The sequence below is a fragment of the Sciurus vulgaris genome (genome assembly GCF_902686455.1).
Source record: "Sciurus vulgaris genome assembly, chromosome: 10".
NCBI lineage: Eukaryota > Metazoa > Chordata > Mammalia > Rodentia > Sciuridae > Sciurus > Sciurus vulgaris.
Window position 1 is genome coordinate 6,239,730 of NC_136470.1, and position 142,752 is coordinate 6,382,481.

The window sequence follows — 142,752 nt, forward strand, 5'->3', positions numbered from 1 at the left end:
AGGCTGACCTTGAACTTGCAATCCACCTGCCTTAGCCTCCCAAATCACTGGGACCAGCCTCCCTCTTTTTGCCCACAGTCTCCCCGGGGGGTCTTCACTCAAGTGTTAGATATCTGTCTCCAGGACTCCCCAAGCCCAGGGCACCTGTGGAAGTGGATCTCTCAGCTGGAGATGAAAGGGGACACCCGCTCCCATCCCGGGAGAGGCTTGTAGCTCTTCACCGATCCTTCCTCTGCTAGGCCTGACCCCTTTTTACCCTTGACACGGATGGGCTGTCTAACTAGTTCTTCATGGCTATTTTAGTCCATTTGTTATTACTTGAAACAAATATCTGAGACCTTGTGGTTGATAAAGGACAGAAGTTTATTTGGCGAATGGTTCTGGGGGCGGAGACGTCTCAGAGCCCCACCCTGACGACCTCATCCAATCCTGGTCACCTCCACAGGTCCCAGCGCCCCACACCATCAAGGCACCTGGGGGTTTGAGGAATGTTTCCAACATGCAGCTCAGGGCTCAGGGTGGAGCCGCAGAATCACCTATTCTAAAGTGTTTGCTTCAAAGCCCATTTTACAACTGTGTTCTAAAAGCAATCGCCTCTTGTGTCCTTAGGGGAAGCTTCCCATCTAGTGCTCTGTCCCTCAGGGTGTTCGTCTGGAGCTCTGGCAACCATCCCAGGGAGATAGTGACCTCCCCCAGGATCTGGTGTAGGGCCTGCCACACGGGGACACCCACTGGGAAAAGGTGACATCAGCACTAAGGACCACAGCACTGAATTCCTCCAGATCACCCTCATGACTGTTTTCAAGCTGGCTAAGCTGCCTTTTGATTATGATTTATCTTGCAAATGTTCGCCTCTGGGAGGGCGTGGGGCTCATCAGTCTCCTGATGGCCATTTCTTCTCCTTGTAAGTTAATTCACTGTCCTCACACTGGCTCACAGATGGACAAACCACAGGAAAGACAACTCTGAGCACGAGAAAGACCGAGTTCTGAAGCATTCCTGGAAGGCTGGGGAGAGCAGATGCCGTGAAGAACTCGACTTTAATAGACCCTTCAAGTCAGAACCTTCTCACCTCCCTCTTTACCACAGGGAAGCCGCCATCTTGGAGTCTGTCCAAGGGCCCCAGAGGTTCCCAAGACTGGGGGTGTCTTTGCAGTGAGGCTCAGGAGTAACTGGGTAGAGTCTGCCTTGGCCTTTCCCAGCAGATCCAGGAGGCGGACGCTCCCAGCAAGAAGCCACTTTGCAGATGGAGGTCTGACACCTGTGTTTCCCAGGGTCACACAGCTCATAAGTCCTGGGGCAGAAATTTGAGCCGATGGTTCTCTTCTGAATCCACATTTGGAATCACGATATAGTTCCCCAGTGGCCTTGCAGCCTGTGAGGTAGCCCTATGCATCCCGGTCCTGCTACTTACTGGCTCTGTGGCTTGGAACAAAAGAAGCCACATATCCAAGTCTCGGCTTCTAATCCGGAACACTGTGGTCGGCTGTGAAGAGGTGAAGAGAGAACAGGCTGTGGAGGTCTGATGGTAGAAGATGCCTGCCTCCTCACCTCAGGCACCTCCTGTCCCCTCCGTCCCACCAGGGACACAGGAATTGTCCAGCGTATTTTGGTTAAAGATAAAGCCATCAATGAACCAACATGGGGATGGCGTTTCCAGGTTGAGAGTTCAGTGTGGGGCTGGACCCTCCAGAGCAGGAAGAGCCCTCTGAAAAGACCACTGAGTGGTGCCTGGGCAGCGTCAGTGGGAGCGGAGTGTCCGGCAGCAGCTTGTGTCCGTGTCCGTAACTGCAGCGGCTCCAGACCCAGCACAGGATGTCGAGCCTCCCGGTACTTCCCTCTTTTTCCTGACTACCACACATTCTCCCATTAAAAATAACTCTTTATTGATTTTTCTATTCTAAAAGATAATTTATGTTGATGGGGAAATTTTGAGGGAGCACAGGCCGCAAAAGCCACACGCCCGCCTGCTGCCCCACAGCCTCCTCTCTCCTGAGGCAATGAGGGTGCATCGTGAGTTTCCATCCTTCGATTTCTTCTTCGTTTGCTCAAGACATTCCAGCCTGCTTCCCACCAGTCTCCTGCCGGGATCCCCTGGTGAGGGGCAGTGTGTCCAGAGACGTACAAACGCACCAGGGCAAAACCGTGCCCGGGCTGTGATCACCCTCCAGGGCCCTGCCTTCCCCAAGTAGCTGTGACACCCAAGTGGAGAGAGTCCCTCTGCTCTGGCCTCCCTGCAGCTGCATGGTGACTGATGGGCTAGGCTGGACGTCATCGCCTGCACGCCCCTCCTCTCCTCTTCTTCAGCTCCACCGCGGTCTCCTCAGAACAGCACGGTGACTTGCAAAATGTCCCGAGACTGCCCTGCTGCCTTCCTCCTTCCCCTCCTCTCTGCTTCCTCTGCACTTGAGCCCCTGGTGCCTCTGAAATGCAAACCTAATTAGGTTACCCTGACTCCACTGGGTCCCTTTGCCCACAGGGTCAAGTTCAAAGTCATGGTCTTACCTCCCAGCCTTCCCAACCTAGACCTCCTCTTCTTGGGCCTCCAGGTCAGCTGCAGTCACTCTGAGTGGCTTTCTAACCTTGGCATCTGTTCCTTTGGAAAGCCACCGTCCCTCCCTCCTGTTCTTCGTCACTGCCCCAGGGAAAGCTCTCTCACCCTCCAGGTCTCTGTACATGATGCCCTATAGATGAACATGGGAGTCTCTGTTCTGCACCCCCAACTCCCTGTGCCTCTCTCCCCACAAATAATAAAATCAAAGCCAGCACTGCCTCCTGCCTCCGTGCTCTCCGGAGCCTCTCGGAGCTGACTTTGAGATGCTGCTGGCTGATTTTAAGTGGAGCAGGGCTCTGGCCCCTCCTCTCTGCCTCTAAGCACCAACATGCCTGGGATCAAGTTCTGGCCTCTTCTCTTCTCCTTCCCCAGGTAACATCACCCTTTCTCATCACAGTTATCCTGGGATGGAGGGATGTCCTGGGAAGCAGGATGTTGCCAGGCAAACTGAGATGAGTTGATGGTCCTGCAGAGCATCCAATGCTGCAGTTCCACAAAGCTGTCAGCTGTCCCTGCCTCTCCCAGAGCTCCAGCCTTGGGAATTTAAACTTAATAGACATTTCCACCTGGTGTGTGGCTGGTACCTTAAAGTGAAAGGAGCTGCAAAAGGCTGGTGGTGGCCTCTGTACACCTTCCCATCACATCTCATCCACTCTGCTCTTCAATCATCAGAGGTCACCCATGCTCAAATGGGCATGAGCCTTTTGACCTCAGGACCTTTGCACTGGCCATTGCTTCTGTGGGGAACACCTTTCCCCACCCCTCTGCTAGACCTCTCTTCCTCCCACTTCTAGCCTAATGGTTACCTGCTTGGAGTCCTTTCTAGCCCTCTACCATCTCAGGTGGCTTACATGTCACAGCACTGATCACAACCTGAATGTTCTGATATACGGCATCGCTCACCTGTGGCTATAGTTCTCTAGTCTTCCACCTGCCCCTCCCCAGGATGGAACCTGTGGATGTAGAGATTTTGTCCTCTTTATCTGCAACAGTGCATGGTATACATTAGGCAAAAATGTTTTTGGTGAATGGAAGAATGAATACATTAGAATAAGAATACTCATGAGAGGCGGAACCCAACAGTTCAACGAAACAAGTCCTGTGTCCGTTGCCATTCACCGGCACACTCTCATTACTTTCTCTGCCATTTCATCTATCTGTCCTTTCCTCCGTGTCCCCATAGGGGAGGGATGATGGACTAGAACATCTCCGGCCAGGAGTGGCAATGGGAAGAGTGAGTCATGGGAAATGGTCTCCAGCCTGGCGGCTGGCAGGCAGTGCATAACTCCAGGACTTGATGGGAGGCTCATTAATTTCTGAAATAAGAAAATTAAGGCTATCAAGAATAAATGTTTTCCACAATGATCCAGACTTAAATGTCATTGTTCAAGTTCAACACTTACACTTCATGGTGTTGTTTTGTATTCTCCAAGGATAGGTGTATTTGACTTCTAGGGAACTGATGTAATAGTGCACCCTTTGATAGCTGTTTTGATTTTTAATTTGCACCATGCCATGATAATTTCCATACATCATTTCAATAATTGCATTATAGTCTATCATATACCTGCATTTTCATTTATTTCATTCCCTGTTGTTGGAAAAATCAGGTTGTTTCCAAATTCTTACTATTGTAACAAGGCTGAGAGAGGCGTGCTGTGGAACACAATCTTTGCACACATTTTCTGTTAGGTCCTTCCAGTAAATTCCGTACAGTGAAATTAGGGGGCCATGAAAGTTACTAAACTCTTAACAAATGTCTCCCCACAGACCTAACACCATACGGTGACTTATAGCAACAAGGAAAGGTTAAAGGGATTACATTTCCCAGCATAGATCCAGGACATGGACTTTTGCAAACCTCACCAACATTGAAAATTTTAAATCTCTGCGATCTGAATCATACTTTCCTGTAGCCAGATTGTCTTCTTTGGGGGTGGGAGCACTGCCTTGGGTTTACCTGGGGGAGAGAGCGGGCTGTTTTCCGTGGACTCTCACAGGTGATGAGGCGATGCTGGGTGGGGTGGGGTGGTGGGGGCTGCCCAGGACCCGTGCTGAGCGTGTGGCCTGGAAATGCTCAGTGCCTCCGTTCCTGCTGCTCCTCGATTTCAAGGTGGCAGCGACAGAGACAGGCCCCGAATTCCATGGGCTCACAGAAGAGGGTTTATTTCATCAGGATTTTTAGCACAACCCTCACACTGAGCTCAGTGTTCGTTGCAAGTCTCCGAGGCTCCTGTTGGGCATGTGCACCTCAGGTCCACCCCTGAGCGGGCGGGTGCAGATCCCCAGGCACCAGCTGAGTCAGAGTTTTGCGAAGAGGCTCTGAACAGCTACTGACAGCACCTCTGGCTTCAGATGGCAGAACAAGCCTCCCACTGCCGCTTTCCCTACGGTGGAGCTGGAGGTAGACTGACAGTTGGGGGGTCCCTGGGGGAGGTGGAGAGCCGTGGCCCCAGCAGGGCATGGGGAAGGGCCCACTGTCCACCCGAGGTGAACAGGACACAACTCCCCTCCGTCCTTCCGTTCTTGTAACTGAGAGGCTTACCAGAATTGCCACCTGAGGCTGAGGGTCATGAAGATGGTTATTGGCACTGTGCAAGGACCAGGGCTCCCTGAGGCTCAGGTGTGACCTTCTGTGAGGCACAGAGGCAGAGCAGTGCCTGACGCAGGGACAGGGTGGCTTGCTGCAGGGATAGGAAATGCCTCACTGAGAACCGTCCATGTGTGTCGATATTTGCCTAGTGGAGAAAAGAGGACGGCCCAAGAGAAACTTCCCACGACACCGTTCGGACAACAGATATCTAAAAGACATGTTGGGTTGGATACGATTTTGAGCATCTACTTTTTAGTTTTTATCCATTGCTCCTCGTTATTCTTTTTCTTTAAGGAGAAAGAATGTTGCATTTGTTCCTTGTTTAGTTAGGACAGGTGCTGTTTAATTTTTTTTTTTTTTCTCTCCAAACTGTTTTTTTAGCTTCAAATTCTTAAAAGAATGAGTGCTTAGCCAGGTGCCGGGGCTCATGCCTCTAATCCCAGTGATTTGGGAGGCTGAGGCAGGAGTATGGTGAGTTCAAAGCCAGGTTCAGCAACTTATCGAGGCCCTAAGCAATTCAGTGAGACCCTGTCTCTAAATAAAATATAGAAAGGGCTGGGGATGCTGCTCAGTGGTTAAGTGCCCCGGAGTGCAATTTGTGGTACCAAAAAATAAAGATGAGTATTTATCAGCAATGAATGAAAAAGTAATAATCTGTCTTTGAAAAACCCATGAAACCAAGCTGTGTCCCCGCGCTTTAGGTAGAAAGTCAGAGGCATTCTGGATGTCACCTGCCCTCTTGACCTGGAGTAGTGGGTGGCCAGAGAGACGTGGGGAGTGCTTGCTGTGGTGCCTGGCTCCTCCCCCTGACCAGCCAGCACCCCGTGACGCACGCATCCGTGGGTTCTGCAGCTGCAGATTCAATAAAGTGTGAATCGAAAATATTTGGGAAAATAATTGTGCCTGAAACCAAATGGGTAGGCACATCTTATTTCCTTGTCACGATTTCCCCAAGTAGGACAGTACGGCAGCTCTTCACACAGCATTTACGTTGTGCTAAGCGCTGTAAGTTGGCTTAAACTTCGTGGGAGCTCGTGCAAAGCTAACACACAAACACCACACTCTTTACTAGAGGGGGCTGAGCACCCTTGGATTTTGGAATCTGAGGGTTCCTGGTACCGACTCCCCTGCCCCAGGTGAATAAGCAGGGGTGACATGCACAAGGAGTTCAGTCTCCTGGGCAGATCACAGGGGTGGGGTCCTGGCACTGGCTTTTATTCCCACTGCAGCAGGAAGCCACTGGGGATTCCAGGTGGAGGAGGGACTGTTTCTGCTTGCATTTGGGGTGGATCCCTGTGGCCCCTCAGTACAGTGGAGCAGTAATCACGGGGCAAGAGGCCAGGGAGGTGCCTCCTCCACAGGGTCCAGGCAGGAGGTGCCGGGGACCAGCAGGAGTCAGGTCAGGATGTGCTTTAAAGCCAAGGTAACAGAATTTTCTGACCGATTGCATCTGAGGCGTGAGAGGATGGCGAACGCCCAGGTTTCAGCACCGAGTAACCAGGCAATGGTGCCGTTGATGGAGATGGGGGTGGCTAGCTCACTGCAGCCCCTCACTGTGGGACAGTGGACCTAGGGTTGGGAGGGTTGGGGGATGGGAAGCACCTCTCTTCCCTGGGTTTCTTCGGGGCAGAGCCTGAGGTGGGGACTCTTATGCACACAATTTCTTGGTGGAGGGCTCTTGGGAGAGAGTTGGGAGCAATGCAGGATGGAGCAGGGAAGAGGCTAGAGATGCAGGGCCACTGGAGTTGTCTTGGTCCCCTCACGCGGGAAACCAGGAATGGTGTGGACTCATTGCTCCTGGATGTGTGGAGGCTGGCTTTCATGTCCTGTGTCAGGCAGTCCTCGATGGCACCTGCTCACCCCTTCCAGGTCATGGTATTGACACACTTCTGGGTAAAGTGTGTCATTTGCAGCATGGTGTCCCTCATCATTGGGTAATTCTCCAGAGAGGGTACAGCCAAGAGCTATGGCAGTCAGCATTCCAGCCCTGGGGAACCCTGCTCCAACCTGGGAAAGATCTACTGCCATATGCCAACTGGACAACCAAGATGGCGCGTGGGGTGGGCATCTGAAGCTGAGAACGGAAGTTGAGGTTGGAGAAGTACATTTAGGGACTTGGGCATACACTGTGGTCCTTAAAACCATGAAACTGGCTGAGATCAAATCAGGAGCTCGTAGAGATGAAGTTGAGAAGCATCTCAAGAGCTGAGGCTGGGGGCAGCTCTGCGTTTAGAGCTTAGAAGAAGAAGAACCAACCGAGCAAGCTGATGGGAGACATTGGTGGGGTGGGAGGGACAGGCGGACCGTAAGGTGGCGCAGAACGCAGTGGAGAACGCGTTTCTGTAAGGAGGGTGGCCGAGTACGATGAGGACTGAGAATGGAACGCTGACTGGCAAAAGGAAGATGACGGTGACCTCAGTGGGAACAAACGGACAGGAGCATTGGGAGACGGAGCCAGGTTCAAATGGGTTCTGCAGCAGGGGATCCAGAACAGCAGGCCAGGTGGTGTGAGCTGGAGACAGCCTGACCTGATGAAATGAGGCACACGGACGGAAGGGTGAAGGGTAGGTATTATGGGATGGGGCAGAGAGGCAGGCGAAGGCGAGCTCATAGATGGCTCTGGGTGCCATGTCAAAATCTGGGATTTGGGGCAATGGGAAGAAACAACTGGAGAGTCGTAGGAAGAGACTCGATGTGGTACGATTTGTGTCTCCTTCTGGAACGATTTCATGCCCTGGACGTAGGCGTGTGTGCTTACACTGCACCCTCTTTTCGTCTCCCATGTGCCTCCACAGCTGGTTCCATGTGTTTTCCTGAGGCTCAGAAAAGATTCCACCTTTTGTCTCCAGCCAGTTTGGACCTCATTTCCAATTTCTTTCAACATTTCTTTTAAGCTAAAGGTACTAGAACATAATGCATATGAGAAAAATTGGAAAATTATTAAAAATTCATCTTGTGAATTTTTGAATTCTGATCAGCATCTTCTTCCTGGCGTTCCCCAGGGAATTCTTTGCACAATGAGATGGGCATTGTGGTCAGATATGGCTGGGAGTCTGACATGTGCCATTTTACCCAGCTCCTGGCCAGCAGAATTCAAAACAAGAGCCATGGTTTCCTGGAAACATCTGGTTTCCTAACTGCCATCTGGCACAATCTTGGTAACTCTTAACTGTTATTTCGTGCTGTTTTATTGATGTTTATTTGTTTCATATAATTCATTCGCCTTGGAAAGGAGTCCTCCACGCTTATCTGAACCACGTTTTTGTTGTCTCCTCCCTTCCAACAACAGTACAGGTGACTCCTGGTTTTGTTCTATAAAGGCGACAGAAATATTTAATACTTAGGATGAGCCTTCAGGTCACGATCACTCGGTATAGAAGGAGTTTCTTCAATGTGTATTTAGTATCTGAGGGGCTCAAGAGATTTTTGTTACTTAAATCATTGACTTTCTACTTGCTGGTGGAATGTGAATTTGTGCAACTGCTCTGGAAAGCTACTTGGCAGAATCTACCGAATCTGACAGACCAAAGCCCTGTATTGACACTGCCATCCCTAGGTGTGCGCCAAACGGGAATGCAGGCACATGTTCATGAACAACAAGCACCGAGTATTATGGTAGCACTCCTTCTGATTGCCCCAGATGGGAATCTACTCAAATGGCCCTCAGCAGGGGCTGGATGAATTGGCTGTGGTATGTAGCCGCACACTACAGAACTGTTCAGCGGGGAGAATGGTTGAGCTACAACCACAGGCAGCCATAGCACTGAATCTCTCAGGCATGATCTTGGGCAGAGGAAGTCAGGAAAGGACACAGTTGTAGATAATTTCATTTATATAAAGTTCAAGAGTCCAAATGGTTCTGCGGCCTTAGAGGCTAGGCAGTGTTTACATCTAGAGAAGGTTAGTGAATGGGAAGGTCTGAAGAAGGATTCTCAGATGATGGTCATGGCCATTTCTTGAGATGGATGCTGGTTATTTGGGCACATAAGCTCTATGAAGATTCTTCACATCAGATGTTTTTGATTTTTTAATTTTTTTGGTATATGTTATACTCCAATGATAAGATCAGAAAAAAAAAAAAAACAAAAAGTGTAAAAGGAACTAACACATGAGAACTAATTCTAAACATACCAATGAAAGTAGATGAGATAAATTTGTCCATAAAAGGAGAACACTCATTAAACAGTAACAGGAGCTGGGACATAGCTCCGTGGTAGAACACCTGCCTGGCGTGTGCAAGGCCCTGGGTTTGATCCTCAGCACAGATGAGACAACTGACAACAGATAACCGTGTGGTTGTGTCTGTGTCAGACAGAGCTGTGCTTTCTTAGTGGCCTCACACCAACCCAGAGGGTATGCATGTCACACCCCCCGTTAAATTCTCCGACTCTGGACCAAAGTGTCCTGCTGTCCTGCTCCCTCCTCTCATCCTTGCTTCATGCCTGTGCATCCTGTTTGGCTCCAGGGACGTCTGCATAAGCTTTTGCAGAAGAGGGCAAACTCCTGGAGGCCAGTCATGCCAACTTCCTCTGTGTATCCCTGGTCTCCAGAACCAAGTCTTTGACAGATGCTTGGTAAACGGCCATTGTGGCTTTCCCAGGCTGGCTTTCTTCCTTCTCCTTCTCCTTCTCCCTCTCCCTCTCCTTCTCCTTCTCCCTCTCGCCCTCTCCCTCCCCCTCCCCCTCCCCTCCCCCTCCGTCTCCTTCTTCTTCTTCTTCTTTCTTTTGTATTGGAGATTTAATTCATTAGTGCTTTCCCAGGGAACTCCATCCCCAGCTTTATTTATTTATTTATTTATTAGTACTGTGAATTGAACCCAGGGGCACTTTGCCACTGAGCTACATCCCACCTTTTTATTATGTGACAGGATCTTGCTAAAATGCTGAGGCTGACCATAAACTTGGAATCCTCCTGTCTCAGCCTCCCAGGTCACTGGGATCACAGGCATGTGCATGGTGCTCACCTCCACATTGGCTTTAGAATGCTGTTCGCTGAGTGTCTGTGCTGTGGATCACTCTCTGTTGAACTTGCCCTACCTTTGAAGGGCATCTTCCTAAACAGACTCTGTGCAGGTGGAACGCATGTCACTCTGTGAGTTCCATACATGGTGTAAAGACATTTTGGGGGTTGGTTTCCTGTTTGTATTTTCCAAAATTGTCTCACTTGGTTAACCTGAGACTTGCTTGTATAGAGAACTTTAATTTTTGCTTACACACTCATGGTCTGCCTCTGCAGAATGGCTTCTTCTTGGATTTGCGTGAGGATTCACGCCCTTGATGACCTTCCTTACAGGGGAGAAGAAAAGTGTCAGGTTCTTTCCATTTCGAATCATCAGACTCTCAACGACTCATGACAAGAATAGCATGTCCTCAACTTTAGCCCAACTTACTTGGACCAGCTCACTTTTTCTCCTTTATTTTGAACCTCATTTTCCTGCCAGAGCCCAGTTTTTCTGAATGTTAGCATTTATGAACTCACGAATGCCATGCATTTGGTATTTTAATTCCATTCTTGTTGAGTTCTCTGGAAACTGAATACGATCAAATGTAAATTTCCGATTTAGAAACTTTTAAAAATTTCATGGAACTACATGATTTGACAGGCTTCCTTGTGACCATTAGAGAGAGCAGAGTTCACATTTGGCTTGATTGTGCTTCATCTAGAAGAAAGAATTTTCCAGATGGTTTGGAAGGCTGAGGGGCAATATTTGGGAGACCAAGAAAAATCGCCTGCATGTAATTGATTGGAAATGCCTGTTCGCCTCCTTATGGAATTCTCTCTTCCTGCCACCTTGCCTCTTCTGGGTTAGCTGGCAGTTCCCTTCACGGAATCCAGGCCCCCTCACCTTTTAGGGGCAACTTTCAGCACTCTTTGGTGCTGCGGGGTAGTATTCCTAAAAGTTTCTTTACTAGGTAGAATCATGAAATTGCCATTTTTGCAGGTCAAACATGGCCAAGTAGCATCCGTTTCATGAGGCTTACCCTGAAATGTCAGCTCTTGGAATTGTATTCGTCTATTCATCAAATATTTGTTCAACACTTCTCCTAGGTCCAACGCCATGCTGGGCCGTGAGGGTACAACCGGGAATGAGACGCAGACTCTGCCCTCGGGGTCTAACAGGGAGCAGCTGTGCAAACAGGCAATTAGGGCAGAGAGTGCAAGACTCCCGGGGCAGTACGGCCTGGCAGGGCTGGGCGGGGCGACTTCAGCCAGTGCAGTGGGGATGGCTAGGGAGTCGATGACCCTGGCTGAGGAGGGGCTTTGGTGACTGAAGGGTGGCCGGAGGTGACGGACGAGCATTCCAGCACAGAATGTGCGTTCCAAGGCCCGGGTGGGAGCAATACCAAGCGCTGGGCTGGGGTGGAAATGGAGAGCGTCCCCTGGGGCACCCAGGACCCCAGAGGCCAGAACGAGGAGCCGGGGCTAATACAGCATGCCATGGCTGTGGGGACTATGGCCAGAGCAGGGCGGAGGGCTTTGCCCTGAAGGGTGGCTAGACCAGACCACGCGGGGAAGGCCCGGGTTGACATCTCCTTCCTCTGCTGATGGTTTTCTTGTTCTTTAGGGGTTGCTTTCTCCAATTTTGGTATGAAAACAGGAAAAAAAAAAAAAGTGGAAAAAATTTGATCATGTCCCCAGGACAGTCCTAGGGCAGTTGCAGGTGGAAAGGGCAGAAGAAATGGAGCCCACCACACATCCAGAGGCTGAAACAGAGGCCCAGCCGGGACTGGCAGGAGGGAGGGCCTCAGACGGGCAGCTGGGGAGCAGGCATCCGCCCACTGGCTGCGTAGACCATGGATACTCAGAGTGTGGCCAAGATGGCAGGCAGGTCATTGCCTTGGGCTTGGAAGCCACACAAATATACCAAGACACAGGCCAGGGCCCCCAGGCAGAGGCCTTCTCTGCTATGTGAGGGGGTGAGAGAAACATATTTTCTTCAGAGATGCAAACAGGAGACAACTATTTGGAGAAATGGCAGAACATCTCATTTTGGCAAATTACCTTGAACTTTTTTGGAGGAGAAGGAGAACGGGGGGTAGGCAGAGAGAGACCTGCTCAAATGCTTAGCCTGCGCATTGCTTTTGATTATGATTTAATATTAAAATCCGAGTCTCTGAAGCACATGAATTTATCTGATCCTCACAGAGCTTTGGCTACCTACCCCAGCCCCCTGTTATTTTTCCAAGCTGGTCTAAATTTTCCAGGTTGTTGGAAACACTGGTGATTCTGTGGCCTTCAAGAACATCTTACATTAAAGCTAGTCACACTGAGTTATGGTTTTTCCACCAATGAAACCTTTTCACCAAATCGCCCACGGCTGAAACTATTTTCTGATAGATAAATATTTTCAAAGTTCCACTGTCAAGCCCAGTTTATAAATGTCAAATTCGTAATGACTGTACCCACCAGTGTCTTTATTCCCTAGGAAACTTGTTTTTTTTCCTCCAGTGCAACAGATCTGTGGAGTAGAGATGCACATATTAAAATGCCAGAGAAGAAAGAGTGGCTCGCCCCTTTGTGATAAGGCACCGTTTTGCAGAGAACACATTCCCTGCTACTCTTTCATTTTACAAGGATCCTCCCCTTTCTGTTCCAACCCGGCTCGCAGTCCCACGGCTGTTAGGACGCACGAGTACCATGAAGCAGTAAGAACACTCTTCAGAGTCTGCAGGTCGGGATGCGGTCTAAAGTCTCAGGACGTCACTTTTCTGGAAGTTGAAGACTATTTGGCAAACTTTAGAGAAGGAATAGGAAAAGGTTTTCCATGAGGAGCCACAGGCCAGACTATTTAAAAACCAAGGTAAAGCTGAGCACAAATGAAAAGCTGCTTCCTTCCATCGTGGGAAGCACCTGGTCCTGCTTTCTTTTCACGTCTGTGTTCATTTGCCTCATTCCTCCCTCACTACGACAGCTCCTTTGGAGGTATATACATATATATATGTTTTAGGTTTTGTTTTGTTTTTAATTGACATCGTCATTGTACGCATCTGTTGGGTACAGCATGGTACTTTGATACATTAACACACAGTATAATAACCAAACCAGGGTAATCGGCATGTCCAACACCTCAAAGGTTTATCAATTCCTTGTAGTGAGAATGTTCAGCCTCCCCTTCCGGTTCCTTTGGGATACACTGTGTTGTCGCAGGCTGTCGTCACCTTACGCAGGCAGATCTTACTCCTCTCACCTACGGTGGTTCTGCACTGCTGACCAGTCCCTCTCCATCGTCCTTCCCCTCTACCTCCTGCCTCCTTGGCATCACATTTCTTCTCTGTACTTGTTATGGTTTGGATGTGAGGCATCCCCCAAAGCATTGTGGGGCAATGCGAGAAGGCTCAGAGGAGAAGACTGGGTTGTGAGGGTCTTAACCCATCAGTGAATTAGTCCCCTGACAGGGATTGACTGAGCAGTAACGGAAGTGGCGGGTGTGCTAGGAGGAGGCGGGCACTGGGGTGTGGCTGTGGAGTGTGTATTTGTGTCTGGCAAGGGGAGACTCTCTCTGCTTGCTGATCACCATGTGTGCTGCTTTCCTCTGCCACACTCTTCCACCATGATGTCCTGCCTCCCCTTGAGCCCCGAGGAATAGAGCCAGCCACTTCTGGACTGAGACCTTTGAAATTGTGAGCCCCTCAATAAACTTTTCCTCCTCTACAATTGTTCTGGTCCGATCTTTTAGTCACAGCAGTGAAAAAGCTGAATGAGACAGTCCTTGTGTGAGATCAGCTTTTCTAGATTTGAGTATGGGTGACACCTCGCACTACTTGACTTCCCTGCCTGGCTTCTTTCACTTAAAGGTGTCCTCCAGGTTCATCCATGTTGTCACAAATGACAGGATTCGTCCTTTTTTGTGACTGAATAGTATTCCACAGTGTGCCTGTGCCAGTTTTCTTCATTTGTCCATTAGGTGGTGGGCACCTAGGTCGATTCCGTGTCTTGGCTGTTGTGAATGATGCTTCAGGGAATGTGGGATTCAGGTGTCTCTTCGACTTTGTGATCTCATGTATTTTGGCTAAGCATCCCGTAGAGTCATGTGGCAGTTCGATTTTCGACTTTTTTAAGAACCTTCGTGCTGTTGGCCACAGGGACGTGGGGATTCACATTCCCAGCAGCAGTGAGTGAGGGTTCCCTTTCCCCACATCCTTGGGAGCTTTCATTGCTTTTTGCTGTTTTGATAGTGGCCATTCTACCCGTGGTGAGTGAGGTGAGGTGAGGCAGCTCCTGCTCCCCAGTGCCCCAGGCCTAGGGGAGCAACACGTGGTGCGTTGCACCTCCAGGGCACAGGTGTGAAATAAGTGAGCAAAAGCCAGAGTGAGTAGTGCGTGTGGCCCAGGAGGGGGTTTTGCACGCTAGTTGTGGTCTGCAAGTTTGTGTCCCCAGTTCACATGCTCAGGTCCACCCCCCATGGGACCGTATTGCCATTAAGGCCCTAAAGGTGGGTCCTGACTGATGGGATTGTTGGCCTTTCGAAGGAGGATTTTAAGGCTGTCCCAATTTCTCTGGCTTGCTCTCTCTCTGCATCTCCCCTCCAACCCCGATGGGAGGCATGACAAGAAGGCGTCATCCGCAAGCAGGGAAGGCACTCTGGCCGGGAACCCAAGCCTGTTTGACCCTTGATCTTGGACTTCCAGTTTCCAAAACTGAGAAAATCCATGCCTGTGGTCCAAGTGGCCCAGCCTACGGTGTCCTGCCGGCCAGCCAGAGCCACCCCAGACGTGCCCGGAGTCAGGTGAGCACGGCTGCAGAGCCGGCTGGTGCTGCCCAGGTGGGTGGCTGGGCAGCCGGGGTGAGAACTCACGTGTGCATCTTATCCACGATGCGGGGAGCCCATCACAGCTCCCTGGCATGCCCAGTGGGGAGGGCAGGGGCCTCAGGGCTGACGCAGGCTGCTGCCCTGGCCGAGGTCGAGCTCAGGCCTAAGACTCCAGACAGCGTCATGGCAGAAGCCACAGGTCTTCACGAAGACTTAGGCGCCCTTTAGTCCTGTGGTTGGAGCTACGCCTTTCCACAGCCCTTGGGGAGCGCACCCGAGTCCATGTCCTCAGGGGTCAGTGCCCTGCAGCAAATTGAACAGTATTCATCTTTTTTATCATTCCGAGGCAGCCAGAGGCGAGGGTGGGGCTGAGCCTGAGCCAGGACCAGTGAACAACCAGGTGCCCCCCTGGCTAAGTCACAGTATTTGGCTTTTCTTATATTCTCTTTTTCAAAAAGTCCTCTTGGTCTCCTTCCGTGGTGGAGATGCTCTTGATCCCTAGAGAGCCGGCAGACATTGTGCTCGGGGCTGCTGCTGATGGGGTGACCCACAGGGCCCGGCAGACGGGGATGCTGGATCTGCAGGTCCCAGCGGTCTTGGTCTCACCCGTCCTGCGGCCTGGCCCTTGCATCACGGAGTCCACCGGAGGTCAGAACTTCAAAGCCAGCTTGGAGTAGGGCCAGCTGGCAATCGGGGTGCGGGGCGGCTGGGGGTGGGGCAGGCAGCCCCTTGGAGTAGCCTGATGCTACTGGGCACACCGGGCAGGAGGATGGAGCACGTGTGGGGGCCTGGGTTGCTCTTGAACCTGAGACCTAGCAAAGAAAGTTATTATCCCATGCAGAGTCTTCCAGGGAATTCAGGTGAGTAAACAGTCGGGTGTGGGGCCACCAGCTGGCAGTTCTGGGGTTCGGGTGAGTGGTCCCTCCAGAGCGGGAGTGTCTGCACAGCACACCACTCCAGGACTGTCACCAAACTTCATCCAGATGTAAGGAAAGCTGACGTCCTGTGTCCTCCGTCCACAATCTGTGCATGGGCTGCTGCACAGAGCAAGCTCTTCAGAGACAGCCCCTGGTCTCCAAGACAGGCCCCACTCCTGAAGAGTTCACAGCGTGAGGCAGAGACGAGGCCACAGCCCGTGCTTGCCGTGGTCAGGCAGGCGTGCATCTTTGTTTAGCCTTCTCGGCACAGAACCTGGGACCTGGGAAACCCTTCCTTGCATGTGTGCAGGTTTCAAACACAGACAGCACAGGAGTACTCAGAAAACATCGCAATGCCACGGTTTAAGGCCAGTGGGACAAGGTAATTCCAGTACCCCAGTCAAATTTTCCATTGCTCTTTGTGAATTTCTCGTCATGTTACACATGAAAGTAAGAGTCTCTGGGAGGTGGGTCTCCTGACACCGTGGGGCTCCTCTGGAAGGTGAGCATGCTGTGACCCTTGCTTACCAGAGGTGCTTTCTGCTCCACCTGGTGATTAATCGCTTGGATGGAAAATAGCGTCACTAGTCAAGAGGTCACCATGTGCGAATCCACAGGGCCACTTGATGCCTAGAATATTTTCGGACTTGCTTTCCTTCATGCAAAGGCCAGATTCCCCTTAAGCACACAGTAGAGGGGCATCACGAGTCAAGACATGGCGTGTGGCACCTAGCTCTTGCCCCGCCCAGATGTTTTCCACACTCTCCTGGCCACTGCTTAGAGAGGACTTGCTGGGTACGTCTCTGTGCTCTACTAAGCCGGCAGAGAAGGCATGTGATACGGAGCACGGCATGGCTGGAGAGGAAAAGCCAGAGGCTCGCTGCTCCAGGGGGAAGCAGGGTGCAGGGAGGGTTCAGGGGACGTCAGGAGGAAGCGCCGTGGGTTCCTGCGTGTGCTCACCAGGAGGACTTTCCCGGGTCCCTCCCAAGGTACAAAACGACCCTCTGCTCTGGGGCTTCAGCTCTCACCCCCCCACCAGAGGAAGGAGGGACATCCTAATCGTAATGAGGGGCTGATGGAGAAGGATGAGATTCCTCTTGGAGGGAAGGCGGGGGAGCCTCCCCGATGGCACCTGGCAGTCATCCAGCAGGATACCTCAGAATCAAAGCCTCTGTGGACACCAGCTGCGAACAGGGTGAGCCTGGACGGAGAGGGATGGACGAGGACCCTACACAAAGAACAGGGCATAGAGTGTGGGTCAGGGGCTACCAGGAGCACCAGGGAGGCAGGCTGCAAACCAAGGCCATGGCCCCATCAGATCCCTGCTTGCCAGTGGCTCTGATGAGAATGACTTTATGACTTTAAATGGCTGGGAACAAACCAGAGGAAGAGTACGTCACGGCCTGTGTAAGACTATGAAAGCCAAAGTTCAGTGCCCGTGGGGGACGCTTCCTGGAACACCCTGGCTCCCACAGGGCCGCTCACATGCTGTCACGGCAGAGCTGAGGAAGAAGAGCCTCCAATGCCTCCCATCCACCCTGGACAGCAGAAATGCGCTTTCCCCTGGCCAGGCCATCACCAGAGAGCCGTAGGTGACCGCAGCTGCTGGGTCCTGCAGTGCATGGTGTACGTTCCACGCCGGGTCCCAGGAGCAGGCTGCCATCTTTCTGAAGTCAGGGTTAGGGGAGTCTGAGGTGTTGGCAGGGGGAAGATCTAGATCAGAAGTTGGGAGTTCTCTCTCTGCCTGGGCTGCATTTAAATGACAGATGAAAATGGAAGAAGGCAGCCTGGAGGTGTCAGGCAGGTATTCCACACAAAGAGAGCCTGGTAGGTGGTGATCATAGCACCAGGGAAGCGTGAGCTCTGAGACGGTCTACCTGTGCCATCCTCAAATTCATGTTTTTAAAGTTCTAACCACCAGTGCCCCAGAACGTGACCTCACAGACAGTCCCTAATTGACCACAGTTCAGCTTAAGATTTTCTACTTCACAGTGGTGCAAAAGCAATATGTGATCAGTAGCACCCGTATGTTGAATTTTGAGTTTTGACTTTCCGCCAGGCTGGCCACCCAGTGCACCCTATCTCATGATGCTGGGCAGTGGCGGTGACCAAAGTTCAGTCAGCTGGGGGATTTTGGATAGAGGTGATCAGTACATCAGAGGAGGTAGCCAATATTTCAAAATAGCCCTGGTGTTGGATGGCTTGCCCAGCTGTAGGCTACTATAAGCATCCTGAGCGTGTTCAAGGTTGGTTAGGCGAAGCTAGAGTTTGAGGTAGTTTAGGTGTATAAAATGCATTTGTAACTTGTGACACTTTCAATTTATGATGAGTTTATCAGGTTGCAACCAGAGAGTACATCAAGGATCATCTTTATTTGGAGATAAGTTCTTTGTAAAAGCAACTAGTTAAAATGAGGTCATAAGGGAGGATGCCAGTCCAATACTACTGGTTTCCTTAGAAGAAAAGAAAATGTGGACACAGAGACACGCAGACAGAAGATGCCATGAGGAAAGGCACAGGAAGAAGACCACTTGCCAGCCAAGGAGAGAGGCCCGGAATAGATTCTCTCCCACGTCCCTGAAAAGAAACCAAACCTGCCGCCATCTACATCTGGATAAAGGACAAAAAGATTTTCAAAAGTCATTCTGGCTGTGAAGTCAGGCAGCTCTCTTGCTTTAAATATTAGTTTCTTCCACAAGGAGTGGGAAATTACCACTCATTCTACAGAAATTATTCTTTTTTTTTTTTTTTGCTCTTTGTGACAAGTTTTCCAAAATAAGTTACAAAAAGGTTGTCTTATTGGGGGATTTTTTTGGAACAGGGGAGTTATTTGGTCCCCCCCCCTTTTTTTTCCAGTTTTATCCTAACTGACTTAATTCTGTCTATTTTCGTCTCCACCCCCACCTTGACTTATTGGGCATTTGTTAAACAAATAAAATACACGCCCAGAGTTGGATTTATGACTTTATGCAGACCTTTAAAAATAGTTTAACCGTGGGCAGAGGAATGACCACAGGAAGTGATTCACTTCCTTTGGTCAGCTTCTCTTACACCTACCAACCCCAGAGAAACAGAAATAATAGACGAAGTTATACTTAGGAGTCTTGGTGGGTCATTGCTAGACCGGACCTTGTTAATTACGTCCTCTAACAACCATGCTGGACGAATGAGGAGTTCACAATCACCAGTGCAAAGTGCCTTGCTCAGCTCAGGCACGGAGGGTCTGGCACGATCTCCTGGGGAGCTCTTGGGGGCTGGGGGTGGTGGAGGTGCAGTTTCCCACTGGTGGTCTAGCCTGCCTCAGTGGATTCCAGTAGACCCCTCACTGGGCTCCAGCTTGTTTTGCCTGGTCTTGGTCATGGACGACGCTTGCTCCTGGCAGAGAGTGGCATGCCCACGCAAGAATGACCAGAGCCATCCTGAATGCCGTCTGGTGTCTTAGCAACTGTTTTCTGCAGTGTGAACTCTTCAGTGTGCACCATCCCCAGAGGGTCTTTGCATTCTTCACTCAGCATGGCAAATGGGAAACGGAGCCAGGTTCCAGGCCCCCATAAGTTCACCATCAACATTCTGGGGTCCTCCCAGTTGGAAAATGGGGAAATATGATTTTGCCTGGGGTATTAAAAGTAGACAGAGGATTCCTGCATGGGTGGTCTGTGTCCTTGGAAGCTACCAGTTCTCCTTTTAAATTTTCCTTTCTTATTCATACACTTAGTCGGGAGTGTCAGACATTATTGTTCTAGTGAATCTTTAAGCCATGACTAAGGAATAATTATTTTTGAAAGACATAGTATAGATTTAAAAAAATCACCAAAGATGGTAGAATAAGATGGATTAAAATAAAGAAACAAAAGAGCAAAGAAATCATAATTACAAAATTTTAAAAATCCATCAAAGGCCATCAGGAAATTTAAAAAACTTATGTGAAATTTGTCTAAGCCCATAGAAAGTACAACACAAAGAGTGAACTCTAATGTAAACTATGGACTCTGGGTGATAATGAGGTATCAGTATAGGCTCATCAGCTATAACAAGTGGATCCATTCTGACAAAGGGTTACTGTGTATGTGTGGAAGGGGAGCATGGGTTTATAGGAAATCTCTGTACCTTCTTCTCAAGTTTGCTGTGACCCTAATATAGATCTGAAAAAAAAATCTGTTAACATTTAAGATTTACATTCAATTAAACAAGTGATAAAAGAGAACCCTTAGGCCTCAAAAATTGCTTAGGATGTTTTAGAAATATAATTTTAAGCAATTAAGATAAAAGGATTATTTCTATTAAAATATACAAAGGCGTGGGTTTTTTTTTTTTTTTTTTTTCCATGTCCTGGCTAGTGAAGAATTTGGGGAAGGGAGACAAAAAGGAAGCAATATGGGGGTGGGAGAGGCCAGTGGTGAGGGAGTGGGAAATGGGGACCATGGATTCAAAAGGCCAAGACCCAGTAAATCACAAGAGTAAGAGTCAAGGAAGAGCCTGGACCAAAAGTCCGGGTCATTCCGAAGGGTGTGCAAATTACACTTGTCCACTCCTCTCCCAGCCCTGCTAGTCGGAACAGAGCACCTGGGTCTGCAGTCGCCACCGCACAGCTTGCCAGAGGTTCCTAACGGGGTTGGGTTATGTGAGCCAAGAAGTCCCCAGAGATGGTGTTCAAGCTGTGAGGACTCCAGGCCTGAGTGTTCCCGGGGGGTGCGGGGGAGGCACCTGGGCTTCCTACCCTCACTTCCAACGAGGTATCCCATGCTGCCCTGGAAGGGGAGTCTGCCCCAACCATGAGAGAAGCCACCTGCCGTCAAGGACAGAAAGGGGAACATGGGAAGGGAAAGAATCAAGCAACATGCTGGAATCGCCATGGCCTCTTCCAGCTCTAACCATCTGTGGTTCTGTGATTAAACACAAACACCCAGAACCCTCAGCGCTGCAATTAGACCCCTTTGAAAAAATATAAAATTCAAACATGTAAAAAACTCAGCAAGTCAGGAGTGCATTGAGAGCTGAGGGTTTAATTCCACTCCCCCTTGGGGGGAATCAGAGTTCAACACTGGGGTGAATCCATTCCTCCGTTCACACTTAAAAAATTATGCATAAACACAGCAAATCTATTCCATGTAAACAGATGACGTATTTTGTATGCAACTTGGAAACTTTTTATTTGCCATTTTATGATGAGTACATTGCCACCATAGTGCTTAGCATCTATTTTCTTCCTTCTCTCTCTCTCTCCTCTCTCTTTTTAGTTCTTCTTCTTCTAAATTCAGACTGATAGGTACTGGAATAAAACACAGTACAAGAAAAAAAAAAAAAAAAGTGCTTGGTGCCCAAGACCAGCACTGCTAAGGTTTAGCAAGGGATGGCGGAGGGTCTGGGGAGGGCTGGGCCCGGCTCCTTCTGGCTGTCCTGGCTGTCAGCAGATGCCCAGAGCCGCCCTCTCCAGGCAAGATGGCAAGCAAGTCAGCCAGGTTCCACTCCAGCATTCCTGGTGTTCTGCGATGTCCTTTCCCCGGGCCTGGACATCCCTTCTCTGACTCCTGGACCTGGAAATCTCTTTGGGGAAGAGGCCTGGCGTGCCTGCCTCTAGGGACCACCATGGAAACTGCCGTTCTGCCCCTGGAACAGCACACCAAGGATGGCAGATTTCATGGTATGAGATGTCCCCCACTGTCACCAAGGCTGCTGTGGAGCAGTGTCACTACCGTCAGGCGTTTTACCTTCCAGCACCTCGGATCTTCTGTGAGGAAGGTATTGCCAGCCCTGCTTTACAGACACAAGGCATAAGGGCCAGAGAGCTTAGGGAATCCGTCCCTGTTGCACAGCTTCGTGGTGGAAGTAGATTCCCTTTGGGTTCTCCCCGGGCCCCCCACATGACATCGCCCCAACCTGATGCAGGAGGCGTTGAACTTCTGACATGCCTTAGAAGGCAGCCCCTTGCCGGACTGAGCCTGCCTGCCGTCACTGAGGAAGGCTGTTGGCCTGGGTGGCAGGTGGAAGCCCGAAACCTCCTGCAGACGTTGAAGGGCAGCAAACTCCCAGAGCCATGGGGGCTGCGACCCTGATGTCCGTGTCACAGACCCACCTCCAAGACCAGGGGTCCTCTGCTATTGAAGCATCTCCTCATCAGTGACTTCACACCTGGGGTCTGAGTTGGTAACTCCTTGTCTTGTTCCCAGGCACCAGTGTCTTCTGAGAAGCCGGTCTGTTGTTACCGTCCAGGGGTGCTGGGTTCTTCGTCTCCATTCAGCAAAGAATTGAAGACCAGGACACGGAGATAACAAGCAAGAAGTAGGCTTATTGCAAAAGCGTCAGAGATACAGAGACAGACTTCTCCAAAAAGAAGGGCCCCCGAGCTGGGAGTCTGTGGGGGAGTTCTGGCCTGTTCCTGTCCCTGGAACTTCCTCCTCTCCTTATCCCCTCTCCTGTTCACATGCTCCTATTGATTGGCGGCACCTGTCCACGTGTCTGTTTTAGTTTTTCTACTGGATTTCTGCTTAGGAGTGAGTACGGAAGTGTCCGTCTGTCCCCCACTGTGTCCACGACACTTTTGTGAAGCAGGAAGGTGACCTCATTGGAAGACCCTCTCCTGCTCCTCTGTTCCTGTGCTGCCTGACCCTCTCGCCTTGGCCGCCCGGCCCTCTGCGTCTCCTTCCATCTGTGTGTGGCGGGTCTTGTTGCAGGAGTCTCTATAAACTTGTTGTGCAGCCCTCGATTGAGGGCATGTGTCCTGAGATGAGCCACTGGGCGACTGTCCTGGGAAGGTCAGAGGTCCGTACACAGACAGCCAGTCGTGGGTGGCATGCTGAGTAGTTGGGCCTGGGACTGTTGCGTCTGGCCTGACCGTGGGCGGATTTCTTCCCCCACTGTCCCCTAAGCGGCGCGGCGTGGCGTGGCGGCTCTGAACATGGCGTTTACGTGGTACTGGGTGTTATAAGGAAGGTGAGACCGCCTAAAGCTAGGAGGATGTGTGTGGGCTCAATGCAAATACAGCCCGTTCTACGTCAGCGACTTGAGCAGCTGGACCGTGGAATCCGCGGGTGCCCTGGAACTATGTGCTGTGGACTCCAGGGAATGACTGGGTTCCATTCTATGGACCGAGACACGTCTCACAGGCATCACTGGACAGTCACGGGGGTCCCTGGTCTGTGCCCATGACTGGAGGGCTCCAGGGTTGAGGAGATGGAACCTCAGCTTGGGGCAGGGAAGGCCTCACACAAGCCAGGAGCTGTGGGCCTCCCGCTTGACCTTGCCAGGTGGGTTCCAGGACCTGGGCCAGGGGACCTCAGGCTGCAGCATAGGGAAACCAAACCTTACCCAGACAAGCCTGGCTGTCACTCCTCCATCTTGTCCTCTGATTCTTTCCTTCTTTTCTGTGTGTGTGTGTGTGTGTGTGTGTGTGTGTGTGTGTGTGCGCGCATGAGCATGTGGGGGTACTGGGGATGGAACCTGGGGTGCTCTATCCTGAGCCCAGCCCTTTTTATTTTTCATATTGAAACAGGGTCTTGCTAAGTCACCAAGATCTCCCTCAAACTTGCCATCTTCCTGCCTCAGCCTCCCAAGTGGCTGGGATTACAGGCATGCACCACCAACTGGCTCCCAATGTCCCCTGGTGCAGCCCCAGGTCTTCCCACTAATTGCAACAGTCACCCTTCCTTGCAGGATTCTGTTCCCGTCACAAGTGGGCACATCTGTCTCTCTTGGCTGTAAGGTCAGGGTGCTCGCGTGGAAGCCGTTATGCACTCGCCTCCACTTCCCGCACCCAAATCCCTGGTCTGCACGGAACCTGTCTATTTTGGACAAACCCTAAACTCTAAAAGTAGATCGTCAAACTTTCCTATCAAATTCCAACAAAGTATAGACTCAAAATGACCCTTTTGGCTTCCATCATAAATGTCTCTGCGAAACTTTGGGCAAGTCAATAAATGATTTTATTGCTCATTTCATAAACTATTTCCATTCCTTCTAGGTCTCTCTCTATCTCTATCCCTGTGTCTCTATCTCTGTTGTGTGCATGTATGTGCAAGCGTGTGCATGCACGCACATGCACACACACACACACGCACACAAGGCTTTCTAATGTTAGTGAAGGATGCTTCTGAATTTCTTCTCTCATGTGTCCTTAGGAAGAGATGGCCCGGCATCAAAGCTGCATATTCCCTTTCCGGCTCCCACTCGTCTCTCCCTTAGATCCCAGAATGGTACACAACTGAGTGCTGATATCTGTGAAAAATGCTCTGAACTCCTGGAGAAAGACACCGTATTAAAGGTTTCTTTAAATATTAAGAAGTCAGTAATCTGCGAAGAATGTAGGACGAGGCCTGGCAAGAAGGCTGTGATTGTAAACTAGCCAAGCGAATGATTTCGAAGTCCTCACTGTGACAAGCTGACGCAAACCATAAATTAGACACCAAAATGGTCCCTGGGACCTCAGTCATCTTGATCTTAATATATAGATTTTCCTGTCGCAGAAACGTGTCTGATTTCATCTCACACTACCCTACTTAACATCTAAATAATCTTCAAAGAATGGGTCCATTTGCCAAATTTAAAACACTGAAATTTCTTTTCTTTGGAGGGGGAGGTGAGAGGCGTACCTACTTCCCTGGAGGATTAAAAAAAAAAAAAAACAACGAGACCTCATTGCAAAATGCACGGGCCCATATCCCGCGTCCCGAACACGCACTGGTTCAGTTGCCGTAGTCCAAAGCGCCATGTGAGCATCTATTTTTCCAAGCAGTTGAGAGGAATGATGTGTGCATTTTTCATGTGTAATTAGGAGTGTAAGGCGATCCTGCTGCCGACCGGCTGCCGCTGCCCTTGCCGGGGTGAATGGCTTCCAGATTTCACCCCCATCTCTGCTGTCTAGACTCTACGTTGCTATTTTTTTCCTCCTCGCTTAAAACAGACTCCAATATAAAATGCCAAAAACAGAAGTTTTGTCCCTCTCTCTCATAAAGATGTGGGACAGCACTGGCTCTGCCAGACCCGCCAGACTTCTAAGACACGTGTCGTCTGAAACTGACATTGAAGATTGCCCAGGCGTCTCGGCCTCGCAGGAGAACTCTTTTTCTTTCTTCTTTTCTTTCTTTCTTTTTCTTTCTTCCTTTTTTTTTTTTTTTTTAAAATATGGTTCTCATTAACAAAGCGAGTGTTTCTGGAGAGGTGTGGTCCAGGGCAGAGGCGGAGGCTGGGAGGGAGGGGCTGGAGGGCAGAGCTGCCCCGAGGTTCCAAACGGGGCTGTCGTTTATGCTGACTTTGAAATGGGCATTTTCCAGATAAATTGGTTTTGGGGGAGTGAGAGAACATGTCACTCTATTTCCAGGGACATGTCTTGTTGAGTATGCTGGTTATTCCAATTAAAATAGGTCCTCTTCATAAAAGAAAACATAAATCCTTATGGTACAAATTCCCTTTATGAATTTTAAGAATAGATAAATAGCCCCTTCTAGGGGAGTAAAATCTCCGTTGTTTCTCTGCTCTAGATGTTTGCAAAAAAACATGATTACACCTGAGTTTATTTAACTTTCACAGTAAGATGAGATTCTGGGCAGATGAGGGGTAGATTCATGTTTTGGTCTTTGGAATCTCTTTTGTTTAATCTCATCTAAAACTTTCACGGCTCTTAGAGGTCGAAACTCTTCTTCTTCCCTTTAACTAGTTACTTCTCTATGTGATTAACAAATAAAAATAATAATAAACAAAAGTAACTTTTAAAGAAAAAGAAAGATACTGCTGTGTTCATTGACTGTCAAAATTAAGTTTTCTTACTAAGCTGAAGATGGATTTCGATTTCCACTGACACAAGGCAAGACCGAAGCAGCAAACATAATCACACGAAGTGGCTCCAAACACACAAGGAAAGGCTCAGAAGCCGGGCTGTTCCTCGGGGTGTCTTCACTTTCTGCCCCCCTCCCCACTTCATTTTAAGATCTGTAGCATGAAATGCCTCCCGAGTGCCTGGTTGTAATTCTGATCATAAGATCCTCAGGGGCTATTGCTGGTCTTTCATTGAAAATAAGCAAAATCATCCTTATCAGAACTCAAATGGAATGTTTAATCTTTCAGAATTGATGAATTCACCTAGGCTCTATTTCAAGGACGTGCTTCACTCAGTGGAACCCGGTGACTGGCTGAGTCTTCATTGTTTCCAAGGTGATTTACCAACAGTGAGCCGAGCCTGAAGACCCAACAGAATTGGTTAAATTCCGAGCTCAACAGTGCTCCGGAGAATTTGAGAAACAGAAAAAGGAGCACAGACTTGTGACTTGTTTTTTTTTTTGTTTTTTTTTTTTTTGGCTTCTGGGTTTTTTTTTTTTTTTTTTTTTTTTTTTGTACAGGGGATTGAACTCAGGGACACTCGACCACTGAACCATGTCCCCAACCCTATTTTGTATTTTATTTAGCGACAGGTCTTACTGAGTTGCTTAGCACCTTGCCTTTGCTGAGGCTGGCTTTGAACTCGTGATCCTCCTACCTCAGCCTCCCAAGCTGCTGGGATTCTAGGTGTACACCATCGTGTCCAGGCAGACACGTGACTTTAAGAAGTCCTCTAAGGGAAAAGACAAGAGGTACTTGACAGCTGGGAAATGATTCATGGGGAGAGATAAGGGATGCTGGAAGAGGCAGCAGGCCATATGAGGCAGAGATGGAATAACCTCCAGGAAACAGGAAGTGTTGGGGGCCAAAATGGTCCAGGAAGGCCTAGGACAAATTCCACTTTGGAGTTTAGATCTGATTTTCGAAACAGTGTTTGTCCCCAGTAATTTATCTCTTCCTGAAAATATTGCAAACTGCTTCAGAGGCACTGCTAGCTTTTTACTAATGATATGAAAAGTTATCCTTATAGCCTTACATTCCAGAACTCAGGTTGAATTCTCAGTCCTTGGATTGAAAAACACAAGAAGAAAGATCCAAATATGTGCTGATAAATCATGTCAGATACGTCTTATTCTTCCATTCCACTTTCAGTGTGGAGAGTTTGAGTCCAATGGTATGGGTAGGGATGACTATTTCTGTGACATGGCATTCAACATTCATCTATGATATCTGTATTTCAGTACTTGTCTGGATTCACTTCCGCTCACTCACACGGTGGCCTAGAGTTTACATGTGCACAATGTTTGTATCAACAAGAGTCGTCTGAATTTTGCTTGATCGTCTACATGTGGCTTCCCAGAGGTGTAGTGTAGTTTTAGCAAATGTACGGCTAAATGGTTCACAGAGCATCTGAGACCTATCTACAGCTGTACAACATCTGGATCTGAAGGCATGAGTCTTGTGAATTATCACACTCTCTCCCATTACACTTGTGGCAGGGCTCGGAAAGGACCCCGCCTCCCCTGGGTGACCGTGAATTCCCGGAGGGCAGGAGTCCTTGTCACCCTCAGTGCTTGGTACCAGGGTGCTGAATGCCTGGGTTACTGTGGGCTTCTCTGATTGGTGTCCGATCCACCTGCAGCAGAATGCAAAGACCACGATGCCGGTCAACCCCAGCTTGACTGTCCTACCGGAAGCCCACTTGGTTTCTGAGGTCAAGGAGTCTGCCTGCAGCTGGACTCTGTGACACGCTTTGTTCTATGCCCACCACCCTTCTCTCATCAAGTCTTTTCGTAGATTCTTGTATAGGTGCCCTAACTTTCTTGTAAGGAAGTCAGTTCCTTTCCAACATATAATTTAGTTCTGTGTCATTTTACTCTTGTGACCCCACGCCCAGACACGCTAGTGGTGAGAGCCTAGTGCTGATCTCTGGGGTACTTCCCTGCCCATCAGTGTCGCTGATGAATGGGAAGGCCAATCACGTAGCCATGTGCTTCTCCATGCAGGGCCGGGCCGTGGCTTCAGGAGGAAGGAGCTTTCTCTGCAGTGGCTTAATTAAGCTTTATTTTCCTCAGAAAATAGCTACACACTCTTCTCTTTACCTCTCAAGTGGCACTTACAGATTCTTCTAGAAACGAGGGGACATTTTGGCCAAACAGGCCAAGGAACCTGGCTCCTTGCTCAGTTTCTGATGTATCTGTTTAGAGTACAGGAAAACAAAACCCCAAGAAAGCCTGCTGATGGATTTAACTATAATGTCACCAGGAGATCCATCCACAAGCAAAATTGGGGGCCAAATCTGCCAGAAGTGTGGCAGTGGAAACGCTCCGTGGGCTGGTCTCAGGGGCGCTTCTGCCCACACAGTAACAGCAGCAGCGCAGGGTGCAGAAGGCGCCAGCCCGGGGCTCAAGTTCTGCACACGGGCGTGTCCCGTTGTTGTTGTTCACATCAGAGAGCACAGGCTTGGGGTTGTTTTCAGAAGACTGAGTAGCTCTCATTCAAATTATTCAAGAGTTGTATTTGGCTGACTGTTGAGTTTCGTTCATTCTTAAGCTGGGACCTGTTCCAAAGATTGTTAAAAAAAAAAAAAAAAAAAAATAGCCTGGTGACTTTGGTAGTGAAAGAATGTAACTATTTTGGTGATAGATCCCAGAGAAACTAACGGCTAGCTCCACAGAAGGGTCTCCTCTGGAAAAATAAGGTCCACGGGGACTGGCAGCGGAGCAGGATCAATGAGAACTCAAGAACGGGAAGAGCCCAGGGGCCTGGGAAACAGGGGGACATTTGGGGGGGCAGGGGTAGCGCCTTGTCTTATTCTGGGGCAGGGGATCATGAAAAGCATGTCACTGTCGTCTCAGTTGCCGAGGGTGAAGGGACAGTTAAGTCCACCTGCTCATTAGCAATTTGGCACAGAGCCACAATTCTGGATTGTCCTTCTAGAATGAGGATCGGGAATCATTTATTGAACATGGTTACAGATGAGTGGAGTGCTGGGCCTGACTGATTAATGGAACTTACACAAACTGGTAAGCCTCAAGCCAGACCAAATTAGAAGAGAATATTATATATATAATCATATCTTCGGAGGGGACAGGGGGAGGAAGGGGGGGAGCAACTCACACAAACTGTATTGTGCTTTGTTCTCCTCTCCAGTGTATTTTAATCTGAGCCAAAGTAGATCCAATTTAATTCATTTCAACCCAATTTAAAAAACATTTATTCAATATCTCCCCTGTGCCAGGTTCTAGGAGTACCAAGATAAATAAGACAAGACCGGCTGTCAAGGATACTCAGGCTGGCAGGAGACAGAGACAAACACCATCCACACCACATGATGAGTCCCACATGGGAGAGTCAAGAGAGAAGGGACAGAGCGCCCTCTGCCCTGTGCCAGAGACTACAGGAGCCATCTCCATCCAGGCTGCTGTGTGCAGGGCTTCCTCTCCTGTCTCCCGACCTTCACAGACAGATGTGCACCGCATCCTCATGGCTCAGGGTTTGGGGGGTCCCGGTTATCCTGGAAGTTGTGCTCAATGCTGGGTGGGCTTGCTTTCTCCACCACCATCAGTCCACCCATCATGGTCATCCCCGGGAGTGCCGACTGCACCATCTGACCTCCTGCGCTTCTCTCTGCCATTTTCTCTGTCCTCCTTGGTTAAAACTCTTAATAAGGAGCTGCAAAGGAGGGGAAAATATCAGACCCTGTATGAGGGTCAGCACTGTCCCCTGTCTGCCTTGTGGTGATGGCTGGAGAGCTGAGGGCCTCTTGCATGGCAGGAAGCTCTGAGTATTTTAAGGCAATATGCAATAGAACTGCCACCTTCTTTGGCACCATCTGTCCCAGCGAGGGTGCAGTGGGGTAAGGCCCCAAATCTCTTGAAGCCCAATTCTCTATGGGAGGTGAACTTCCAGCACTTCCTTGGGTCCCTGCATCTCTTGCAGCTAAAGCATAACGATGGTCATGTCACCGAGCCCTAGTCCACCCTGGATCAGGTCCATGGTTCTTTCATTTGGAAGGCAGTTGGCCCTGTACCAGTGCTGGTAGGATGAGGACGGGATGTTCATGGACAACGAAGAGCCCGTTTTGCTGGTTTCCATTAAGAAGAGACTTCAGACAAGAATTTGGGTTCAAGTTGTTTATCTGGAAAGTGATCTCAGGAGGCAAAGGGTGAGGGGGTGAAGAGACTCAGCCAGTAAGGAGAGCATTCAGGAGCTGGCTGCTCTCAGGAGAGTGGGACTCAATCCCAGGGAACCCCTCTGCGGAACTGTGTCCATTGCACTTCCAAGTGATGCCTCAGGGGATCTAGGGCATTGATCCAGAAACTACCCCCCTCATTGGCTGAGAGGTGTACTTTAGGGAAACCAATCCCTGGTACTGCTGGGCTGCCCAGCACGAAGGCTGATTCAGCTCCAGTGACCCCAGAGAAAGCCTTCTTCATAAAGGGGAGGGACATGGGCACTCAAAACCGGGACACCTCAGTGTGTGGAGGAATGTTCTACACAAATTGGGGGAACTTGGAAAGGCAGGCCAGTGAGATCCAGGGCAGGGAGCTACTCTCAGCCATGTTTAGGTATGGGTTGCATATAGTCCAACAGGGGGTTTAGGATGTGATATCAGTGGCCAACAAATCAATGGCCTTTGTTAAGATAGATTATCCTTCTGTTGCTGTGCAGGATGCTCCGAAACTGAAGAGAGAGGCTGTGGACAGTCAGAGAAGATTGGTGACAACCATCCTGGGTAGATGGGAGATTGGAGTAAGAAAGTGGTGAGTGATAAACTGGAGAGACAATGTGGACCCAGGTCAGGGAGGCCCAACTGGTTGCATAGAGGATTCAGATCTTCATCCACACTACAGCTTATATGTGCAGAGAAAGGTATTTAGCTCAGTGACTCAGCTTCCTCTGATGCCCCACCTGCTGGTTAGCAGGAAAGATATTAGCTTCATGGTCACATCTGGTTAGAGTTTTTGGTCTGATCCGATAAATAGTCCCTTTAGAAGGGGCTGTGTCTCCCTTGTATAAAATGTGATGAGCCCACCCTTCTCCTCTTCCCAAGATGGTGCCAGGCATGTGGGATCGATGTGGTCTAGTGTGATGTTTCTCAAACTCCATGGTGAAAATCCAGTTTGTTATGTTTTCAAATTTCCAATATGCTGCTAATGGATATTTTGTGAAATATAAGATGAATAAGTTACTAGTGAAAATGAAATGAGAAAGACATATTATTAGGTTGAACAGACATGTAACCCCTCTGTCAGATTGCTACAGAAGTTTTTCCACCCTTACTCTCCATTTCGGGACTTATCTTGCCATGACTGGTAACACATTTCACCACTGGTACTAATCCAGGGACCACACTTGGAGATGCTCCTGCCTCCTGCAGGGTAGAAGACCTCAGGCACAGTGTGCCTGGGTGTCTGGGAAGGTCCCTCATCTTCTGGGTTGCCACCCACCCTGAGGCATTTGTGGTTGAAGCCCGTGGTTGGTGGAACTTGTCTGGAGCTGTCTTGGTCTCTCCTGGCACCTCCTCCTCACTGTCTGTAGGCTGTTAAGTGCCAAGGCCCAGTCACACCCTCTACCCAGCCTAGAGGCCCAGAGGTTGACTTACAAGGTTGACTGTGACCTCCCTGGGGCTCAACTCCAAATCCCTGCCACAGAGGATCACCCCTGGCTTTGGAGTGTGGGAGCAAGTTTCAGACCCAGTGCTTCTGGAGTAACTGTTGGAAACACAGCTGAGGGGGGGACAGATGCCTTGAGGGGCTTCCGTCTAGAGGGAAGCTAATGATGCACACAGTTCTCATGCATGAATGATGACGTCAGGAGAGCAAGAGCTGCCCCAGAGGTGGGAAGGAGTGGAATTAAGGGCAGGAATTAAATCAGGCTCAGGACGGCCCGGGAGAGAGCCAGAAGGAAGTTTTGAATAAGGAAGGGTGGTGAGCTCAGTGAGTGGGTGCTCCCTCACCCAGGCTTGAGATCTGATTGGCTGGCTAGCTGTGTGCACTCGGAATGTCCTGTGTCACCACACAAGGTGACTACATGGTAAGCATGCACGTAAGCACTGCTTCAATAGCAGATCCAAAGGAAGGTGCCCGGGCCGGTGAAGATGTGAACGCCATTCCAAGGGTACAGTGGGGAAGAGGTTCTAGGGTCACAGGACTTTGTGCTGAGCAAATAGTGACACGGGAACGAGGAGACGCTGGACAAGCGGCTGTATCGGGGCAGATGTGGGTAGGCAGTTAATTTTCAAATGCTCTTTCCTGGAAATATCTGATTGAATGAAGATTCTAGACTTTTCCATCATTTGTTTGATGACTGTCATTTCAAGAGCTGTGGCCCTCAACCCTGGACATCCAATTCAACCACCCGAGGAGTTTCAAAGACCTTCCACCCTCCTGAGATTCGAATTCACTGCGTCCACGGTGGGGTCCAGAAGATAGCATTATTAAACTCCCAAGGCGGCTTTGGTGTTGGGGAGGGGTGTCCGACCATTGCATGTTGACTGCAGTTCTTTACCCAGACCAGGCAGATATATGAGAGGAAGGTAAGGGACTCTGGCTACAAGGTCACTGCTCTTGATGCACTGAAGCATGAGAGAAGAAAGAAGTGTGTGCGTGTTTATCAATCAGAAATGGAATTTCTTTTCTTTTTTTCTTTTTTTGAGATGGGTCAGGTTGGCCTTGAACTGCTGGACTCAAGCAATCTTCCTGCCTCAGCCTCTTGAGTAGTTGGGATGATAGGCATGCTCTACCACACCTGATTAAGTGTAATTGCTAATCGTTCCCCAACCGATCACTCAACTCACCATGCATTAATGTACTGTTATGTTAATGCCCTTTATCAATACAAAAGACTCAGAGAGGAAATCACCTCAACGTTCTAGAAATGCAACTACTTTCAGTCCCAAGGAGTCATGTTATGAAAAGACACATGACAAAATACTTCACCCATAGAGTGTGAACTGAAAATAAATCGCCCAACTTAATCCTCAGACACGCAGGAGCAAGTCTCCGTGTACTCAGACAATTCCACTTTAAGAAGACGAGCAGAGTCTCCCAATCATTTCCGCATAACCTGTCACCAAGGCTCACAGACAGATGTTCAGTGTGTTTCATCTCAACTTATTTTGTGCATGATGCAGGTTGGTAGGAATTATGCATCATGCAATTTTACGCAGCAGTTTGTGGTCACCTCGTGTTATTGAGAACTGCTATGCTCCCCGGAGACAAACGTATCTGATGTAGACCAAGCAGTGCTGCAGACAGAGTGCTGCGTGGAATCGGTTGGTCTGGAAGGGTCCACACACTTAGCGCTGCCGTCTTAGCAGCTGGTAACATAACAGGAACGCTTGGTAGCAGGCTGAGGACTCCCCTCAGAGTGTACTTGGCCAACTGTGTCATTCCTTGAAAGTCAGTGACAGAAGTCAGGGATGGGGTGAGGGTGGCCGTGGGGCGAGGGACCAGGGAAGCTACCTGTTGGGCCCCTGACTCCAGGGCTTAGGCGTCCCTCCCTTTGCTTCCGTGTCTGGGCTTGACTGTGTGTTCTGATGATCACCCACAGGGAAGGTGAACCTTGGAGTGGACGGGACAGGGATCTCCCTGCTGAACTTCAACTTTGCCCTGCTCAGCCCATTTCCACGATGAAAAGAAGGTCCCAGATGATCACGTAGGGACCTGGGGGCTGGGGCTCGGGTGGCTGGAAGCAGCTGAAGTCTGACGACTATCTGTTGTCTCAAACCAGGGTTGTCCTCAGAACCACCTCCTGCTAAATTTGAGCTCAGCAAAGATGCAGATGTGCCAGTGTGAAGACCCTCACTCTAGTGCTAGTTTAAAATGAATCTGAGACTTCCTCCCTCACGAGCATTTACGGCTGCGGCCCTTCCCACATTCAACACATGCGCACGCAGAGCCGCTAGGCCATAAAGCAAGCTCAAAGACACTTCGTGCAAGGACAACAAAGACCAGACCTTCCAAATGATAACCAGGATTTTATAACTCATAACACCAAGCATGTTATATTAAAAGTGGAAGACTTTTTGAACTGCAACCTTTACATCCCAATCCAATAGTTCTTTCAGCTTTGAAATATCTACAGTCTGAATTTTATAGGGATTATTTTTTATTATAGGTAAAGCAATTAAATCTCCATATTGAAGGATGTAAACCTTTTAAGGCCCTTCTCAGAATATCAAAAGAAAAGGAGGCTTATATTTAACAGGTGTGATAAACCAACACAGGACATTTCATTGAAAAGGAGCTTGACATTATCCAGTGACAAATACTTAAATTAATCCAAAACATCTTTTGGATAAAAGGGACTTTAAAAAGAATTAGCTTGACCACAAAGCTTTCTATAGAAAGACCATCTTGTAAGGAGATACTTAAAAATACTAATTCTAATGGAATGTGTCAAGTGGTGTTTTTTACAATACATTTATTTTAAAAAGTATTTTAACTTAATTAGAAGAATGTATTTCCACAATATAGACACAGAGAATGTGGCTCCATTGCTTGTTTCCCACTGGCCTCTAAATTAACTTATTCATTTCCTCCCATTTGACCTCAATCCTGGACCAGACTGAAGGAGATACTGTGGCAATGTGTGGGATTAGATTAGACATCAGAAAGAACTTTCTAGCTACACGTATGAGGTGCAATCTGTTGGAAGAGATGACATAAGATCTATGTGAAACTCTGGGAGTCCGCATTCTGAGATTCTTCAAAGTTAATGAATAGACTCAGTATATGCTTTTTGCCTTTCATGAGATTCTATGAGTGATGTGGGCGGGGTGGGCCTGGGGTGGGGAATGGAGAATGGTGTCTTTTGGGCATTGGGAGAGGAATAGCAAGAGGGAGTCATAAATGATTTCTTTTCACAGTTGTGCTTCTTCTGAGATCATTTTTTCTCCTCTCAACAACAGCAACTTGAGTTGTTGAAATCATGCTCTTTCTATTATTCTTAAAATACATTTATTTGTAAAGCACATTTATTGGCCAATTAGCACATGGTATAACTTTCAGCACTGTTCTATATTGTTATAATCTTCAGGCTGGCAAGGATGATTGAGAAACTCTCTTGGGGTACCATAGCACTAAAAAGCACAGCAGGGTTGCCCCGTGGCTGAATCTCATTGGGCAGGTTCAGAACCTGTTTCCTTTCAAGGTGAGTTTTGCAAATTAGCAACTGAGAGGAAGAAATTGAAATAAAGTGAAATATCCTGGATCTGAACTATTTGGAGAACAGAAAAGGAATCAAAATACGCATTTGATAATTAAGGGGAGCCGAGGATCCAATATTTTTAAGACACTGTAAATTGCAATATTGTAACTTCTGTGTTACTAGTGAGCACAATAAGAAGAGAAATAGAATCCATCAACTTGGCAAAGGAACACTGGAACACATTGTATAAATGGACATGACCTTATTATTACTCACCTTTTAATATGCATTCTGCTCTTTATTTACTGTTACTGGTATCTCCTCTTGGCCACCTATGGATTTGTGAGCTTGTATTTGAATCATGGTGGTGTATCTGTTTTTGTTGGAGAAATTTCCAGTGAATGAATGAGTAAAGCAGCGGTTTTAACAGGAAAAACTTCCTTGCCTAGATTCTCCAATTAATGAGCCCATTTTGGCATTGCTAGGGTTAAAGAACCCTATAGGTCCTGCACAAGGATTTCTAGACTCAGCTGCTTAGACCCATTTTATAATTTTCCCCCTTGGCAAACAGGAAATGGAGCCCTGAAGGGTTTAATTTTTAATTAATTATTTATTTTTTTCAACTGGAAAGTGGATGGGGAGGGGCACATTCAGCTGCCCACATGCAACCCTGAGTCTGACCCAGACTTGGGGGTCTCTGTGTGTTTTTTCTTCCCTCTCTTTTTTTCTATTATTTTGGCAGACTTTTTGGAATGTCTGGGAGCTAAGGGCTTTGCTTCATGGAGCAGAATTCTGAAGCAAGAAAAAGAGAAAGTTATAGACTAAACCACAGAAATGTAAACACGTCTGCAGCTAAAATAACTCCACTTTCATTGAAAACACTCCTCCTTCACAATCAGACTTCTGTGTGCTACGGTCAATAAAACTGCATGTTAATAGCGACCAATTAATAGATTATGTTGCTCGGCCTTAAAAGTTGAGGGAGTTTTAATTATTATTTTTCAAATTAAAGGAGCGCTTATTCCTTCCCTTCCCTTGGGGTGGGGGGACTTAGCTTTCTTTCTGGCTGTTTGCTGAAATTCTTGGCTGTTAAAGTTTGGAGAGGGAGGGAGATGGGTAGTTTTCACTTGGTCGGAATGGGGCGAGTGTGCACTGCGCTCTGGGATGGGTTCCTAGAGATCGCGCAGGGACGGTGGTGACGGCCCTGCGGGGCAGGAGGGAAGAGAAGCAGCAGCAGGTAAGCGCGATTTTGATGTCAGAATTCACTCAGAAACCAAAACATCTGGAGGGGCTTAGCACCGTGCCCAGGAGGCGGAGGCGGCGAGCTTCTCGGCTGCAGCTTTTGGAGGCTGTTTCTTGCGAACGGATACCATTTCCCCGAGGGCCGCTGACACCGGGTGGTCGGTCGGGCTGGGTGTCTCCCCCGCGTCCTGGCATCCTCCCCGCGCTCCGACCCAAGGCGCAGGTAGTTACTCAATGTCTTACTAAAGTCGGTGGCAGCTCAGCCCTCGCGTCTCTTCGTTACCGTGTGCGACGTCTTCTTACTTCTGATGGCACCAAAGGCAGCCCTTGGTCATCTTAAACTTCTGTCCGAGCCAGTTGCAACTTTTATGTTTAATGTTTCCAATGGTTTTCACTGAAGCTGGAAAAATAGTCTGTAACAGCGACCCGGCCTTAGGAGCGAGCGAGCGCTTCCGCGGCTCCCCAGGCGCCGGTTCCTCCCGGCCCTCCTCTCCGCGCTCCGCTCCCCTCCGGGGCTGCGTCTTGGGCTCCGCTCCTGCTGGGGCCTGGACTCAGTCCTCTCGTCCACTCTCTGCTCCTCCTCCTCCCTCTCCTCCTCCTCCTCTTCCTCTCCAGAGTCGCCAGCCAGCTGCGTCCTAAACCCGAGAAGGGCGCCGGGCGTCCAAACCTGCCCGCGCCTTTCGCGCTCCCGGGCCCGAGGGCGCGCGCGGGCACGCGCACACGAATACCTCCGCGTTCACGGACGCGCGCGCGCATACCAGTACCCACGTGCCCACGGATACGCACGCACACGAAAATCCACGCGCGCACCGGACACGCGCGTATCCACATCGGGGCGCACCTGGACGCGCGCGTGCATCCCTCCTGCGCGCTCCCGCTCCGCCCCCGTCGCGCACTCCCGGGTCGCGAGTCGCGCGTCTGGGCGGCTGCCCTGCTCGGCGATTGGCGGGAGCCGGAGCCTCCCCGAGGCCGGCGCCCACACCATGGGCTGAGCCCGGCGCCGACCGAGTCAGTGTGGCCCGGCTCGGCGCGCACCTCCAGGCACGCGCGCGGGCACACGCGGACGCGGACACGCGCGGACATACACGTGCGGACACGCCCTCCCCCGACGGCGGCGGCGTCTCTCGGTGAGTCCCGCGTCCTGCGCGTTCTCCCGGGTTCCAGCGCGGCGGCTGCGGGGACGGTGGCGGCTGGGTGGCTCGCGCTGCGCGCTGGGGCCGGCCTCTTCCGACGGCGCGGGTACCGGGCGTGCGACGTCGGGAGGGGACCGCTTGCCTGTGCCTGGGGCTCCCGAGGCGCGCGCGAGCGGCGTGGATGGAGAGGAGCGGCACTCGGATATCGAAAGTCGGCGAGGGCCAGGAGCAAACTGTGGGCCCTCAGATGGGGCACGGAGCAAGAGGTTGTTTGTTCTTGTCTGGAATAGAAAGCAGAGTGGAATTAAAGTCCACGCTCGGCTAGAAGTGGAGGCCAGGTGTGGGGCTTGACTGTCACTACCTGTGGGTGGTTGGCGCTCTGAATCGCCCACCGACGGTGCCCTCCATGCGCTCTTTAACCCAGCTGCACCGACCCAGAGATCTCCTTCCTCTTCGCCTCTGTCTTTTCACCTTCAGACTCCGAAGCCTATGGCTTCCAGTTTACCACCTTAACTGGAAAATGTGGCGCGTTTAAAAATGTAGGCTGTATATATATATTTTAATCAGCCAGCCTTCTTGGTTTCTGTCTGAATTCCATCATCCATTTATCGCTATTATATACTGCACAGATATTTTACCAAAGGCACTGCATAAAGGCATTAATTATTTTTAAGACTTAAATGCTGTCATCAATAGCAGACTAAGCCGTCCAATGAAACAGAGAAACAATTTTAATGCAGATGTGGATTTCGTGCTGTTCTTCGTTGATCTAAAGATAATTTCGTTTATCCTTCCGAGGAACATATTCATATGTAGCACAGATTTCCCATCGCACTGTTTCTGTAACTTCCCAAGTTCAGAAAACTTTAACTTAAGTAAAAATACATTTTATCCCAACCTGTATGCCATACACAGGGCATAGAGTTTATTTGCCACTGGGACTGTTTTTAAGTATCTTCCATTCTTTCCAAGGAGCCCCAGAGTGGAGAACTGTCACATTCCTGGGGTTAACCCTTGTTCTGCTGGCATCTGCTCCTGGCTGGTTTGGCTCAGGAGGCAGGCCAGAGCTCTTCACCCTCAGGAGCATCAGGGGACAGGAGTTACATTAAAGCCCAACCAGGTAAAGTAACCCACGGGGTGTTAAAATTATTAATGAGCTAACGCAACATTGAAGTTACAATTCTAGGGAGAGCAGGGCGAGGTGTTCACACTTGTGACTGGTGTATGAGCTTCTGCTGTTCCCAAGAAAGGCTCCGAGGGTGCAGTAAGCTTCACAGATGCCATTTGCAGTTTGGTTACCCCAGTTTTGATTTGTGTCAATGCCTTTTGGAAATCACACCTAACTAGCAAATGGGTAATCTCTATTCTGAGATCCGTTAACAAATACAAAAATTCCAGTAGCACTAAAACTGTCAATTCTGTAAGACTTTATAATTACTTCATTTATTTTTAAAAATTCTGGGTAGAATCGTGATACCTTACTTCACATTCGTCTGTGATTTCACTCCGTGTCCACCTGTGTATAAACACCTTCCCCTCCACTTTTCATCTTTTCTTTTGGATTAAGGAAAAACCATGTTGAACTTTAATCTTACAAAATCAGGTGTTTTATTTGTAGTAAGGATCCCTGTGGAATACTAGATATATAAATAAGAAGCAAATCTTTTATGCAAGCTAAGTCACTTCTCTTATGGACTGCTCTGAAGTCTTATGTATTGTGTGTGTATTAAATATATTTCACAAGTAGGTAAAGAAAACATTTCTTTTTTTCTAAAATTAATATTAGGTCTGAATTTTCTTGTTATCTTAAAAATAAAATAAGAGGGGGAATTGATTTCTTCATAAGACAGAGGAGCTAATGTTTCTAAAACCTTTTCCTGCTCCCCAGCGGAAAGCGGTAGCAGGTAAGCACCAGTCGTAGGGTCTGGACGGGTGGGAGACTGTCACCCGGAATCCACGTCCGAGCTGCCTGCTATTTCATGGGCTCCATTCAAGAGGTGCTGACATCAGACACCCCCATGTTCCTTATGAAACTCATGGAGGCTGGGAAGCAGGATTTGGCCAAGGTACCTTGACTCAGAACTAAACGCAGCGTCGTGGTGCTTGGCATCATCCCAGCTCAGGGTGGCAGCTGGTTTCTCTCAGTGCAGGTATTTTTGCCACCTCTGGCCTCATCAGCTCCTGCTTTGAAGGAGGCATGGTTTTCCAGCGAGGAGGAGAATTCCATGTGTAAGGATACATAGGCTTTCCCAGATAGGATAATCCTTCAAAACACAGTTTTTGTTTATGATCTGTACCTTCAATTTTAAACAATTCAAAACTTAGGAGCAGCATTTGTAAGAAAAGCAAGCTGAATATTTTGAACATGATTTCAGATAATTTTGGTTCATGAGCTAGAGTTTTTTGGGACTGTGAAAGTCACTGCAGTCATCGGTGACGCTCACACAGAGTTGGGCAGCAGCATGTCCGCCTCGTGGGTTCCTGGCTCCGTGGTGGTTCCAGCACTGTTATCATTGGTTGTGAATTATGCCTCGTCAGTGTAGACTTGACATCTCCCATCGATCGATCAAGGCAGTTATTCTGGAAATAAAAACAGGAGTGTCGGATGGCTGGACTGTCCTGTGAACCAGCTTTTCAAAACAGAAGCAGGCGTCCTCCTTCGAGGTTCACCTTTTATTTCAAACAGTTTAACATTACAAAGGGAGAGGATTCGATAGTTCATGTTGGAAACTTCGCAAATCTACCAAAGGTGACGAAGACTGAGCTAAAATTACTTTGCTAAATTTAAGTGGAAGTAAAATGTAGACAACACCAAGAAATTAAAGGGTGTGTCTAAAAATGGAGCTGTGGGCCTACGTTTTAGATTTAAACTAACTTTTAAGTTCTTCTAATTTTAGAACGGCAGGTCATAATCTGGAGGACCCTGATTGCGTGTGAGAGATGGTAATTTGACAATGAAAGTAGGTGTTTGGTCTCCTTGACTCAGTGTGTGTCCTGAAGTGTGTGTAAGGAAGATTCGGTCCTCTGACTGTGTCCAGTTCAAAAGGGCTGTGTGTGAAAGCAGTTTTCATTAAGTGTGCAAAATAGGCATTTGAGTTAACTTGCCACTTTTTATTTGTGACCCTAGAGAAACAGATCAGATCAGACCTAGGACAAACTATTAGCCTGTCTAAAAGTTTTTTAAAACCTAGATCTGGCTGACTGGCTGGCTGGTGCCTGCCTGTAATCCCGAGACTCCAGAGGCCAAAGCAGGAGGATCCACGTTCAAGCCAGCCTCAGCAACTTAGTGAGGCCCTGAGCCACTTAGTGAGACTGTCTCAGAAAGAAGAACAAAGCAAAAAGGGTCTGGAGATGTGGCTCAGTGGTAAAGCACCCCTGGGTTAAACTCCCAGTACCAAAAAGCAAATCATAAACCCAAAAACCAACCAACCAAACCAAACAAAACAAAAACCGGAGATCTGTAGCTGCCTCCTTTTCAAATATAACCTATCATCTTGAAATTTGTAGAAAATGAGAATTTTATACAAGTTCTGATCTCAAATGGGGTTCTTTTTGAGGAACAATAATATGCTAATACTATTTCTCTCTGCAAAACTACTCCCTGCAAAGCATCCTCCTATGAATAGGCAAGAAAATAGGAACATCTACAATGTTTTTTTTTTTTTTTTTTTTTTTTTAAGTAGGAAATTCTTGTCTTCACTGGATGTAGTGGTTCAGCAGAGATTCCCAAATTTTCATGTAGATGTGAAGTGGAGGCAGTTGCAGGGAGGTGCTGTATGCGGGGAGCAAAGCAGCGAGGCATGTTCAGAGCTGTGCTGTGGCCGGGCTGCAGCAGGTGAGCGTTTCCTGCCTGCGGGTGGAGAGGCCCCTGTCCTCTGAGCCTGAGTGGAAATGGCCTGTGGATCCTCGGGCTCACTACAGTGTTTGCAGCTGTACAGTGAAAGACAGGTGATGTTGGGAAACAGCATGCTTTTCTGCATGCTGGACGGGGTGGTTCCTGGGACTTCCCAGAGGGGGCATTCTCTTGCACGGGGCTGGTCATAGCTGTGTGGTGGTCTAGGGTCAGCGGGTGCTGACCCTCTCTCCATCTGAGCAAAGGCGAACACCAGCTTTCTGCTCTTCCACACGGTGAGGAAGACCCGAGACCTCATAAGTCTGTTACCTGCCTGTTGCCTTAATATAATGAGGAGAATTGGCAGTGGAAATGTTCTGTTTCCTTTTGGTGTGGTGGTGGGCTCCTGAGGTCCAGGCAGCCCTTGGTGACAAAGGATGACTCTGCTGTGTCCCTCAGGGTCCTGCTGCTAAATCTTTGGTAGGGGCTGCTGCCATCTTTGGCATTAGAGCCCAGCAGCCCCTCCCTGCCCTCTGTGACCAGAAACAGGCACCTTTGGGACATTCCCCCTTTTATTACAGGCCTGACCTTTCCCTGCTGCAGGGGTCTCTGCAGGGCCAGTGGCTCTTCGTGGGGGTGGCAGGCTTGGAGGTCAAGGGCAGGGGAAGGAGAGAGCCCTGGCGCCCTGGCATCTTGGGGCCTGAAGACAATTGAATGCAAACCCCTTCTCCAAGGTGGGCAGGTTCCTGGCACTACTGAGGTCCCTTCTGTTTGCCTTCTTCACTAAATAATTTGGGCAGGCCCAGTAGGTACCAGCCTTCACCAAGGTTCCCACTTCTCTTGCAAAGTGGGGTCCACGTTCTTATTGTTTAATTCAGGAGGTGGATATTTGTCAGCAATGTTGACTCTCAGAGAGTTGCACTCTTGAAATGAGGAACTCTTAACTGATTTATCATTATTGTGACTGGGCCGCTTGGCATTTGAGAAACATGCCCTCAAGCTTAAATAATGCCGTTGAGAATTTTGCCGTTTTACGTGGGTTCTGTGAGTTGCTGGGAGACAGATGTGGCTCTTGGCACACAGTTGATTTGTATGGAACCCCTGGTGCCCCACACGCGATGCTGCAGGCCGTGTGGGGAGGACAGCAAGGTGATTTTCCCATTGACCAGTGGATCAGATTGGCAGTTTACCTAGTGTAGGGAGGAAACGCTGTCGCCCACATGGGCTGCTGTCTCAGGATGGGGTGGAAGAGAGCAGACCAGACTCCCTTTTCAAGAAAGCTTAGGCACAGCCAAAGCTGGAATTTCAGGAGCCTGGGGAATCCTCTCACATCTGTCTCATTACCGCTGATGTTTGGAATTCTGCTTGAACTATGAAGAACTCAGGGTTCAGAGAAGGGACTGAAAGGAACTCTAGTGAGGACCCAGTGGAAGGGGTGGTGATAATAGTGCCACTTAGGGAGGGACATCCCGGACCCCAGGATCCGATGAAATGCAGTGCAGAATGTTTGCAGGGGACCTGTGTGGAGTAAGCCGAGCATCAATAATGAAGCATGTGCTAGGAAAGTGAGATGTTTAGAAACAGAATCCATTCACATATAGTCTCAACATACAGCTTTTTAATTAAACATATCAGAAAACTGAGATTTATTTATTAGGAAATGAGATTATAAAACATTTTGAAAAGAAAGCAGCCGCCAGTGGAAGGACAGTCTGAGATTTCCTAGTTTGAATGAATTCTCTTTAAAATTATATCCAACCTCACAAAGCTGCTGTGAGCCTGCTGCCAGATTTACAAATTGGGGTCTATAATTGCACCAAGTTTAAACTTGTCTTGTGCAAGCCTTGCTCTTTTTCATTGTAAGATACAGCAGCAAGATGACAGAATAAGCAAAAGTGGAGGGAAAATTTGCTTCTTCAGTATTGAAAAGTACTTTCTAGTTCATTTGAACCTGGCAATAAGATTTACTTCACTACAGGGGTTTAAAATAGAAATAATGACAATAAAGATCAAATCTAGGGAGTGTTTTGAGTCTTCCTTGGAGAAGGTCTGTTAGATCAGCGCATTCCCAGTACTTACCCTGAGTTCTAAAACCCCACCAAAGCCCATGCCATTAAAAGACAGAGATATGATTGATTTCCACTTGAGTCTTCTATCAATGTGAAAGTATCGTACAACTGGAGTAGCACTGGTTCTGAAGGTAAGGTATCTCATGATGAAATTGAATTTATTTTTGCAGTTTTCTAGGACTTATAGGTGATTAAGCAAGAATGTCCCACATGAGAACTTTCTTCTAAGTGCTCATAATCAAACTCCAAAAAGCCAATTTGTAATAAAATTCACAGTGATGCCGAGTACACAGATGTGCTCTTTTTTTTTTAAAATTTTAATTAAAAATCATAAATTTACATAGGGCAATGTTGTTTGATTCATTTTGTTATTTTTTCCCCTTCCCCCCTCCCCTCCCACCCCTCTTTTCCCTCTATACATTCCTTTCTTCCTCATTCTTACCACCCTCCTTATCCCTAACCCTAAACCTAACCCTAACCCTAACACTAACCCCTCCTACCCCCCCTTATATGTCCTCATCTGCTTATCAGCGAGATCATTCGTCCTTTAGTTTTTTGAGATTGGCTTATCTCATTTAGCATGATATCCTCCAATTTCATCCATTTGCCTGCGAATGCCATAATTTTGTCATTCCTCATGGCGGAGTAATATTCCATTGTATATATATGCCACAGTTTCTTGATCCATTCATCAACTGAAGGGCATCTATGTTGGTTCCACAATCTGGCTATAGTGAATTGAGCAGCTATGAACATTGATGCGGCTGTATCTCTGTAGTATGCTGATTTTAAGTCCTTTGGGTATAGGCCAAGGAGTGGGATAGCTGGGTCAAATGGTGGTTCCATTCCAAGCTTTCTGAGGAATCTCCACACTGCTTTCCAGAGTGTCTGCACTAGTTTGCAACCCCACCAGCAATGTATGAGTGTACCTTTTTCCCCACATCCTCGCCAACACCTATTGTTGCTTATGTTCTTGATAATCGCCATTCTAATTGGAGTGAGATGGAATCTTAGTGTAGTTTTGATTTGCATTTCTCTTGATGTGCACCCAAACACAGACCTCATTGGGCTCTATGAACTTGTGGGATGGCTTTTTGGGACAAGGTAGAGAATAAATACGAGAGTCGTCTCATTAGAATTGAGCCATTTGAACCATGCTGGTGAGAGGCAGAAGGTGCCTCCTGAAGGCTCAGGCATCCGGCTGTGCCCTGGAAGGCATTGGCTCTAGACAGTCTGGGATGGTGGGGCTGGTGGGACAGCTGCGGGCAGGGTGGGGGGGCCACAGCCCTGAGGGTGCATGGAGAGCGTGTGTACTTTGGAGCCCTGGGCCAGTCACACAGCGCAGGGACTGCCCAAGCCTTCTTGGTTTTGGAGGGATCAGCCTACACACCTATTTCATATCACAAGTGTGAAGTTCAAAGGTAGGAAAGGAAGCAGTCTTGCAGAGGAAGGCAGTGTGACGTGTGGGGAAGGTGGGTGACATTTACTCCAGCAGAGGGTGCAGTCAGGAAAGTGCTGCCATAGATCACGCTTGCCATGGCTCTTGAGGCAGGTGCTCTCTTACCCCATTTTTTAGAATAGCAGAGCGATGCTCAGGAGAGGTGAACATCCGCCTGGAGGTACACAGGGAGAGCCGGGCTGGCTGGCTCTGGGCCCATTCCTGTGTCCTGTGGCCGAAGATCTTCAGCAGTGCAGGGCAGAGGAACAGGGTGAGTCTCTTAAAATGTTCTAGGAGCCACGTTAATAAAAAAAAGAAACAGGTGAAATTAATTTTAACAATGTAGTTTATATAGCACAAGATATCCAAGATGTTATCATTTCAAATGTAATCCATGTAAAGATATTGATGAGAAACTCTACTTGTTTTATCAAGTCTTCAAAATCCAGCTTGCAGTTTATTTACACACACAGAGCACCTCAGTCTCATCATATTCCTGGGGCTCCTTAGCTACCTGTCACACTATAGTCAGGACTCCCACTTGACATAATGAGTGCTCAGGAAGCCTGCTATGGAACTGTATCACCAGAGTAGAGTTTTTGTGACCTTGTATCTCAAAACACTATTATTGAACCAGATGAGATAGCAATAGAGAATTGAGTTGTTATAGTGACATGTTCGGTTTTAAATCTGTAGCTCTCAAATTGGAGGGAAAAATGTATGCGTAATTTCCTGCTGAGTCACTTGGCTTTTAAAGGGCAAAATAAAGTATCTACTTTCAGACTGAAACTTTGTATGCCTGGTAACAAATGGGGCTGCTTTTGTTGGAATCATGCTGTGACAACTTCATACATAAAAACATTATTCAGTATCCCCTATTTAAATGTAATTCCATCATGGTGTCAAGTTTCTTACTTTGCATGTTTATTGAGAATAATGTAATTTACCATTTTAAAGACCAGCATTGTGAAAGTGCTGGTATCTCAGAGAAAAGAGAATATCAGTAAAATGTCCCGCTGCAGAATCAACTTTTCAGCAGTCTGGGAGGCTGAGAAGGAGTCTTAGCAACTTAGGGAGATCCTAAGCAATTTGGAGAGATCCTTTCTCTAAATAGATAGATAGATAGATAGATAGATAGATAGATAGATAGATAGATAGATAGATAGATAAAGAGGGGCTGGGGATGTGACCCAGGGGTTGAGTTGAGTACCCCTGGGTTCAATCCTTGGTACCAAAAAACAAAGAAAGTGAACTTTTAAGAGGGCATAGTCGCACAGTTTGGTAATGATAAATTGCCTCTAACATTGGGCTTTTCCCTTGTTGTAGAAAACTGAAACTCAAGGCAGTCGTGAAGTTAATCCACACTGCTCATGTGCTGCTAGTTACTAACAGTGGCCTAGTGTCCTGTGTCATTGAATAATGTGTCCTTTCAACTGTACTTGTTTGAAAGTTAAGATTTCATTTAACTTTTATGCAAAGGAAAATCTTTGCTAGCAGTTTCTTACTCATTCGCATTTCCTGAGGAAGAAGTTTGTTTTTGTTCCCGTGCCTGGTGAGCAGCAGCTCCTGCTGTGGTCTTCTTGTAGAGAAGTTCCTTTCCCTTATCACACGTGCACAATGAGGGGATTTTGCTCTCCCTGTTCAGGTACTATAAAAAAAAAAAAACCCGCTGGATAAAGCATGTTATACCCATAACTCTAATTGCCATATCAACTTTAATGCCGAATTCAATGCAGTTATTGGTGGCCAAACATTAATGGAGAAAGAATATCAAGGTTTATTAAAAAAGGGAGAAAAAAACAAAACAAAACCTCAGACCTAGGAACGCTGCGGTGTGTTCTAGGGCTGGCATCGTAGCTCTTGGTTTGGTGGCATGCTTCATTGTCAAGTTACCTAAGGACACACACACACAAAAAAGGACTTTATCTTCCGTACAGCAGGCTCCTCTGCTTTTAAATGTAGCAGCAAGTTGGATTTGTAGTCAAATCTCGTTTCATGCAACGGCGGCCACCAGGTCTGAGCCTCCAGGAGGTGACTGTAATTCTATTCCAGGACCTACTGTGTATCCGCTGGACGCCGTGTGGTGTGTTCAACCCGGCCCCTTTCTCATGGGAGCACAAATTTAATTTAAAGTCTAAGCTATATTTGAGAAGCCTGAAGCACATTAAGACATCTTAAATAATTCACATGGGGTCATGCTCGGCGAACGTGTAAATACGAGAACGTGCGAGGCCCGCGGTCTAAACAGAGGGCGAAGTGAACGAGGCCACGCTGATGTAAGCCACATGCGCTCAGATCCTGTTGGAAAAAGTGTGTCACCCGCAGCCAGAGCCTTTGGAAGGGTCAGTGTCCCGTGGCTTCTGTGCACGGGGCCCACGGTCCGCCACGTTGTCAGGGATTGCCTTGGGACACAGCCACATGCGGGCTGGTGGACTCAGGGATGCGCTTTTCAGCTGTGGAACAGGAAGGAGACGGGGCCTGGGGGCTGCCTGCCCAGCCCCTTGGGGCTCCCCAACCTTTTCTCAGGTTGGGCCTTGTGGGCATGAAGTAGCCAAAATGTGCTCTTGGAGTTGAGCGTGGGTTAATAATGACAACTGCAGAGCTGAGTCTTTCCTTCAGGCGAACCACTTTTATTCGCTGCAGGGATGTGTGGGTGGACTCGGCGACGTCACAAGTGGCGTCACCTGCAAAGCCTTCTGAGCCTTGCTAAGCGGTTCCCTGTTCCCTGCTGCTGGCGCTGATTGACAGATCCCCCTCAGCCGCAGGATGGCGGTCCCTCCAGCTGGTCTTACCTCCTGAAGCGTTTGGACCTGCAGTCTGGAAGCGTCAGTGTTAGTGAAAGGTCCCCCCGCAGCCAACACGCGTGGGGACAGAAAGAAACAAGCCAGCGAGTCTAATGAAATCAGGCTGCAGATTTGAAGTGCTTTTGGAATATCCTGCCCCTGCTTTCTGTCCTGTGTCTGGTTTTCATGGAAATTTGTGTCTGGGAATGAGGGGAATCGGAATGGATTTGCTGGAGGCAGGTGTCATGTTCTTTGGTTCTTGCCATCAGGAGTCGGTACCGGGGATCCCCGAGGAGGTGAAGGGGTGGGGCTGCAGGGTGATGAGCACCGTGCAGTCTTTTAAGACAGGGAGGATTTCCTCAGACTTCCCGATTTTAAAAATTATTCACAAATCTGCCCCAGTCTGGGACTTTTAGGACAGAAAATATATTCCACTCACTATCCACACTCTATAAATTACACTTCGAGGTTGTCAAAAAGTTATTTCTCTATTCTGTGATGCTGGTATATGTAACTGAAGATCGAGAGCAAAATGACCCCTGTTTCTTTCTCCGCTAAGGACACAGCCAGCCTGGGTCAGGACAATGAGGGATAGCAGCCTGGCCCTGTCGGAAATATAGGCTTCCAGAAAAAAAAAAAAAGAAAAAACATATTCCCAAAAAGTTGAGAATAAATTCTGACCCAATTCAGATTAAACAAGATGAAAGAAAAAATGGAAACGAGGATCAGAACGAGTTCCGTGTTCGTACTGGCAAAGGAAACAAGATTAAACCCTTGCTTTCAGTTTTTGCTGGAAGCGAGTAAAAATAAGGATGGCGAATCCTGTTTGCTAAAGTTAAGCACATGCCTTCCTTTTGGAATAAGCAAGTGTATTAACAAGCAGTGCTGAGAGAGGGTGCTGTGCTGGGCACCCGGAGTGGGGTGAAGAGGTACCAGAGGAGACCTTTGTCCCCAGACATTCAAAGGTAGGTTGCTGCTTTGCGTAAGTGTGATCGTTCGCTTTCCTTGTGTCAGGGTGTTAGCTGTTTGTGTTCTGTGTGGCCTGCGTGTTTTCCTGAGCTCGACACCCTTTGGCTCCTGAAGTGGGAGGTACTGCTTGTGTTTGTCATGAGTTAAGGGGCGCCTGGCTGCAGCGGATCTCTTTCCATACCCAACTTTTAGATACGATTTTGGGGACAGCCTAAACAGACCAGGATAGATGCAGACTTAGGACTTACATGTCACATGTGACATGGGTGCTAAAATCATCGAGAAGTGATGTTTTATGATGCAGTTACTCTCAGACTTAGGTCAGCATTTTCAACCTTTGTTCAGGATCCCCTAAGAGGGTTTTCTGACTTTTTCCTAATCGCTCCACCCCAGTGTGAGAAGGTGGCAGCACAGATCCATGGCGGGTCTGTTTCACTCTGCACACGCCTCTGTGTGTCTGCACTTTACACATAAAGTGTATCTGTGCTTTACACATAAGGAGACTCTTCCCATCTACCAGAGCCAGTTTGAGCCTCCTTGGGGATGCATGGTTTAAGTGCACCTTGCTGGTGCGTAACTTTGAAAGAGATTTTGACCATTTAGGAGAAAAGTTGGTGGGTGCCCACTGGTGATCCTAGGAACCAAAGGAGGTGAGCAGATTCCAAGTAGGGAAAGATATTATGCCAGGGGTGCTCCAACTACTGAGAAAACCACGTCATTCATGGTGCAAGTAACAGAGGACAGTTGCTCTTTGTGCTCTGAATGGGCATCGTTTTACGTTCAGAACCGGGGACCACACACTGCAGGACGGTGACACTTAGCAAAGGCATGGGTGCAAGGTCAGAGGCAAGTTGCAAAAGAAGCAGCCGAGAGAGGTACTTGAGACCGCGCAAGGTCGGTGTCCCCTCGAGGGGTGCTGACTGGAGGGGCTGCCTGACTTCCGCCCCTGTGGGAGCCACAGTGGGACTGGGCTCTGGCACTTCGCAGATCGCCCTGGACGTCGACATCGACGTCTCCGTGCAGGTCCTGTGGTGCAGCTGGCTCGCTGCATCTGGAGCACATTGATTCTGATAGTCCCCCTCCAGTGAAAATGGAGATATATTAAAAAACAAACAACAAGAAAAAGGACCTGCTGAGTTTAAACCAAAAATCAATCAGAAGAGAAAAGCACTTGGGCCACAGTCAAGTGAAACAAAACTATGCCAGCACACATTTTTATGAAAATGATCAGCAAATAGTATTCCATTAAAAGGCAGCTGAGTCAGAGAGGGCAGGGGTGCTGTGAGCGCACACTGCGAGTGACCCAGGCAGGCTGGAAATAGCACGCCAGGGGCAAAGCAGACCATCGCGGAGGGAGAGGGGGTCCTGAGGAGCCAGAGCAGAGGGGCGAGAACTGGCCCTGGTATTTGAGGTTCTCCTCGCTACCCACAGTCCCACCAGATCCTCTTATCTTCTAGAAGGAAATCACATGATAAGTAATACTCTTGCCATTGCAGAAGGCACAAAGACAGGTTTAAATAAAGTTTTAAACCTCCAGCTTGGGGTGGGGGTAGTGTCGATCTTTTCTAGGAAGTGAGCATCCCTAATCTGAAAATCCAAACTGAAATACTCCCAACCCTGAAGCTTTTGGACTCCATGATGCTCCATGTGGAGGATTCCTCCCTGACCTCTGTGACAGGTTGAAGTCAAAGAGCAGGTGCATTCAAAGTATTGTACAAAGTTACCTGCAGGCTGTGTGCCTGTGGTGTATGTGAAACATAAACCTGTTTTGTGTTTAGACTTAGGTCCCAGCCCCAGGGTACCTTGTTATATATATGCAGATGTTCCAAAATCCAAACATATCTGAAATCCAAAACACTTTGAGTCCTAAACATTTTGGATAAAGGATACTGAATTTGTACCCTCCTTTCTGGAATGTCACAGGGGTTTGCTTCTGTTGGTGGGAAGTGTATGGTTCTCTGGCCCTGAGCATGCCCAGGGCTGCTTTGCAGAACCTGACAGCACCTGTGTCTTGTGTGGGGCAGGTCAAAGTTTCCTTTCTTGGATTCCTTTTCTCTGTGTTGCGTGCACATGAGGTGCTTCAACCTAAGCTGGTGACATTTCCTTGCTAAAGCTCGCTCTTCCTCAGTCTTTCCTCCTCTCTTCTTTTTCCACATTGTCTGTTTTTAATTTCTTAGAGTCAGTTTGAGTCATTTGTGATCCACAGTTGGAATGTTGAAGATCTAACAGAAGCACTGACCAAGTGCCATGTCGTGGTCACACGGAGCGCAGATCTGGAAGTTCATACAGTCTTGACCTGGTGAATCACTGAAAGTACCTCAGGATATGACTCCTGTCACGTGGGTGCCAGTGGCAAAATCACACCGTTTTATTATTTTTATTTGGTAACAGGGTCAGACTCGATGAGATCCCACCACGTGTGCCCAACACCTGCTTCCAGTTGACTTACTTATTTGCTAGCTGCATGTTTGCTCTTCTCCAGCCACAGGTTACCCCCTTCTGTTCTGCATTTTCTGGGGAATTCCCTGTGGACATCATCACTGGGACTGTGTCCTATAAAACAGTCTCAGAACCTAGAACACATTGGTGATGCTGATCAACCAGAGTCAATCGCAACATGAAGACCACATTTCTAGTGAGAAAAAAATAAATACCCAGTGGAGCTAAGTCCCCAGCAATTTCAGAGTCATTTCACGGCGTGGCTCCGTATTGTTTAACAGGATTGGTTTTTGGCATGGTGGTTCCCCCACAGACCTTCTAGTAGCTGTAGTCGTGATGAGTGATCGTGTGACTCTCGGACTGAGTTCAGAGCCTGGCGCTCAGGGGAACCTGGCTTCCTGGGGCCATTCTCAAGGAAGTTTGAGGAGGTCCCCAGTTGTGCTAGTATCACCCCACTGCTCATTCTTCAGGTAGAAAAGGGCCCTGGCACGAGCCGGCCTCCTGGCCAGGGTTTCCGCAATTCAAGGCACCTGCAGACAGTGCAGGGCAGGCTCCCACGCAGAAGCCTGCGCGTCACAGGCAGGGCCCGAGAGAAGGCCCGTAGCGTAGAAAGTGAAGTCCCCGTAGAGAAAGCTAGGCTTTTAAGAGGGAGAAGACAGGGCATTAGAATAAACGGAAGCTCCTTTTGAAAGGGGTACTTGTACTCTGTCCCAAGACTGTCATGTCGCTTGCAGACACAACGTCCCCCTGATAAATGCACCACCTTTCACCAGAGTCCTGCCTGGTCCTTTCTCTGTTGCTGCTACAAAATACCCGAGGGTATTTTATTGAGAACGGAAGGTTTTTTTGGCTCACAGTTCTGGAGGGTGGGGAGTCTAGAGCATGTGGTACCTGTGAGACCTTCTTGCTGGATCGTGACAGGGCAGAGAGCATCCGGGTGACAGCAGGTCTCTCTTCCTCCTGTAATGAGCCACTAAGGGGATCCGAGGGCCCCACACTCAGACCTCCTGTGGTTCTGATTACTTCCCGGATACCGCAGCTGGATTCAGTTTCTTCTCTTAATACCTCACAGTGGGGATTACATTTCAGCGTGAGTTTCGTTTTTAAATTTTTTAATTTGTTCTTAGGTATACGTGACAGTGGAGTGCATTTTGACATATCATACATACTTGGAGTATAGCTTCCCATTCGTGTGGTTGCACATGATGTGGAGTTACGCTGGTCATGTATCCATATGTGAACACGGGGAAGTTCTGTCCCACTCATTCCACTGTTTTTCCCGTTCCCATCCCCCTCCCTTCCCTTCACTTCCCTTTGTCTAATCAATGAACTTCTATCCACCCCCTGAGGCTTATTGTGTTAGCATCTGCATGTCAGAGAGACTATTTGACTTTAGTTTATTGGGATTGGCTTATTTCACTTAGCATGATAGTCTCCAGTTCCATCCATTTACCAGCAAATACCATAATTTCATTCTTCTTTATGGCTGTGTACTATTCCATTGTGTCTACGCACCGCATTTTCTTAATCCGTTGTCTGTTGAAGGGCACCTGGGTTGGTTCCATAGCTCGGCTATTGTGAATTGAGCTGCTATAGACTTATTGATGTGGTTGCGTCACTGTAGTATGTTGACTGTAAGTCCTTTGGGTATATTCTGAGGAGTGGGATAGCTGGGTCATATGGAGGTCCATTCCAGATTTTCTGAGGAATCTCCACACTGCTTTCCTGAGTGGGAGCACCGATTTCAGCGTGAGTTTTGGGGGACACTCAAATCACAGCGAGTCTGAAGTCCAGTCATTCTCCACGTTCTGCACCCCTTTCTTTTGGAGGCCCGTGTCTCCCGTTCCACAGTAGGAAGTCCCAGGGGAGAGAGCCCTCCTGATGTTGAGGGGTGGGAAGACACGGGGAGGAGCTCTCGCCGCCCTGGCTGCTCCTTCTCGCGCGGGTGCTGCCCGTGGGCGCCTGGTGTGCGTCGCCCTGCAGGCAGGTGAGGGAAAGGTGTTGACTCCTTCCGGCTCACAAGCCGGACGCTCTGGCCTGCACCTTGTGCCTCTGAAGCCGGGGTGTTCCCTGAGCTCGCCTTTAGCTTTTCCCGTTGACCAGAACCGGGGCGGGGCTTCCTCCCAGGCCTTGCCAACACCAGGAACGGCCGTGAGCAGGTTCAGACCCGAGCACTCGGTGGCGGCGCCTTCTAGGGCCTTGGGAGGGTTGTCTCTGTGGCTTGTGACACATCGGGAGGGACTGAGGCTTTTCAGAACACCTGAGTCCGCGTGCAGTTTGAAGACCCAACTCACAGCACAAACTTGCCTCTTGGGAAGAGGACAGGGGTGCTGTGTCCCTGGCCGTGGCGTGGCCGGGCCCCAGGAAGGCGGCTGTGTGCCCTGCCCCTTCTGACCAGAGCCTCCGGCCGCAGGTGAGGTTCCTGGGGTGCACGCGGGCTTGCTGGGTTTGTCCAAAAAGATGTTTTGTTCTCCCACTTTGGGTTTTAGTCCTGAAACCACCAATTCAACCATCCGCAAACCCTCCAACCTAGGTAGTGAAACCTGACTCCAGATCGCCCGTGCTGCAGCATCCTGCCTGACGGCCACCGGTTGGTGAGGCCGGCTCGGAGCAGATGGCTCACAGGCGCCGCAGGGCTAGGCCTTTCCCTACGTGCCTGGGGTGGGGTCTCCGTCCCCTCGCTGCTCGCATCTTCTGAAGAAGCCTTGGAGCGCTGGAGCCCGCCTGCGCCCTTCTCGCCGCAGTCGTGACGCAGTGAGTGAGTGGCCCCGGGGTGTGGGCCTCGAGGGAGAAGAAACGGGCAGGTGGGTTGTGGACTGAGGAGCCCGGGCGACCTTAGCACCGTGACAGGCTCCAGTGAGAGGTGGCCCGGTCTCTCCCTGCAGTGACGGTCTCTCTCCTTGCAAAGCCCGAAGGGTGGCCCTCCCGCTGCGCCGAGACCACCTTTGCTGGCAGGGAGGGCTGCGGGCGGCACGACCTGGCCCTGGCAGACATGGCCCCGCAAGTCGATGGCCTGACCCGTGACTGGGGAATGCTTGGATTCCAGGAGCATGCCCTAGTCTCTCGAGTTGGGTGTCACTTTGATGCAAGAGGACAGTGTTCCAATGACAAGGGTGGACCCTGACATTGTGAGATGTGTGTTTGGTTCTTATCCCCACTTCCTGGCGTACAACTCCTAAAATCCTTGGCACCTCCAGAATGGTGTCCTTTTGTATGCTGGGAGCCTCGGAGGAGGGCGGTCACCTGAAGGACCACGGCAGGACCTGAGGGTCGGCACTTTCAGCCTCACCCCAACCTCTGGGGAAGGCTGGGCGGGAGGGAGACTGGATCGCTGCTGGCTGGTGACTGATCCGCTGCATCTCCGTCCCCCACAAAGACCCAAACAGATGGGACTCAGGAGCTCCGGGTAGCTGAGTGGCACTCCCTGGACCTTGGCACGGGCTCCTTCCTCCCTGGCCCTGTGTGCCTCTGCCTCTGCCTCCCGTGTACTACGCTTTATAATAAACCAGTGAACCGTAAAAAAGAAGTGAGCAGGCAGAGGAGGAAAGCCATCGATGTCTGGCCACTTTGCCCCCAGGACAGGGCTGCGCCCGGGGGAGTCCTGCTCAGGTTCCTCCTGCTGCGAAGCGCGTGCCTAGTGGCCCATCTGTTCTGATCAGTCTTGTTCCCACCCACCGTGTGCGGTGACCCTCGCCCCTGGTGCCGAACAGTTCAGCTGGGCTGGAAGCGGGGAAGCCCGGGCCATGCAGGAGAGCTGGTGGTCCCCCTTCTCGCTGAGGCAGATCCAGTCGCTGGCCCCGGTGTTGTTCAGCAGCAGCTGCCCCTGACGCTTGGGAGGGTGCCTGCCCGAGGACCGTGGGCGTGACCGCAGCACAGGGATACTCTGGGCTCGCAGCCTGGTGTTGCCGCAGGGAGAGGCGGATCCTGCGAAGCCTCTTCCTCACCCGAGGCTGGCGGGGAGCCCTGTGCCCGGGAAGCCCCGGGGGTGGGGGGAGGTGTCTGGGCCCCGCACGCACGGATTGGGGCCGGGTAGGGAATGAGGTGAAATCTGCACGAACAGTTGCACTGCCTAACACTTAGAAATAAATGGCTGACCTGTGCTTTTTGAACTTCAGAAGGACTGTCAGTAGTAGAACTTCCGTTCACTATGGGAATAGAGGCCCTTCGGATGAGGGCAGGTATTCAGATCTTCCAGCAGCCTGACATGTTTTCCTCTGGTAGGTAAAGCATCTAATTTCAGAACAGTGGCTCTTCTCACAGACGTACTCCCCACACAGGGGATTATACTCTGATGCATTCTCATGACCTAGCGTGCCTTTTTAACAGCGTATCATAATGTCCATCCGTGTCGTCAAGTATGCTTAATGAAAATTTGTTTTCTACATTACTTTGAAATGATCCAGTTTTCCGCTGTAGGGCCCCGTCCGTCACCATAGATTTATCTGTCCCATCTCTTCCTGTTGAGTATTTAGTCTGTTTCCAGTTTTCTGTGTCATTAGCCAGGAGTTCTCAGTCTGGGGAGCAGATCACGGTGCTCCTGCACGCCCCAGGCCTGGGGCGGGTCCGGACCTGTGCTCTCCTGTCTCCAGGGCTGCAGACCACGGTGACTCACCTTGCTGTCAGTGACTTGACTGGGATACAAATGGCCGTGGAATTGTGGGTCAGCGGCCTCTACTCTTTGATCTTTCCCTATCATTCTGTAAACCGCCATTCAGAAGTTTTGTTTTTAAAAAAAATGAATTTGAACTTTAAACCTTTAAGCTTTTAAAAAGCAAAGGATGAGAAAATCAGCATGCGCTTTTGGGAGGGGTTTGTATCCTGCTGGATGATCGCACGGAGCTGTTGGGCTTCACCTGGTTGGTTTGGACAGGCCCATGCTGCTGCAATGGCGTGGCCGTGGGTTTGGTGCCTTTCTCCCCACACGTGTTTTGGAAAGACAACCTTGGGTGGCGTGTGCAGCACCATGAGGGGCGTCTGTCTCTTCTGACTGCTGTAACAAAACACCGAAACGGCGAGGCCTATAGACAGTACAAACTTGGGGCTCCCCTTCTGGAGGCTGGAATCCAAGGTTGAGGGCTCATAGATGACGCCTGCTCACTGTGTCCTCACGTGGGGGAGGGCAGGAGGCAGCCCTGGGGGTGTTTCCTAAGGGTACTGGTCTGTTCATGAGGCTCCTCCCTGGTGATCTGCTCACCTCCCGAGGGCTGCACCTCCCAAAGCAGTCACCTTGGGGTGAGAGTCTCCAGGTACGAATCCATGGGGGACAGGAGCATCCCGCAGTGAGCGTGGGGCCGTCCTGCAGAACGCACTCCCTGCTCTCTCCAGTTGCATGACATCCGCAGCTGCTGCAAAGCCACCCCTGCTGTGGGGTGTTCAACGTGAAGTCCTGGCCGGCTTTATCACTTTCCTGAAGGGACTGGTATCTCTCTCATGACAACGCCTGCACAGGGTTGTGAAGCCGGACAGAATTCCTGGGCATCGGAAAACAGCAGAGCAGCCCGGTTCCCTGGAGGCGGCTCCTGTCCTCCCGCGATCCCCCTGACGTCTGCCCACGTTGGTCAGTCCCAGCTCATCCTCCCCTTCACCAGCTTAGTGGCGCCTCTCGATTTCCCACATGGGAAGCGGAGAATTTGGCTCATGTCCTCCTCCCAGCTCCTGTTCTTCCCCGCGCAGAATGGGACGCTGATGCTGGCTACATTAACATGCACTTGTCACATTATTAGAACCAGTGAATGCTATTTAGAGCCCAGCCACCTGGTGCGCTGTGGTTACATTGTGGCTTTTCCCAGACTGAGCAGCTTTGTGTGATCTTGGAGTTGCATGGTTATCCAAGTATTGTCCCGAGACTCCCCAGCCTCCTTGGCATCTCTCAGCGCAGAATGAACGAGGTCATCGTCAGACTTCTGTTTCTCTTAGGGAGGGCACCTCTCTAAGGACCCCGTGCTCCTGACTGAACTGGCTGCCTCCAGGAGGCCCCACCCCGGGGGTCCTTTCAGCGCTGGCATTGGACTCCCATCTGGAGGTCGTGCTGCCCCCTGGGTGTTGGTGCCACCCTGGTGCTGGTGCTTTGGCAGGGTGTCCAGCTCTCGTTTCCCTCCAGGGCTGGAAAGCAAGACTGCGTTGACTTCCAGCTCTCACTGTCCCTGAGAGACCCAGGACAGATGTGTCCCAGTTCCCGTTTCCTTTCTGAACATTTCAGGTCTTCCTCTTTAGTCTTGGGGTCCTGAAGGCTCTTGGCGAGGGGCCTGGGTTTGGCCTTCTTCCTTTCTTGTCTTGGGTCTCAGTGACCCCATTGTCTCTCACGGACTTCCAGCCGTGGGGAGGTTTTCTGTATTATTTCCTTGATCATTTTCCCTTCCATTTTTTAATATCATCTTTCTTTGGAACTCTGATTAGTTAGATATTGACTCTCCTTTCTGAGTGTTTCTTTTTTCAAAGTGTCATTAAGAAATTAAATGGGTGCATTATTTGCTTTTATCTCTAGGATCTAAATGATGTGTGTGTGTGTGTGTGTGTGCGTGCATGTGTGTGTGTGTGTGTTTAACAAGTTGGAACATTTTTTTCCTGCTTCCTGACATCTCTTCACATTTTAGGTTTTGTCTTTGTTTTCATTGGTTGTTTTTTGATTGTGACCTCTCCTATTGAATTTTTTCTCTGGTTGTCCTTGGCTATTGACCGTAATAAGAATGCATCTTAGGGACTGGGGATATAGCTCAGTTGGTAGAGTGCTTGCCTTGCGTTTACAGACCCTGGGTTCAATCCCCAGCACCGCAAAAACAACAACAACAACAACAACAACAAAAGAATCTTAGTCCATTCTCTGTTTTTCTGTTGCTGGAACAAAATACCTGAGGCTGGGTACTTTTGAAGAAAAGAGGTTTGGTTGGCTCACATTTCTGGTGGCTGAAGGGTCCATCCAGTGTGGTGCCGATGTCCCCGAGGACCACTGGCCATGTCACAACATGTGGAGAGATGGAAAGGGAACCAACCTTGTGCAGAAGGTTAGCATATGGGTGGCCTTGCTTTATAACAGTTTCCTCGAGAATTCGCTGGCTCCACCTTTGTGAGGGTGACACTGCATGGCCTAATGACCCTACTTTAGGCTGGAGCCTCCGTGAGCTAATCACCTGGCTTAAGTCCACCTCTCAAAGGCCCCACCACCTCCATAACGTCACTCTGGGGACCAGGCTGCCAGCGCATGACCTTTGGGGACGAGCAGACCAGGATGGGGTCTCACGTCTGATGGTGTGTGCAGTGACGAGAGCAGATGCTTGTGGGTGTCCCTGGGGCCAGCAAGCAGTGGCCCCGTAGCTCTGTCATTTGGGCTGGTCAGTGTCTCTGGAGAGTCCCTCGTCTGCTGCTGTGGGAGGTGGTGGAAGGAGGCTGAGGGTTATTGGAGTCCGGCTGCCATGTTGGGAGGGTCCGGTGGAGACAGGGTCTCTTCCGTCATTTGATTTCCTTTTGCAGTCCTTTTGTTCCTTTTGTTCTCTCACCCTGGAGAGCGCAAGTCCCTGAGTCCTCTGGAGAGGGAGCACCTGCTGGGGCACAGGATTGAAAGTGGCCTGGTGGCAGGGGCTCAGGAAGGGCACACGGGAGGGGAGGGCCCTGGACTTGCTCCCTGCACCCACTGCCATCCTGGTCCTCCTCAGCCCTCACCCAGGCGGTGGGCCTCCGGTTCCCAGCCTTCTGTGTCCCCTAATGCAGATTACGTTGCCCTCTGTCGCTCCCTTCCCTGCTTCGCAGGCCCCCGGTGTCAGCTGCCACTTCCCCTCTTGCTTGTGATCTCCCAAGCCCTGTGTCCATCCCTGCGGGCAGTGGTCTGCTCTTTCTTCTTTTTGTCCACGTGAGTTTCCAGTTTGGGGGATATTCCTGGAGATGAGCAAAGGCTCTGCCAGTTTTCAACCAGACACGTCATGTTTTAGAGCCAGAGAGAGTTGCAGGTCTTCACGCATAAGCACTGCCTTGTGCACAGACCCTCGCAGCTGGGGGCTGGATTGGGGGAGACCCACAGGATGATCCCCAGCAGGCCAGCTCCATGGGATGCTGGTTGTGCCGGGCGGCTGAAGCAGCTCACCTGATCTTCACCAGCTGGATGGGAGGAGCCCATCACCGTAGCTCGCAGAGGAGGAACCCGAGGTGCGAATCACCGAGTGACCTGCCCTGTTCCTGCTGGAAGCAGTGCGTGAGCTGGATCTGGTGCCTGGACCAACTCGTGTAGGGTCTGAGTCCTGGGCCACCACATGGTCTTGAGGGAGCGAGGAGGTGTTGCCTGCACACCTCCCCAGACTCTGCTCCTGCTCTTGGAGAGAGGGTTTCAGATTCCATACGAGTCTCTTCTTTTTGAGATGTCCCACTGTCCCCTTCCCCAAGTCTACCCCTATGTCTCCAAGGCTGCCTGTGCCATCTTCCATCCCTCAGCTCAGACCTGGTTCTCTGTGCCAGGCCCTGAGCTGTGCTCCTGGGTGTGGATGCACCTCCCTGGTCTGCACCCACCTAGCTACACGTCTGCAGTCCTGAACATCCTGCTCCTCCCCAGAAGGAGGCTGCGAACGGACGCCTGGGAAACCCCGTCAGGAACACGTGTGTCCACAGAAAACCCGTGAGAGACACAGTGTAAAGCCAGCAGACTGCAGGACTGAGCACAGACCAAGTCAAGCAGATGCCACGTTAGGTTGACAGGAAGTGAAAACAACAAATCGTTTAAAAATCTTTTTTCATTAATACTATTCACGATTAAAACAATTGATAATATTAATATGATGGCAGTTGCAATTTCATACGGTGACCCAGTTGTCACAACCTTGCCAGAAGGACACTGCCATCCTCAGGGAGGGAGTTCAGAGCCGTCGAGTGACTTTCTGAGGTCACGGTGCTTGTGGTGTAGAGTCTGCGTCCAGCGCGGGTGCCTCTGTGCCACACCGCAGTGTCTTCATAGAGATGCGAAGCCCGCACGGTGGAAAGACTGCTTAACGTCTGAAGCCCCGAGTCAGACTTCCCTCACCCGTTTGCCAATGGCTCATTTTCCTTGGTGAGTTCCAGTGGATGGGCACACAAGGACACGTGTTGACACGGGAGGGGACCTGAGTGCCCTGGCACCTGCACACGTGCCGCGGGGCTTCCAGGTGCCAGTGGCTTCGAGACGGGTCTCCACTGACTACAACACAGAGTCTGTGCCTGGGGCAGTGGGTCTTCGTCCAGGTCTGTGTCAGGAACAGATTGTCACCAGCGCGTTGCTCGGGGTCCTGATCTGCCTTCTGTTTTGGGACAATCCACTGCAATTTTCCCCTCAGTGGGGCATTATTTCATTGAAAGCCTCATGTCACGTAAGAGCCCGTTAGTTTGGCACGTGAGTGACAATTTTGAGTGAGTACCTGCCTCCTTCTCAGCGGGGAGACTGCGCCCTCAGCCAGCTGCGACCCTGGGAGTTCAGGCTGGCAGGGTTCCCTTTCCTGTGGTCCACAGGCCCCTGGGATGGAAGGGAGCTCGCTGGACGACATCCTGCAGAATCGCAGCCACCGGCCAGGGTGGGAGCGGGACGTTGGACGGCTCCCGGAGCCAAAGCGCATTCTTTCCCGATAATCCCCAGAAATGAGCACAAGGCTCCCGGACTCTTCGTGCTGTCCGCCCACAGGTGCTTCATCCCCCGGCTGAGCAGATGACTTCAGGGAAGGAAACCAGATGTCACTTTTTTCTGAAGCTGAGGAACTCTTTGTTCAAATAAAATTGTGCATCAAAGTCCAAGAAGTAAAGTAGCCTCTCCACCAAAAAAGAAAAAAAAGAAAAAGGCAGATCTCTGGGGGAAGCCAGCCTCCCTTGCCCTTCCTTTCCTGGCCCGGCCCAGCCACACCTGGCCCTCCTCTTCCCTGGGAGATGGGCCTGTGGCCGCTGGCTGCTCTATCCTGCCCATCCCTGGTCTGAGAAAGTAGCAACAGTGCCATGTTGCGGAGCTGGTGGCTGAGAAAGCGGGACCCCAGCCCGGCCCCTGGTTTCTTGTACCTCATTCTGACCGTGGACGCTGGGACCCACCACATTAGACAGACGTAATCCCAGCTGGAGGGGTGGCTGCCACTGCTGACCCCACGGTCAGTCCCACAGTCAGCCTTTCCTGAGCAAAGAAAAGGTGACTGCAGAGTTGCAGGTCGCTGCAGTGTCTTGGCACTAAAAATGCAGGACTCAGCTGAGCGTGGTGGTGCAAGCCTGTGATCCCAGCTGCTTGGAGACCTGGGGGAGGAGCAGAAGTTCAAGGCCAGCCTTTGCAGTTCCATGAGATCCTGCCTCAAAATAAGAGAAGTGCGGGGGGGGGGGGGGGGGGGGTAGAGCGCTTGCCTGGCGCAGGTGAGGCCCGGGTTCCAGCCCCAGCCCTGGAAAAAAGTGCTTTAAAAATATCACAGTGACTCCTTTTGGAAGTTTTTTGGTCTTTGGAAATGAGAACTTTATTTTCTTACAGACATCACACCTGTGATCCGTTTTCATTTTCTGATTGCTGGTTTGCATGTAGCTGGTAAATTGCGTTTTGGTGTCTTGTGCCGTCTTTGTTTTTATTTTTCAGTGTGAGGCGCTGATTACCATCTATGAGCCAGTATCCAGGGTGAGTATTAATAAAGTCCGTAGTTCATGTGGCTTTCATCTGGGTGTTGCATATTCTGTGGGTTTTGAGAAACATGTGACGTCGCGTGTGGACTGCTAGAGTGTCAAGCAGAATCGCTTCACAGCTCCCAGACTCCCCTGAGCTCCGCCCGGTCATCCCTGCCCCCTCCACTCTGACCTCTGGCAGCCTCTGATCTTTTGGTGGCCTCCACAGTTCTGCCTTTTCCAGAATGTACTGTCACCATCATACAGCAGGTAGTCTTCTCAGGTCTGCTTCTTTCACCTGGCGATGCGCACTTCACGTGCCTCTGTGTGTTTGAGGTCTGGGAGCTCATTCTTATTGCTACTTCATATTTCATGATCTAGGTGCACCCCAGCTGGCTCATCCATTCGCCTGTTGAAGCACCTTGGTTGCTTCTGAGTTCTAGCAATTATCTCTGTGACTTTTCTAAAGCTGGAATGAGGCACGTCAGAAAGGGAACCACAGGACACTGTCTAGGTGCTGTGCTATTTCAAGGAAGACGGAGAGCCTCGTGCTGCGTCATCAATCTGTGTCCACGCAGAGGGATCTGGTGGGTTTTTTTTGGTTGTTTTTTTTTTTTTTTTTTTTTTTTGGTACTGGGGATTAAACTCAGGGATGTTTTACACAGAGCTAAACCCCAGCCCTTTTTATCTTTTGTTTTGAGCCAGGGTCTTGGTAAGTTGTTGAGTCTGGCCTTGAACTTGTGGTCCTCCTTCCTCAGCCTCCTGGGTCACTGGGATCTCAGGTGTGCACCATGGTGCCCTGCTGGGCGCTGGTGTTTTAATATAATTGAAGTTACAGATTCAGTGTGTGTCTCTGTTACCCACAGTGCAATGCTAGGCCTTCGTCCAGACCCTGTGGAAGCCAGCCATGAAGCTTTTCCGGGCGTGCTACCCCGAAGTCCCTGAGAGCACATTCAGCCTGCTTTAAAACCTGCCTCAGGGGGCTTGGTAGGGGAAGAGGTCGGTGGCTATTGTTCTAGACACCGTGCTTAGAACCTCCTGTGGAAGTCTCTTCTCTGCCTTGTCAAAGCTCATGTGTCCTCTTCCTATGTGCTCCCAGGGACAGGGAAACCACTCTCATAAAATAGCCCACTGGGTGCCCGTTAGCAGGGGTTCCACGTACCCACCCTAGGTAAATCTCTTTCACTGTGTCTGCTTTTGACAGAGTCTGGTTTGGGTCATAACTAGGTCTATTAACACCTGGAGGGCTGCTGGATCATAGAAAGTCTATAGTAAATATTTACTGAATAATTTCAAAGCTGGATAAATGATGGAACAGACAGTTGACCAACACTCAGGTATTAAGAGAGCATGAAACATAACTGCTTCTTTCAACCCTGTTTCACGCAGGGTGGTTCTTTACCCTACGTTGGTTTTAATTTTCGGGACCTGTTATTTTATCATTGCGTTTCTTAGAAAACCACGTGGAGAAGGGGCCCCAGGACATCTGGGGTGTCAGATTTTTGGGACATGGTTCTGGGCAGCAGCTTCAGGGCAGCCCTGCCCCCTTGCTGGTGAGGACAGTCACGTGTCTTCTTCACGTCAGTGGCTGCTAAGGGCCCTGAAAACCCAGGCAAGCAAAGTGACCCAGGCCTCAAGGTGGCGTTGCAAAATTGAAGGAGCTGCAGAAGGTGGTTTTCTTAAAAATCCACCTTGTACTTTCCATTATTGTCCTAATAATGAATAATGTTAAAGCAGATGTGGAAAACTTCTTAGGCAGTCTGGCCTCAGAGAACAACATAGCCAATGGAGAAGACCAAAAATAAAAAACAGTAAACAAGATCCCAAACCAACAAAAGACCAGACCAAACCAGTACCTTGCGCGTGGACGTCCCGAGGAAACTCGCTGATTGCTAATCATGGTGATCACGGTGACGTGTCTGGAGGATCCATGTTGCCCGCTAGTGCTGTATGCTTTTCACGCATGACCTGATTGGGTCCGTATAAAAAGCTCACTGGGGAGGTACATTATGATTTTTTTAAAAATTGTGATAAAAAGCATATAACACAAAACTTGTCCTGTCAGCCATTGTGTGTGTGGTGCTGGGGATTGACAATTCCAGGGCTGCTGTACCACTGAGCCACATCCCCGGCCTTTTTTATCTTTTTAGATTTTGAGATAGGGTCTCACCTAGTTTCCCAGGCTGGTCTTGAGCTTGGGATCCTCCTGCCTCAGCCTCCCTAGTACTACTCCCAGGGACTGTGGGCGTGCGTCACTGTGCCTGGTCCTCTTAGCCCTCTTTAAGTGGACATACCCACAGAGTTGACTGTACTTACGTTGTTCTGGAACACACCTGCAGAACCCGTTCCCCTCTGTACCTCCTAGGCCACCGTTCTCCTTCCTGTCTCTACAAACTGCACCACTTCTGCATGGGTGAATGGCATGGTGTTTGTGCTCTGTGGCTGGCATGTTCCAGGGAGCACAAGCCCCCAGGCCACAGGTGCTGTGTGTGCCAGAGGACTTCCTCCCTTTCTAAGGCTGAATAATATTCCATTGTGTGGATGCACTTAGCTTTCTTTATCCTTCACCCATCAGTGGACAGTGGCCGCTTCTGCTTCTCCCCAGGTGTGAACACTGCTGTGGAGGACACGGGTGTGCGCACATCTCTTTTGGACGTATATCTCAGAAGTAGGCCTTCGGGATCCCGTGGTGACTCTCTTGGATTTCGAGGCCCCTCTGCGCTGCTTTCCAGAGCAGTGGCACAGTCTCGCAGTCCTGCCCGCCGTGCACCAGTCCCCATTTCCCATTTCTGCACATCCTCACCCTGCTTTTTCTTTGCTTTTAAAATAGCATCCATCCTACGGGGTGGGGGTGGCCTCCCTGTGTGGTTTTGATTTCTGTTTCACGGGCGATGGCGGCGTGGAGTGTCTCTTCCTGTGCTCACTGGCCCTCTGAACCCGGGAGGGGCTTCTGCCACCTCGTCTGTGGACAAGGGGTTGGAAGTTTGGCCAGCTTGTGCGGGTCCTATGGATGGTGAGTAATGGAATCCAGGTTTGAATCTGAGCAGTGGCTGCAGATTCCTGCTTGGTAACCACAGTGTCAGACTCCTGGGGGCAGATGTCACACCATGGAGTGGTGTGCTATCCTTCGAGATGGATCGTAAATGTTAAAACAGGGTCCGGGGCGTCGCAGGGCTCTCTGTTACGGAGACGCAGATGTGGTGGTGACTCAGGAAGCTGCTTCAGCTGACTTTCCAAAGGAGCACTCCTTCTAGAACTCTCTGCAGGCTTCAGGTCTGAAGTGCTTCCTCTGTTGAGGCTGTGGACCTGACCGGAGACCGGAGCTCATGGGGATGAGTGGCTACTCTGGTCATGGCCCACGAGACGAGAACCGAGGTGCAGGACTGGGACCGCTTCACCTCCACCTGTGGCTCACCATCTGAATTGGGGTGGGAGTGGCAAGAGGGTCAGGTGTGCACAAACAGAAGCCCAGGGTTGTTCTGGTGTCACTGAGGATGACGTAGGTGTTGTCCAACAGGAGGTCGAAATGGGGACCACGCAGTCCCAGGGAGGACAATGGCCGTGACGTCTTGGTGGTGGGTAGTTACTTCCCATCCACTGAGAATGACACGTAGCAGCCACAGAATGTTCAGTCACCTCTGAAAGCCCACTTTCCCCAGTGAGCTTTAAAAGAGACCAGACGTGTGGGTGTTTAATGTTACTGATTCTTCCTGATTCCTTTTTTTTTGAACCAAACTTTCTGTGACTCATAAGAACTCCGTTCTCTGTGGATCTGTGAAGCCATGTACTTGGCCTATGAAAAGATTAAACCAAGGGCAAACTTCACAGGAAGTGAAATGTGGGGAGCAGGTGTTTCCCAGGTGCTGTTTCCTCCAGCGGGTGTCCAACCTGGGGGTAGTGTTCCAGGGTGTGGTCACCTCTGCAGCAAAGCTCACATTTGGTGCATTCCAGAATGGCATGGCACGTGCCCGTGGGCACTGCCGGGCCCCTGCCGTAGCTCAGCGCAGCCCAGGTTGAAGAGCCTCAGGCCCTGGTGTCCCAGCTGTTTCGAGTTCTGCGAAATGGATGGGTCGAGGAATCAAAGTGGCCTTTGCCTTGGACTGGACTTCTTCCTCAGGGTCAGGCTGGGTCACTGACTGTATGGTGCGTCCCTCTGGGGAGCACAGCCTGTGTGTGGCAAAGGGAGCCCATCCCAGAGGAGGTGCTCTGTGCTGGTCCTTGCTGGAGGCTCCCCTATCTGCCCCCGACCTGGGAAAACAGGGCTGTGCTGAGCGCAGTTCTCCCGCCGGGGCACTTCCGCTTGCCCCCACAGCCTCGGTTCTCAGTGCCTGTCCATCTAGTCCTCCTCACAGCCGGAACTCCCAGACGTCAGCTGAGGGTGGGTGTCCAGAGCAGAGCCCACACTGCCCTGCGTCCTCTGCAGCCAGGCATGGCCGACCGTGCGACTGTGCTCTGGACACTGGGCGTGGGGAAAGGGGCCAGTGCTACTTCTAGGAAGTCTCCCTGCGGGGAGGGTGGGACTTCTCGGGATGGTCTTTAAGGGGAAAGGAGTGCTCTTGTCCTTTCCTTTCCCCATCTTTCTGCTGGATAGCGGATGTGATGGCTGAAGTTGGAGCTGCCATCATGGGTCACAAAGAAGAAGCTGCACGTTGAGGGGCTGCACCTCCAGGCAGAAGCCTGAGCCCCTGGTAATCACAGCAGACCTTACCTGCCTGTTTTGATAGGGCGTAAGGCATTCATTTAAAAAATTGTTTCAGTAAAATACATATAATGTATGTTTTGCCATCATACCTGTTTTTAGGAATATAATCAAGGAGCAAAAAACAAATTCATACCATCATGTGGCCTGTCAGCCCTGCACATTTCTGGAGCTTTTCCATCATCATCCCACATCCCATCATGAAGGAGTAACTCCCCATGCCCTCCCCGGCCTGGCAGCCCCTGGACTGCCTTCTGCCTCTGAGTTTGCCTCTTCTCTCTGGCTAGTGGAAGTGGAGGCACGCACCATTTGTCCTTTGTGACCAGCTCATTTCACTAGCGTGACGTCCTCAGCTGCGTCCACGCTGGGACAGGTGTCAGGACGCCACTCCTGTGTCAGGGCACTGACAGCAGACAGCACCCTTTGTCCACCTGTTGATGGACGTTCCGGTTGTTTCCGCCCTTGGGCTCTTGTGAATAGGCTGCTGTGGACCAGGTGTGCAGGATCTGCGTGGGCTCCACCCAAAAGTGGAGAGGCTGGTCACCTGGCGACTGCAGGTCCGTGTACCTGAAGGGCTGTCGTCCTGTAGGCTCGGCAGTGCCCTGCCTCCGGTTCCAGTCCCGTCCCCTCACCTCTTCAACTCCCATCACCCAGGGAGTGTGAAGTGGTGTCTTGCCGATGCTGAGCATGGAGAAGGGTCTCTCCATGTCCTCTGCCCACTTTGGAATTGGGTTGTTTGTTTTTAAGCCACTGTTACTACTTTTTAAAGCCACCGTTGTCATCCGTCATGTGCAGTGAACTGAATCTTTGTACATACTCTTAGTGGTGGATGGACCCTTACCTTTCTTTTATTTATCTATTTTCACGTGGTGACTCAGGCGTGCGAGGCCAGCGCCCCACCTCCAAGCCGCAGCCCAGCCTGCAGTGACTCTTACTGCACTGCCCCGAGGGCTTTGGCCATGATGAGGTCCCTGGGGTGAGGAGGGGCTGTGCTCCTCAGAGACGTGCTGGTCAGTGCTGGGAGCGCTGGCTGGGCACCGAGAGAGGACAGGAGGCTGGCCGCGCCTCACCTCCCTGCTTTGGGGCAGAGGAGGGGGGAGCTGAGGCCACCCACCTGTCTGCCTGTCCATGTCCCACGGCCTCCGGTGGGAGGGAGGGATCTCCGCCTGCAGTGCCTGGGCACCTTGCAACCCGTCCAGGGCCTGCGAGACCTGGGCTTGTGTAGCAGCACAGAGGATGTTCTCCGGAGGCTGCCCTCTCCTGACATAGTAAGGGTGCCCAGGCAACAGTGCTGCACGGGATTGGCGGGGTCTGAGGGAAGGTCCGCTTTGAATGACCCGCGTCATCTATCGACAAAGCGCCGTGAGCCGTCGCCTTCGTTATGTCTTGGCAGGAGAGTGAGGTCGTGCTGAGAGATGGCACGCAGGGACTCAGGAGAGACCGTGTGGACCGCAGGCCTTGGCCTGGACAGCTCTAGACCCTGACAGATGCTCTTCTGAGGACCTGGTGCCTGGGAGGGAAGAGGGGGACGTTATAGAGGAGACGTGGGCAGCAGGGATGCTGTGCTGCTCCGCAGGCCCCTCTGCAGGAGGCAGGCCCTGGTGGGGGGCACAGGGGCCGTGGGCAGTGGACTGCAGACCTCGCCCCGCCCCACGGCTTCTCTGTTGTAGGAACGTTCCAGGAGGAACGTGTGCCTGGCGGTTTCTCTGCTTGACCCCGTCACTACGGGTGTGCAGGTGGCTGCTGGGCAGGGAGGGGCCTGTGTCCTAGACTGACCCCTTCCTCAGCCTTCATGGTGGATCTTTGTCGTTCTGGGCAGCTCCTGGGGCCCCTCGGTCATTGGCCACTCCCACAGTCCCTTAGTTGTGCAGAGCTCTTGAGAACGTTTTTAAGTGGCTGAACTGTGACCCTTTCATGGTTCTGTGTTCTTTGTGTCTTATGACATGAGCAGAATCCAGGATAGAAAAACTTACAGAGGGACGCAAAAGGAGGAAGTCCTCCTCTCCTCTGCCCGTTGAGTTCGCCACCGTCACCCTCGTGGATGCGCCGGTTTTAGGTGTTTCCAGACTCTGCTGAGCAGGGCTGTAGAAAGGTGCAGACAGGATGCGCGTCCTCCTGGCAGGGGACTGTCACGATATCCACGAACATCCCGACAGTGACTGATCGGCAAGCCTGGCCGTCTGGTCGCATCTCTAAAAGGTGGGCGGAGACGGGTTTCACAGGGACCCACGGGGCTGACTGTCATTTCAAGCATGCTTGTCGATCCGCTGCCCACGTAGCTGTCCTGGTGCCCGTGGCTATTCATGCCCATCTTCCGTGAGGTTGTGAGGGTGGACATGCGAGGAACCAGCTTCCCCTGCTGTGGAGTGGCTTGTCATTGGTGACGTGTGGCGTGTCCTCCACAGCAAGACTCTCTCAGGAAGGGAAGCAGGCTGCTGAGCTACGCCGGGTCTCGTTGCAAAGGGGCGCTTGGTCTGTCTTTTGTGTGGGTCACAGAGTCACCTCACATGTCCAGGTTGATTTCCTTAATGTGGTTTTACATTCGTGTCCTGGCAATTTCCTGGTTTTGTTGGTTTATATGTTTGTGCGACTTCTCAAGAGCCTTCCGCACGGTTGTTTTTAGGTATAAAATCGTGAACTCTTGGTTGTATCATCTTTTCAATCCATACTCGTCTCGCACACGGTTTTGTTTTCTGTTTCGAACTTTAAAAAAATGCTTTGCATGTCAAGTGTCACGTGTGGAATACGTGTCTGCAGGTGGCTCATGTGATTTGGGCCCTCCGTCCCGCGTCACAGCTACAGAGCTGATTTAGTGCACGAGGGATCGTACTCCCAAGAAAAATTAACTCACACATTTTTTGGTTTTCATTTCTTCAAATGAAAATGATAATTCAACATTATCTCTTCAGTCTTCATCTGATACACTGTGATTGTCACATTCAAAGAGGATTTGTCTTTGCTTGATGGAAAAGAGGCTGTCCATGAATCAGGGTGCGGGCACTGGGTGCTGATGTCCCTGAAAGGCCCGCTGTTACAGGCCTGCTTCCAGGAGGGTGCTCTCGGGAGACACTGGGCTTTAAGAGGCGGGGACAGGCGGGAGGAACTCGGGCCCTCGTGGGTGTGACCTTGAAGGAGGTTGTCTGAACCTCGCACAGAGGGACCCGTCTACCGGGCACAGGCCTGACCTCACAGTGACGCCACACACTATAATCGTACAAAACCTTTTCTTGCCACACACAAGTGACGCGCCAAGCTGGAGTGGCCCACTGAGCGCTGGCGCTGCAGGTCGTCGAGGTTGGCAGGCGGCTCTGGTTACTCAGCAGGGGCCAGGTCCTGCCGCCTGGGCATTTTTATTCCAGTGAGCTTCAGATATTCCTTCTATTTAATGTCTTCTTTGCTCGGCTTTAGTTCACATAAGATCATTCGAGAGAGTCACTGTGACGGCCTCCGTTGTCGTTCATCAGTACGAGAGAAATTCAGGATTTCTTTGTCCCTTTGTCCCAGGGCCTGTTCTGGAGTGAAGGGTTGATGTGAAAACCAGATGAAGTCCACCTCGGAGGACTGCCGGGTGGCCTGTCCTGCTGGGCTTCTTGGAAGCAGCGCTCCCTGTGCTCATGTTGGATGGTCGCTTCTGTCCTCTGCCGCGGGACCCGCTGGCCTGTGGGCTCTCTGGCTCGGGCTCCTGATCTAGCACCTTGAGAGAACATGAGCCTCTGGAGTTGCTTCAGCCTCTCCCCTTGAGAGGAGGAGGTGATGGAGACAGGGAGGGGCCGTGTGGCACCAGCAGGCGAGTCCCTTGCCCTTCAGCCTTTGCCTCTATCAGGAGCACCTGTGGCTTTCTAAACTTGTCGCCCTTCCGTCCTGTACGTGGCTGTGCAGGGAAGCAGGGTTCTGTTTGTAAGGGTTCAGTAAGTCACAACTTTTGGAGAATGCACTCTTTTTCAGGAATGACGGCTTCGGGCCACATCGTTTGGGCAGAGTCTGTCTCTGCTCTTAGAAAATCCTCAGTGACACAGGAGGGTGGATGTGTGGGATCAGGTGCTTGTTCCTCAGGCAGTTAGGATGTCACACTGTCTTTTTAGACAGGGTAACTGGAATTTAATAACTTATTCATTGTTTTTATATTTTTTAGTACTAGGGATTAAACCAGGGGAGTTTTACAACTGAGCTACACCCCTAGTCCTTTGGGCCTCACTAAGTTGCTGAAGCTGGCCTCCAACTTGTGATCCTTCTGCCTCAGCCTCCCAAGTCACTGGGATCACAGGTGGGCACTATAAATGCCTGACTCTTTCCCACTTTTTTATTGGTGCGTATTAATTATACAGAATGGCAGGTTTCATTGTGGCTTATTTGTTCGTACAGAAAAACGTAATTTGATCAGTTTCACTCCCAGTACCTCCCCACCCTCCTCTCTGCCCTTTCTGGATGCCCTTCCTCTACCCTAATGTTTCCGTTCTACTTTTGTGGTTTTTTTCCCTCTAACTTTCTTATATGAGAGAAAACAGGAATACTTTTCTTTGTGAGTCTGACTTACTTCACTCAAAATTATGGTCTTTGAGTTCATCCATTTTTCTGCACGTGCGTGACACAGTTTTGTTCTTCTTTATGGGTGGGTAGTACTCCATTGTGTGTGTGTGTGTGTGTGTGTGTGGTGTGTGTGTGTGTGTGGTGTGTGTATGTATTTTCTTTATCCTCTCGGGCGCCTAGGCAGTTTCCATGACTTGGCTCTTACGAGTCGTGCTGCTGTGCACATTTTAATTTCATTCATTCAGCATTCTGAAAAAATGGCTTCCATGTGCCAGGCCATTTTCCGGATGCTGGTGACAGTGGAGTGGTGAGGTGTGTTTTTAAAGAACAGGCTGCTGCTGGGGAAGCAGTCACAGGACAGCAAGACGGCGCCTGTGACGCGGGCCAAGGCGGAGGCTGCTGCGTGCTGCCCAGGTTTATTCTAGGTGTTCTGCATCTGTTGAAATGTCTCATCCTTCCAGGTTCTGCTGGGGGGTCTCGTTCATTTCCCTTTCCCTGAGGAAACCAAGGCTCAGGACGCTTACCAGCGCTGTCCACGGTCACACAGCTGGGGAGAGCCGCTGAGATCCAAGCCCAGAGGTCCTGTGGCAGAGGTGGACAGACACTCTTTGAGAACCACAGCAGACTGCCTGGGTTCAGGGTGGTTCCCCCAGAGCTGATGCTTGAGACCCGTGTAAAGGACAAGCAGGCGTGAGTGGGAATGCAGGGCAGGTGCTCCCAGCAGGTTGCTGGAGCCTGCAGCCAGCTCCTGGGGCAGCGAGCACTTGGCTGCCTTGGCACCCTAGGGTGGAAGCAGGGCCGGCCAGGAAAGATCCAGAAGACAGCCTGGCTGTCACGTCACGTGGTGGGCTTCTCTGGGAGCTTTTCAGCTTTAAATGTAGCCTGAAGATGACGGACGCTGAGTTGCTTTGATCGATAGTTTCACTCTTCAACGTGAAAAACCTCTCAAGAATGTCTGATGAGTGAGTAACTGCAGCTCTGAGGACTTTAAACAGTATCGTAAACCGTTACCCAGGGAGGAAGTGACTCAGTTCAATTGTGTTTTATCCAAGAAAGCACGCAGATGTCCTTTAGGAAATCCAGTGGCTGAGTGTGAAAGTGACACATGGTGTCATGTTGTGGACTGGTCCGTGTAGGTGTCGAAGGCACTGCCCAAACGCCCGGGGTCCCCTCGGCTCCGTCCCTCCAGCAGGGAAGACCTCTGTCTTGGCCGTGAGTTTGCTGTGTGCAAAGCAACCCGGGTGCTTCATTTGTGCAGGAGGGAGGCTGTGCTGAGAGCATCTCTTCCTCTGCAGCAGGCTCCACGGAGCCAACACACGCCGTGCTCCGCAGACATGCTTGCTCACTCTCTTTTTGGCACTGGGGATTATTCCAGGGTCGCTCCATCCCGGCCACCGCCCCAGCCCTTTTTATCTTTTATTTTGAGAGAGTCTCGCTAAGTTGCTTAGGCAGTCTCTAAGTTGCTGAGGCTGGCTTTGAATTTGCGATCCCCCTGCCTCAGCCTCCTAAGCCACTGGGATCACAGGCATGTGCCACCGTGCCCAGTGGCAAGCATGCCCCGAGTGTGCAGGTGAATTCCCCAAACAGTCCTGAGGGGAGGCTGATGAAGTTACATTTTGGATGTGATGAACACTTTGGGGATGATTTACAGAAATCTAGTCACAATGCAAGGGAAACGGATCTGGGTTTTGACTTCCTTTCTGTTCACTTCATGCAAATTGTGTGTGCGTGCATGTGTGCTGTATGTGGTTGTGTGTGTCTGTATCGCATGTCCAGCATGCCTGTGTGTGTGCGAGTGTGCGTAGGTATGACCTGTGTCATACTGCAGGACACCAGGGACCCTTCTCTGTGCGGTGGCAGAGTCTTCTTTACCTACATGTGAACCAGCTCACAGTCTCCGTGTCCATCGCCCCAGATGCAGGAGGACTGCTATTCGGTGGGTTTCACTGAGCAGTGGAGGTAAAAAGTCCCAGATTTGGCCAAAATGAGGACCCTGAAATCCTGTGACAGGCATGTGCTGGGTCCGGGGTGGCAGTGTCTGTGGACAGGAGCGTCCCTGTTCCCCTGGCCGGGCACGCTGGGGCTGCACCCGGGCAGCCTGGCCACCCCTCTGCCCACCGCTCAGGCTCCTGGGCAGGCTGCCTTTCCAAGCAGTTCAAGACCTTCTCTGCCGCGCTCTGCCCATCCGTGTCCTGGGGAGCAGTCCATCTGTCAGCCCAGGAAGACCAGACCCTCCTGGTTCCTCTTTGTCCCTGAGTGACCTGTGGCCTGGGCCTCATCAGCCTGGTGGAGGGTGACGAGTGCAGTACGGCGCGGCCCCTGCCGAGCTCTAGAGACAGCAGGCTTCGACCTGGGGAAGGAGGGCGTGGCCTGGGGCGTGGCCTGGTGAGCTCAACCTTCCCGGATCCTCTCAGGCCCACCCTGACGGGTCTGGGCCTCTCCTGGCTGAGCGGCCGGCATGTGTGAGGGTCCTCACCCCTTTGGGGGAGCTCCCTGCTGCGCCCGTGTTTTCCTTTGTGCACTAGCTTTCGCTGCAGACGCAGAGAGCCCTTCAATGTCTAGTGGCTTGCGCAGGACGGTGGCCACTCATTTCCAGCTCTGGGGCCCTCGAGCCCGCCGTAGCTGTCAGGCTGGGTGTGACTGGGTGCTGGTGGAAGGGGCGGCAGCGGACGGGCGTGCTCTCGGCAGGCGGCGGCACAGGTGCAAGGGCGTGCGGAAACCCGCGGTTCCTCCCCAGGTGCCCCGGCCTGGCACACGTCCACCACTGCCCACACTTACGGCCCGTGCGTGGGCCAGTCCAGAGCTGATGGAGAGAAACATACACTGTGCTTACTGGGAGGCCAAGACAGGCCCAAGATGAGACACGGGTTGTCACCATCCTGTTAGGGGAACCCTGGGCCCCTCCACAGATCTTCTGTCACAAAACGGGCGGCCCCTGGATCTTCTGGGGACCTCATCTGCCCCTGGCTTTCCATCCACCCTGGTCATGACGACCCCGGATGCCTCGACCTTCCCTCTGCCCCAAGTCCTGCCACCCACTGTGGACTCCGAGTCTCATTTCCTTTACCAGTGTCATCGATACCATGGTCCTGGCAGCGTGTCTGCCCTATCAGTAGTGAGCCCCGTGGTGCTGTGTTCAGCAACTGTCGGGATTTGGAGGCGAGCTGTCCCCCAGAAGCTCACATGTGAGACAGCGTGAGGGGTTCAACGGGGATGTGATTGGGATTGAGAACCTTAACCCAGTCCGTGAATTAATCCTGGTAGGGATGAACTGGGTGGTAGCCGGAGGCCGGTGGGCATGGAGGAGAGGTGGGTGCTGGGGCGTGGCTGTGGGTGTGTACCTGTATCTGGCAGTGGAGTCCCTCTGCCCGCTGATCCCCACAGGAGCTGCTTCCCTCCTCCACACTCTTCCTCCGTGATGTCCTGCCTCACCTCGAGCCTCGAGGAATGGGGCTGGCTGGCTATGGACTAAGGCCTCTGAAACCATGAGCCCTAAATAAACTTGTCCTCTACCGTTGCGTGGGTCTGGCTATTTAGTCACAGCAGCAAAAAAGCTGATAAACCAGCTGTTTTCTGGGGTGCTGGGGCGTGCCTTCCATCTTCCCACGCAATGAGCCTAAGCTCGGGGAGCACAGGTAAGCAGCTTCCAGACACCCCACTCTCCGTTCTGTAGACCCGGCTTGTTTCAGGACACCCCAGGCCCCTGCCCTGTGCCCACCAGGAAGCATGGGCTCACCCCAGAGGACAGCCAGCCTGTGCCAGGATGGCAGTGCAGGGTGGGGTCCCCGTTCAAACCTGCATCGGCTGTCAAGTCCCCACTTCCCCTCTACATGGAGTCACTGGTAATGACAGCCACTCTTGGCATCCTTCAGATCTTGGGAATGGGACTGTTTCATGGGTTTGCCATCTCTAATTTATTAAAAAATCAGACCCTTATCTGTGAGTCAGTGAAATCTGCATTTTAAAATAGATAACACCAGTGCTTTTTCTTATTAGTCATTTTCTGATTCCGACATTGTTCCTTCCTAAGCTGGCAGCAGGACTGCAGAATGCACTGGGGATTTTCCAGTTAGAAACCAAAAGGCCAGTTTGGCTGTGACACATGGGCAGGGAAGTCGAATTGGCATTGTGTTGAGTCCCCGGAGTCATGAACAAGACAAAAGAATAAGTCATAGCTTTTGCTCTCCATCCTCCAAACCAAACCAAACAGAACCCACAGCCGGGCATATAAAACCAAACCAGACCAGACCAAACACACAGACGATCAGCAGGAGGTAGTTGCTGAGGACACGGAGGTTACCTCGGAGGAGTACAGCACTGATGTACGTATGGACTCCCTGTGTGCAGCCCTTGGACGCTGGCTTACAGAGGAAGCACACGCTCAGATACTCCAGCAGAGTGTGGCGCCTCTGCGAGACTGGTGTTCTGCGGACGTGCAGTGGAATTTTCCCTGCATAGTTCCTCATTCTGTTGTGTAAAGCATTTGAAGTTGGAATAACACCAAGCCTGCCGAAGATCCTCCAAAGCCAGCAGACTGTATCAGCTCTCTCCTTTTCTTTTGAGATTGATGTAGGCAATTAAACCATAACCTACATGTTTTTCTTCCTCTTTTGTTTATGTTGGTATTCTCATAATAACCATGATAAATTATCTCTCAGGATAAAATTAATACCCCTGTGCTGGAAAGTGGTCGCAATGATGCTGCTTTAAGCCCGAATGCCATAAATTCCCAGGTAAGACAGCACCCTGAGATATGGCGGCGGCTCGACTTGCTGATTTATGAAGCCATAAGGCTGGTAATAAATTCTGGCCCTATAAACTGTGTCAGGCAAGGTAGATTGAAATATAATAGATTCACCTAGTACATCGTGAGGGCCTCCTGAGCTGTCCCCATTCAGTAGAATCTCAGAAACAGGACCTCTCACGTTTGCTGGAAGATCTCATGTACCATTGTACGTGGACGACTAAGGGCCGCAGCCTTAATTAGCTCCAAGACCAACAGGCTGGTGGTGGCAGGGAGGTTAACTGGGAGAGTGGGAGGGAGGAAGAAGGAGAACAGCAAGGCAGGGAGGGAGGAGACACAAACGACCAAGAGGGGACACTTACAAGTGCCCAAGGCTCTGCTGGCTCTTTGAATATGGGTCATGTGGGCTATATGTGGATTCTGAATCTGAGGCCTTTGAAAATACTTGCAGCCTAGTATCCAGACGGGCTGGGGCATGGGGAAGGAGCTGTATGGGTAGTCATGGTGCCATCTTGGAGAAGCTGGGAAAATGGATGGCGGTGGGTCACAAAGACTGCCTTGGATTTGATTTGTCTTGTCTGCCCCGTGTGACCCAGCTCTGTATGACCATTTTGTGTCCCTCACTTCCGTCTGTAGACACTAATATTGACTTTTCAAGAACTTGCTAGATTTCCAGAATTGGGTTCTGCTGTTTAACACAGAGGGGTTCACTTCATTCTCCCGCCACCCTGGGGGTGAGCTCGGTTTCATGCTCGGGTAGTTGGTGGGACTGGAGTTCCGAGTGTAACCTGAGCAGTGTTCTCTGGCTGGTGACCGGCAGAGAGGAACTCCATCACTCATGGGCCATCGCTTTTCTCCAGAAAAATCCTCTGCTGCAGGGCTCGGACACTTTTATTAAGTTTTAAAGAGTTTTTTGCCCTCTTCTTTTCCCCCAAATGAAGGACTTGACCTGCTCTCGTTCACTTAGGGACCTTAGAGTGATGGTGTATGAACATGTCCCCATCCAAGCCTTTTGCTTGGGGCCCAGCGGGTGTCCGAGTTGACAAGATCTAGTTGCTTCATGACTGTGAGACACGTGCATGGTCCCACCAGTTCTGTCCCCTCTTCCCTGAGTGGACCTGTGGGCTCCTGGTGGTTCCTGCTCTGCTTCTGTGCAGGTCGAGAGGCTGGCTTCTCAGGGTGAGGTCTTGTTCCTTGCTTGGCTTCCAGCTTCTCATGGAGGCTGGATGTTCTCCTAGGTCCCCACATACGGCTCTGCCCTGTTTTTCTGGACCCTTCTGCTTTTTAATCCTACGGCTCATGGTGTCAAAGGTGCCACTTCCCCTGGCCCTGTGGACGAGTGGAGAGGACCCATAGATGGGGTCTCGCACATGTGGTCTCATGGCCCCCTGCCTCCCATGTGTTTTTTCAAGCTCCATTCCCTGTTGTCTATGTTGCTGTCCCTGTGGATCATTTAGGGCCTCCACAGTTCCTAGCTCTGGAGGCGGATCCCTCTTACCTGCTCAGATGACATCAGAACGCAGTGTGTAGATGTGGGAGCAGGAGGGGAATACCGAACCGTAGGGCCTCTCTGCACCTGGTGAGTGAGATGGAGGCTTCAGTGACCAGAGTCGGTGCTTGGCGGGGAAGTGAGTTCTGGACTTGGCTTCTCCTAATGGCACTGCCTGATGAGGAGATGGGGAGGAGGAGGAAGACTAAGAAAACTGTGCGCCTGCTGCGCTGATCCTCAGAAACATCTGTGAAGGCACTGGAAGTGGAGGCATGGACATTTTAAGCAAAACTCTAGACTGATTAAACAAAATGTTCTCCTAAATGTCAGGCATGGACCACAAGGCGTGGAGAATTCCCAGCCCGGGGCAGGTCATCGCCTAGCCTTTCTATTTGGTGGGCCACGTGGCTTGTTGCAGGATCCTCCCAGAAGTCCACTCCAGATCTGTTATGGTTGGAGGAAAGACTGGAAAGAAAAGGTGCTCCATGCCTGAGGTGTGTTTCTCCATGAGCAGCTCTTTCCAGAGGGCTTCTTCATTAAATCTCTTTAGGTCATATTTATGGTACCACTGAATCTTAGAACTGGAAGGATCTTGACATCTTCTCTGCCAAAATTCACAAGGGAATAAATGACATTTGCCAAGATGCAGCTCGGTGACTAAGTGGGTCTACGCTGTCTCTAGGTGGAGGTCGCCCAGAGGTTGCTTGGAGAAGCAGTACATGATGCTGCTCCATGGGTTGTCTTGCTTGAAATGCAGGTGGGCAGTTTTGAGAGATACTCTGTCCCTGATGGAGATGGGGGTGTGGCTCAGTGGTCAGAGCCCTTGCCTGGCATGTGAGAGGCCCTGGGTTAGATCCCTGGCATGGCAGTAAAACTGAACAAAACAAATAGATTTGGATGCATAGATTAGCCTCTGGCAAAAGGCTAGCTTATTATTTTCTTGGGGATCTCCAGGGAGCATCTTGACTGTCTGAGTTGTGGCATCGTTGGAGTCCTTTGACTCCGGGTAATTTCAGAATAAAAATGGAACTGCGTTTAAAATAGAGAGAAACCCTCCTTCATTGGAGGGGCATCCTAGACTGCTTCTACCCTGGAACTCTGAGGCCACGAGCTCCAGGTCCTGCCTGTGGTGAACCCGAAGGAGGGCAGGTGGGCTTCCTTGCTCTTGCAGGTCAGGGGTCTCCTGAGCATGCTTATGCTCACTTGCTTTCTGGATCTTTCCACTGCACTGCACAGCACTGCACTGCACTGCACTGCACTGCACTCTCCACCACTGCAATCTGCTGCACTGCCCCTCACTCCCCCACACTGCACTGCACTGCACTCTGCTCCGCTGCACTCCATTGTGCTCCATTCCACTGCACACTGCTGCCCTGTGCCCACTGCACTGCACTCCACTGCACTACCCTCCACTGCACTGCACTCCACTCTGTCTTGTTCTGTTCCCTTTGGTTTGGCAGAGATCTGCGGAGCAGGGACGGTGTGCTGGCGTGGTTGTGTGCTTGCAGTCAAGCACCGACAGCAGCCTGTGCTCTGATGTCCCCGCCCCTTCCCAGTATTCATCAAAACATTTTCCCCGAGTCTCAGTTCAGAGTTAAGCCTAATTATTAACAGATGAAAATCACTTAGTATCTGTAACGATCACTCGTTCATGATTAATTCACACTGGGTGCCAGGCACTTTGCCACACATGGGTCACCACGTGAACTGCAGGCCAGAGCAGAGGGAGCCAAGGCTGGCTCTTGGCAGCCCACAGGAGCTGCCTGGGGGTCTCTCTCCCTGACTCAGTTCTGCCATCACACGTGGTAGTGGGTTTGGCCAAGATGGGAGTATTTACACCATGGAAATTGGCAATGCTGCAAACCAAGGCTTTTCCTCCCTGACAGGCAGAACCCTCTCATCAACACCTCACTGCCTGACGCTCTCATAGTGAGCACCCCGGTAGTAACCAGCCTTGGTTTATGGAACGCTGTCTGGGTATCAGCTTTGCAGCCCTCTCTCAATGTCTTACAGCTGCCTCTGAGGGGCTTCCATTGAATGGAGAAAGGAATGCCCCTCAGGCCTCCCAGCTAGTTGATGTTGTCAGATTAGAACCGACTCTGGCCTCAAAGCCTTAGACCCCACCTTTGTGGCCACTGCTTCCCACCCTGAGACCTCCCACAGCACACTTACATTTCCACAGGTGCCTCCAGGTGTGCATTCACCTGACCTAAGGGAGTGGGAACTTGGGGGTTCTAGGCACCAGGATCAGTCAGTTTGGATCACATTTTGTTCAGGTAATCAGTTTATTCAGCTAGGTAATTGGGCACCTCTCAATTTATTTTATGTCATCTGATGTTTTATCCTGTAGTGAAGCGGGTTTTGTGGGCTGTACTGGTATTGCCACCCTAATTCTAGAGTGGTTTCATGGCTTTAGTGAGGGAGGACGAGCTGATTGGCTTGGTGGTGACTTGCTGAGCTGGTGATAGCTTCCCTAAAGCCCAGCTTGCATTTGCTTTTTAGTAGTGCGGAGGTTTAGCACTCTGCCTGGGATGGATTCTGGCTGTCTCTGATTGGCGGAGATGTAGCCCTAGTCTTCCCAGTACTTAAGTAATACTCAGCTGCGTCTGACACACACATTTGTCAAGAGCAGACCTGGCTGAGGGCATGGCAAGTTCTTACCATACTGCAGACCAGGTTGAAGCAGTGGGTTTGGGAAAGGCTGGTCCCGCAGTGGAAGGCACAGCCTGCGGGGGCCCAGCTGATGGAGCTGTATGCCTTCTCTCCACCTCCTGGTCAACCAGTGGCCCTTTCCCCTGTGTGTGTGCTTATCTGGCATAAGGAGAGAGCTGGACATGAGCAGTCCCAGGCTAGTCCAGTGCTCCATGAAGCCATTCGTCCCAGACCTGGGCCCCTCAGTGTCATCTGCATGGCCCCTGGATGGTCACTCCACCTGCGAGGAGTATGCAGGTCAATACAAGGAGAGAGAGGAAGCTACAGGCAGGAAGGCAGGGCATGTGTTAGGAAAGCAAAACTCCCCAGAAATCCAGAGTCGAAGTCAGTTGGCGTCTTCCTGGGCGTAGCTCTGTCACATGGCCTTACCTACTTAGAAGGAAGGCTGGGCATGCTCTCGTTATTTGAGGGAACTGTTGCCCGATGTGCTGACTAGGCATTGGCCTGTATAACTAGCTACATAACCAGGCAAGTGTCTAGTTAACATGTACCCAATATCCTCCCATGCCTGCTGGCTGTCTCATTCCTTCCGTGGATCCATGGAATGGATGAAACTGTTCCTTCTTACCTCTAAGTAGTGAATTATTATTATTATGGGGAGGAAGAAGATGCTAGAAAAACCCCAGGGCTTCAGCTCTGAGTCAGCATGCTTAGCTGCTAGCCAGTGCTCTTCCATTGCTTATGACGCCTGAGGGACCTCCCACCCATTAGCTGAGCCTCAGTTTACCCACTGTGCGTGAGCAGCATGGTACGTTCTCCGAGGCCCTGGGGAGCTCTGAAGACTCATGGTTCTGAGTTTCTGAGACACCTGAGTTCAGAGGTCGGGATGCAGGTGGTGAAGCTACTGATGCCTTGAGCTGACCTTCTGTGCCACAGAAGCTTGGGCAGCGGGCCCTGCCCAGTGGCTGGCTTTGGAGGTGAACCTGGGCCTGTTGTAGGAGGCGTGGGGCCCCTCTGGGTCCCCTCCCTGGTGGAACACCTGTGTCTTTTGGAAGCCCGCTACACATGGACATGGAGTCCCTCCCTTACTCATGAGGCCTCTTCAGGGGCACTTGGCACCCTCACTACAAGACAGGACAGCAGTCTGTCCCATTGCTGGCGTTGGGGATGGATCAGAGGAGGAAGTGGTAAGGAGCTGACCAGGACTGGCTGCTCTTCACGGTGAGCACGACCCACTGCAGGTGCACTACTTGCTGCTGTTGGGCGTCCTCACCTGGGGACAGTGTTGCTCGGGAGGGGACTCTTACGTTCTCGTGCGAATGATGAACTAGGCATGAGAGAGGGAAGAAAAGGAATTTCACGGTTTTAATGAGGTCACCCACCGCTCTGATGAGATCATCAGGCCTCACATTCTAGTCCTTTCTGAGAAGACGCATGTCAACTGTAGCTCATGATCATGTTTGTTTAGGGGACTAAGTCTGACTAAGGGACAGTGATTTCATTTTTAAACTCATGGCAGTTAAACTGCCTGGTCTCATTTACTGAGTCGTCTTAGACGAGTTTATCATGGTCACTAATTCCCCCAAGGTCACATTCCTGCTGAGCTCTTGCCACACCCACCCAATTAAGTGCTTAAAATATGCCTAGGAGTGAGTGTTGTGTTTAAGCTGAGAGGGACCAGCCAGCGCGGAGATGAGGAAGGATCTCAGTGGGCCTCCCTGTTAGTGTTGAGCATCATCTTCTCAGGGCCACGTGCTGCCCAGACACGACCGGGAAAGCAGCCATGCGGCCTCCTCGCTGCTGTGTGTCCTGCTGCCTGTCGACTCATGAAAACCTACAGAGCTCTTCAGACGAAGTGAAGGATGGAGGCGGTAAAGAGTGTTTCCAAAAGGGACAGGTAGGATCCAATATGAGCAGGTGCTCTTGATGTGGAAGAAGTCTGCCCGCTGTCCGTGTTAGGCCAGGAGCCTGTGCGGTGGAAACGGAACACGTGCCTTGCTCTCTGTCTCCGCCTGCCTCCTACCTGTCTTATCATCTGCACATTTTTTGGTACTGGCACTTGGTCCCGGGGATGCTTTACCACTGAACCACACTCCAGCTGTTTTCCTTTTTCATTTTTTATTTTGAGACGGTCTCACTATTTGCTGAGGGTCTGGCTAAGCAGCCCAGGCTGGCCTGGATCTTGGGACCCTTCTGCCTCGGCCTCTCTGCTGGGACTACAGGTGTGCACCACCACGCTCAGCTGAAACCTATTTTTAAATCAAATAAAATCTCAAAGCCTTCTTAATATGCTTTAAGCAAAAAGCTGTTGCTTTTATTTTGTTTCAAAAGAAAAAAGGAAAAAATAATATGCTTAGTAACATTTTCAGAAAATTGTTTTTGTGAAAGCTTTTAAGGTTCCATTTAAATAGTACCTCAGATTCCTGCGGGTATTTCACAAGGACAATCTCGTGAAACAGAATTCTTCACATTCAGACATGGCTGGGTCCTCGGACGTTTTGTGTGTTTTTTACTTGGCCGGCGTTGGCTACGGTCTTGGAAATGTCACTCACATTCTTCCTCCTATTTATGAGCCAGAGTCCATGTAACTTACTTGAGAAAAATGATTTAAAAGGTCTCCATCTAAATTTAGTTTATTTAAATAAAGCCCATTAGTGTGGTGACTTAGGAAAGAAAGCTCACGGGAGACCCTTTCTCCCCACCTAGTGCAAAGTCCATAAGCCAGGAGAAGTCAGCCTCCTCCCCTCTGGTCTGGTTTGTCCTGACGCCCGCCATTCAGTGTCGAGTCTGTTCTGGGTGCTGAAGACACAGCACTGACAGCAGACCAGCCGCCCTGCCCTGGGGCTCCCATCCTCCCGGGGGACAGCCGACAGCCGGAAAATAGGATGGGCGGTCAAAGGCCTGATTCAAAGGAGTGATTGCTAAGGAGGAAAAGTCAAGCAGAGCCAGTGGAGGGAGGGTGTCGGGCACCCGGGCTTGACGGAGTGACCTGTGGTGGAAAGACTGACATGGCCAAGGGGGAGCGAGCGGGACCTATCTGGGGAGAACATTCCAGACCCAGGAACAGACAGTGCTTTCTGAGTTTGAGGAGCAGTAAGGAGGCCAGGGCAGCTGGACGAAGCGGTGCGGAGGAGTGGAGATGAGGTCAGAGAAGGAAGAGTGTAGCTGGTGAAGGGCTGCTGACAGGCCACCATGAGGCTTTGGCCTTTGGCTTGGAGTCTGTGCCCTGAAGAGCCCAGCACTGGAGGGTTTGGAGCCACAGAAAGGCCAGATGATGGCGGTTTCCGCCCAGCCACCTGGTGCCGTGTGCACAGTCATCGGGAGGCGTGATGTGGAGGCCCGGCGAGCTGCCTCCACAGCTCTGGATCTGGAAGAGGAGGGTGGTGGCTTGGCCCAGGAAGTTGCTGAGGCGTGGGTGGGTGGCACTAGGCTGCATCCTGGTCCTGCTTGGGCCATGTGACCCGATAGGAAGAGACGTGTCACGGATGAAGCCAGTGCAGCGTTGGGTGTGAGCACTCAGCGGGTTCTGCCTCGGACGCCGCTGCCCCTCCCTCTGGTGCTTGATGCCTGGTGGGTAGCAGGACGGGTTTCTCACTAGGGCACTCTGGTGGGAGCACAGCTGGAAGGAAGAGGAGGCTCTTGTTCGGCCGTCTCCTTCTGTGACTTCTCTCCTCCGCCACCCGAGACCCTTCCCCGTCACCCAGGCCAGTTCTCCTGCTGTCCTTGGCCAGTGGATGTAGCAGCTCCTTGCATTGCTCTAGATCAGGGTTGCTTTGTGCTAGGGGCTGACCAGAGGGCTGTGTGGTGGCAGGGAGGGGGAAATGGCCCTGAGGCTTCACACCACAGGCACCCTGATGGCTGGGGTCGAAGCTTCTGTCCCTCTGTGCCGCACACCTGCAGTCCAATCCCCCTCTGCCGTCTGCACCGTCCTCTCCTTGTACCTGGGGGGAATGACCTCTCCTTGTACCTGGGAGACTTCCAAGCCCCTCCGGCCCCTGCACACCCAGGTTTACTGATGCAGGAGTGGACGAGGCCAGGTCCCCCGTGGGGAAGGGAGCGCAGCGGGCTCTGCTTTCTGCCCCAGGGTGGTCATCGGCACAGACATGCGTGGCGGTGGACTGGCAGGGCTTGTTTAGGAGAACATTTCCCGTCTCGCCCCTGCGGGGGAGCGCAGCTCTGTGGCGGGAGACACCCAAGCACTGGTCTCCTGGCTTCGTGCCCTGTCTCGATGCCAGGACGCCGCTGCAGCGCCTGCCCTCAACCCTTCCTCACGGCCTCCAGGGTGTCGGTGCTGAGCCCGAGCCAGACTCAGGAGCTGCATGGGAATGGCCTTGAGCTTTGAATGGCTTTCCTGTTATTCTGTTTATTTGGAACACACAACACCCAGTCACAATAAAACAATAAACCCCATTCATCAGCCACAGAATTGAACAGAAGCGATCACTTAGCTCTGTTTTCTTCTGATTCCTTTGAAAGAAATGCCTCTTCCGTGTAGAGGCTGACTCTCCGGCCACCCTTCCCGGCCTCCTCCTCCAGGCAGCACGGGGAGGGGAGCGTGCTGCTCGTGGTCTTGCTTTCTTTACCCCGGATGCGCCTCAGAGGAGGCACACACACCACACTCGCGTTCTGTGGGCGTGTCAAGAGCTCTGCACGCACCACACAGCCTGCACCTGCCTTCTGCAGTTTGCTCTGTCCCTCGACACCCTGTTTCCAGTTCCAACACGCCGGTACCCCTGGTCTAGCTCACCTGTTGGTCTCCATGGGGACTCAGTTCTAATGACTTCACAGTTTTCTTGGACTCATAATCATTTCTTATTTTTTAGTTTAAATGGTTTTTTCTTTTGTTGTTGTTTGGGCTGGCTCCTTGGTTTTCCTGATTTTGTGGTACTTTCTTTGGGACCTGCTACCTGGCCTTTTGAACCTCCCTCTGGGTGTTGGAGAAGTACCTGTTTTCCACTGGGTTGGGGTCTTTCAGTGCCCGTTGGGCTGGTGGGACCACTGGTTTTCAACCCCTATGGACCTGGTGCATTCAAGGATCCCCCTCTGCCTTGTCTGTGCCCACGAGTCTCTCCTGTCTCTCCTGCTGTGTGGAGCAGAATGAAGAGCTGCCGGGTCTCCTCTCTGGTGTAGACTAGTAACACTTGCGTGGGTTTTAGGCACTCCTACGCCCCACCAGACACACACGCGGAGGTGACTGAGATGCTGGATGTGTTAATGTGCCTGACCGTGGTAATCACCATTACGTTAGGCACACACACGCGTGGCGCACACCAAACACGTACTCAGAAATGTCCACACAACCTCGTAGATGAGTCTCCTTCTGCTCCACACTGTGTCCTCCAAGCTGTGAGGAAGGTGCCTGGGGGCTTGGAGGGGGAGGTCTGTCCATGACTTTGACCCCCTCCCACCCCCCCTGTTCAGCAGCCCAGGGTGTGGGTGGGTAGCGGGTGAATGATGTTGGCTGCTTCCGAGGGGAAAGCTTGGCTGTGACTGTCCTGTTGGACACTGTGGCAGGGAGACCTGATCACTTCCTGGCTCCCGCAGCTGGCTCTGGAGCTGCCCACCCCGTGCTGATTCCTGAGCGTGTCTCTTGGTCAGCCAGACCTGCCTCTAGGGACGTCGTGGGAAACAGCCTTGGCATCCCCTGCTGCAGTTGGAACGTGGGTGTCCCCAGAATTCATATGTGGGAGCTCAACTCCCAGGTGACAGGCAGCACGAGGAGGTGGGCCCGCGGGAGGTGCATTAGGCCATCGGGCGCCACGTCCACGGATGGGATTAGTGTGTGTGTGAGGACTCGAGGGAACCATTCATCCCCTCCCCCCTCCTCCTCTTCTTTTCTTCTTCTTCCTCCCTCCTCCTCCTCCTCTTCCTTTTCTCCTCCTCCTCCTCCTTCTTTCTTCTTTCTTCTTTGTACCAGGATTGAACCAAGAGGCGCTTGACCACTGAGCCACATCCCAGCCCTTTTTATTTTAAGACAGGGTCTCACTCAGTTACCTAGGGCCTCACTAAGTTGCTGACGCTGGCTTTGAACTTGCAATCCTCCTGCCTCAGCCTCCTGATTTGCAGGGATTACAGGTGTGCTTTGCATCCATCCCTTCCTTTTGCCCTTCCGCCTGGGAGGGAAGCTTTAAGTCTAGACACCTGTTGTCACAGGTCGGGTCTCAGGAAGATTCTCTGAGGTTCATTCTATACTGTGTCTACCTGGTTGGGCAGTTTTGGAGAAAATGACAATCTCTCTCAAGGAGTTTTCTGTTTCTGTTGATAGTTCTGTTGAATTTGCTTCTATACATTCAGTCTCTGATGCTTGGTGCACATAGCTTCTGAATTTTTTATCTTCTTGTTGAATTATTGCTTTTTTTCTAACTAGTTATACATGACAGCAGAATGAATTGTTGCTTTTTATCATTAAGCTTTGCCCACCTTTACCCTTAACAAGTAGTAATTAAAGCCTGCTTTGTCCTAGTAATAAAATGGCTATTGGGACCTTTTTGTTTTTTTCAGTCAGCCAACCTGCTGTCTTGGGATGTCAGGTGCATCTTTTTAAATAAATTTATGTTAATTTATGTTTATTTATGCTGCAGACATATCTCATAAATGGGGTATAAAAGTTCTTTTCAGATCATCCAGACTGAAAATGCTGATTTTGACAGGGATATTTATTTCTGATGGCCCATTTATAATCATAGGGTGCATTTGTGTTTGTGGCTGTTGACTTATTTTGCGCTTCCATTTTCACACTTTTCTGACTTCGTCATGCTTGTTGATGCCCCCGGCCCCTGTTTTTGGAGTCTGTGTCCTAATGCTAGCCTGTTCATATCGTCTTCCCAGTTTTCCAGTGTCCCTCTGAACATCCTCTCTGCCCATGTCCAAGCGGAACCAGGCCCTTGGGCTCTGACCTCCTCCTTGCGTCCCTCGTGGCTTTTGCTGCCTACTTCTTTCGTTTTACTTTGCTTTAAATCCTTCGATCACTATAGTGTTTTAAGTTGCATCCGCGCTTATCTAGATTTATCAGTTTGCTCACTGATTTTCTCCTTTGCAGCTTGACTTTCCACATGCTTTCCCTTCTGGGTTTAATTTCCCTCTGTTGAAGATGCACTTGGGCAGTCTTTTAGCTGGTTAACTGTCCATGTGCCGCAGGACCTTCTGGTCTTCACCGTGGCTTTGCTTGACATGATCTGAGGTCCACCGTGCTTTCCTCCCAGCTTGGAAGGTACCGTCTTCTTGCCTTCTGGCCTACTCTGTTGCTGATGGGAACCAGCATCCACCCTCCGCTTCCTGTGTGGATCACCTCTTCTCCCGTCACCTCTGAGGCCTCCCTCCTGCCTTAATGTCTCGCCACAGGCCGATTGGAGCCAGGCATGCTCGCCTTGCCCAGGTCTCCCTTTCCTGTTCCGTTCTGGAACCGCACCCCCAGTCCACTCTGGAGCGTGTCTGCGCCCCACGCCAGCCCCGACTCCCTCGCTGCCTGTTTGCTTTCCAGACATTTGGCCTGTTTTTTCTCTTCCTTTTTGAAGACCTGACTTTGAGACTTGTGGATCACCTCTCATTTCTGAGAGTCGTCTTCCGCGATCCAGCGCTGCCTGCGTGGGGTTCCTTCTGTGCTTTCCTGTTTTTTCATTGTGATCTTAACTTAGTTTTCAACAAGCTGTTTGCACGCGTTTTACGGATGCTTCAGGCTTGGTCTTTTACCCAGTGTTTGGGTGCGGATCCTGCTCCTTCCTCACCCTCCACAGCTACTGCGATGGAATCAGTTAGTCTTTTCTTCATACTTGGAATGCTCGCTCGCGGGCGCCTCTTCGGGAATTCGCTCTGACCTGAGATGTGAGGGTGGATCTGTGGAGTGGGTTCTGGCTTCGCTTCTGCCTAAGCCCGGGGGTTTGATGTCTTGGTTCGTGTGTTTATTGATTACTTGGGTGGTCCGTCTGTCTCTGCCTCTCTGCCCCTTCTCTGGCCAGGTGGACATCCAGGTAATGGAAGTGCAGTGTGGATTTCGCCCACATGGCTTTGCTCTCCTTGAGCATGGCCAAGGGCGCACCCCTAGCTTTCTTGCTAGGAGGGTCCAGTTCTAACTCTCCTGTCCCCCCCGGCCACAGGCTTTGCCCTTGGTCCTGCTTGGGTCTTAGGCCCACAGTCACAGCCCCCCGAATCTGTCTGGAGCCCGGATCCTCCTGGGGTGCTGTGCACACAGCCAGTGCTTACCAGCCTGGCTTCAGTCTGTCTTTGGTCTGGACCTGGGGATTTCTTTGTCTTTCTTTTGCTCTTAGCTGTATAGAGAGTGGGCATGAACCCTTTTCAGAAGGTAGGGTGGGTGATGGCGGCTAGATTTTCAAGTTGCTTCTAGTTGGAATTGGGCCTGATTTTCTCATGTGAATCTGCCCTGTGGGACCTAGGGCTGCTTTTTTATGAGAATATTTCTTGTCAAGTCCAGGGCCAGAGTGGGCACTGAGAGAAGTCATCTCATAAAAACTCACTGGGTAACGGTGGATGCTCAAGCTCTCGAATATCGTTTTCCTTCTGTGATTTTCTGTTATTGTGTTGAAAGCATCGGGGTGGCATCAGTGACTTTTTGATAGTTTAAAAAGTGGAGGGGCGTGGGGAAGGAGAAAATAAAACCGGGCCACTCATCTGGTAGGAAATGCTGAAAATTCACTGAGCGTAAGCCCACCACCACGTGGCAGCTGGGGGAGAGCAAGGGTGGAGGAGGGTTCGCTGGTGACTGCTGAGTGCTTCGTGGGAACCAGGGCGGTCTTCAGTTGGAAGGGAGGTAAGAGTCCATATAGGAGAACTCTCCGGTTAACCTTCAGACTCTAGCAAGCTGAGAGCAAATGGGACGTAGGTCACACGGAGGCACAAGACTAATAGAAATGGCCCGAGGACCTTCAGACAGCTGCATTCTTGTTGGCCCTGTCAGAGAGGGGTCTTTGAGTGCCGGGGACCCCATCTCCGTGGCCTCAGGGATGTGCAGATTGGACGTGTACTTAGATAAGATGCAATAAGTGATCCTCATGATCGTAATGGTGATAAAAGGCCTGAAGTTTATTTGAATGCTTTTGGAAAGGCATACTCTAATGGTTATGGAAGGAAGTACGTCTGCTTTGGGAGGGAACCCTTTGAGCTTCTTTTGATCTATTCATTATATTAACATTAATTTGAGACTTCCCAATTTAAGAGATGATGCTATAGAAACATTAAAAATTTTAAAATATAGACTTGTCCTCTTCTACAAGCTTTTTGCAACACCTTCATTTTTCATTTTATGATGTATTTGTGTGTTATTTCTGCCTGGTCATGAATCACACGGCGTATGCTGTTTCGTGTGTTCCTCCATCTTATGCTAAGAAGACATGAAACTAGTACAACTGAGGACAGAGGAGGGAGGTAGGAGGACCAACTTGGCTGGTCAACTAAAGGGATTGAAATGGGAAAGAAAACCCCTGATTCTCTAGTTCCGTCAGCATTGTAGCAAGAAAGGACATTTAAAACCTGAGGGCCATCGTGGGAGGACGTGGCCCTTGTTATGTAAACTGGGCCTCACTGAACGCGCTGCTCCTCCACCCTCCCGCCGCTCCAGGATGACCTCACACCTCGGGGTCTTTCCTCCAAGGGCAGATCCAGGCTCCGAGTGGGACATCTGGAGGAACTCGCAAAGCTGCCTTCGTGGTTTCGCTTGCAGAGTAGCTGATGCAGCAGATCGGGTGTGGAGCCTGGCCGTTCAGGTGCTGGTCCACCTCTCACACTCCTCCCTGGGAAGCTGCTCCAGGCAGCAGGGAACCAAAGAGGGGTCAGATCAGTAACTGCTTTAACAGGGTGTTGTCTGAAAGTCCTGAAAAATGTTCTGAAATGACTCACTGCCAGAGACCTAGACGTCTTTGCCATCACGTCTGTGCCGAAGGGCATCTGGTCTCCTTGTGGCCATGGAGAGACGTCTGCTCAGAGAAGGCCTTTGGGAGACTGTGGACAGGAACCGCGGGTTTCAACACTGTGAAACAGTCTTAATTGGATGCCCTGACGCGCAATGTGCCTCGGCCCTGGCAGGAACTGAAGGTCCCCTGCCTTGCTCCTGCCCAAAGCCCGTCTCACCAGCCTACAGGGAGGGCTGGCTATGCCTTGGCCCAGCCCTGGCCAGGGGAACAGTCCTGGTCCAGGCTGAAAGCTCTGAACTTTTTTCAATGTGGTTTGCTCTTTGCTTCCCAGGAGGAAATGCCTGCCAACTGGAGCTGTTTCTTTGAGGACCTCCACTAGATCTTAAGAGTTCTAGCAGTGAAAGCTTCAGGCTTTTGATTCAGGAAGCTACCAGCTGCTTAAAGAGTTTACCACTAACCATCCTGCTCGTTAGGTGTTTCAAAGTTTTCCTCTAAGAGGGCTTGAGGGCAAAAGAAAAAAAATTCCAAAGCCCACAAATTAATGTTTTTAAGCATGACTTTCAGAAGGTTACTGTGTGCTGCTATTCACAAAATGTAGAAGCAATTTCAAGATAGATTCAATTGCTATAAATACATCTAGTATAAATTTGCCAGTCTTACCACCGCTGCACCTCCAACAAATTAAAGTCAACATTTATCAAAAATCATTTGATGTTTGAACATCTGAGGTTCATACAGCTGTTTTCGTTTATTTTTAAAGCTCCTACATTTCAATGAGGTGTCAAAAGTTAAAAGTCAAAATTAATTGAAGAAGTTGGAATTAGGTCACATGCAAAGAAGGGGGACGAAAAGCATTAAAGAAGGCAAATGGAAGGGGCTCAGAACGTTCTTTCTAAAATGGCTTCCTTTTTATTTTTCTGAGATTTTTTTTTTATTGGTGCATTGAAACTGTATATAATAGTGGGCTTCATTGTTACATATCTGTACGTGCACATAACACAATTTGGAAATGATTTTCTCTTTTTTAAAAGAACCTGTTTAAGCTTTGACTTCACCTCCTTTTAAATATTTTATGGCAATTATTTGGGTTAATGCTGCTTCTGTCATTGGAATGTAGGAATCAACCTTTCTCTTCTCCACTGAAATCAAGATGGCGGCCTCCGCCATATTGTACCGAATAAAAACAAAAAGTCAAAGAAAAAACTAAAAGATAAGAATAAAAACAGAGAAATCGGCTGAGTTATTGGAGTAAAGTCCTCATGGGAACATGTTCGGGGAATGAGAAACTTGAGGACTTGAGACATCTTAATAATGGGGCAGTTCAATGCTGGGTCATGATTCCAATCTCCACCCCTTCTCTATCCCGAGTTCTCTGGTTAGTTTGGCAATTAAAACTCAAACATTTGCATATCTCTTTTCCTGTTGAGCACACCTACCAAGGTAACGTGGTATTAGATCACTAATGAACTCAGTGTATCATCCTGGCTGCCAAAGAGATTTGCCTTGGTTTTCTACTGATTCTGCAGAACCTTGTAGGTATCTGGGGAACACGGTGCCTTCATAATTGAGCCTTCAGCTGGCGCTCTTAATCACTGGTGTCACTGAGGCGTGTGGTTGGCTTTCTGTCCAGTGTTGAGGACTCCATCATCTGAGTGGGGCGTGAGGGCCTGCTGATCCTTACCTACTTCTCAATCCTGGAACCCTGTCATTCCTTAAGTCTTAGGAATCCATCAGTCCCAGCAGTAGAAGCTGGGGAACCCTGTGCCCATAAGCAGAGAGGAGGAAAAGCCAACAGCAACGACCCTTACTCTCAGAATCTCCCAGGGGAGGATTCCCCGGGGGAAGAGACACTGGGGGAGGTTGGAAGCCAGGCCTGCCTGTCATTTTCATGGAGCTAAACCAGAGTTTGGAAGTTGCCTGAAATCTCAAGTTGAATCTCATGGCTCACTCACAGAAGACTTTGTTTAATCCGGCTCTAGGTAGGTAATACCAAAAAAGTAAAACAAAATAAGCAAGAACCCCTCACTTATTGAGACCAGGAACGTGCCTTAATTGTCTAGTTCTTTCAGTTGGTTCCGTGATTTCATCTTTTTTAAGATGTCTCATTATCACAGTTCTTGGTCAAATAAAAAGTGCTCCTCGTCCCTGCCCTGTGGTCATCTTGAGAGAAGGGAGGGGCCACAGGGTGAAGGAGGTGATGCAGCCTTGGGTCCTGGCCTGACAGGGGCTGCCCCAAGCCCCCCCCGGTGCGGTCACTCAAGTCTCCTTGGGGACCCTTCATTGCAACTGGGGCCTGGCCAGGGGCTTCCTCCTGTGGAGCAGGGGGACAGGACAGCTGCCCCAGTCTTGCCCTTTGGGGATGTTCAGGCCTCACCAGCCCACCTGAGGGAAAGTGGAATCTCTGCCAGGAACTATGGGGCAGGTAGCTGGACATTTCCTCCGGCCACTGGTGTGTGGGCAGGTGCTTGACTCTGAGGCTGTGCAGGCTGCCTGGAGGCCAGCTCTCCTACAGCCAGGTGTTGCCAGGAATCACCTTTGCAGCTGGGGGGGCTGGGCTGGGGTGGGTGGGGCCAGCCCTGGGTCGTTGAGATCACCTTGCCGTCTCATGTGGTGTCTGGAGCTTTCTCCCTCTGCAGGCTTCGTGGCCTGTCACCCAGGTCGGACCCCGCTGCTCATGGCTCCCGTGTCCTGTCTCTCGCAGAGACCAGGTGCTAGTTGCTAGCTCTTGGCCCGATTGGTCTGACGGCTTCTCCCTGGCTTTGCTATGGGTCGAGAGACTGGGTTTCCTTGTTTTGTGAGTGAGCCAGGAAGGCACAGCACAGGGCGTGATTTATTTCCCTGTCCCTGCTCAAGTCCCATTACACTTTTCCACCCTCTTCCAAGTCTTCCCAGGCACCAGGCTTTCCCCATCACTTCAGATACTAATGAACAGTTTGATTTTCAAGGTTTTTGGAATCTAGGTGAGTCTAATTTTTTAAAGCCCAGTTTTAAATTTCTATTTCTATTTATTTACCTGACAGTGGAATATATTTTTAAATATTATATACACATAGAGTAAATATAACTTGTTCCAGTTAGGATTCCATTATTGTGGTTGAACGTGATTACATTGGTCCTGTATTTATATAAGGGTAGGAAGGACATGTCTGATTCTTTCCACTGTCTTTCCTATTATTATCTCCCCTCCCTTCCCTTTGTTCCCCTTTGTCTAATTGAACTTCTAATCTTCCCCTCTCTTGTTGTGGGTTAGTGTCCACATATCAGAGAACATTTGGCCTTTGGTTTTTTTGAGATTGGCTTATTTCACTTTGCATGAGTCTCTAGTTCCATCCATTTACCAGCAAATTCCATAATTTCATTCTTCTTTATGTCTGAATAATATTCCACTGTGTATAAATACGAGTTTCTTTATCCATTCATCTGTTATAGGGCACTTAGATTGTTTCCACAGCTTAGCTATTGTGAATTGAGCTACTATAAACATTGAAGTGGCTGTGTCACTGTAGTATGCTGATTTTAAGTCTTTTGGGTATAAACTGAAGAGTGGGATAACTGGGTCAAATGGTGGTTCTATTCCAGGTTTTCTAAGGAATCTCCATACTGCTTTCCAGAGTGATTGCACCAATTTGCAGTCCCACCAGCAATGTACAAGTGAATCTTTTTCCCCACATCCTCGCCAACATTTATCGTTGCTTGTGTTCTTGATAATTGCCCTTCTGACTGGGGTGAGATGGAATCTCAGTGTAGTTTGAAAGCCCATTTAAAAGAATTCTGTTCAGAGGTTCTTTGCATCTTGAGGTCTTTCTGTGAATCAGAAACTTCTCTTGGCTGTGGCCAGGTCCCTGCCTCTGAGGCTTGCTCCTCCAGTCTTCTTGCCTACTGACCTTGGTCTCTGGTCCTCCAGGGTTAGAGTCAGGAAGAGAGAAGACAGCTGGGAGCTAGCGGAAAGTTCCTTGGCTCTGTGCTGTGAGCTGTCTCCCTTGAAACCCAGGACCAGGTGCTGACTCTTGCTCATGCTGTGCATTGAAGGATCTCCAAGGTCCTCTCGCAAAGACCTTGCTCCTCAGCTCTCCATGGCCAGGTGTTGTCTCCTGGAATGTCTGCTGTGATACCTGCCCTAGCTTCTTCGTGACCCTAGTACAGCTCCAGCTTCTTCTGTCGGGGTTGACCCTCTCCTTCAAATCCAGCAACCTACTCTGGGTCCTCTGGCTCAAGGGGACGCTCAAGTCTTCCCCCCTGATGGAGGTGGGTGGCGTGTTGCCAAGGTGCCTGGGGTGTGGCCCCTGAAGTTCCAGTGTGGGAGCTTTTAGTGTGGGGTGGAAATTGCTTCCAGATCAACCGGAAATCAACACTGCCCACCATGCCGGGTTTTTTCTCGCAAGAAGCAGAGTTTGGCTGGGTGAGATTTTCTGTAGTTAACTCGCAGAGTTGGTTGTCAAAACTTAACACTTGAGAGATGGCCAGGAAGCTAGCGGATTCTCTGGAGAAGCTGGGAGGTATTAAAGAAGACTGCTCGTGTGTGTCCAGGTGTGTGCACCTGGTCATTGGGTTAGCTGAGTCAGTTCTGTTGGGTCATCAAGCCAGGTGTGACACTGGCTCAGAGAGGTGACTCTCAGGTCTTCCTGGGTCTGAACTCTGAGGAGAACTTCGGGTCATGAGAGTGATACCTTAAGGCAGCTGGGAAACCTGCCTCCCTCTGCCTTCTCTGCTCTAGAGTCAGCACGTGCCTTTCCCTGTGCTCAGGAGCGGGCTTGCTGCAGGGGCACCAGTCGGGCTGGATTGGAGTCCCGAGTTCAAATCCCCATGCCTCACCTACCAGATCTGGAATATTCACAAAACTCGGTTCTCAAGAAATGAGGATACTGCTAACCCTGTTGCGGGGTCTCTCAACAAGTGGGCTGATAACTAATGCGGACAAGGCTCTGAGTTCTGCCCTGGTCATCGAAGCCATCACCGCCTCCAGACATGGCAGCAGCCTGGGGGGTCAGCAGGCTCAACCATGAGTGGGTGGGGTTGTTTGCTTTTTTAAATAAAAGATTAAAACATGCTCTCTTCTATAAAAGAGGAAGATGTTCCCCCATCCCTGTCTTTAGAGAGAAGGCCAATCTAGAGGATTCAATTTTGGGATTTCAAAATCTGGTCAGATTCCAGCGGGTCTGAGCCAGCAAAGGAAAGTTCTGGCATTTAGTAGCTCTTTCCCAGAAGGGGGAATAACATGCCGAATCCTTCTTATAATTGTACCTTGTGAATGTTGCAAATCGAAAACACAAAGAAACTTGAAGCAAGGAAAGACTCCCCTGCACCAGTGGGCTCCCGGGCAGGTGTGGAGGCTGAGGCAGTGGCGGGGGGTTCTTGCTTCAGGACGGCTCTGCCCTGCAGGCTCCCTGCTGTACTGAGCAGTGCTTTCCTACCTCTGTGTCGCTTCCTGGTCCCCATCCTACATCTGCTGTGTCTTGGGGCTCTGGCCCTGTTCGCTGGGTGCAGGAGCCTCCTGGCAGCTCCCACAGTCCTCTGCTCTGAGAAGAGTGCTCTTTGAAAGCAGAGGCCTGGCAGGAGTCGGCTCTGAGGGCCCAGCTCAAGGCGAGTCTTGGATCCTGACTAGACAAAGCTTGGGAGCTTCTGTTCACCTTGCTGGACTCTTGGCTCAAGGGCTGGCGGCTGCTTTTTGTCCTTCTAAGACTGAAGCAGACCTGCCCGTCCCCCCAGGGATGCTGCCGTTCCTCCCATCCCGTCTTCTCTCCTGCCTCTTCGCCTCGCCTTCCGTGCCTGATTGGCCACAGCTGCTGACCTTTCCCCTCTCCTGGTCCTGTCTCCTGCATTCTGAGGCTGCCCCACCCTTTGGACCTGGGGCTAGACCATAGAGGCCGCCTGGTTGCTGGTTTTCTTCCTGGCCTCGCCCTTCCTGCACGCAGCTACCTCATGAATCTGCCTCCTTCGGAAACTCGATCCGCAGATGCACAGAAACCCCAGCTGCTCTTTCAGAACCAGGTAGCACTGTGACCCCCCAAATGGTCATGCCCCAGCTGAGGCGCCCGCCATCTTCCTCTGTCTTTGGACTCTCCCATCTCTCTACTTTCCTGCAACTCCTGCCCTGAAGACTCATCCAGTTTCTCTCCAAACCCTCTGCTCCCGGGCAGTGTCCAGAACCTCTCCTTTCTCCCCTGCTTTGAAGCCCTGTCCGCTGCCCCAGGAGATGGCCGAGGTGGTGAGAATGTTCTGGTGCTGTTGACAGAGGGCTTTTGCTGCAGGGTCAACGGGTCTTCCCATTTGAAGCAGCGGCATTGATCCCCCCTTGAAGAATGAGCGTGGAGCAGTTACTATACAGATTGGCTCTGGACTGTCCCCAGAGGCCCACTGGGAGGTGGTGGGAATTTCAGGAGGTGGGATGTGGCTGGAAGAGGAAGTCACGAGGACGGTGCCTTGAGGGCTATATTTGTCCCTGGACCCTTCCTCTGTGTCTGCCTGCTGGGCGCCACAAGGTGAGCACCTCTATTCCACCATCCATTCCCTGCCTCACCAAAGGCCCAAAGTGGTGGGGCCAAGTGGCCATTTACTAAAATCTCTGAAACCATTAGTCAAATGGTTTTTCCTTCTTCACTTTCTCAGGTATTTTGTCACAGCTTCGAAAGCTGATCAACACAACCACGTTACCCTCCACTGCCTGCTTTGCTTAAATGTTTCCTCCTGTCTGGTTTGCCCTCCTCCTTGGTGTCTGTAGGGATTCTTCCTATTTTGGTGACCCATTTAACCTCTGCCATTCAAGGCTGTGTCCCCCTTTCCCTCTCCTACCCCACTGCTTCTGGGAACAGCTACCCTGCTCCTTATTCTTTGTTTCTTACTCTTCTGCGAGGCGTGGGCTGTTCGGGAGTGAGAGACACACAGCTTAGGATTTTGTGTTCCATGAAGCGCTGTCTACGACTCTTTGCTGGGTGAGTGCTCAGTTCGCGCTTGATGAACAGCTTGCTGTTGGAGTTCATGGATAGCTCCGTACAGACCTGGTGTGAACCTGAAAAGCCAGAGGCACATTATAAATGTCACATCCTGAGCATGAGTGAGGAGCAACTCTGGTGATTCCTCTTAAATATCCAGGAGGGATGACCTTTAAACCTTTATTTCCACATGTGTCTGGTACCAGTGAGAACGATCTCATGCCATCTCCCAAACCTGCCCAAGCTCATGGAAATGGAAAAGGTGCTCTCGGTGCCCCACCTGCCGAGTTCAGGTGTCTGAGCAGAGCCTGTGAGCATGAACCACTTTCCTGATGGCTCCTGGTTCGCACCCCACCCTTCAAACACAAGGAAACCCCTCCTGTTGGTATCCTGTGCTTGTTGGCAGGGGCGTTTTCTCAGTACCAGTGCAATAATGACAGACAACACGTAGAAAACTCAAGAACCATAAAAGTCTTTTTCTTCTTTTTTCTCTCTGACTGAAATACTGGTTGATTCTTCCTAGGAAAGTTGCTAATCTGTCTCTGTCCGTAACATCCTCAAAAGGCAGGCATGTGTTTCCTACAAGCTTCAAACTGGAATCTTGCCTAAGAAACGGTCATCTGTACTAACCAGTCCCTGACATGTGATCAATTAATGTATGTTATCAGTTTTGCTTAATTATAGATTTTCTTACACTTGGGGGTTTTGCTTTCCTTATCTGTAATACTGAGATACTAATTTAACATTGATTCACTAGCAGTTAGCTCTTTTATATCCAACCTCCAGAGCAATGAAGTGTTATTAACAATGTTCTCATTTTTTTCTGCCCAGTATTCTTAATTTGAAAATAAGAAACAGAGCTTATGGCAAAGATCCTTATGGATGCATTTGCTGTTCCTGAGATTTGGCCTTGTGATTATATTGGGACCAAATTCATTTTGAAGGCCAGATTTGCTTCTAAAACAGAGTTTGGGATTTTTGTCCTCCAAGATGTATTTCCCCTGATGAATTTTCTTAGAAATACATAATGTCCCTTTAATCTGGCTCCCTTTTCAGTTGTCTGCTGTTAAGAAATGGCTAAATATTTGTTTTTCCAGTTGAACGTCTGAGGAAGTAAAAGTCCCTTGTCAGTGTGTTTTCTTGCACAGAGGCTCAGTGTCAGGTGGGAGAGGTCATATTTATAGCTGCTCTCCTTTCCTGATGTCATCTGCCTTTCCTTCAAGTGTCTGGGTTTCACGGTGGCCCTGCAGCAGATCATGGCCCCAGACGGAGGTGCCGTTTCTGCTGTCTGCTGCTGTCTGTCTTGTCCCCGAGGGAGCTGGCTGCCACCTCTTTGCTCAGATCAGCTCGCACGCTCTCAGGTGTGAGATGACATGGCCGAGGAGGGGAGCAGCCTGGACCATGGCCACAGGACCTCACGCACCAGCGCGCTCAGCTGGCGCTTCCTCGGTTCTTTCTGTTCTCTTGACACAGAGAGGCCAGGAAGGAGTGCCAGGCGACGAGGGGGATTCAGGGTGGTGTGCGGCCCTGGGACGTGGTGCGAGACCACAACAGGGAAGCCGACCGTCCTGCTGTGTCCCAGCTCACACGGGATCCTCGGGACTCTGGCGAGTCTCCCTTCTGGCCAAACCGCTCCTGTTGGTTTGAGTAGCTTCCTCCATGTCTTAGGGCGAAGGGGGCCCCCGGGGGAGCTCTCTCAGGCGTCGCCTCACTGAGCGCTGAGCTTGAGAAGAGTGTGCAGCCCGGTGGCTCACCGATGGACATCGCCACCAAACATGCCCACAGTGTCACCCTGAGGGACGCGCACCGTCAGCCACAGGTGTCAGGTAGTGCGGCGTCCACATGGGCGCAGAGCTGGAGCTTGGAGACGTTGGGTGACGTAACCCTGTGATGAAGGAGACCCTTGACGGGCACTTGTCTGCTTCCAGGCAAGCTGGACCCGCTGAGCAAGTCCTCTAATGGGGCTGCCACCCTGCGGGCAGGACCGGCCCCTGTGCTGCAGTGACCCAGCTGCTGGCCGTCTCTGAAGCTCTCGGGGCCGGCAGGTGCTGGTGGGTGGAGGCCTCAGGGCCCTGGCCTTGAACTGCTGCTCTCCTGAACAGCTGTGCAGGTCCTCCCCGTCATTTGCTGCGGAACCATCTGGAAGCTGGCCAGATGTGACGCTGATGTGACACTCCGAAAGGCCAGTGAGGGCCCTGGGCTTGCCAAGCCCGTTCCTGTTGTCAGGACGAGTGGTCAGCTGAACGCCTTTCCATGTTCGGGAGCCTCTGCCCGCGGGGCTCTGGCCGTCGTTGCCGCAGGGCCCTTTCTTGCTCCCGCGTCGGTCTCTGGGAGGCTCCTTGTTCTCAGGCTGCTCCTTGCGTTCTTAGCTGTCTCTTTCCCCCTCAGTCTGCTGAGTGTCTCGGGTGCTGTCCTCAGTCCTGTCTGCCCACCTAACTCCCAGGGAGCGCGTTCTGGGCCCTTCTGCCCTTGAACTTCTGGTAGGAGGAGGAGCACTTTCAGCCTGTTCCAGCTTACAGACGTTAAGAGCTGGCGGCCGCCAGTGTTGATACTGTAGGGTTCTTGTGCTGCCAGCAGCAGCCACCTGACCCCAAGCCGCGTGGTCAGTGGGGCGATGTCACCGAGATGACCAGAGGTCCTGAGCCGAGGTCCTCTTCCTGAGGAGAGGTGCAGGGCGTCTCCTCCCTCCCAGCCACCTGCAGCAGGTTGGCTTGTCCTCGGCTGCTGCTTTCATGGTCCTGAGGTGACGTCAGGGCTCTGAGGGTCTCACACGCAAGACTGGCACCATGAGACCTTTCTTCATCAGCAGGACCTTCTAGCTGTCCCCTTGCTGGCTTCTCCCATGCCGGATTGGCCAGATCTGTGTCCCATGCCTGTCCCTGGACCAACCAGGGCAGGAGGAGTGGGTGCCAGTGGTGGGGTTTCCCTGGATGGGGTCAGGGCCGCCTTCCCGGGTGTCGTGGGGTAGGCTGCACGCCAGTGGAACGGGGTTCTTTCTGTGAGGAGGAGAGGGCAGCTGGTTATCTGTGGTCTTTGCCTCTGAAGCAGGGATGTGCATGGAAGACCGGCTTCACTGGGACTGTGTTCGCCGCGTCTGTGAGGCCCGTCTGCTCTGCCCCCGGCATTGCAGCTGGAACTGGCTTCTCCCCAGGCTCCAGCGCTCGCCCGGGTGCAGGCTGCTCCCTGGCACTGGGACATGTCTTGGGATGTGTACCCCAGTAGCTGGCCTCCACTTACAAAGCTCTGCACAAAGACTGGCTCTATTTGTCTGGCACTCTGGGGAGCAAGGAGGGTCCCCCATCTCTGTATTTAACAGTGCCCATGTCACAGTCCATTGGGCTGGCACCTCCTCTCTGTGAGTCGGCCCTCTGTACGGCTTCCAGATGGACTGATGGAGACTGAGAGAGGTCCTGTTGGCTGCTGGTGGGCTCCAGGCTCAGGGCTCTTTGTGCAACGAAACCCACCTTTCTGGTGCTCAGAGGTCCTTGCTTTGACCTTTGTCCGTGGGGCTTCCTGACAATCACATGCATTCTTCCACTCCCCACAGACTGAATGTGGAGCCTAGGTGCCTCCCAGGGGTGACGTGGTGTGTCCTACGCTCCAGCGGGGCCCCTGCCTGGGCGTGAGGCACCTCGGCCTCTGCTGGGCCACGTGTGGCTGAGCCGAGTGAGCAGTGGCCCTCACCCCAGAGCTCTCCCGACGGCTGAATTCTTTGAGTCCTCCCACCGGGCTTGCATGATTTTCTGTCTCTTTGGCTTTGATGGAGCCAGCTGTTACCTCACGCGGCTGGTAGCGTGCCTTTCTCTGGCAAAGCGCCTTTCCCCAGATTTCGTGACATCTTTTTGGATCCTTTGTGGCTTCTCAGCTGTGTGATGGCTAATTTACGTTGTCAGATAAATGCCCTCAGGATAAATGAAATATTAATGATGCTATAATGTTAATTTAAAAATACCCATTGCACATATTTCATAGAATTCTCTCTGGGCTTTATTCTGGTCTTTAAATCAAGTCCAACAACGTCTCAGCCATAAATCAAGTTGTTCTCTCGGCCGACTAGAGGATTTGGCATGAACACGTTCCACGGGTTAGTGCAGGGTGGGAAATCTTAGCCCCTTCTTTTGAAGCTGGATTCTCTTTGCCACATTGAGAACTAAATGCCCTTTTAACCACTTGCCATGAGCACAGTTAACCAAGCAGTCATCAGCACTGGCTGTTGGATTTAGAGAAAGAGATTTGGAAACACCTTTGTAGACTGAGGATTTCCAGAGCACAGTCCAGGCCGCATTCCCCTCCTGGGAAGCATCGTGACCCTGACACCAAGGCACATGCTCCACCGTGTGACCGAGGGAGACACTGAAAATACGTTCAGGTTTATAAAACGATGATTCCTGAGGATTTTCCTGATTATAAAAGCAAGTGTTTTTGGTTTTGAAAATTTGGTAAATACACAAAACTATGAATGAGAAAATGAGTCCGCCTTTTGATGATTCCACCTGTAATGAGAGCGGGTGGCCTTGGTCTTCCTCATACTGGGGCCACTTCACTTAGCCTGGTGCCTGCCAGGCTTGTCCAGTTTGTCACAAATGACAGCGTGTCCTGGTCGAGTCTGGACACCACGTTTTCTTCATCCGTTCAGCCACTGATGGACAGGCAGGCCGATTCCCTGCCCTGGCCACTGTGAAAGTCGTGCTGTGAACCTGGGAGAGCAGCCGTCTCCCCATGTCCTGGTCCCACCTCCTGGATAATGTGTACACCCGGCGGCGAGGTTGCTGGGTCCTGCGCGGCCTCTGTTTTTCATTTCCTGAGGAAACTGTGCCTTTCCCACAGTGGCTGGGTGGCCAACAGTGCACAGGGGCACCCTTTTCTCTTCTTGCTGACCCTTGTTGGCTTTGTCTTTTTGACATTGTAACAGGTGTGCGGGGACCTCTCATTCTGGTCCTAGTTTGCATGTCACTGGTCGGGAGTGAGGCTGAGCATGGGCAGGACTGGGGAGATATTGGTCAACATACAACTTGGTGTAGAAACACTGAGTTAAGGGGTCTGCAGTGCAGTTGGTAACAGTGTCCTATTCCTGAAAATCACCACCTGTCAATGTTGAGTCATCTCACCCAGCAAAATAAGCAGGTGGGGTAACAAGTATGCTGATGAGCTGTGTTGTCATTGCAGTGTGTACACGGATTTCAAAGCATCATGTGGCACAGGATACACGTTTTAGTAGGTTTTTTTCACTACTGTAACTAAAGGACCTGACCAGCACGATTATAGGAGACAAGGTTTATTTGAGGGCTCCCGATTTCAGAGGTCTTAATCCACAGAAGGCCGGCTCCAATGGTCTGGGCTCCAAGTGAGGCTGAACATCATGGCTGAAGAGTGTGGCAGAGGGAAGCAACTCACATGGTGATCAGAGAGCCGAGAGAGACTCCACTTGCCAGATTCAAATACACACCCCACAGCCATGCCCCCAACACCCACCTCCTCCAGCCACCTCCACCCCTGCAGCCATGCCCATCCATCCAGCCACTCCCACCTCCTCCAGCCACGCCCACCTCCAGCCACGCCCACCTCCAGCCACGCCCACCTCCTGCCACACCCATCCATCCAGCCACGCCTACCTCCTCCAGCCATGCCCACCTCCTCCTGCCATGCCCTCCTGGACCCAATCACCTCTCAGTTAATCCCATCAGAGCTCATGCACTGACTCTTTTAGGGCTAGCCCAGTCACTCCCTCCAAATCTTCTTGCATGTGTCACACGTGAGCTTTTGGGGGACACCTCACATCCAAATCATAACAATACTTGTATGCTTGTGTTTGTCCATTAAATGCTAAATGCAATTTTATGAAGATTTTTAGAAAGAAGAAAACAAGAACCTCTTAATTCACACTGGGGGGACCCAGCGCAGGTCTTTGGGTCCTGAGGACTCTCTTCAGGTCATCCTCCTCCTCCTTCCCTGGTGGGCATCTATTTTTGTTTTTGTTTTTTCCCAGTATTGGGATTATGTCATCTATAGAGTTTTGCTTCCTGTTGTTTCCCTCAAGCCCTAATGTCCCAGTTTCCACATCACAGCGAATCCATGAGATTCAGGCCATGTGGGTCAAGTGGCCCTCACACAGCTCTGGAGGACTTCAGGTGGGGTTGGCTGGGGGCCTCCTGAGCCGAGTGGGAGGAACCAACTATTTATAAATAATTTCTCCCATTACAAATATTGGTTTTGATGCAACACCTGAGCCATTTTAACTTGAAAACATTTTCAGCTGAAATTGGTGCCACTTTCAATTTGTCATGTTGTGAGGATTCCACTAAATATGATATTTTGGGGTTGAATATTTTACTTGGAAAGGTTCGTCAGTACAGAAATTCCCGTATCTCCAAAAAAGGGAGAGAAGGGGTTGAATTTGAGAGGTGTGTACGGGCATATTCTAGGAAAGAGTCTTTCTTTTGGCGTGGAGCACGTTCTGTTTAATTTGCAAATCTTCCTAGTCTTGACCCATTTAAAAGGTCCTCCCTTTCCTGGGACTAAAACAATTGCTTAAGGACGGTTCCCAGAGGTGTCACCAACCTCACTTGTCCCTAGCAAAGTGCTAGAAGGGTCTGGGGAAGCCATTACTCCTCAGGCTGAGGACGGGCCAGGCGAGGAAAACATTTTCAAAACATTTTCTTTGCAGGAAGTACTGTGCCCCAGACTCTGGGTCAGCCTGCGCCTTTATGTCACCTGCATGTTTTGCTTTACGAAAGCAAAAGCCAGGGTCCCCTCTGAGGGCTGGAAAGCCTTCCCCGTCCTCATCTTGTCTTCCTCTACCTCCTCCTCCTCCTCCTTTTTAAGGAAGGATTTTAAGTTTTTCCCCTCTTAGGATATTTTAAAATAATGTTTTGAAAAAATACCTTGGCATTAAATGTACACTTAATCCTTGGTATTTATCTTTGGGGGAAAAAAATAAGATTTAATATACCTAAATTTTTTTTCAGGTTATTCCAACATCTTTGGTGACTCAAGAAAATCCATGTTGATGGGAAGCAAGACAGATGAGTCACAGAGAGAGGGGATGATGGAGCCAAGGGCAATTCAAGGTGAGACCTCAAAAGACCCTGATAATCCTGCGTTATGGTTTGGATATGGTTTGACCCTCTGAATTCACGCAGTTTATGTCCCAAAGTCATGTGTAAGTGGTGGTCAGAGTGTGGGAACCTACTTTGACTGTTTGTTCTGGAGGTGGGGCTTCTGGGCAGTGATTAGATTAAACTGGTCATTAGGGTAGGGTCCCATGATTGAGTCCTTGTGGCTTTATTCACAGAGGGAGAGAGACACACAGATACAGTTTCCTACCATGATGTGATGCAATCAGTGGGGTAGGCTTGCTCGAGCTTATGAAGTACTGCTTGATCTCCAAATGTGAACCAAAAGAAACCTCTTTTTTTTTTTAAATAAAGTAGTCTGCCTCAGGTATTTCATTATAGTAACAAAAAGCTGAAAATAATATATGCTCCTAGTTAAGACTTATTTAAAAACTGTGCCTATGTAAACATTTTGTGTCTTTGATATTCAGTATTTGTGGTCCCGAACTTCCAGAGACCTTTTCTTAGGTCCTTTGCTATACCTTGAGGAATATGTTGTTTCCTTGTGACACCCTTGACTCTTTCTCCCAAATAAGGCGCCCCTCCCCCGGCACTGTTCCTGACCACGCGGGAGATCTTGGGATTATTGCTCACAAGTCCTGCAGTCTTCACGGCTCCTCCGTCTTCTCTGCCCTCTCCACTCTTCTGCCCTTTCCAGGAGAATCAGAGGCCAAGGGCAATGTCTATTGACTGTGCTTTTTTGATATCTCTATATTTCTGTGCTCTAACTAAATTTGGTTTATAGTCATTTTGTGGTACTTTACCCAACTGCAAGTGAAGCTTCCTTCCAGAGGCCCTCAGGGAGCGAGTGAGTCTCTATTCACTAACGAGACCCTCAGAATAACGAACGAAACCACATCATCACGTGGGAGAGTGCTGGCACTCGCCGGGGTCCCCCAGGAAAGCCTTCCCGGTGGGAGAGTGACGTGCAGCCAGAGCGCGCAGGAAGGCAAGGCCAAGAGTCCCCCTAGACGTTAAGCCAGGAGCAGTTAGTAGACGGCAGAGCCCTGTGCCTGGGACGTGCCTGGAACAGGGTCGGCGTCCAGGAAGAAGTGGTGCAGTGACAATGGACATGGGTCGTGAGGCCTTGGGGACACGCCTCCACCAGGGGCTTCCAGCTCAGGAGTCCACGTAGGTCAGCACGTCCCTCGAGGGGGGTGTTCGAGTGTCCTGACTACCGTAACAAGGTCCCAGAGGCTGGGCGGCTTAAAAATAAGAAAAGTGTGTTGTCTTGCGGTTCTGGAGGCTGGGGGTCCAAGGTCTAGGTGTTGGCAGGCTGGTTCCTCTAATGGCTGTCAGTGAGAATCTGCTCCAGGCCTCTCTCCTGGCTTCTAGATGTCCATCTTCTCTCCCTGTCTTCATATCACCTTTCCTGGTCTGCCTGCAAATTCCCCTTTTATAAAGAATCGGGGACCTGACTTGCATTTGATTATCTCTGTGAAGACCCTTTTCCACATACAGTCACATCCCTGGGAACTGGAGGTCAGGATTTTTACACAGGAACTGGGGGGAGAGGGGAAGTGATAAGCCCTAGCAATCTGCAAAGATGAGCCATATCCTAAGGAGTTCAGTTCTCATTTTAGGTAGATATGAGTTACCTTCAGTTTCTCATACTTTCTCCTGACTCCCTCTGCTCTTTCCTGCTGCTGGGTTGCTTTCTGTTACTGTGACAAAATACCTGAGATAAACCTAAAAGGAGGAAGGGTTTATTTTGGCTCATGGTTGCAGAGGTCTCAGTTCACGGTCAGGTAACCCTGTTGCTTTGGGCCTTGGTGAGGCAGAACATTGTGGCAGGAGCATGTGTTAGTGGAGGCTGCTCACCTCCTGGAGGCGGGAAAACAAGAAAAAGATAGGAAGGGCCTGGGAGCTTGACGCAGCCAGAGAAGACAGATCTTTGCCGTTCATCAACCCTGAGGAATAGGGATTGCCAATCTCAGGGGGGAGGTGGAAGTGAGAGAGAAATCTGGGGATACAGAAAAGTAAAGATAGACTGAGTCTCAAAAGAGAAGCTCCATGTGCTATTGGAATGCAGGGAATGCTGTGAACCTTCGAAATGCAAAAGAAGCAGCCCAGCACCTGTCCCTAGTCTGCACCCTGGCCTGTGCCCTTGACCCATGCCCCTGCCTGCAGAAAGCACCACGAGACCGTGCCAGGAGCTGGAAGAACGGGGTCAACTCCAAGGCTCCACCCTGGCTCCACTCTAGTCCCGCCCAGCAACCTCGCCCTGTAAACATCCCCCACGCCGGGGGTGCTCTCTCTCCTTCTGGAGATGGCCTGCGTTCTACCTTGCTTTATCCCAGAAGCTTCTCATTCTGTTTTAAAAGTCGTTTTTGTTTGTTCTGATGAGTTATGCCTGACAGTAGAAAGTGTTCTGACACATCCTACAGAAGTGGAGCCTGACTTCGTTCTCCTGCTGTACATGATGTAGAGTTACACAGGTGTGCAGTCACGTGTGCACAGGGGGCAGTAATGTCCCGCCCCCAGACCCCCTCCCCTCCCTTCAATCCCTTCTCTCTAATCCAGAGTACCTCTGTTCTCCGCTTATTGTGAATCCGCATCCGCATATCAGAGAAAGCATTCAACCTTTGGTTCTTTGGGATTGACTTTTTTCATTTAGCATAATATTCTTTAGCTCCATCCATTGCAAAAAATCCCATAATTTCATTCTTCTTTAAGGCTGAGTAATATTCCATTGTGTGTGTGTGTGTGGGTGTGTGTGGTGGGTGTATACCACACTTTCTTTATCCATTCATCCGTTGAAGGGCACCTAGGTTGGTTCCGTAGTTTTTGTGAATTGAGGCAGTTGTGAATTGAGCTGCTATAAACATTGATGAGGTTGCATCACTGTAGTACGCTGATTTTAAGTCCTTTGGGTATAAACCGAGGAGTGGGATGGCTGGGTCAAATGGTGGTTCCATTCCAAGTTTTCTGAGGAGCTTCCATGCTCCTTTCCAGAGTTGTTGCATCAATTTGCAGTCCCACCAGCAAAATATGGGTGTACCTTTTTCCTCACATCCTCGCCAACTTTTATTGTTGCTTGTATTCTGATTGGGGTGAGTTGGAATCTCAATGTAGTTTTAATTTGCATTTCTTTAATTGATAGTAAAATTGAACATTTTTTGATATAGTTGTTGATCGATTGTATATTTTCTTCTGTGAAGTGTCTGTTCAGTTCCTTTGCCCATTTATTGGTTGGGTTGTTTTTCTTGGTGTTATAATGCTCTAGCTGAGGTGCGTGTGGTAAAGATTTTTTCCCATTCTGTAGGCTCTTCTCTTCACGTTATTGATTGTTTCCTTTGCTGATAAGAAGCTTTTTAGTTTGAATCCATCCCATTTATTGATTCTTGATTTTACTTCTTGTGCCTTAGGAGTTTTGTTGAGGAAGTTAGGTCCTAAGCTGACATGATGACGATTTGGGCCTACTTTTTCTTTTATTAGACACAGGGTCTGTGTTCTAGCATGTAAGTCTTTGATCTACTTTGAATTGAATTCTGTGCAGGGTGAGAGATAGGGGTTTAATTTTATTTTGCTACATATGGATTTCCAGTTTTCCCAGCACCATTTGTTGTATAGGCTCTCTCTTCTCCAATGTATGTTTTTGGGGTCTTTGTCTAGTATGAGATAACTGTATTTATGTGGGTTTGTCTCTGCACCTTTTATTCTGTACTATTGGTCTACATATCTGTTTTGGTGCCAATACCATGCTGTTTTTGTTACTGTGGCTCTGTAGTATAGTTTAAGGTCTGATAGTGTATGCTTCCTGCTTCACTTTTCTTGTTAAGGATTACTTTGACTATCTTATTTTTGAAAATTAACTTCATGATTTATTTTTCTATTTCTATGAAGAATGTCATTGGGATTTTAATAGGAATTGCACTGAATCTGTATAGTGCTTTTGGTGTATTTTGGTGCATTTTGATATATTCTACCTATCCAAGAGCATGGGAGATCTTTCCATCTTCTGAGGTCTTCTTCGGTTTCTTTCTTTAACGTTCTGTAGTTTTCATTGTAGAGGTCTTTCACCTCTTTTGATATATTGATTCCCAAATATTTTAATTTTTTTGAGGCTATTGTGAATGAGGTAGTTTTCCTAATTTCTCTTTTGGTGGCTTCATCACTGATGTATAGGAATGCAGTTGATTTATGGGTGTTTATTTTATATCCTGCTACTTTTTAAAATTCACTTATGAGTTCTAGAAGTTTTATGGTGGAATTTTTTGGATTTTTAAAATATGGAATCATGTTGCAGCAAATAGTGTTATTTTGAATTCTTTATTTCCTATTTGTCTCCCTTTAATTACTTTCCTCTGTGTAATTGCTCTGGCTAGAGTTCAAGGATGATGTTGAATAAAAGTGGTGAAAGAGAGTATCCCTGTCTTATTCCAGTGTTTAGAGGGAATGCTTTCAATTTTTTTTAATTGAGACTGATGTTGATCTTTGGTTTAGCATAGATAACTTTTATGATGTTGAGGTATATTCCTACTATCCCTAGTTTTTCTAGTGTTTTGAGCATGAAGAGGTGCTGTATTTTGTCAAATGCTTTTTCTGCATCTGTTGAAATGATCATATGATTCTTGTTTATAAATCTGTTAATGTAATGAATTACATTTATTGATTTCCCTGTGTTGAACCAACCTTGCATTCCAGGGATGAACACCACTTGACTGTGGTATATCCTTTTAATATGTTTTTGTATGAGAGTTGCCAGAATTTTATTGAGAATTTTTACATCTGTGTTCATGAGGGATGTTAACCTGAAGTTTTCTTTCCTTGTTGTGTCTTGTCTGTTTTTGATATCAGGGTAATACTTGTTTAATAGAATGTGTACGGAAGGGTTCTGTCCTTTTCTATTTCATGGTATAATTTGAGAAGCATTGGTGTTAATTCTTCTTTGAAGGTCTTGTAGAACTCAGCTGAGAATCTTTCTGGTCCTAGGCTTTTCTTAGTTGGTAGGCTCCAAAAGCTTCTCACTCTTGAATTTGCCCCCATTCTCCCTTGAATATGTCACTGCCCCAGAAATGGTGTCAGGGCTTTGCAGGAATCAGGCCTGTGCAGTTCTTATTGAGGTTTGTGCTGGTGAAGGACCCATAGGCCTGATCCCCACTCATCCAAAGCAAGTGCTGCTAAGGACCATCCTGTTCAGTGAATGGATCCTTGTCTTGAGTTTGCCTAGTACCATTTTTCCTGAAATGTTTTCCCTTAATGGTTAGTTAGCTTCATATTTAAAATTTAGTTGTTTTTTCTTTTTTTAAAATAAGGACCCTTAGTTAATTGTCAGAATGCCCTTATGAGAAGTAGCAGTTTATTTATTGGGAATTATTTTTCCCTAAGTCACCTCATTTTACACAGTATCAAGTCACCCACTTGGAGTCTTTGCTTTTGTGATGGTGACGATGACCACTTGCCAAGTGCCCGCTGTGTGTCCAGCATGGTGAGAGGCTGCTCAGGCATGGTTCAGGTCCCCTCACAAAAGTGGGATGGGAGATCAGAGGAGCCAGAGGATGGCCAACGGCGGCTCAACCCAGGCCCAGCCAGTCAGGACGACAGCTGCAGATCTCGGGCGTGCACCACGTTGACTGCTAGGGGCCGTCTGTTTTGCTTTTGTTCATCTCCTGGACACCAAAACCATGGTGTCTCTGCTGATAGCCCCCTTTCCCCACCCCTGATGCCAGCTGGGTGTCCTGCAGTTCAGTTAGGTTCTGAGGTTGCTACCTGGGGTCAGCGTCACTCTCTGCAGGCTTAAGGGCTCCCTTCCCCAGCCCCGTCTCTGGTCAGGTACCAGTTGCAAGTCTCTCTCAGGTCTCCAGGCACCTGACCTTGTGTCCTACTTGACCACAAAATTGAGGGGTTCCCACGACTTCTGACCAGCTTTGGTGATTTTCTGAAGTGACTCTCAGAACTCAGGAAAGCTCTGTGCTTGCTGTTTTCAGAGGCCACAGCTGAACTGCTGGGTGAAGATGGACGTAGGGTGAGGTCCAGAATGGTTCCATGTCTGGGGGCCTCTGTCCCTGGAGAGTCACCACCCTCGAGTGCATCCTGTGTTCACCAGCCCGTGTCTCCGAGCCCCGTCAGTCAGGGCTTTAGGGAGGTCTGCTGACACAGGCACGATGGGCCAATTCACTGGTCATCGGTTGGTGACTCACCTGCCAGCCCCTCGCCCTGTCCAGAGGTTCAGATGGCTAACTGAGGCTTGACCTTTCAACCATCACCTGTCCTGCAGCTGCGCGGGGTCCTTCCAGGGTCATCAGATTAGAACAAAAGGCGTTCTTATCACTCAGTAAATTCCAAGGTTTTGGAAGCTCTGTGCCAGGAACCGGGGGCAACCCCAGGTGTCTCCCTTACTACCCTGCAGTAGTAGCACCCCACTTTCCAGGTGTCTAGAAGATCAAGTGGCCCCGTCTGGCTTCCTAGGGGCAAGACAGGGCCCTGGTGTCCGTCCTACGTCCCACGCCACTCCTGTGTTCACGTCCAGCATGGCCGTGCCATGGGAGCCCCACCCAGGCCTCACCCACCCCCATCCCAGACCCAGGTGCCTGGGAGCCAGACGCTCTGGCTGAGGCAGGACGAGTATCTGTGGGCCTCCACCAGCCTTGCCTAGAGTCCATCTCCTTGAGCAGATCCTGTGGTTCTGGGGTTAGATGTATAGCCAAGGGCATAGCAGTTTGACAGAGATGGCCACGTGACTGGGAGGGCCATGTGGGGGCCATGGAGGCCACAGCACGCAGGCAGTTCAGGCTGCAAAGGGAGCAGAGGTGGGGCTGCAGGCCAGAGCCTCCATCTGTCTTCTTGCATGTGGAAGGTCCAGCTGTCTCTCAGCCTCCCCTCCTCTTCCAACACGCGTCTTCCTCTCGGCCCTGGGTGCCAGTGCACACCATGCCTCTGTAGGCCAAGTGACTGCAATGGAGTTTGTCCTGTTGGGTGAGACCATGGCCTTCCGCAGAGGGACACAGGGACCTGCTGGATGTCAGAGCATTTTGTTCTTCAGGACGCCCGAGGGCGAAGAGACAGGCTCCTGGGCGAGGCCTTGCCACACGAGGCTATTACGTAACAGAAGCCACGAGGTGAAGGTCGTAGACGACACTGACTCAGGTTCTGCCCAGGTTCAAGGACAGGCAGATGAAACGGAGACTAGAGCTCCCACCTCTTCTCCAGCTGACCCTTTGAGACACAAGGTCAACTAGAAGTGACTTTTAAATAGTCCACAGTGTCCGTCCCTCCCACTGGTGAAGAGAACAGACTCAGCTGACCACAGAGACGGTCCTGCCGTGTGCTGGGTGGCGTGGGGAGGGCTGAGCTTTCTCCTGGTCTCCAGGTCCAATGGCTTTGCTGATCAGCTTTGGCGAGTGGCGGCGTGTTCACACGGAGCACCTGGCCAATCTGGTTGGTGTCATCGCTGGTCTGCAGGGTCAGCGGTGCCTGCTGCTGGCGTGAGGGAGCTGGAGGATTTCTCCTTCCTCGCTTCCCTGCCTTACTGCCACCCACACACCACCTTCCTCCTGACTCCTGGGCAGCACGGCGCGGTGGCCCTGCAAGAGCCACCGAGGACCCAAGGCATCTCCCCCGCCTCTCCTCACTGGGCACTTCCTCCGACGGCCAGTCTGCTCCCAAGCGTCCCTCTTCGTGCCTGTCTGAGTGACGTCCCCATCTCAGTCCCTCGAGGAGCAGGACCACGTGGCATCCGGAATCTCCGTATCCCTTCCCTGTCACGGGTGGCATGGCGCCCTGCCCACGTGGTGTGGCCCGGGATATCCACAATGCTGATTCCACTTCTCTCTGGTCAGACCCCCTGCTGGCTGGGGGTCCATCCTGTGAAAGGAGCTTTCGACTCCCCTCTTCTGGTGGAGGTTTCCTGGTTATCCTTCAGTCTCCAGGTTCATTTTGAGGGCAGGCTCAAGATTCGAGGCCATGTTTCTGAGCTGAATGGAAACTGTGGGGACGTTGGAATGAAGTCAGTCTCCTTTGAAATACGCATTTGAGTTTGCTGTTCTCTCTCTGGCTGGAAAACTTGAAGGGAGACCTTGGTGATTTGATTATTCAGGACACAGTGTGCTGATTAGTGATCCATTATCACGAAAATGCCAAGTGTGGTCGCCAGCTTTTCCCTGCTGTGACCAAAAGACCTGACAAGGGGACTGGGGTTGTGGCTCCATGGTAGCGCACTCGCCAAGCGTGTGTGAGGCGCTGGGTTTGATCCTCAGCACACATAGAAATAAATAAATAAAAGTAAAGGTGTCCACCCACAGCTAAAAAAATGTTGTTTTAAAAAAAACCTGACAAGAACAACTTAGAGGAGAAGAAGTTTATTTGGGCTCATGGTTGCAGAGGTTCAGTCCATGCTCTGCTGACTCCGCAGCTCTGGGCCCGAGGTCAGGCAGAGCATCGTGGCAGAAGGTCATGGCAGAGAAAGACAGCTCTGAGCAGGACATGGAGGAGGTGGTGACCGCTCTGCTCAGCAGGGACCAAATACCAGCCTCACAGGCTCGCCCCCAGAAACCTACTTCTCCGGCCACACCTGCCTGCAGTCCCACCCAGTTAGCTCATTCAGACTGGTGAACCCAGTGGTTTGTTGTAGCTGGCATGATGGAATCCACAGCTCTGAGTGTTCTGTGCTGTCACACGTGAGCTCCTGCAGGCACCTCTCCTTCAAACCGTAACAACACTGTGCATGTATTTGGCCCTGTGGGCTGGCCGTGCAAATGGCTCTAGCCTGGCATTCCTGGGCCCAGCCTCCTGAACCCATCTGGGGCCTTAGTTATCTAAGAGACAATCTAGGGAAGTCTTGGCTCGTGACTGGAGTGTGTCCATCCTTGGCACACCAGCCTCCAGTGTCCACGTGGCGGAGGCGGGTCTCAGGAAGCAAGGGGGAGCGCTCCCTGCCTCCGAGCATTGCCTGGGGGTGGCACATCGCCCTTCTGCTGCACGATGGGGGTGGAGCAGGTCAGACGACAACCCCAAAGCATGGGACAGGTGTGACTCCTGGGAGTGTTGCCGAGAGCTGGGTCCTTGGCCCCGAAGCCAGTCCAATAACGGGGACATGGTTTTGAGAAAAAGGAAGAAGGTTTATTGCTTTGCTGGCTAAGGAGAAACTCAGGGGACTCCTGTCCCAGAGGCTGTGGTTCTGCCCCTCAGCAGAAACAGGGGCTGTTAAACAGGTGACTCGGGGGCTACATTCCACGTGTTCTCTGCTGGAGTGGAAATTCGCTTGTTAATTTGGGCGACAGTCATTCCTGAGACCTTCTGTGCCATCCCCAAAGTCAGGATTACTCTCCCTGTGGTGGGTGTGTGCTCAGCACAGATAGCTGTGCCCAGGATGGGGAGGAAAGGTGATCCTGTTTCCCCTGAGATTAGGGAGGAGAGACCAGGGAGGAGCAGTGAGAGAGGAAGAGAAGAAAGGTGTCCATCTTAAACGTAAGTCGCAGTGGCGGAGCAGCAGGGCTGATTCAAAGCCTGAAGAGGACACTGTCATGGGAGGGGTGAGGCTTGGCGCCCCGTGGAACTCTGCCTCAGAGGGACAGGGGAACTGAAGCTCCCGAGGCTGAACTGCTCTGTGAATCCAGACCACACAGGTGTTTCCATTATCTGAAGAACCCTCCCAGAATCTAGCTGCTTAGAACACCACCCATTCACCATCTGTCACCATCCTCTGGCTGGAATCAGCGGGCAGCTCCGCTCTGCTGGTGTGGGCAGGGGCTGCGTCCTCTGAGAGACTACCCTCTGAGCATCTAGGAAGGCTCCCTCTCAGGCCTGGCTCTCGGTGCTGGCTGCCGGCTGGGCACCCTGCTCTCTGCCATGTTGCTGTGCTGCTCAGGGTGTGGGGACCGGGTCCAAAAGGCAGAAAAGAGGAGCTCCCAGTTCCTTTCAGGCCTGGACCTGTGACTCCTGGAAGGTCCCTCCTGCTCTGCGCCGTTTACAGCAGTCTCAGCTCAGCCTGGGTTGACAGGACAGACAAGCCGAGTGGCACAGTGCATGTGTTTGCAGAGGGAGGAGCCACTCACAGACGCTGCTTCCCAGCGCAGGGTTGTGCAGCGGGGAGCCTGCCTTCCCCAGGAAGGCTGGAGGGTGCACCCTCTGGTGGAAGACCCCAGGGCCCAGTGGGGTTTCCCTGGACGCACGCTGAGGAAACCCCCCTGAGGAGTTCAGAATCCCTGTGCCGCTTCCATTTGTGGGCCAAGAGCTGGGTTACCTTCAGCCACTACCCAGCTCAACCTCAAACAGTGCTTCATTCTCTTGCCTTTTAAACAACTATTATCCACCCCCGCCCCCCCAGAAAAAAAAAAGACTCGCTTTAGGTCTAGGGAAAAAATTGTAAACTTTCCAAGACCAAGATATTTGGCTGTAGTGAAAACTGCTGCCTACAACTCCAAGCTCCCACCCGCCAGCCCCTCCGCCATCTTGGGAGGACTCCAGGAGCCCTCTTGGGAAGGCCCGGCAGGCAGACCCGGAGGCGGTGCTTCCCGCCAGGGGCGGTGTGTGTGGGAAGAGGGCGCGTCTGTACCAGGAGGGGGTTGGAGAGGGTGGAATTAAAATGTACTTAGGATTCCTGTGAATGCTTTGGCATATCCCTGGAATAATGAGCTCGAGGGCAAGTTTGAAAGACAGCTTTTGTGTCTGTCTCTAGTTTGGTGATCATACTGTTCATTCTTATTTTGAAGTTTATTATTGCAAAGAGGCAAAAGCCAGATGTCCAAAGAAAGTAAAAATGAAAATTGATAATAAAAAAAAATAAGCCATGGCACCTAAAAATATAAATCAGGTATTTTTAGTTCAGAACACAGCTGGAGGTTGAGGCCGACAGGGCCCAGGACTGGTGTGGGCCGTTCCTGGAGCCTGAGCCCTGGGGACAGGGAGCCCAGGCTGGGAGAGGTCGCCAGCTGTGGCCCCAGCCATGGGCCAGCCACCAGGGAGCCTGGGAGTGTCTGGTGCTGGTGGTGGGCAGGCAAGGGAGCAGATGTCCCGGCCCTCAGATGGGGCCATGAAGAGCAAACCCCACAGCGGCCCTGCTGTGGCGTCTGGGGAAGTCAGTGCTAGAAGGGGAGGGGTCACAGCAGTGGAGCAGGGAGGGTGACCCTGGGCCACCTGCCTGTAATTCCAGTGACAGGGGAGGCTGAAGCAGGAGGATTCCAAGTTGGAGGTCAGCCTGGGCAACTTAGAACCTATCCCAGAATAAAAAATAAAAAGGGCAGGATGTGGTGGTGCACGACTGTGATCCCAGTGGCTCGGGAGGCTGAGGCAAGAGGATCAAAAGTTCAAAGCCAGCCTCAGCAACTTAGTGAAGCCCTAAACAACTTAGCAAAACCCTGTCTCAAAATTAAGAATAAAAAAGGGCTGGGGATGTGGTTCAGGGGTTGGGCACCTGGGTCTAATCCTTGGTACCAAAAATCAATCAGTCAATCAAAATAAAAAATAAAAAGGGCTCGAGATATAGCTCAAGGGTTGAGTGTCCCCGGGTTTAATCCCTGGTACCCCAAATCAATCAAAATAAAAATGTCTGGAGACATAACTTAGTAGTAGAGACCCCTGAGTTCAATCCCCAGTATTAAAAAAAAAAAAAGCACCATGTTCAAAATATTCCTATTCCTGATTCCTATTAAGCCAACCATAAGCTGGATTAAGGGCAATCTGATTGAATCCTGGCTTTATAGCTTGTTAACCAGGTGGTCATGGACAGATCATACCTGCCTGAGTTTCCGTGGCCTCTCAGTGAAATGGCAGCATGCATTCTATTAAGAACTTAACAAGGAAACTCAAAGAGGTGTGTAGCGGCCTAGTTAGGTGGGATCTTCAAAAGTCCAGTTTTCTCCACATACTAGAAAATGTCTCATGTTTTAGTTTCACTTCCTCATTCACAGAATCACTCATAGATGTTGATCGTGTGAAATGACATGAGAGCTGCTTGCAACGTGGATCATCTTTTAGAAATGCACATGTTTTCTGTTCACTCACGGTAGCCATACATATTTCTTGGGGTATGGTAAGATATTGCAATGCAGGTATACTAGGTGTGTAATGATCAGGTCAGGGTAGCTGGCATATCTGTGAGCTTAAACCTGCATTGTTTCTTTACATTAGGAGCTTTCAAAATCCCCTCAGCTAGCTATTCTGAACCATTGCATTCATTGTCACCAACCCTAGTCACCCTGCTGTGCTATAGGATGTTAGAAGTGATTGCTCCTTTGGTTTTTTGGGCTTGGCCTAGTTCACTTAGTATGATATTATCCAACTCCATCCATTTACCTGAAAATGCCATAATTTTATTCTTCTTTAAGACTGAGTACTATTCCCTTGTGTATATATGCCACAGTTTCTTTATCCAATCATTTATTGAAGGGAATCTTGGTTGGTTCCATAGTTTAACTATTGCGAATTGGTCTGCTATGAACATTGATGTGGCTGTGTCACTGTAGTATGCTGATTTTAAGTCTTTTAGTAATAAATGGAGGAGTGGGATAGCTGGGTCAAATGGTGGTTCCATTCCAAGTTTCCTGAGGAATCTCCACACTGCTTTCCAGAGTGGCTGCACAGTTTGCAGTCCCACCAGCAGTGTATGGGTGGACCTTCCCCCCACATTCACCAACACCTATTGTTGCTCGTATTCTTGATGATAGCCATTCTAAACTGGGGGGAGTGAGGGGGTAAGGGAAGAATGGAGGATCTGTGGATTGTGTGGAGGGAAGTGAAGGAGGGGAGGGGGCAGGGGGTGGGTAAGATGGTGGAACGAGACAGACACCATTTCCCTATATACACATATAACTGCACAAATGGTGTGACTCTACATTGTGTACAACCAGAGAAATGAGAAGTTGTGCTCCATTTGTGAACAATGAGTTGAAATGCACTCTGCTGTCCTGTAGAACTAAACAGAACGGACAATTAAAAAAAGAAAGAAAAGAGAAGAGAAGTGGTCGCTCCTGTCCAACCCTGTGTGTTGTCTCTAGACAAGGCCCGGGCAGTCTGCTTGGTCCGTCAGACTGGGTTCTGCTGGGGCAGACGGTGGGTGGTCCTGGGGGCAGAAGCAAGTCCTCTGGACATTTTGCTTTTAGGCACCTATGGAATGTGAAGCTGAGATTCTTTTCCGCTGGCGCACCGCGTTCAGCTGCTGGGAGATAGAACGCAGGACCGTGCTGCTTATAATGGTGTTGCCCTTTCTGTCTTCTAGCTGTCTCAGATCCTGCACGGCCGCTAAATGAGCTGGTTCATTAGAGGACATGATCCAGACTGTCCCGGACCCAGCAGCTCATATCAAGGTGAGTCCCATCTTGGCCGGGAAGTTGGCCTTGGCTTCCTTCTGGGCTGCTTTCAGGGAGAGCTCACAGCAGGGCCATCCAAGCCTCTGCCAAAGCCAGCCCACCACCTGCTTTGGTGCAGTCCAGGGGCTACGAAAATGGCTTGCACCGTTTTAAATGCTTGGAAAACATTCAAAGAGGAATATTTCGTGGCACATGTAAATTGTGTGACGTTTACATTTCTGTGTCCATAAAGATGGTCTTATTGGGATATATCTGTGCTCATTCACTCATCTACCACCATTGCCGCTTCCACTCAGTCACGACAGAGTCCAGGAGCTGCGACAGAGACCGCATGGCCTGCACGTCAGAAGTACCTGCTATTGGCCTCTGCAGGAAAACGTGCAGGCCTCTGAGTCCATGCATCAGAGTCACCCCCCGTCCTAACCTGTTTCCACTCCGCCTCCTTTAGGCTCTGCGAGCTGGGCGGCTGCAGGGGCTGAGCCGCTGGATCTCCAGGCTTAGATGCACTTTATCTGAGCTTGCTGGCCTGCAGCAGCTTGTCCCCTCACCCCAGGGGGGAAGGTGTCCAGCAAGTCCCCGGGGGAAGAGGACTCTGACCCTTCATTCCAAGGTGCCCCTTCATCCCGGCCAGAGCCAGGGAGCAGCAGGGGATGGTTTTAACAGACTTGACACAGAGGCCAGAACAGCTGGGCTCCAGCCGTGTTGTCCAGAGAGGGGCTCTGCACTTCTCTTCCGCTGTGCAGAGGTGGAACCCAGGACCCGCCCCGCCCGATGCCACTCACCACTGAGCCACACGGCCACCCCGCCCGTGCTGCTCAGTCCCACCATCCACACCTGGCCGTACCTGACAGACTCGGTGGCCAGTTCTTCAAGTTCCTCCTATAAATTCCTTTGTCCTAAGTGGTCTGCTGGGTTTTATAATTTATATTTCTTGCCATGTATTGAAAATGGAAAGAGCCTTATAATTGAGAGGAATGTTGATGGTCTGGCAAAAGCATTTTTTTTTTTTTCCTGCTAAAATATAGAATGTTCTCCAAAATTCCACACATACAATCACACACACACACACACATTTTAAAACAGCTTGTTTGGGAAGGTGTTACAGACCCTGTGCAACTTTGAAAATGGAATTAAAAATACTAGAAGTTTAAATGTGTCCTTTGAGCTTTGTGGCTGCTCCTGAAGATTCGGAGACTGAGGTGACTCTCGGGGTGGTAAGGGTTCTGCATGTTGTCCAGGGACGCGAAGGAGCAGATCCTTGTGGGGGACACTTATCATTTGATTTTTGTGTGATGTTTTACTGCCATATGTCAGCTACATCTACACAGATACCGCGGGCACTCTGTGGGCGTGACGAGGTTTCTTCAGAAATATTTGGAACACACTTGGTGGCGTGTCCAGTTGCCGTGTGCTTGTTAAGTCCATGTGTGGGGGATTCTAGGGGAGGAGACTTTGTCTTCTTAGTGTCTGCTGATGGAGAGCTGCAGGACAGGAGGGTGACACCAGGTGTGTTTGAATACCAGGGTCAAGAGCTGAAGTTCCTTTTGTTGGCACTGTTTCCTGCCCAGCCAGAAGGAAGAGATAAGTCGGCAGGAAATCACTACAGATTTTGAAAAGTCGATCCTACAGTTCAGGTTCCCGCAGACCCGAGGAGCGTGGTCTTGGAAAATGTGTGTTAGTGGAAAATGCTCTTTTTTTGATCTCAGGAATCAACTCGGTTTCAGGTCTTTTTAAAAAATCTTATTGTCATGTTGGTCGACGCAGGTGTAAAGTGAAGGACGGTTTTGAGGAGCTTTTAAAAAAGGATTTCAGCTCAGATGCCTTCTGTGTTTTGATGAACTGACAATGCGAAGCTGTGGGTGGTCATCTCTGATGCCGGCTCTGGGGTACAAAGCACTCTTTATAAACCTATCCAGACTCCACCAATTGGAATTTGCATAATTGCCCTGAAATTTTTTTTATGTGACATTAGTGTTCTTGACAACAAAGTTGGAAAACAAATTTTCTCTCTCCATTTCCTTCACATGCCTGATTTGGGGGTTGAGCCCAGAGAAATCTGTAGTGATAAAGAGTCTGGGGTCTGGGTGGAGGAAGGCAGCTGAGGCTTCTGGGAGGAGAAGTTCCTAGGAATGGCTAGTGGATGATTCTAGCTGCGTTAAGGTGAAGGTGGAGTAGTCTGGCCTGTGGCTATGGGGGTGCTTTTTGTCTGTAAAGGGCTTGAGTTCACCACCCAGGGGCGCAGCATTGCAGGTGTGTAGGCTGATGCCCTGACCCTTGGCGTGTCCTTCACATTCAAGACCACAGGCTGTCCCAGGAGAGGAACTTGCCTTTCATTTTAAATAAATTCATCCTGTGTAATTTACGACAGTTCTCTTGTGCCAGAACAAATGGCTTTCACCCTTTTATGTGTTTAAGGAGCTGGAAATAATAAAAAGAAGGAAGGGTGGCTAATAACTGTAGAATATAAAACCTTCTTGATTTAAATAATGCAGCAAGTGTGGCAGTTCACTTAAAAACAGCATGAGCGGAAGCTTCTGTTTGTTTTAGCTTCTTCTGTTTGCAGGTAGCACAGAGGGTTCTCCATGCAGGTGGGAGTAGATTGGCATTTTGATATCAGTGTGACGTTGCTGAGTAACACTGAAGATGTGGTTACCTGTATTGTATCCCAGGTCTATCCCCTGCCACATGTAAGCACTAGGAGATGTGTATTAGCTAAAACTGGGAATAAGCCTAATGCCAATCATCAGGAGAATGGATAAATCTGTTTGCCCTAGTCCTTCAATGGAATATGATACAGCAGGGAAAAATAACCTGCAAGTATCTACCTGTATTCATGTATTAGTACAGATAATTCTGAAACGTTGAGAGAAAAAAGTCACAGGAGAACATAGACAATATTATTCCTTGTATAAAGATCTAAAAAAAACTTTAAAGAATCAAAAATTCTTATTTTCCAGGGAAACATACATATGTGGTACAAAGGAAAACATTTACAATAAAAACATAATTCCAGGTAGGAGTCGTCTTGTGGGGGAGGAAAGAGCTCGTGAAAGGAGCACAGGGGACTTTGTAGGTCCTGGCACTGTCTGCTGCGGACTCGGGAGAGCAAGCAGGCCAGGGTGCTTACTTCCTGAGCCTAATAGACGATATATATATATATATATATATATATATATATATATATATGTATATATGTATTTTTTTGCTCCAGAGATGGAACCCCAGGACACGTAACCACTGAGTCACATTCCCCAGCCCCCTTTTTATGTTTTATTTTGAGACAGGGTCTCACTCAATCCTTAGGGCCTCACTGAGTTGCCAAGGCTGGCCTTGAACTTCCCGAGTGACTGGGATTACTGGTGTGTGTCATGGTGCCCGGCCATAGGCCATTTGTAAGTGTGATATTTAAATTAAAAACTTCAAATAGTAAAAGGAGACAAAGGGAAGACTCAGCTGGGTGGTTCAAAGTGAAGCACATTTGGAAGGAGGGTGCTTTTCTGTTGCAAATCACTTTGCACCGTTGCAGATCATCTGCATCAGCGGTCACGTGGTCTGAACGCGTTGAGGAACGTGTGTGTCCCGGGATCGTTCCTCCATTCAGCATTCACCAAGGCCTTCCGAGTTTCCACACAGGGCAGGAGGGAAAGCGGTCAGGAGGACTCAGCGCCCATCATCCCCACCGCAGGTCCCCTGGTCCTGGACCCTGTGTGGAACACGGCGGGGCTGCCTGAGTCTGCGCCTTGCCCTGCTGGGCGGGTCTCCCAGCACCTGGGCTCAGGTGGACCCCGTGGGGCGCTTACTCAGGATTTCTGTCTGGTTGTGATCTCCTTCTCTGCTTCCTTCTGTCCGTAGTGTTTTGATTTTTCCCATTTCTGTGAGTGCAGGGGGTGGACATGGTGAGGCTCCAGCTTCCTGTGTGTCCTCGGGGCACCTGCTTCATAGGCTCGTGAAGATTAGACTAGCGAAGGCAGTTGTCATAGACCCCAGAGCAGTCGTGTCCCACGGATGTGCTTATGATCACATGGCGTTGCCATCCGTGTGTCTTACGGCCCGTGTATGTAATCAGCTACAGTGAATCAACCTGGTATTGGCGATCCACTTCGATATTAATATGTGATGCTACAAACGAGCGTACTCTTACATGCTAGCAGTAGGAGGAGAGGAGGAAGAAGGGCAGAATTCTGGAAAGAGCTGAGTAGAGGGTCGCTAGTTTCCAGGAAGCCAGCAGAAGACGAGCTCATGCTACCTGTTTCGTGGCTGCGTTTCTGAAGTCCTGCCAAATGGCTCTGACCTTAGAAGATGCTAGGCGCCAACTCTGCGTGTCCCACAGGAGGAGGCGTCCCCAGTGGTTTTGGAAGTAGCGTGTTACACGTGAGGTCCCTGGGAAGCCCAGGAGACCAGCAGATGAGGGGCCGTCTTCAGTGACAGGAGCCCACACAGACGGGGCTGGAGTCTCATCACCGGGAAGGGATCGGGGTGGTCTCGGGCTGGTTGTGGTGTGTCCTGTCGCATAGCAAAGGGAGGCTCCCCCAGCTGGCCCCGCCTGGCTGGCAGCAGACACAGAGGTGGAGGAGCTCTGCTCACATCTGCATGGGTGTGTGCAGTACCCAGGCTTCCGGGAGGGGACGCGGATCTGCTCGAGGTAATATGCAGAGGGGACGCGTTCCCCTGGAGTGGGGGACCTGCAAGTGCTGGGCGCCCGCGGTACACTGCCCTCATTTTTCTCAGCCTATCCGCTCAGGGCAGATTCCAGGGCTGTCCCCTTCTGGTGCCAGGGGCTTCGCGGCTCTGTAGCAACACCCTTCCATTTTTCCAATGTGGGTTTTTCTGCAGGATGGTGGCACTTAGTGGGAGAGTGAATCACTATAGGCCTTACGATGGGCGGGCATTGCTTTTGTAACCAGAAAAACAATGTTGCTTAAAAAAATGTCAAGGTACTCGGTAGGGCCAAATAATGGGGACTTTTTTTTTTTAATATGGGGTATTGAATCTGAACAACCCCAGCTCTTTTTATATTTTATTTTGAGACAGGGTCTCGCTCAATCGCTCAGAGCCTTGCCAAGTTGCTGAGGCTGGCCTTGAACTCGCCGTCCTCCTGCCTCAGCCTCCTGGGGGATCCTTGTGCACGTGGGTAGATTGAATCATGTACGCAGTGGTCACAGTGAAGAAACAGTGCCCCAGGGACCCCTTGCCTTCTGGGACGGGATTCGATATCTCAGTGTTGTCCACTCTGTTTTCCCTCCTCCTCTGTGGGTCCATTGTGACCTCACGGCCGACGTGGAGACAACGGGTTCTCCAGGGCCACGTGTCTTAACTTGTCCACACACACACTTACCACATGCGGTGGTTTTAGGTCCACGGCATTGTCGAGCTGAGAGTGCAGTGTTTCCTGAACCCCCACCTGTGCACAGGTGGCCGCCATTGCCATCATATTCCACACCAGAGCGGCCCCCTGTCGGGTCCGTGGACCCAGGTGGGGACACCTGATCACACAGTGCACAGCGTCCATCAGGCTCCTGCTGGTAGACACCCCCTGCGGGCTGGGACGATACACAGTGGCGCGTGTCCACCGCCGTGCGTGGCACGGAGCGAGCCCACGGCTCAGCATCCCCACGCGCTGCCTGTCCACCCGCCTCCTCTCGACTCTGACGTCGCTCATCTTCCTCGTCTCCAGAGTGTGCCGTGTCCAGAGTGTTAGGACAGCCTCGCGCTGGTAACCAGGCCACTTCCTGGGCAGCGTGTGGGGGGCGATCTCCTCACTGTGGGGACAAGCTGGAGCGGCTCACCAGGTGAGTAGGTCACCTCCGGCCTGCCTCCAGGTGCCGTCAGGAGACACAAACTGGATCCTGTGGAACTGTGACGTTGCGACAGCTGCCGTGTCACCGGGCCCAGGTCACTTTCAGGACCCTTCTCCTGAGAGCGCTGCCACACACGTGGCCTCTGCCACAGGCATCCTCCCGTGGCCCTGGCTGCAGCTGGAATCTAACAGCGCTGCCTTCATATTTGCTTATTTCACTGAATAATTTGCGCTGAGGTTTCCTCCACGTCTTCTCATGGCTTGATAGTTAAATCATGAAACTCTTAAAAACCTGGGTGAATGCTCGCTTTTCCTCCCCAGAATAAGCACGTGCACACCCTCGTGTGAGTTCACGGGTTGATTGCAGCCACTTCCGTGTCCCCTAAATACGTTTCCCTCACTCACATACTTATTCCTCACCAAGCTCCGCTCAGCAGGCATGGCCACCGTTCTAAAGGAGGACCTGAGGCACGAGGAGGACACAGCGTATCCAGCTGGGGTCGCCTCAACTTCGGAAACATTCTGAAGTGGGCCAGCTCCCCAGTTTGGCAAGTAGTGTCTCCACCAAAACAACTGGGTATGAAGAGGAAGTGTGGTCGTGTTTTATAGTCAGGGAGAGGCGACTTGGTGGAGCTGACGATGTGTTGGAATTTCACATGAAATTTACTTTTAAAAATCATAATGAAATAAGCCGGGCACAGTGTCGCACGCCTGTCACCCCAGCAGCTCGGGAGGCTGAGGCAGGAGGATAGTGAGTTCAAAGCCAGCCTCAGGAAAAGTGAGGCACTAAGCAGCTCAATGAAACCCTGTCCCTAAATAAAATACAAAATGGGACTGGGGATGTGGCTCAGTGGTCAAGTGCCCCTGAGTTCAGTCCTCAGTACCTACCCTCCAAAAAAAGAAATAAAATAACTTAAAACTACCTTTAAGACTGTTACAGTCTTTCCTATTTTTAGAATAGTGTTCTTGAACTTTCTCATCCATGATCCACTCAGACAGGACACTCTTGGGGACAAGAACTATAACCATTTTCCTTGGCGAATGCACATTTCCTGGTCACCAACAAAACTCCATCTACCAACCTGAAATCAGCACACAAGGGTGTTACCCTCTGACTGTCCCATAATGGCACATAGGAGGATATGGGTTTGGGGAGGCAAAGAAGAGAAATAGATAAAGCAAGAGAAAGGGAGGAGGGATCCCGCCAGGGTCCCATAAGCTCTAGGCTAGGGAAGGACGGATTGCGTTATTCAGATCCTGCCCTGGTCTGTATTCCTGGGGGCATTGCCACCCTGCAGATGCCCGTTCAGTCTGTCCAGGGTGGCCTTGGGCTTCTGCAGAATCTGCATGAGGACTACCCACCGGAGGACGGTCTCATGCTAAGGCTCCAGAGCTCTGGTCCCTGTCACAGACTCCCTGTCTCCACCCATTTGTCTGAGTGAGCTGAGGTGGTATTAATGGAGGAAATGAAGGGGGCAGAACAGACTGAAAGTGGTGGGTGGGCCTCACAGAAAGGGGGCACCACGCTGAGCAGCCTGGGAGCGGCACCTCGGGTGTGCATGGGCCGGGGCGCTCGCAGCTTCTTACCCAGGAGATTTCTGTGGAATAAGAAGCAAGCAAGGGTGGAAGCACCATGTTGCTTTTACCCTAAAAAATTGCCCATTTGCAGGCCTAATGGCACATGTGTCTCCACGGAGCTTGCTGCTTGGATTCTGGTGCCCAGATGTGGAGACGAATCCTAAAGCAGGAACTGTAAATAGCAGAGAAAGCTGCTTTTCTTTTCTTTTTTTAATTATAAAGATCAAATTCCACAATTTAAAATGAAAATTCTGGTTGTGTTTTGCTATAATTGAGAGTACATGTTATTTCTGAGACTGTACTTTAAAAAGTAAACAAATTTAACTGCAGCATGACAATTAATTTTTAATGATTCTTTGTGGATTTTCTGGAAAGTACTGTTTATTTGTATTAAAACATTAGCTCTATTATATGCTGCTAATATGCCGCTGTTATCAATATCTAAAAGTAAACAATAACACCAGCTTATAGGACCTTCAAATTAATCTCATAAAATTTTATGAGAATGGTATTATTGAGTTGAGTTTGAAACTGACAGAATATGTAATTTTAGCCATGTGATTCTTGCATGTTTTGTTTTAAAACCCAAGTTTAAAATGCCTTTATATTTTGTCACTAATCAAAAGTGTATGCCTAAAAGAACAGTCGAAAACAACTCAAATTTTTCATGACCTGTTGTTTGAAAAATCACCCAATGCAAATACTCACTTTTTGCTTTTGTGTGAAGAAAGAAAGGATGGTGTGAAAGGTAACGATCTCATCACACATCACAAGACTGTTCTAGAGGCTGCAGGTGAGACAGGCTGAGGGACCGGCTTCCTCCTGTGGACTCAGCCATCAGGGGAGGGCATCCTGGATCAATCATAGGTCAAGTAGATGATTCGGGTTGAACAGCCTTTATCCAAAATGCTTGGGACCAGAAGTGTTTTAGGCTTCAGTTTTTTTTTTTTTTTTTTTTTTTAATTTTGGAATATCTTTTATAGAAAAGGAATTACTTTGGGAGGGGATCCATGTCCAAACACAGAATTCATTTTTATCCCGTTCTCTTGTCCACATAGCCCGAAAGTGATCTTACACGGTATTTTTGGTGTGCCTGAAGTGTGACCGTGACCCCCGACGTGTGGTCAGGTGAGGAATTTTCCACTTGTGGCTTCACTTTGCACTCAAAACTTTCCTTTTGGGAGCATTTTGGACTTCAGGTTTTTGGGTTGGGGATGCTCAACCTGTATTAGCAGTGAACAAAGACATCATGAAAGAAAACAGACCAAAGAGACAAGATAATTTTATCTATGAATAATTCAAACAATCTTCTGTGCTTCTGGTTTCTTAGTCTTCCATGGGAATGGAAAGTTCCGTTATTTCCAATAACAAGACTTGATTCCCAAACTTGGAATTAAAAAAAAAAAAAGGGAAATCAGAAACAGTTACGTTACACAAGGACACCTTCCAACGAGATGTGGCTATGAATAAGAGGACAAATGACATGTTTGTCTTTAACACACTTTACAGTGTAAAGAGTCTGTGTTTCAGAAAACCTTTTGATTTATGTTAATACATGAGATAGATCAGTTGAAGGACTTACGTATCCACGATTATTTTTGCATCAATTTAAAGTACTTAGATTTCCCTGGAAATCTAAGGTTACAGTCAGCCCTGATTATTTTGTGTCATCATGGCCAGAGCAAAGTAAACAGTGATCAGTCCACTCCCTTGAGGACTCCTTGGAAATGGCCAATGAACAATGTGGGTAGTTGGAGTGCTATGAAATTTTGTCTTTTAGGAAAGTGCATTTTTACAAAGGGGCGTGGAGGGCCACTTTTTTCTTTTTCACTAGCTTTGGTTTAAGGAGCGTTGCGCATGTGGAAGCAGATGTTGAGTCAGACAGGAACGCCAGGGGTTCATTGGAGGGGGGCACCTGGGAAGGAGAAAACGGGGGTGAGGCCCGATGAGCAGGAGAGCCCCTGACCACACATAGGATGGACAGCTGGACCAGCCCAACGGGAGCTCAGGAGCAGAGATGGCCTTTGGAGGTGCAGCCCTGGGTGGAGAGGATCTTGTGCCTGCACTGTGCTCAGTTTGGCTTGCTGCTCTGGGGTGCAGGGCCCAGTTGGGGCCACTCTTGCTTTCTTGGAAGGTGAGCTGAGTCTCTGGCATTTGCTTGACATGTTTTTTTTTTTTTTAAACAAAATTTTAAATTCACCTTTTGCAGGAAGATCTTCTGCTCCAAAATAAATGCCCTTTGTTCACGAAGGCCGTGTGCTTTTCTCGACATCTGTCCTCGGCACTTGTCCTGGTCCCTGCTGTTGGACAGTTCTGCTGTGAAGTGCCGCTATGATTGAAAATTGGAATGCTTAAAAAATTAGATTACTTTTAAAAATCCTTTAAAACTGATGTTGTTATGTGGATGTTGGATTTAGATCCCTGGATAAGCAATTCTCGACTGAGATTATCTGCCTCTGCTGCTACTCAGGGTCAGCCTCTTCGTGATCCTGGTTAGGTCTCCCCTGCTTAGTTGGGTCTCCTGTCTAAACATCCGTGTCCTGGCGATCGTTACTCCAACCTCTGCCCTACACAGATTTGAGTCTCCTAGTTGGTCTTTGCCCTGATGCTGCCTCAGGCCTGGGCTGGGCCACGGTGAGATTTCGTGCTGGGCGTTAGAAGGGATGCAGGGGCCCGGACTCCCTCCCACCCTGCACGGTGCCGGAGTGCAGGTCACTCCCTGCTCAGCTGCCCTCCTGTTTCAAATGTATTTTGAAATTTGGGGACTGAAAACAAATGGGGGGCAGGTACTCCACACAGGTTCCTTGTTCTGTTTCTGATGTTTCCACAGCAGGTCCCCTCTGGGCTTCCAGGGGAAGCATCTTAGTGCGTCTTAGTGCCTCCACTGTAGGACACCCCACGCATGGTGATACTCGTCCCAGTGAACCCGAAGAGGCCTGCCTCTCCGTCTCCTCCCTTCTAGCCCTCTAGCCTATTCTGGGTTCTATTGTCCATGGTTCTGCTGTTATTTCATGTTTCCTTCCATCCCAATGAGAGGCCTATGTGTTCCCTGCCTTCTCTGTTGGTGTTTGGTTGCTTGCTGATGTCACCATCGTGACTCTTTTCAGTGGACCTTGCTGTCTGCGTTCTTTGTCGCAGCCCTTGACTTCCCTCACTCTGCACGGTGAGTGTTGTCAACCCCACCCCTCCTGGCTAAGTGTATCTGGAGGCTTCTGCTCTTGCTTTTGGGTCACTTTAAGCTGCATTCTTGATTGACAGCCGACAGGAAGTAACTCCCACGGAAGAGTGATTTGCTGGCTCTGTCTTGCATTTCTTCACTGCACTGTTGACTGAGGGTCTGGAGAGTGGGGGACGCTGTGTGGTGTGAAGTGCACACGCCACAGTCTTTGGCTCTGACGAGAAGCTTTCGAAGGCCTTGGAATGTCTAGGACCTCGATGGAAGGGACTGTGGTTGACCTCTGCATGAAGGACGAGGCTTGAACCTCACCAACAGGGTTTTCACGAATGGCAGTCCTCGTGCTTCCTTACTAGGGGACGCACACATGGCAGCAAGTTGTTGACTGAGTCAGGCTCGGAAGGGTACGTGTGGACCCTTATTTATTTGCTTACCACTGCAAACCTTCCTACCTGCTGAGAGGACATGATTCCTTCTATGCTTAAATGACGTCTATGGTCAATACCGTTGTTTTCTGGTCACTTAAAATCATTAATGCGCAATTTATTTTCAGGCATGCGGAGGTCCAGTCAATTCCTCGTCCTCAGCCTCCTAAGTTCTTAAAGTTGCTTGCTTCTCCTGGTTCTGATCTGGTTGAGGCTGAGACACCCGGTGTGCAAGAAGGGTGTGTTGGTCCCTCTTCCAGCCTCACTGTCCACATCTCCAACATCTCTTGGTCTCCTTCGGTGCCCTTGAAAGCAGTGGTGGACAGAATTCACCAGACCAGGTGTGGGACAGTCCCACACGTGCCTTAGTTGCTGGTACCTCTCTTTAGACTGAGGGCTTCAACTGGGACTGATATCCTGCTGCAGATGAAAGATAATAAGATTAAAATGCCAGTCACCATAGCACATATTAAATAATAACATAATTCCAAACCAAACATAATTTTTGAAGTTTTCTTCACTTATTGATACCCAGGGAGAATACTGTACATCTTTCAATCTCAGTTAATTCTGTATTTTTAAGAACAAAGAAAAAAGATAAATGTGTAAACAATGCTGATCTATACATTTTTATGAGGAAAATACCTGAAAGACATCCCCAGAACATTCTAAATGTCCTCTAAGGAAACCAGGGAAATTGTCCACCAAACATGTTTTCCATGCGGTCAGGGCTTGAGCTGCACCTTTAAGAGATTTTACATCTAAATTGTCACATTGTTGTTCTCATTGGTTAATTTGTTTCTTTAGAGTCTAATCTAAAAACTTCTAAATTATTAAACATTCAACCTTAAAAAAAAATCTGTTTTTTCTCAAGTTAGTCTGCGTTTGGTTAGCAGTCCTCAACAGAACCCTAAATGCTCCAGTGTGGCTCCAGGTCTGAAGATGTCTTCTTATCACAGGTCTTCTTATCTTGCCAGCTGGCTTATAACTTGCAAGCTCAAGGAGCGACTCCTGGGTGAAGCTAAGTGGAAGCTGTGGAACTTTTCATTTCTATTATGCACCAGACCTTTTCATTTTATTCTAAAAGACCATGTCATACTGTTGAAATTCAACATGGAAGCATTTCTTTTTGGCTCTAAATAAAGTTTTAGAAATGCACATACTGGCAACCAAACTTAGAGAAAGGCCCTGATTTCTCATTGTTCTGTAGTTATGGGGAGATATAGTCCTTCCTGGTACTCTGAGGAACATACTCCTGAATGTCAATGGTACTTGGTTACAGAAACATTGTAGAGCCTTCTCCTTGTGAGTACATGTAGCTTTGGAGGAGCTGAAGGCCTGTGTGTTGTGAGTGCCAGTCAAGAGCCCACTCCTCCCTGGCAGACACAAGAAGAACCAGCAAACCTGAGTGATTTTTGCTCTGGTGGAAGCCCTGAGTTCTCTGCTTGGCAACTTCAGATTACCAGCTAGTGTCTGCTGTGGGTGCTGAGCAGGTAGGAGGGACCACCACATTGTTAATCAGAGTAGACTAACGTTCTAAGAACCCCCCAAATCTCAGTGGTCCGACAAAAGAAAAGTAATTCTCACATACATCCCAAGCAGGGTTTGAGAGCAGAGGGTCTCCTGGTTAGCTCTCCTGGGGGTAGAGACTCAGGGATCCAGCCTCGGCCCCCCTGCCTCTGTCCTTCTGTGTTCCCAGAGACATTTTCCATTCAGCCAGTGTGAGGGAGGAGAGAGGATTGCCCTGGGCTGGTTTCACAAAGTAGTAAGTTCTGCCTACTTTCCCTTGTTCAGATTTCAGTCATATGACCACCCCTGACTGCCGAGGAGGTTGGGAGGACAGTGTCTGGTGCCCAGGAGGAAGAAGGCATTGGAAAATGCTCAGCCAACCTCGGTCACACCCAAAAAGTGCTGTGGGAATTGACTGGGTCCTGTGAGCTCTCTCAACATGGGACTCCTGTGTTCCCATTACCCTCCTGGAGACCTGCCCCATTTTAGGTGTACAGTATATGAGACCACTTGCCCCCCAATATAGGCTGCTATGATATTTTGGAAAATGGAAAGACATTGGTAGGTGAGTCTCTGCATTTCTTTGAGTCTGATTCCCTCAAGTGTTTGTTGTCCATTTGTGCTTCTTCAGGTCTGTTGTCCATTTTTGCCCATGGACTTGGTCTGTCCTCCCACTTCTCCACTGTTTTGCCAGCGTCAGACATGGCACAGTGCAGACCCTCCACAAACACTTGTTAAAGGAACAGGGGAAATTGAGAAGACCCTTTACAGTTAAGGATATTAAAACTCTGCCAGATGTGTTCCATATATTTCCCACAGAATGTTGAAAAAGTTTTAAATTTTAAGCAATGAATAGATATTTCTTTTGTTACTGAGAAAAATAAAACTTTGCTTTTAAAATTATTTATAGTCTTTTCAACATAAAGAGCTTAAGTTTTTAATGGGCACTTTAATCTGTTAACATTTTTCTTTATGGATTCTGCTGTTAGCTCATCCTGACAAGAGAATGTTTTCGTCCTACACTAATAAATATTCATTGCTGTTTTCTTCCTGTATTTTTATGGTTTAATATATTAACATTTAAATCTCTAACTTGTTCAGATTTTTAGATGTCTGATGTGAGATGGAGATCTGGTTTTCTTTTTTTTTAAAGTAAGTGGTCATTCCAGTGCTATTTACTGGATAACTCGTTTTGACTCAGCTGGGAGGAATGGCAACCTTTGTCCTCCTCTGAATTGTGATTTCAGGGAGTGCTTGTGGACTCTGTGCTGTTTCCTCATCCTTGAGTGCCTGCCCCCTGCTGCCCCTTGCTGACCTATCCCCCTCGTGTTTCTTGCATCACACTTTCAACGACCTGAGACTCACTGCGATGATCTGGTCTCTGGTTGCTTGTGGTCCTGATCTCTGCCCCTCAGTTTTCTGGAAACCACCTGCTCTAACATGCTGAATCGTCTGGCCCTTTGGGCTCCCTCGCAGAGTGCCCGAGACTGGGCAGCTTTTATCACTGAAACTCGATTCTCCAGTTCTGGAGGCCGGAGCCCATGGTCAGGGTGCCCGCAGGGTTAGGCTCTGGTGAGGCCTCCCTGGGGTGCAAGTGGCTGTTGCCTGTGTGTCCTAGCATGGTGCTAAGAAGGGGGATCTCTGGCTCCTTTTATAAGGGCACTAATCCCATCCTTCAGGGCTCCACCCTCGTGAGTTAGACCTTCCCAAAGGCTCTGCCTCCTTAGATGGTCACCTTGGGGGTGTCAGTGTATGAATTTGGGGGGGGCATCTGCATGCCAGCAGACATGGCGAGCTCTGCTGAGCACATCCTGTGGGCCCTGCTGACTCCTTCCCTGGGACCCTCCTCCTGGCTCTGCCTCAGCCAACTAGCTCTTCCTGGTTCCTAGGGCTCCCCTGCCTGCAGCTGGTCCTTGCCTGTCCCAGAGCATTTCCAGGACCCCTGAAGAATGGAACCTGCCTGGGATTCATCCCCTCAGTGTGCTGACAGAACCCCCATGTGCAGAGACTCAGCTGATGCAGGTGGGAGGCAGGAATGACGGAGGCAGCCAGGCACATCCCACCCATGGCTGGGGCGAGGCAGGCTCCTCTGTTCACACTGCCAGAGACAGCCTGTGGCCGAGGGGACATGTGCGCAGCAATGGGCAGGCTTGTCCTGAAGGCAGGCCGCCAGCACCCCCTTGCCTGGCTTCCATCACCCACCCCACTGCCCAGGGATACACCTCCAAAAGGAGCAACAGCTCCAGATCTGCTTCTCCTCTGTCCTGAGGAACGCAGGCTAGCGCACGATGTGTAGACGGAGCACTCATGTCTGCGTTACTGCGGCTAGTTTTCTTTTCTCTATACTTTTCTTTTTCATGGAGAACAAATATATGCACACAAACAAGCCTCTGTTCCAAAATGCTCATCTGCCATGACATCGTCCTGTTATGCACCTATAGAGTGGTCGGTACAGAACAATCCCCAGCAGTCTGCACCATGCATACTGTGTGTACATGTGTGTGCGTGTGTGTGTGTGTGTGTGAGAGAGAGACAGAGAGACAGAGAGATTTTCCCTAACAGCAGATCACAGAGAGCACATTGAACATCTGGATCTGGTCCAGGGAAGCCTAAGCCGTCACGCTGATGGGCAGACATTTTTGGCTGTAGATGTTTGTTCCTGTCAGGGTGCCCAGGTCACCTGTTTAATGTTACTGTGTGCAACAGAATGGGATTTTAATTCAGAACACCTCTAATAATGTGAAGAGCCTTTAGAATAATAATGTTTTCACATGCTGGTTTGCAACCCTTGGTGCAGGGATCACCCAGGAAGCATTCAAAAAATTCGTACGTCTGTGTGCAGCCCTGGGGGTGCCAGCCGCGACTGGCCAGGGGTGGGCTGGGCGAGGCTGTGTTTAAGGAGCCTCCAGGGGGCTCACCATGTGCTGCAGGAGGTCTTCATGCCCTCATTCTAAATAATAACATTTTTCTAAGCACCGTTCTAAAATCACACTATGCGCAACTTCTAAAACTGATTCTTCAGCTTCTCTCTAAGAAGTCTGGTGAGCAGGGTCTGTGTCCAAGGGATCTCAGGGTGGCGGCCCATGTCGGCCCAGGAGCAGTGTTTGCAGAACATAATTTCGAAAGTTGAACCAACACAAATGCCTTTCCGTATGGTGTCGGACTTTTCAAAAGTGGCTGCCGGTCTCCTGGTGGCCTGTACGAAGCTCGTTCCCTGGGGCGGTGGGGTCCTAGCTGGCCAGATTCAGAGCAGGTCCAGGGAGGCGCCGGGAGGCCGCGGAACGTCGCTGTCGTAAGCTGCCCGGCCCAGCCTGCTTCTTTCAGCTCTTCCTTCATGCTGGACTTCACGGCTGAGAGAAAGCCGAGAGGCTGCGAAGGTAGAGATTCGTGTTCGAGAAAGATTTCATCACACGTGTCTGCGGAACAGCCTTGACGTCGGGCAGTGAGCACGCAGCTGCAGCGCTCTTAAGTTTTTCCCTGCTCCTGTCCGTGTATTTTATTTAAATATGCCAGAAGCACAAGCCATATGGAATGTTTTGTGCATTTTTTGCCCTTTTTAAAAACCACATAATTTACTCTTTAACTCTGAAAACCTGCCTCCCGTTGCAGTGGCGCGCGCTTACATGTTCTGGTTGTGGCCCCAGAGTGCCTGGTATTGGAAGCCTGCTGGCCTGTTGGGGACAGGCCGACGGCGGCGAAGCGTGCATCTGACCTGGTGAAGGGCGGCGCTTTTCCTTCCTTTTGTAGATCTATGTGGTTGTAACTGCTCAGTTATTTTAACTGTAGAAGGAAAACACGTTTCTACAGAGTAAATAACAAACCAAAACAAAAGCAGGCACGAGCCAGCCGAGTCGGATGTGGCATTGGAGCACAGACACAGATGTGCCGCTCTGGCTGCCCTCAGGGTACGGGTGCCTGTGTCCTCCGCTTCTCTTCTGCCTACTATGGGTGACTCTCCCAGGTGCCTGCGTAGTGGCCCTGGAGGGAGTGTCTCCTCTCACCCTGGGGGAGCAAGTGTCACGCTTTCTCCATTTTGGTGATTGACAGTGGGGTTCTATTTTATTGTTTTTTTTGCTGCTGTGACCGAAACACCTGATAAGGACAATATTAGAGGAGGAAAAGTTTATTTGGGGCTCACGGTTTTAGAAGTTTTAGTCCCTAGATGGCCAGCTCCATTGCTCTTGGACCAAGAAGGCAGAAGAGGAAAGCAGCTCGGGACATGGCCACAGGAAGCAGAGAGACTGAGCTCTGCTCACCTCCACGCTCTGCTCTCGTGTGAGGCAGAATGGACCCTTTCCCTCTCCAGCCCAATTTTAAGCCCTGGGCGTAAACACATACTGTGTTGACAGGAAAGCTGGACTTTAATGCCTAAGGGGGACATTGGAGGTCAAGAAGATGGCACCAAACTGTGGCTTTCCATTTAACCCTTCAGGGAGAACTGGCTTCAGGTGTCCAGCACACCGAGCCAAGGACCTCGAGAAGGTCCCTGTGAACAATCCTGTAGGCGCTGCACCTTCCCACAGTCTCAGCTCAAACTCCAGCTGAAAGGAAATTATGAGAAATAATTCTACAGACAGGCAGACGGCGTACAGACAGGCACAGTCTCCTTTGAGGTCTCAAAGAGGGATATCCTTCCTACCAACTGTCAGCTGGGAAGCAGACGCCTGGTATCCTCACCCGCAGACAAGACCTGAGCCACGTCCATGCGCTGTGCCAGGCACGAGAGATGCGTAGCTCAATCTGACATCACTCTTCTTCTCAAGAAATGCTCAGCGGATGGAGGGAGGCTGATGAGGAGACCCAGGACCACGCTCGAGGGAGGGCGTGGCGCTCTGCATGGCCCACTCTGAGTTTGCCCAGAAGACAGGTCAGGTCTGGGGCACGGAGCCGGGCGTGGGCCCCTGGCAGGCATTTTCTGTGGGACCAGAGGCTGGACCAGGGTGTCTCTTGGTGCCTCCCCTGCTGATTCTTCGGATGGAGACGTGGAGCAGGAGAAACACCTTGGCAGCCAGGGCAGAGGCGAGGAGACCCGCACCTCACAAGGGAAGTGCGTTCTCCTGGGAGTGACCCTGTGCCGAGCCTGAGAAGTGGGCTCTCATTGGAGGCCAGCGTGCTGGACAGTGCGGGGCAGCACAGGAGCACAGGACAGGAAGGGCTGGGAGGGGCTCAGCTCTGCCTCCTGGCCCCCGTGCCCAGCTCTGTGTGGGTAGGAGAACAGGGTCCACGGTCACGGGAAGAGTCAAAACTTCTAATGGACTCGAGTCGGGGCTTTCTGGGGTGAAAGAAAGGCTTTGCAGATGACAGGCAAGATGTGGACCGTGGGCGCCGGAGCTGTGTTCAGAGCTGGCTGGGTCTAGGCCTCCCAGTGAGAAAGAGTTATAAAGATGTCCAAAGGCTGGCGCTGGGGGGCCCAGCAGCAGAAGTGCCCCTTCCAGTCCAAGATGGTGCCTGCGAAAGAACAGAATGGAGGTGGATGGAAAGGGCATGGACAGGATTGGAGATTTGGTTTCTGACCTTTGACCTGGAGGAATTGCATAGAGGTGTTGGGCTAGAAGTGGGTGGAGCCCTTGGGACAGTCTGGGACTGGAGGATTTGAAGGCCACTAGCAGGTTGGTGTCACCCTGGGATTGCGTTGGTCATGTCACAGAAGGTCTTTCAGTGGGACTCAGGAGAGGCCGTCCTGGAAGTAATCAAAGAGAAAACAGGCAGAATGGTAAGGGGTGTTAAAGATTCTTTGGAGGACCGTGGCGGCAAAGGTCAGGACTTTTACCACGGACGACAGGGACTACATGGGAAGTAAGTTAGAGATGAACCTCAAGAGGAGTCTTAGGGAGCAGAAGTCCATTCCCAGCAAGTTACAAAATTGGAAGATTTGTGGTAGACCCGGCCGGTGTAGCTGTGTGGTTTTTTCCCCACAGTGCTTGGTTCTCTCTGGTTGTGGGGCAGGTGAAGAGGACCCAGAAGGGGTGGCCAACCTGCTTAGTGACGGGGGAGAGCTCAGGGTCCTGTGGAAGCACATGAGCTGACTTGGGTGGTAACTGGAACTGGGAGTTGATAAAGGGTCTGGAAAATCGGAGCCAGCGGAGGACCAGGGTCCTAATGGGAATCCAGGCAGGCTTCCAAGCGCCAGAGCAAGGGCGGGTGGCAGGAGGGGGCTGTGGTCACCACGAGGGTGGGTGGCAGGAGGGCTGTGGTCACCACGGATCTCAGCTCAGCTCCATCGGCCGGGCAGCGTGTCCTGCTTAATCATCTTCAGGGAGATTGTTGGCTGGTCTTCGGCGTCTGTGTCTGTGAGAATAAGATACCCTGGGAAAGGAAGTGTAAAGCCTCTCTTGTCTGCGTAGCGAGGCACACTGGCAGGCCAGCCTGGTCCCTGGCGTTGCTTTTCATGATGTGCGAGCCCCGTTGGCTCACTGGGATCCAGGATGTGATTCTTCCCACCCTGCGGCCTTCCCGGTCCAAGCGCCTGGGTCCCGGCTCTGCTCTTCCCGCCCGTCTTCCTTCTTCTACTTGAATCCTCTGTGAGTCTCTTCTCCGCGGGCCACAGAGTACCCTGTGGAAACTGGGTCAGACCAGGGCACTGCACGCTGCAACCCTCTAGCGCCTTCCACTGCGGCTTGGGCCTGCACAGCAGTCCTGCACTGTCCGACCCTGCTTACCGCTTTGGCTTCCTCTTGTGCTCAGCTGGACTGTGTCTGCGCTCCACCCACACGGGCCTCCTTGGTGTTCCTTGTCTCAGGGCCTTTGTACATGCTGGTCCCTCAGGGTGAACTGTCCTGCCTAGTATTTATGTGGCTTATTCCCTCACATTCCAGGTTTTCATCGCCTCCGTGGTAGGGCCTTCCCTGGCCACCCGTTGAACAGTGCTCCGTACACATCACCCCCCCTTCCCTGGGTTTTGCGCCTTCAGCTTGCTATTCATTTTATGCATTTATGCTGATTTTTAAAATGCACATCTCTTCCAAGGTTAAGGTAAGTCCTGGAGAGCTGGACGGGGGATTTATTTTGTTTTTGGCTCCCTTCTCGTTTCATTCAGCAGTTCCTGGCACACAGTGAGGACTCAGTAATGTTCACTGAATGAATATCGAATCACCAGGATGTAAAGTCACACATGCCCGTTCTTACATTCTGCGCCTTCTTTCTTTCCAACAAAGGAAAGAAACGGAATGTGGCCTGTGATTTTATGTGGCAGTAACCCTCACTAATATTTCGTACCACCTCTCTTTTTAAGGTGTGCATATTGAGCCCGATGCTGCATGAGCTCTGGTGGACAGAGCATGGCCAAGGGGTCCCGGCAGGGCAGGGAGCTTGATCTTGATTGACATCATCCGAAGGGCGGCTGGAGGGCAGCTCTGGGCAGCTCTGGGCAGCAGGGGCCGAGTCGGGGTTCAGCACAGTGAGCTGAACAGTGAGTTCTCGGGAGTCTGGCCGAGGGCAGCGTGTGCCCTGGTGGGGTGGGTAGAGCCGTGGACGGGGCGATTCCGGCTCCCTAGACAGATGGGTTTTCTCTGGTTGGCCGCCCCTGGTGGGCTCATGTTTGGAGAAGAGGCTTTGGCATCGCTAGAAGCTCAAGTAGAAACTTCTTGGCCAAGTGTCAGGTACCTTCTTCCTGATGATGTTCATCCAAAGAATCAAAACCAGCAAAGACACGTTTGGAAAGCTAACAGTTTTAAGCAAGTCGCAGTCGATTTTCTGACAGGAATCGGAATTTCTTAATAGTGACCTGCATGGACCATCTCCTCATTCACCCATCTTTCTCTCTTACGGTAAACGCCATTGGTGATCATGGTTTATCTGCCGTGTTATCCTGGAAGAGTGGGGAAATACCTTTAGTCAGTCGTGCCTAAGATAGATCGGACAAATAGTTTGTGTTCTTACAACAAATCCGTTTCTCTATTTTTAGCAGCCTGCTACTCCGGAGACATCGGGAACCCGTTAAGCTACATACTAACTGAGATTTTCAAGCCATGTTTTGAAGCCCCTCTAAACTCCACTGGGTAAACACGGTTAGGCCTGCATGGTCATGATGTCATCTGTCCTGTAAACATCTTTTAGTCTCTGGAGAAATAGGAGCAGACGTACCAGCAGAATTCATAAACAATCCATTGGAAACACACACAAAGAAAAGTCTGTAATTTGAGTAATTCATGTTCAGAAATTACAGGGCATCTTGATGGCTTTAAAATGAAGAGGTAGGATTAACAGTGTGTAGTGTTTTTACTTTGAAGCTATCGATATTTTCAGAATATCTTTTTCTTATTTTTTTTAAGAAGAGACTCATGAACTCCTTTGGATTGCAGAAGTTCTGTTGTTCAGTATGCTATGGGTTATTTGACTTATTCTGTATATATTCTAAATCTGGAGTGAAACATTTTTGAAATGAATTTGTTAGCATTTTAATTTCAGTTATTCCCGAATTTTAAATGAAGACTGTGCCTCAGAACTCATGTTACGATTGCTTTCCAGAGAGTTTGTCAGCATGCCAGTCAATCCCGTAAGGCTCACCTCTCACTCAGCAGACAGCAGTGTGTGGCGTAAACAGCCCTCCCTGGGAGTAGAGATGGACAGGGCTCAGGGTCTTACGCGCCCGTGACCTGAAACGTGCACACCGTGCTTCCAGCCTGTGTCCAGTGGCCGCCCGCCTGCTCTGGTGTATTTAGAGTATCCAGGTGATGGAGGGCACTTTTCCTCAGGTGATTGTGGTCGTGTAATCTGAACTTCTTTTCAGATTCGATTCGAACGAAGCGTCTTAAACAGAAACACATGGGCGAGTAGGAGTGTGCATCTGAACCCTCAAAGGGCAATAAAAAGAGTAATAAGCATTTATAATTGGTGGGCATCTTTCTTCCAGATGGGTTTGACAGCGTTTTAAAGCCCTGTAAAGAGAAGCAGGGCAGACACACAACGGTGCTCTTTCCACTCACAGTTGGGGTCACGCCGCGGAGATTTGAGGGGAGCGCATTCCCTGCCCCCGTCCAGCCGTCACACAGCTGCCAATCACTGAGCACTGGGGGGAGCTGGCAAAGGGGGCATGGCGTGGCCGCTCAGCCCCGTAGAACCTCTTGACCCTCACTGATGGATGCCACCGTGGTCCCCAGCCCGGGGTGTCACTCAGAGTCTGGAGCTGGTCTTCCAGCCGACACAGGGAAGACACTCCCGGAGATAGACTGACTATACTAAATGTTGTTCGTTCACAAGCAAAGCCTAGTTCCTGGAGATGCCAAGGGCTGGGAAGCCCAGGAGGCAGAGTCGCATGCTGGGCATCTGGTGACGTGCTGGGGCGGCTGAGCCAGCTGGTGACAGGGAGCAGGAGGCCTGTCACCTGGCTGGACCCCTCTGTGCAGGCAGAGGTGGATGTCCTTGTCATCGCCGCCCACCTCCATCCTCATGGGTCACTCGGGTCGGGACTTTTGAGAGGAATTAATAATTTATTCACCAGGGTTTTGTCTGTAGATCACTACTTTTATTTAAATTTGAGCTTGCAGCCCTCAGGATCAGTCAACGGTGAACAAAACACACGCCGGGGGCGGGGGGGCCTAGCCTGTGCTTCCTGAGTGCTGGTTTCCTTTGGGATGATGGCGGAAATATTTGGAACTAGGCCGAGGGGCTGATGTGCCTCCCTGACGGCGCTCAGTGCCTGAACTGTTCACTGCACACTTCACACAGAACCTGGGTGTGTCTGCGGAGGCCTGCTGGGGACCCTCTGCACGTCATCCGCCCTGTGTGCCCCGTAAATACATCCAGTGACAGCTAAAGACAGATAGTAATGAGAAATCAAAATCAGTAACATTGAAACCTCAAAAGAAAACAAAGTGGTTAACTTCTTGTTATGTAAAAAAAAAAAAAAAAATGTATTGACATCCAAAATTTTTTGAATGGTGTTTAAGAAAATCAAGCGACTGAGATGTTCTTTTATACCAGACCTGGAGCGGAAGAAGACTGGACGCACACTCTTCCCTCCACGCTCTTCCCTTCTGTGCTCCGGGGTGTCGGGCAGTGCTGGCCACCGTTGGTGTCAGATCCTGGGAACCCTCCCCCCTGCGTGTGGCAGGCACACCGCACATCAGCAGAAATGCCGGGTGGACACAGGAGGCGGGCCGTCCATGGGTGGCACGTAGAAATGTACGCTGAGAACCTTTTCAGAGAGTGCGACGATGGTTTCTGAATAGCGCCCATGTTCTCCTTTTTGTTTCTGAATTCTTTCTATTCTGGGTGCCAAGCTTAAGAACCAACTCAAAAGTTATCTTCATCAATCTTGATCAGTGCTGTCCAGTAGAAGCAGCGTGCAGGCCACCAGTGTGATTTGACATTATCTAATAGTCACATAAAGTAAACAGAGCCACAAGGGCACATGCCTGTAATCCCAGCAGCTCCAGAGGCTGAGGCAGGAGGATCATGCGTTCAAAGTCAGCCTCAACAATTTAGTGAGGCCCTGAGCAACTCAGCGAGACCCTGTCTCTACATAAAATATAAAAAGGGGTGGGGATGCGGCTCAGTGGTTAAGCACCCCTGGGTTCAATCCCCAGTGCCAAAAACAAAAACAAACAAACAAACAGAAAAACACACATGCACAAAAAGGAAAGAGAAATAGGTAAAATTAATGTCAGTCATGTTAGAAACAATATTTTCTTTAGATATGGTCTCACTATTTACCTGGAGAGTTCAGTATACCCCAATAAAATCCTTCTGACATGTATGTAGTCAATATAAAAGCTGTTCCTTTTTATTATTTTTCTTTCTGCATTCTTTCCTGGTGTATTATAGTCACACAGTAACGATTTTAACGAGCTCTTTCACCTTCTCTCTCGGAACCATGTCTTCCGGGTGCAGTGGAAATGTCGCAGCTTCAGCGCGTCTCAGCCCAGGAGATTCCCTTTTCAAGTGAGCGGTAGTGGCGAGGGCTCGTTGCAGCCGTATGGATGGCACAGATCTAGAAGTCACTAGTTTTGAGTCCTCTGGGGTCTTAGAGCTGCTCAGTGAACTAAAACTTCGGAGGTGAATGATGGACATCACGCAATCAAGAACGTGTTCTGTGCATTTTCCTCAGACACGTGAAATCTTGTGATTTTACCAACAACAACAAAATACATGGACTTCATTCATTCATTTTTAGTTTTTTAATGTGTTGCTGTCTTGGTTAAGCAAGGATATAATTTGTAAAAAAAGAAATTGCAGGGTTGAAATAATTTTGACTAAATCAGTTTAACATTTTAAACTACTGGCTAATCTCACAACCTTCAGCTGTGAGTACCCATGACAGACCTCCATCCTGCTTACTCACATCTTCTCCCACATCATGCCCTGAAAACCCAGAGTCCGGGCTCTGTGTTGGGCCTGAGCACTTGAGAGCATAGCCCGTCGCCTCTGAGGTTGATGGTACACGCACCTGTGTGCGCAGGGGTTCACCAGAGGACCCAGGGCGGGCCAGGACACAGAGCCAGGGCTGCACTCCAGGGGAAGGCTTCCCTGAACCTGAGGCTTAGCTGGGAGGGAAGGAGAGAGGCGACCTCCAGGTACATGCAGAGGACAAGAACGCTTGGGCCGGGAGGGTAACTGTCCCTGACCACGATTATTTTCCTCTGGGCTATTTTCCCAAACGGCTCCTCCTTGGGGTCATGTGATAAGCTTTCCAGTTTGGGCCCTGCATGGAGATCTGGCTTCATAGATGCTTCCAGAGCCCTCTGTGTAAGTCAGGTTTGGTTGGAGCCTTCCTCAGTGTGTACCTAGAGAGTTCATTTTCAAGATTAATTTATCAGCAAGGCATTTAGTCCCAAACAGCTCTAGTCCCAGGACGATCCCCGTGATTCCTGTGCCGGGCGCTTGACCTCTGTGTGGTGGTGTGGGCTGGTGTGGAGCCTCCGAGAGACCGAGCCAGTGGGAAGCAGTTAGGTCCTGTGTGCCCTCGGAAGGAGCGGATGTCCTTCCTGCAGGACCCCAGCTAGTCCTTAGGAGGGGGCTGTCAAAAAGAGCAAGGGCTCCCGCTCGGCTCTCTGGTTCCAGCCTTGCCACGTGACCTGTCTGTCCTGTGTGCACTCCCACCACTGAGCTGCTGTCCACCATGAGGACCTGACCAGGGCGAAGCTGATGCCAGCACCACCCCCTCGCAGCTCCAGAGCTGCGGGCCACGTAACGTTCTTTATTTGTCATGTTCCTGGTATAGGTATTTTTGTGTAGTAACAGAAAAACAAAAAATGAAAATAACACGCAGTATGTTGGAAGTCCTGGCAGGAGCACCCTCCTAGGATGTGTGTGGAGGGGCTGATAGCTGTTGTAGTACCTGTCACCAGATATAATGACCTAGATTGGGTCCAGAGACAGGTTGCTTAGGAAGGGCAGAGCAGCAAAAAGGATGAGATGTGGAGAAGCATCAAGAAGATTGTGTTGATTTTGTTTTTAATTGGTTGAAGATGTGGCTTTAACAGGAAATTCCTTGTCTGCTTGAAATTCTGTTTAGCCTTTGATCTGTATCCCTTTTGGGAAAAGAGTGGCCCTATGGAAATCAAGTACACCAAATTTGTCATAGTTTGGATACAAGCTGTCCCCCAAACCTCCTGGGAATGCCAGCATGCTCAGAGGTGGAGGGATTGGATTGTGAGGGCTATCACCTCATCAGCCCATCCAGTTTGAATGACGGAAGGGGGTGGGAACTGTAGCAGGCGGGGCGTGGCTGGCGGAGGTGGACTGGGGACGTGGCCCGGAAGGTGCATCTCTCCCGAGAGCCCTTCTCCCCACTCTGCCTCCTGGCTGCCATCACCAGGCCCTGAGCCATGATGTGCCGACTCCCCGTGGCCCAGGGTGATGGACTTGGCTGACCACGGACTCCGTCTCTGGAACTGTGAGCCAAAATAAACTTCTTGCCCGGTATTTTGGTCACAGTGATGAAAAGCTGATTAACACAAACTTGTAAACTCAAGTGAATTTCTTGGGTCACTCTGACCAAATATTTGAAATTGCAGTTGAATTGAAATGCTCAGGAAACATGGCAGGTTTCAGCAGTGAACATGTCTGCTATGGGTTAGTGTGAGGTGCCCCCAAAAGCTCATGCGAGAGACCGTGCAAGAGGGAGTAGAGGTGCAGGGGTCGGATTCTGAGAGCCTCGATCTAATAAGCACGTTAACCCCCGGATAGGGATTAGCCGTGCAGGAGGGGGTCTGGAGGAGGCGGGTCGTTGGGGTGTGCCTGGGTGTTTTGTTCCTGGTGAGTGCAGCTCCTCTCCCTGCTTCCTGGTGCCATGTCCTGAGCTGCTTTCCTCCTCCATCCCCGTCTGCCAAGTTGTGCCGCCTCAGCCCAGGCCCTGAGGAATAGAGTCGGCCCTCTGGGCACGGAGGCTTTTGAAAGTGGGAGCCCCAGATCAACTTTTCCTCCAGCAAAATTGTTCTTGTCAGGTCTTCTGGTCACAGCAGCGAAAAAGCTGCCTAAGACAACATCCTACTTCATATCACTGATATTTTCTTCTCTGCGAGGTGTTTAATTGTAGATTTCACTCCTGGTCGAGTCACCTCTGGGTCTTCCAGTGGCCAACACCTGGCCTGACGCCTGGTGGGTCATCTTTCCGGGAGAGTGAACGTAGAGGAACCGTACAAATGCGCTTGGGAAACCATGAAATGTTCCATGGTCTAAGCTAGCCAGTGGATTTTGGATGTGATAGGTGCTACCAGATCTTTAATTTTTAACTTCATTTTTAGTTGAGTTGTGTTAAAATACACCTCATATGAGATTGACCATCGTAACCTTCGTACGCTCAGGTGTGT

General features: G+C 50.3%; 1 long non-coding RNA gene across 1 annotated transcript; it reads left to right on the forward strand.

Annotated features, from left to right (window-relative positions):
• The first annotated feature begins 37,036 nt into the window (after nucleotides 1-37,036).
• Nucleotides 37,037-116,529, forward strand: LOC306670867. Its single transcript, XR_013766523.1, has 3 exons — nucleotides 37,037-37,147; nucleotides 103,124-103,225; nucleotides 116,427-116,529. It is a non-coding gene; the product is annotated as an uncharacterized lncRNA (long non-coding RNA).
• Nucleotides 116,530-142,752: the final 26,223 nt, after the last annotated feature.